The sequence below is a fragment of the Centruroides sculpturatus genome, unplaced genomic scaffold, assembly GCF_000671375.1.
Source record: "Centruroides sculpturatus isolate CEXI.00-Female unplaced genomic scaffold, Cexi_2.0 scaffold1004, whole genome shotgun sequence".
NCBI lineage: Eukaryota > Metazoa > Arthropoda > Arachnida > Scorpiones > Buthidae > Centruroides > Centruroides sculpturatus.
The window spans coordinates 154,462-298,640 of NW_019385295.1; the positions used below are offsets into that span (position 1 = coordinate 154,462).

The 144,179-nt window shown below is 26.7% G+C and overlaps 2 protein-coding genes across 4 annotated transcripts in view; both read right to left on the reverse strand.

The window, feature by feature from the left end:
• Nucleotides 1-5,098: 5,098 nt before the first annotated feature.
• On the reverse strand, nucleotides 5,099-119,144 carry LOC111637278 (transient-receptor-potential-like protein). Of its 3 annotated transcripts, none has more exons than XM_023382749.1 (12): nucleotides 118,665-119,144; nucleotides 37,444-38,230; nucleotides 35,271-35,513; nucleotides 32,736-32,947; nucleotides 32,538-32,671; nucleotides 31,961-32,456; nucleotides 27,898-28,093; nucleotides 25,481-25,693; nucleotides 25,213-25,260; nucleotides 24,865-24,933; nucleotides 8,981-9,096; nucleotides 5,099-6,721 (listed from the first exon to the last, which is right to left on the reverse strand). In XM_023382749.1, exons 2-12 carry the CDS (start codon nucleotides 38,158-38,160, stop codon nucleotides 6,331-6,333), a joined length of 2,835 nt encoding a protein of 944 aa, XP_023238517.1. In that variant the 5' UTR covers nucleotides 38,161-38,230; nucleotides 118,665-119,144; the 3' UTR covers nucleotides 5,099-6,330. The 3 variants fall into 3 exon arrangements, with proteins under 3 accessions (XP_023238517.1, XP_023238515.1, XP_023238516.1); XM_023382747.1 differs by lacking the exon at nucleotides 27,898-28,093 and adding an exon at nucleotides 27,115-27,310 and having other exon boundaries at nucleotides 5,101-6,721; nucleotides 118,665-119,141; XM_023382748.1 differs by lacking the exons at nucleotides 27,898-28,093; nucleotides 118,665-119,144 and adding exons at nucleotides 27,115-27,310; nucleotides 95,096-95,396 and having other exon boundaries at nucleotides 5,101-6,721.
• An 18,889-nt stretch (nucleotides 119,145-138,033) lies between these two features.
• LOC111637284 (breast cancer type 2 susceptibility protein homolog) overlaps nucleotides 138,034-144,179 on the reverse strand; it is an 11,901-nt gene continuing 5,755 nt past the window's right edge. Inside the window, exons 3-6 of the mRNA XM_023382757.1 lie at nucleotides 142,094-142,196; nucleotides 139,155-139,319; nucleotides 138,897-139,079; nucleotides 138,034-138,779 (exon numbers count right to left, since the gene is read on the reverse strand). Of these exons, the coding sequence (XP_023238525.1) occupies nucleotides 138,255-138,779; nucleotides 138,897-139,079; nucleotides 139,155-139,319; nucleotides 142,094-142,196 (976 nt within the window). The 3' untranslated portion in view covers nucleotides 138,034-138,254. The remainder of the gene's footprint in view (nucleotides 138,780-138,896; nucleotides 139,080-139,154; nucleotides 139,320-142,093; nucleotides 142,197-144,179) is intronic.

The following is a 144,179-nucleotide window of genomic DNA, read 5'->3' on the forward strand; positions in this document are numbered from 1 at the left end:
ATGAGTGTACCCAATTTACTTTGATATTTTCAACTTCCAGAACTGGTCAGAAGTGAATTATCCAAGTTGAAAGAATTTTTTAAAAATGAAACATGGTATATTTTTAATTTAAATTCGGAGAAAACAAAAGATAGTTTCCTCTCAAACATTTTTTCCAAACACGCCTCCATTGACCATAAAATGATCTTAAAAGTGTGATAAACTTTTCTTGGTGAAACGTTATTACAATCCGTTTCATATAATATTTTTTAGTTTGCTGAATATTCAGTGTCAACAAACGCAAACATTACACTTTCAATTAGACTACACAACTATCAAAGGTGTGTTAGTGATATGTAGTCGTGTCCAACGAAGTACTTTAAGCAACAAATTCTTTTTCAAGAAGAATAGATGCTTGTTTTGATTAGAACAGTGATCAGTTTGAACATTTTGATCGAACAGCAGTTAAAATCAGAGCCAAGTAGGTTATGCCAGAAGAGTTTAAACGAACAAAAATACTATGTAGCAGTAGTAAAAAGTTTTGTTATCTCATCGACAATTTCATGTTATTATTGTGCCAATATTTTATTATGTTTCGCCTACATCGACAGTACAGTACGTTAATAAAGATATTTTTAACGTAAGATATTTTATTTTCACAGTATCATTTTTCTTCGAACAACACACTTTCAAGATCTTTTATGGTCAATGGAGGCATTTTCAGAAAAAAATGTTTGAAACAAAATGTTCTTACTTTTTCGAGTGAACCCAATTTAAATTTAAAAAAAATCATGTTCTAATTAAAAATTCTACTTCCGGCCTGGATACCCCACTTCTGGTCAGTTTCGGAAATTGAAAATGTCACCATTTGATACAGCGAATTCGATTTACTTATGAAAATTTTAAGGGTTTTTGATGAAACTCACTTCCCTTCATTTTAAAAGGGGTGTATTGGTGGTCTGGGTAATCCTTTACAGGAACCCTTTTTTGTGAAAAAGTATAATTTACAATATGGAAAGATAAAAATATAATTGTTTGCATTACTAGATGATTAAAAAATTCATTTCGATGCATTTGCATTATGTTCAACTACATTCTTAATATGAATGTTTCGTAAAATTAAAACCATTTACGCGGTTTTCATGTAACCAATTACTACCGTAAATGGAGTTATGTAAAGTTGTTTAAAATAAGAATCTGTTCCATATTCTTAAATACAATATTTTGCTCTTAGTGGGTAGAAAATTTCAACTAAAGTTGTTTTTTTAAATATATGTCTGTACAAGATGTTACTGATAACAAAATACAGTACACACTTTTTGATGTAACTATCATTTATTTTCATAAAGTTGATTATTTAAAATTTAAAAATTTTTAAGCCGCATTAAAGTGAATTCGCATAAATTGAGGGATTACTGTACACAAATCTTATACTTTTCTTGTTACATTTTAATTCTGCAAATGCTTACTTTTATAATTGTATAATTTTTTCATAAAATAATGTTTTATTCATCGTGTTAACTTACTTTTGAAATATAATTGATATTAAAATATAATATCATTTTTGTTTAAGGAAAATAAACTTATATTAAATGAAAACAAGTTTCATCAAGTAAAATTCGCGTTTAAAACTTGTATAAATTGCGACATTATTTGAATAGATTGTTATATTCTGTTTTGAATATTAATTTTAAGTATAATAACGAAGTAAAATATTAATAGCTTTTGTGTTTTAACTGTCTCATTTGATTCCTGTATTATTTATTTACTATCGTCTCCTTATTGATTTCTTTATTCAAGAAAACTGTACAGTCTTTATAAGGCGAAAAATTTCATAATTTATTCCATTCATTTTATAATGAATTGTAAAAACTCTTAAACTATATTTCGAATATAAATTTTTTTTTTCTTTAGGATAATTCAGTATAATTTAATTTTAAATTTTACATTAAAAATTTTAAACAAGCATGATCTAAAACATATTATTTGTATTTACATAAAATGGTAACATTAAAAGAGGTATTTTTTAAAAAATAAATAAATGGATAATTTTTATTGAAAATTAAATTAACTATGATCAAATATTTAATATAGTAAATTCGCATTTATTTTTGTTATTTCTACATCAAGATGTGATATTATTAACTTTAACTTTGATGTATTCTGAGTTGAATTTACTGTATCAAATTCATAAATATTTGCCACTTCATTATAATTAATTTTAACAAAATTATATACATTAAGCTCGGTATATTATTTCCGCGGGTATCAAAACAAAGTAAAAACTTCTTAATATAGCATATAATAATTTTACTTGATTAAAATCTTAAAACGTGTCCGATCGAATCGAATCTTAACAAAGGGACTTGTTATTGAAGACGAAACGTGACTTTCTTTTATGAATTTCTAGATTGTTTTGATTATCATTAAGTGGAATTCAAGTAGAATTAGTGACAGAATATTAGAGATAGATTTTTGTGACAATAAATTCATGGAAATACATATAATTTTTTTTTCTGAAAAATTTGATTATTTAAACTTATTAATACACAAAACTTTTAGTATCAAAATTTGCAGCATTTTCAAATTTCTTATTGAAAATTTTAAATTTTAAGTTGCCTGATTTAAATTTCGGCTAAATTTATGACGATGCTATTGCAAAAACATTATAAAAGGTACTGTACATATTTTGATACTTAAATATTATTTAAATGTTTAATTCAGTAACAACTTCAATAAAACTCCAATAAAAAGAGTATTTACAAAAACAAAAAAATGAAGTATACTGCATAAAATGCAAAGATATTTTTTCTGTTGTATTTTAACAATGTGGACAATTAATAATAAATGACTATTAATATTATCTTATCTCTTACGACCATTATGTCGATTTAGCCATTTTCTTCATTTGATAAATTACTTGATCTGAAGAATGAACAAATTTACAATTGATCAAGTAGATTTATACTATTATGTACACGCTTTTATTAAAAAATCTAGTAAATATTGGAATCTCAAGAAAATTCGATTATAGTAATCAATCATACTGAAATTTTAGGCAATCAATTAATTTTTAATGGCAGAAGAATGAGTTAAGGAATACTCCTATTCAGAATGCCTTTAAATAGATAACGTGTTACTATAATCTTATCTGCTTTGCAATAGAATTTGATTAAAATGCACGATAGGCAACAGTTTATCTCTGATTATTTGAATGAAGAAACTCTTCGATCTTTTATTACTCATCCGGTAATATTGAAGATAACGAAAGTAAGTTCACTAGCAGTTTGTTGTTTACAGTTTCTAGAATTAGCTAAAGAAATAAAAAATTAAAAAAAATGATCGATGAATTACTTCCTTAATTAGAAAAAATTCTAACAAATGAGATAAAATTAATTTACATCTAAATAGGAATTATTGATTTTGTGAACTCACGAAGAATCATGAAACAACTATAAGGAGATTCATTTTTATTTCGTAAATGCTGCATTATCGATTCTCATCAATTAGAATTGTTACCAGTAGAAATAACACAATAATTATATCAAATTCTATAACCCTATAACATTACATTTATAATATTTAAAAGTAATTTTATGTATGATCTTCGTTTCAGAAATATCAAAATGAATTAAAGTGATTTAGTTCTGATTATTGAATTGTTGGAAGAAATCTTTAAAATTTTAGAAATATTTCTTTAATATATTATGCTTTAAAAATACTGTATTATATTTTCTTAATATAAATATAATAATTCCCAATAGTAAATTGTAGGTATAGAAATAAGAATATTAATTATATTCTTATATCTGTAATTATACGAAATAAACTATAAAAAAATCATATAGATCTTTATTGTAAAGTATTGTTTATCATATTATTTATTTAGTTAACAGTATTGTATTTAATTTAATTAGATTGATAAAAAATATTTTATGAAAAGAATGTTTAATTTTAGACTATTTTTAAATAGACGTTTTATAAAATATTATTATTTAATTTATTAGTTTTATTTAATTAATTATTTATTAATTTATTTTCTTAATTAAAATAATAGTTAATACATCATATTTATTCATGATTTGTATTTTTTTTATTTTTTGCTGCATAATTTATGAAATTATAATATACATATGTACAGTACAAGTATATTAATATTTATAAATATTTTCAACGTTTCAATCGTTAAAGTTTTAGTATTAATATAGCGTACTTATCTAAATATTTTTACTACTGTATGTAGTTTTTAAAGTATCGAATGAGGACAAAAATATAGGTCAAATATCACTAAGTTTCTCTAAAAATTTGAATTTTTTCCGATAAAGAATGCGACACCAAGTAAAATCCTTTTTTATTTTTATTTTTATTTTTATTAAGGTATAAATCAAATTAGTTTATTTAAAGAAATATATCAACTTTTCCATTCGTATTTAAAAAGATTGAAATAATTTAGCTATTTATCTGACCCTTTGCATTTTAATAATGTTTATAGGAATAAATTTCAAAAGAAAAATTAAGTTTCTTACTAATTTTCATATTTTCAAAAAATAAAAAAAATATAAGTTCATTTAAAATAAATTTCATAATAAGGGAGGGGTACTCTTTGACTATTTCATAAATAAATAAATTTTTAATTTTTGTAATTTTATAGTTTAAAAATAAAAAAATTCAGAAAAGTACTTTTGAAGAAAATATTACAGTAAAAATTAAACAAATAAATATAATTACGAATGAATAAAACAACGTGCTAAAGTTAATAAAGTTTGAATAAAGAAAATGTCAGAAACACCTGAAGATGCAGATTGCGTGAAAGCATTTGTCATTTTAGGTTGGAAAATTATATTGTTACAGCAGTTTTTCTTGTTTTAAAATTTATGGAATACGAAATGCTTATTTGTTAAAATAAAACAGAATAAAAATTTTTAAATATTTTTAAAAATTTTATTTATTTTTCAGATTATTCAGCACTTCAGATAAATCCTGTACAGCATTTAATATGTGATCCTTCCGAATATCTAAGCAAATCGATTTGTTTTAAAATTATATTTAAAATATTTATTTTAATATTTCTTTAATTTATTATTAATTTTATATTTTATTTTAATAGTTTAATGAAAGAATGGCAGTGTTTCATACACAATTACTACATTTCATTGAATCATTTGTTGAAGATGTGATTCTAAACGAGGAATAAACAGAAACAATATGAAAACAAATATAATTTATTATTTCATAGAATCTAAGCTTATATATGTAACTCGTTTATATATTTTATTTGTACCTAAAGAAAGAACAAGTTTTTGAAACAGCTTCCTAGGGAAAGGAATCGTATTTTTTTTTTTAACTTGTTAATATTTATTTTTAAACTATTTCAATTCGTTTGTAAATATTCTTCTGATGAATAAATAAATAATTATTTCTATGAGAAAACTTAACACATTGAAAGCTTTTTCTAACAAATGGAAAAAATAATCGATCGACATATTTTTATACTTGTTCTATCATCACAGTCGTTCCAGCTTCCTTTACGAGAATATAGGGTTCTTTCAGTTCTAGAAATATTATTTCTAGCTCAAATTTTTGCAAACAGGCACATATCGTATCCCATCTTAAATACGGTGATACAACACCGGGCAGGAATTGGCAGTCCATTAAAAATATGTATTATTTTATATATATATATACTATACATATATATTTTTTTATTATTGTATATATATGTATATACAATCTGGTTTTAGATCTTGAAACTAATGCTATTTTCATTCACATTGTTTTTCCAAGGGCATCAATACAGTGCAAGTAAAAGTCGGAATTTCATATCTACAGTGCAAAGATATATTTATGAGGTTCTATAACTTCTCACTTGTAAATAGAAGTTGCATAGAAAATTATACTTCTCCACAATTGGACGTCGATTTGTCGTCTCATCTTGGGAGATATTCGCAAGTATAAGACTTGTCGGCATTATTGCTGTTGGGATGAGAATGAAATAACGATATTTCTTTTAATAGAAATCAATGTTACAACAGAGACAAGTTACCATCTATAAAATTTGGCATTTACTCGCCTGTTTTATATTTCCTCTATTTAAAACAATTATGACATTAAGAAATATCGCTTTTATTTCAAAACGAGGAAAAGAACATCGAGGCGGTAAAACTGTCAAGATTCTGGAAGACGGGCATGTTGCAGACTACTGAATCTACAGTACTGACAAATTATATTGCTTTGTCACCTCCAGCTGTTCCCATACAACCAGCAATCGATCCTAGTTGAGTATCTTATGTACAGTAAATAGCTTGCAGCATTTATAAAAAAGACAATATATATACAAGATCACACCTCTCGTCAGAGTTCGGTATATAGGTGAGTGTGATACAGTTCAGAGTTCATTGGAGGAGGAGCAGTCGGACCAAGAGATGCAGCCGACGGAGGCCTTAAATGCTGTTGAAGTTCACGCATCATATTACGTAATTCTTCTCTCACACTCGCAATAATATCTCTTTTTAAATAATCCAATTCATGTGGTGAAAGAAATCCGGCACTTCCTGGACTCGGAAGTTCTGAAGGGGGTAAATTGGGACTGTGGCACACTGGAGGTGGAATAGGAGGTGGAGGTGGGATCTGGCCGGTCCACACTTGATTTCCTCGTAAAGAACGAATTATATCACGTTTAATACCATCGATTTGTCCGGTATTTCTAGCAGCTTCACGTTTTCTGTCTTCACGAAGTTCGTACCTATAAGAAAAGACTTAATGAGAAAGTATGAAATTAACGTTTATTCATCGCACGAAAAATAACGTAATAAATGAATTTTCTTCCTTCATAAAATGTCTGAAACTATTCATTTAGGATATTTATTGTCACAGAAAACTAGAAAATGTCAATTAAGTTAAATGTTTAAATCTGTATACATTTAAAATGTCTTCTATAAATTTATTTTTACGATACTGATGAAAGTATAGATTTGGTAATTAACCTAAATTAAGTTAGAGAAATTCGTAAAATTTTATGGGCATTGATTATTAAAAATCATTTTAATAAATTGAAAGTTATTCCTATAATTAAACATATTTTACTTCATCTTTTTGATTAAGAGCAATGCAATTAAATTAAACTTTATGTCCCCAAATGGTTTAAAGATACTGACGTAGAAAAGATATGTTTAAATTTTTAAAATACCATGACATTATTTTTATTATTGTTTTTATTTTTTGAATTAAGTATAATATTTTCAATACGTTTGTCGATAGTTACTATGTATTTTTTTTTTAAATTTTAACAGATAAAAATTCTATTAAACAAATTTTTATTATTGGTAATTTGAAAGATATAACTTAATTGAAAAATTTCGACTTTATAATGAAACAGTGAATATAGATAAATATAATTTAAATATTTTAAAATATAAGTTGTTGTACAGGTAAATATTCTTTATTAATATTACTTATATATAAATATATAACGGATATATATAACGTTTTGTAAAAGTATTGTAGAGAGATTTATTATTATAATGATAGTTTTTTTTTAAATGTATCCGCATTCTTTACTTAACATTATCGGCCTACAAATACGGTTATTTCTGTAAAGTTATACAATATTAAAACAGAAAACATATAGTATTATTAATCTCCTATAATAAAGGATTTAAGTGATTTTATTTCATATTATTTCTATGGTATATGTTAAAACATCAAAATCTAAAATTAGTCAGAACTTGAATGTTTCCAGGCAAATTTTAACTAAGTAAAATTAAAACTAAAAAAGCAAAACTAAACTAATTCTAAAATATAATTTCTTAAGGAGAATGCTTTTTGTAATTATTTTAATAAGTATAATTTGTAACATTAAGAAATCCCCGTATACTTTCTAACACAATTTTATTACGTTAATGAGTTTAATATAACAAAGTTCTCCAGAAATTGTGCAGGAATGTCTCAGTCCTGCAAATGACACTGATTATAAAAGTAAAAAAGGCTTTGTTGCAATTTCTTTTATCTGATAAGGTCAGGTTCTGGAGGATTTCGATTTTTGACTATAACGTCTTGTACATGTTTTCTATAATTTATAATTTCTTTTAAAAAAATCTGGAAATGATGTATTAGAGCCCAGAAAGTGCCAAAAAATCACTAAACTGCTCTAAAAAGGTTAAAACTGGTTACATCTGTCATTTACTGTTAAATGTATCAAGAATTTTGCCAAAAAACTAACATTTCAGCTAAACAAAGCAAGAAATGATACTTAATTGAGAACGCTAAATAAAAATATTAGGCACTAAAACAACAAAAGCATGCTAAATCCGGCAATTCTGCTTTCGTCTGATGTCTATTTATCTCAGGTGACGTTCGTGGTAGAATCATTATATTAAAAGAGTACCACATTTCGATTATAAAAACGAACGATAACTTAAAATTAATTAAAATTTAATTTATTATATTATTATCGTTGTACAGAAAGGAAAATATTGAGCATTTCAAGAGTACGCTAAAAATATGTAGGCCATCACTAAAATAAGATTTATCAAAATAGAAGATATCGTTCAATCGGGAGAAGTTTTCCATTAAACTTATACGATTTGCGCAAGGAACTATAATTCTTATCGTTATGGAGGGATTTATCATATCGGTAATCGTTATGCCGAGATCCGAGTTTACTTAAATATTTGTTTTTAATATATTGAATTTATATATTTTTAAATAATTTATTTATAGAATTTATATTTATTCGCATAAAAATTTCTTTATACAGAGAGAAATAATCGAGAAAAACATTATGACTATGGTTACAAGAATGTCACGAGAGAAATTTTATTAAAAATTTTCGAAAATTCTGTTTAAAAATATCAATAAATATAAGTTTATTATTGCACATATAAATATATAATTAAGTAGATTATAAAAGTGTTTATAAATATTTAAAGATATATTTAATATATTTGAAAAGACATTAAATATGCTTGCTCATATCATATATAAATATCTTTCTATGCATTACCTCAAACTAGAAATATCTTGTTTTATCTCTAAGAGGTCGTCTTCGTTGACACCATCCTGCCTCAGCTGTTTCTTGGTTTGGTGAATGTATCGGCTTACAAGTCTCTTCATGACCTCCTAAACAATATAAAAAAAAATTTTAGTATATGATGGAATATATTTTCGTTGCAATCTATGTGTGTTGTTATATATTTGTTTTGATATATGGGAAATAATTTGTAAGGTAAGTTTTAAACCAGTTTTATATTGTAAGTGTATCAATAAATACTTGTTATATTTATACATATAATAAATTATAATTATGTGATGTAAGATATAATATCAATTTAATCTTTATTCTTGTAGTCACTATTTATTTATCAATCAAAGCCTAATTTATGATGTCAAAAATCTTACAAGTTAGAATTTTAGAAAATAATCTTGATCTACATCGAAATTCTTCTTTGTTTTTCTCTTTTTTGTCTGAAATATCTGTTATAGTGAGATTAAGATGTCTCATTTTGTGTTATATGTTTAATTTGACTTTAGAAAAATATTGCAAAATACAATTAAAAGAATTAATAACGTTTTATAAATTATTAATTAATATTTGCATCAAATTTTACTTATTATTTATAAGATATTAATTATAAGTAGCTGTTATCTTAATAAACTTATTTTACAAAACGTTAACATTTAAATTTATCATGAAAAATCTCTCAGAAAGTCTAATCTATAATTTTAAAAGAAAATACTAGTAGAAAATCCGATTATGTTAGATTTAATAGTTTATTTTAGTCATTTTTGTGACAGAATCACATTTTTAAGAATTCTTAATACGATTTACTTTTCTATCGCTAAATCTAAATCTGATTAGTTTTTCAAGAAAATTAATATATGATATTTCTATAATTTATATTTTTTTGAAATTGTCGAGGATTTAATTTAATAAACCAATTGATAATACAAAATTATATAGTTTACTAGAATATTGATCGTGTTATACCTTATTAAACATTAAAAAAAACTAAAATAATAAAACATCTGATTCAATATGAGTATTTTTATGGTATAGTAATTATAGATTTAAAAAAAATTCTACTTCTGTAAAATAAACAATCAGTGTACAATAGGCTATAAACCACGTCATAAAGTTGAGTTGGTAATACACTTTACAGTACTTTATTTGATTTTAATGTAATACATTTTATAAATATTTTCTATATTTTTTAAAATAATTTTATCAAGAATGCTGACATTTTATAATTTTAAATATTTCAAATTATATTTGAAATTAGATTCCATATAATAATCTCCCAATTTTTTAAACAACTTAAGAAAGTTAGTTTTAATATTTGTAACTTTATGTTAGTAATTTAAGTACCTCTTTTCAACTCTGTTTAGAAAGATTTAGCAGTCCAAAAGCCACCGAGTCTAGTATGGTAACATTTCAGAACACCTCCGTAAAAAAAGTAGGAAAAAATTAGTACCAAAACTCACCACTGTGGCATTTTTGAAGCTGAAGGTAACAAGTATTTTATTTGTACTCTCATTATATACACACCTGAGCGATTCAGGGGATTCTACTGCTTTAATGTGGTCTCCATTCTGAAGATGTAAAACCTGAAGGCGACGCTCGGTATTTTCAATGGTTCCTTTGTTATGCTTTTCACTTGCAGTGTGAAATCGCTTTTCAAGACGTCTAAACTAACCACTTTTTAAGGTCCACATAAATCAAACTGCCTTTTCGTTGTTTGCAGCGCCAACAGTGCCATAGTGGCGCATTTTGGTACTAAGATTTTTTAACGGAAATATCTTCTGCACGTTCTGAAATGTCCCCATACCAAATTTAGTTGCATTTGGAATGCTAAGTATCTCTGTAGACAGTGCCGTAACTAGATAGGTGCAACAGGTGCACCCGCACAGGGCCTACTTGAAAGAGGGGCCCAAAATGCATGTATTTGTTTTATTACTTTCCCAAACCTAATTAATTAAGGGGCCTAAATACAAATTCTGCACAGGGCACAGGAATGGCTAGTTACGGCACTGTCTGTAGATATCGTTGAATTGAGTACTTTAATTATGATCAGCCAGTATTGCAAAGTGAATGCACGATTCGTTTCAAAAAGCTTTACTTACAAGTTAGAAAACACTGATTCATTTTCTGACACTACATTAATATTCAATATAACATTTATCTTCGCATATTAAATTTTCTAGTTAACTAGTTCGTCGAATAATTTGCATTTTGCTTCGCAACGTTTTCATTATTTCAAAATTACTTTTTAAGGTAAGTTTAAATAANTAACCTGGAAGCTTTTTGAGATATAACCTCCATTTTCTTAATATCTCCCGAACTAATTGTCCGATTCTCCGAAAAATTTTAGAAATATTTCCCCCTAATATGCAAACCACCGTGCAAAATTTTAGAATTTTTCGACAAAAAGCACGGGAGTTATTAAGCTTCAAAGTGGGTGAACAAAATCGTGCCCACACACACACTAACATTCATACACAGAAATTACCCCTGAATTTTTTTTTTTTTTTTTTTTTGCATTTCTTGACGTTTCAAGATGTCCTAAGTCCAAAAAAGTAAACATCTGGGGGTAGCATTTTTGCCGGATTGCCATACTTTCCTTCTGTTATAACAGCCGGGAAAGTAAAAACTTTTTTGAATGAACAAATGAATTTAAGAGAATGTTTGAATGAATGTTTCCTTATCGGGACCGAATGTAATCCTTAAACTGATAATTCTGTAAGGACTTGCAAAGCTATCAAATCCAACGAAGATAATCGAACACAATTTGTCACAATTGACATTTTTTTATAGCTGACAATAAAGGAGTTAATTAATCAAACATTTATTTAAATCTATATATAATTCTCTTCTATATTTACAAAATTTTAAATTGTATTATTTTGAAAACGATCTGTCTNTAATGAAATTTATTAAATAATAGCAATTGCCTTTTCTCTACATTGCTTTCTGTAAATTTTTGAACTAGGTTAAATTTATTGCACAGATGTTTATAGCCATAGCAACAGTAGTGACCAAATATATAATAAACATCTTATAGTCCAATGAGTATACAGTAATACCTCGACTTACGCGAACCCGGAGTTACACGATTTTCAAATCTCGTCGATTCGTCTTTTGTTTGAGCGCCACGCATCTCTTGATTACTCAGACCTCCCACACTATTGTTCGGCTTACATGTTCGGACGTGTCGCGCGGAATTGACGCATAGCTATAATTTATTTTGTGTTATTTATTTCTGTGTTTGTTATATCTACAGAGACTTGAGAGACTCTATGTGGTGATTTCTTGTAACCGTGAACAAATCAAAAGGCGAGATAAGATTAACGAGAACATTTATTAGCTTACATACATCCGAATTGGATTTTACACAAATTGCGAAATTATACCCCGACTTATGCGGTTATTGCTTGGTCCCACTTATTGCGTAAGTTCGGGGTATTACTGTATAATGAAATAACCATAGATCACCTGAAAGATCAGGCTAGAATCTTTCAGGTGATCGTTGGTTATTTCACTAATTATATAATTATGAACTTTATTTACAAAATTTTAAATTGTATTATTTTGAAAACGATCTGTCTAGTTTTACTAGTGTTCTTATAGCAAGAATAAAAATGAACTTATGTTAGATAGGATTCTTTTGAAAAACACTTAATATTTTATGTGTTTTTGGTCTTATTACTTCAATATACCTTTATCTTGACATTATTTGACAAAAAATAAAATGGGGAAATGTTACTTTTAGTTTATTTTAAGTTTATTATTAGTCTATAAATAATTAGTCTTTTTATATAGAAAGTTTGCTTCTGCGAAATTCGAATTTAAAAACTTTACATTTTTCTTTGTTATGTATTATTGAAGCATCATTGCAAAACATTTCCGAACAAAAATAGTATGAATGTCAAAAGATGGCGAAAATTTTATGCAATACATACAAATCCAATAATCCAATTATATAAAATACTTTATAATAGATTTTATAAAGTATTTATAGTTAGTAATTCTATATTTTATACCTTATTAATGAAGGATCAGAGAAAAAGTTAAAAAAAACTAAAATAATAAAACATCTGATTCAATATGAGTATTTTTATGGTATAGTAATTATAGATTTAAAAAAAATTCTACTTCTGTAAAATAAACAATCAGTGTACAATAGGCTATAAACCACGTCATAAAGTTGAGTTGGTAATACACTTTACAGTACTTTATTTGATTTTAATGTAATACATTTTATAAATATTTTCTATATTTTTTAAAATAATTTTATCAAGAATGCTGACATTTTATAATTTTAAATATTTCAAATTATATTTGAAATTAGATTCCATATAATAATCTCCCAATTTTTTAAACAACTTAAGAAAGTTAGTTTTAATATTTGTAACTTTATGTTAGTAATTTAAGTACCTCTTTTCAACTCTGTTTAGAAAGATTTAGCAGTCCAAAAGCCACCGAGTCTAGTATGGTAACATTTCAGAACACCTCCGTAAAAAAAGTAGGAAAAAATTAGTACCAAAACTCACCACTGTGGCATTTTTGAAGCTGAAGGTAACAAGTATTTTATTTGTACTCTCATTATATACACACCTGAGCGATTCAGGGGATTCTACTGCTTTAATGTGGTCTCCATTCTGAAGATGTAAAACCTGAAGGCGACGCTCGGTATTTTCAATGGTTCCTTTGTTATGCTTTTCACTTGCAGTGTGAAATCGCTTTTCAAGACGTCTAAACTAACCACTTTTTAAGGTCCACATAAATCAAACTGCCTTTTCGTTGTTTGCAGCGCCAACAGTGCCATAGTGGCGCATTTTGGTACTAAGATTTTTTAACGGAAATATCTTCTGCACGTTCTGAAATGTCCCCATACCAAATTTAGTTGCATTTGGAATGCTAAGTATCTCTGTAGACAGTGCCGTAACTAGATAGGTGCAACAGGTGCACCCGCACAGGGCCTACTTGAAAGAGGGGCCCAAAATGCATGTATTTGTTTTATTACTTTCCCAAACCTAATTAATTAAGGGGCCTAAATACAAATTCTGCACAGGGCACAGGAATGGCTAGTTACGGCACTGTCTGTAGATATCGTTGAATTGAGTACTTTAATTATGATCAGCCAGTATTGCAAAGTGAATGCACGATTCGTTTCAAAAAGCTTTACTTACAAGTTAGAAAACACTGATTCATTTTCTGACACTACATTAATATTCAATATAACATTTATCTTCGCATATTAAATTTTCTAGTTAACTAGTTCGTCGAATAATTTGCATTTTGCTTCGCAACGTTTTCATTATTTCAAAATTACTTTTTAAGGTAAGTTTAAATAAACCAGCAACGAATTGCTCAACTTTCCCGGCAACATTTAAAATTTTGGTTGTGCCATCTGTTATCAAAAATTTATTAAAAATCTTTTTATATTTTTAACTATTATAAAATGTCAAAAAGTTTAATTTTGAGGGTAGGGATAGTTTTATAAAAAGAATTGTAAATGCTAATAGCAAGTAAAATCGTCATTAAGTCCGACACTACTGGAGATATACACGACCTTCATTATCTCCTCACTTCCTCGACCTTTAACTACAAAAATTTAATAGTATCAAACCCACTAATAAACAAACCTCCCTGCAAAATTTCAGAAAATTTCGACAAAATGCACGGAAAATATTAAACTTCAAAGTGGGTGAACAAAATCGTGCCCACACACACACTAACATTCATACACAGAAATTACCCCTGAATTTTTTTTTTTTTTTTTTTTTGCATTTCTTGACGTTTCAAGATGTCCTAAGTCCAAAAAAGTAAACATCTGGGGGTAGCATTTTTGCCGGATTGCCATACTTTCCTTCTGTTATAACAGCCGGGAAAGTAAAAACTTTTTTGAATGAACAAATGAATTTAAGAGAATGTTTGAATGAATGTTTCCTTATCGGGACCGAATGTAATCCTTAAACTGATAATTCTGTAAGGACTTGCAAAGCTATCAAATCCAACGAAGATAATCGAACACAATTTGTCACAATTGACATTTTTTTATAGCTGACAATAAAGGAGTTAATTAATCAAACATTTATTTAAATCTATATATAATTCTCTTCTATATTTACAAAATTTTAAATTGTATTATTTTGAAAACGATCTGTCTAGTTTTACTAGTGTTCTTATAGCAAGAATAAAAATGAACTTATGTTAGATAGGATTCTTTTGAAAAACACTTAATATTTTATGTGTTTTTGGTCTTATTACTTCAATATACCTTTATCTTGACATTATTTGACAAAAAATAAAATGGGGAAATGTTACTTTTAGTTTATTTTAAGTTTATTATTAGTCTATAAATAATTAGTCTTTTTATATAGAAAGTTTGCTTCTGCGAAATTCGAATTTAAAAACTTTACATTTTTCTTTGTTATGTATTATTGAAGCATCATTGCAAAACATTTCCGAACAAAAATAGTATGAATGTCAAAAGATGGCGAAAATTTTATGCAATACATACAAATCCAATAATCCAATTATATAAAATACTTTATAATAGATTTTATAAAGTATTTATAGTTAGTAATTCTATATTTTATACCTTATTAATGAAGGATCAGAGAAAAAGTTTTATAACATTTTGGCTTTCGATATAAATTTTATATAAAAGGTTATAAAATAGAAATAAAAACTATAAAAATAAATTTAATAAGAGACAGAGAAATTATAATAATTTATCCTAAAAAACTTTAGCTAAAGTGTCGATTATTTTTCATTTAAAAGTTTAGTAATTATTCAGCTTTCTAAATAAATATATTAATCCACATACTAATATAAAATAACGTATTTAAACAATCTTTTTGAAAATATTTGCACCTTTTTTTATATTTTTAATTACTGAATTAAATTAGGCTTATTTATAAGTAACCTTTTTCAAAGAATAAGTTACAAAGCTGAAATTCCTTAACTTATCACAGATTCTATAATTTAATCTAGAAATGGTTGGTAGAGGCGTTCTTTCTTTATAAAGCTTTTAAAAGTTTCGATCGAATGTCGATTCCTAAACAAATTTCATTAGTTTCTACATGTATTTATTTTCGAAATTGTTTAATAATTAACGAAAACACGAACAAATTAAAATGAAGATTAATTTAGAACATGAAAGATTTAAAATTCTTGAATAATAATGGAAAATTTTATCGTCATTAATTTATTGTTGTTTTAAATATTATCATTTTTATGCGTTAATAAAAATTAAGACAAAAAGAAAATGATTTTAGCAGAATTATCAAGACTACTTATGTAGTTTGATAACGGAAACATTTCTATTAGCCTATTTGACTACATAATTATATTCGAATCTTTATATTTGGAAAAGGATCATAATTCCATTTGTTAAGATATAATTATTGCTTGTAATTTGACCATATATAATTATCATATTATTATTAAAAAGTAATCGAGGCTAATTCTGATATAACACACAATTTTCTCATATAAGCTAATCAAAATCTTGAAGAGGATCTTTATCGTTTTATCTGTTGGATTAAACAACGTTGCTATAATAAGAGAATTTGAAAATTGGGAAATATTGTGCGGAGAGAAATCGAGCAACATCTATAATATGAGAAAATCGATACAAAGAGAGAGAGAGAATATTGCTGAAATAGCGATATTAAAACACAATAGAGAACTTTTCGATTTTATTCATCACGTAAAAATGGTTTTAAATAAATGGTATCTGAAATTACTTAATTGTGATTAGATAAACCAAGTGAAGTACTACAGTATACGCCTGTTATAAGAGATATGACTTCTGGAATTCTATATTAATATATTGTTAAATTATATTATACTAAAATTCTAAAGTATAACTTTACTGTAATAGGACAATAGGAATTTTGTATATGATTTAACAATGTATTAATGCAGAAAAAAAATTTAAACTATATTCTTTACTAAGAAAATATAACAGTAATATTAGTTACTACTATCGAAGTGTCGTTTCTACTGTCTGATGATAAAAATTATCATAAAAGCTATAAACTAGATTTATCATGGGAAGCGATCATTGTTTTTTCTTTAATTTCATATAGTTATATATAAATATTTAAGACTTATTATTTTCAAACATTGTTTATAAAGATGGATTGAATAACATTTAGCCTATATCAGTTAATACGACTAATACAATATTTGCATAAACACGACTTTAAAATACAGATCTTACAAATAAATGAAAGAAAATTATCGGATATCGAACATTTAAATGTAGAGAATCGCCGGAAAACTTTTGTGGTGTTATTAATATCTTATGGATTAATAGCTTTAACATCAATATAAATCCGAAACGTTTGCTTGAGGGATTATTTCAAAATATTGTAGAAGTTTTACTTCAAATGGTAAACATTTTACGCTACAATTTACTATTTTTATCCAAAATGTCTATTTTATTTTTGGCAATGACTAATATTTAATCAAATATTTTCTATACATTACGTTTACATCAATTCTAGAAGCTAAATTAAGTATACCTATTCTAATTTATAATTATATATGAATAAATAATTGTGATTTACCGGCATTTTCACCCCTCTTTTATCTTGTATGTGGCCGGCGTTAGTTGAACAATTTTGAAATGCGGTCCTTACACAGAAAAAGGTTGTCCATCCCTGGTCTAAGCGGCGAGAGGAGGGAGGTGTGAAATACATACTAAGTTTAGATAGAAAAGAAAAGCCACAATTTAATTTAAAACACGAAGAAAAGGTACTTACATTTTAAACAGAAGAAAAATTGAAACTCAACGTTGTCACTTTCGGGGACCACCACTTCACCCTTCTTCTCTCTACCGTGTCCCGACCTACTCTCTGTGTCCCTTCTTTTTTTCGGTTTTACGACCCTTTGTCTACATTTCTTATTCCTCTTTTACAACTGTACGCAAATGGATTGCNGAGCGTGCACCGTTCGACTACGCCATTGCTTAAGCTTGTTTTCGTCGTGGAGCTTGTCATCGAATGGCGCTCGGGTGCTTCCTGATAAATTATTTCTTTTGCGAAAAATTCGCTGAACTTTGGAGACATCATTAATATAAATATAATTTTTATGGATGTTAAATAATAAATGGTTTTTAGTGGGTCCGCTGCTCGTTTAAACTCAACGGTTTGTACAATATCCGCTATTGGTCTAGATTCGACCAATCCTGTCGCGACACGAGTTGGCGATGACGTTTTACCGAATTATACGAATTTTTTTAGCATGTTTGTACGAATAATGTCGCAATTTTTTCGCCGTGATATAGGAATCCGAACTATAGGAACCCGTGATTTAGGGGGGTCGACTGTATATGTCCAAGTAACAAATGTTCTGTGGTGTGTTGACAACCTATTTATTTAAGTATTAGCATTTGAATAAATAGGTAAATGTAACGGATACTGTAAGAAAAGCATGCTGTAATAAAAAAATTACATTTTTTTATTACAGCATGCTTTTCTAAAATCTCTTTAACTTGAAAAGGAATCATATTTATATGAAAGATTTTCATCTTTTTTTTTCTTTTTTATGAAGAACGTAATCCCAAAATTTTTCCGGACGTTTCAGAAATATTAATTACATCGTTTTTAACAGTTACTGAATGGAGTACTCTAGAGCAGGGATGGGCAACCCGTTGCCCCCGGGCCGCATACGGTCCGCATTAATAGTTTTTGCGGCCCGCGTCGCATAAAATATGTATAAATATATCAATTTCCTAGCTTAAGAAGTATGCAGCAAAAATTCAAACATTATTTTTTACAACTTATGTATGTGAATAGTTTTTCCTGCAATAAATTTAGTAAAAATTAAAACAAGAAACCGCTAATAGTTTCACATCGGAACTAAGTTAAAACTAGCAATGACTAATATTTAATCAAATATTTTCGATCCATTACGTTTACATCAGTTCTAGAAGCTAAATTAAGTATACATATTCTAATTTATAATTATATATGAATAAGTAATTGTGATTTACCGGCATTTTTCCTTTTCTTTTATCTTGTGTGCGGCCCGTATCAGTTCAAAAGTTTTGAAATGGGATCCTTACACAGAAAAAAGTTGCCCATCTCTGCTCTAGAGTCTGAACAGCATTTCTGAATAGATTTAACTTTGATCATGTTCCGATACTTACAGCAAAATTTTATTATATTCAGAAATATCAACGCAGAAATTTTTTACACTAAAACCCATTTGATATTTCATATATAGTTCTTACATCAAATAATTTAACTTTGAGTTAAAATCATAATTTTCGATATTTTATCATATCTTTTAATTTGCGTAAAATTATGCCAAATGTAACAATAATTTACAAAAGTAAAATATTTTCATCTTAATTTTAATCAAAATAAAAACGATGAAAATATGGAGAAATTTCTATAAAAGTTATTCAATTAAATGAGCCAATTTTAGAATGTACATTTAATCAATTTTGTTATTTTTCAGTTTTTTTAATCATAATGAACGATAGTAGAGGTTATAATGATTTCTCCAGTTGAATTTAATTTCAATACAAACTTCGTATGAAGATACTAAAATTCTTGATGTTACAATTTCTAATTTAAAATTTTTCCTAATCAAATTGTTGTTTTTTAATTAGTACATTTCAAGGCACAGTATCTTTTGTTTAGTCTAAAAATTTTTAAACGGATTATTTTATAAACCGTCTAAATGCAAATTTCAAACGAATATAAAAGCGCTCCTGGAGCTTCTTCACAAAGTAACGACAGCAACCAAGTTAATAAAGGGGAATATCATACTGACAGTTGAACTTCTGATGGCTTCAGATTCTCACGTGTTGTCGATTGAAAGAGCAAGTGTCGCGAAAAGTTAGAGACTGATTTTTTTCAATTCTTTCTCGTTTAACAATTGTGAAGAAACTCCGAGGACATCTTTATTTTCGGTTGAAAAATCAAGTTTATACGGCTTACGAACGAACGTCGGAAAATTATTTCAGTAAAAGTTACAAATTTAGCTTTACAAGTTATTTAGATTTTTTATTTTACAGATTTTATGCGTTACTCGTTCAACTTTAAAAAGAAAAATCTTTATTATTTTAATAATTATCTCTTGATTCGATTGTTTGTCCGAAACATTATCTATTTTTAAGAGTATAACATTCAGAAAATGGATAATTATACTTCCAATATTTGACCTTCTTCCATCAGAATTAATTATCGATGCCGGCGATATCAAGTTTCTTAACTTTCGATAACGAAACACTTTAAAAAGATTTACGCCGACTAATTCGCCGGAAACCATTAATTTTTCTTTCAATATTGGAAATTGTTTTCGGACTCTTTCCATTGAAGCAGTGCTCATGCGAAAATAATTATACATAAAAATTAGCCATAAAGTAAAGCTATATTAAGTATGATTTAGATTTAAAATTTTCCTTAATCGAAAATATGCGTTTTATAACATTTATGAATATTTATTATTTTTTAGCCATTCTCAAATTCAGTTGATTGTTAAATAATTCCAGATTCGTTCCCTTTTTTTTCTAACTCACATCAAATATTTAAAACACTTTCTAGAATGTAAAACAATAAATTTTGATATAATTTTACATTAAACAGAAACACTATGAACTACAAACTTCAGTTTACTATTTTTTTAATGTTTATATTGATACAAAAAATCCTTTAAAAGACAAGTTTCTGTTTTTTTTAATAATTCTAGCATTTTAGATTTTCTATCTGGCTTAGATGTTATATCAAATGTGGATTTATTTTTATTTATTTTTTTTTATTTTCTTCGAAACAGAGTGAGGTTTTGGAAAATTTTTCAATATAGATTTTTCACAAGAAAATCTTTTATTTGACGAAATTTATATAACTTTCTATATGTAATGATGATTTTTTTAATGAATTGAATCTCTTACACTATATAAAATTTTGATTTATTCAGTCTAACATTTTGTATTCATTATTTTTTGTTTTTCAGTGTGAAATATTATGATTTTTTAGTAATTAAATAATTATATTCATTCATTTATTATTGTATATTCTCTTTGTATTTGTAAATGTATTTTTTAGTAAATTTCATATCAATAAATTCCCACTGGCATAATCTGTCCTTCCTTAATCTCGAGAATGAAATTAGATAGTTGAAAATCAAGATCAGATATAGCAAGCTTCAGGATCCACGACTGACTATATACGAACTTCGTGATTGGACCGGAAGTCACTTTATTTTAATTCAAAAATTTTCTCCAGAACGGAGTTAGATGATCGCAGAGTCTATTATTAGCAGGTAAAGTATAATGTAAACTACTAAAATCAAAGCATATATTTTAAATTAAATAAATTAAAAATTTCAGCCCTGCATTGTGACGATGTCACAATAAATAATTGTTCGTTTTACTTTATTATTCATGAAGAAATTCAAAAATCAAATAACTTGAATTTAAGATGAAGTATCTTAGTAACCTATAATTGAAGGCATCAAAAATATTTGATCGAATCGGATAATTATGACTCTCTAAATGTATAAAAAAATTCTGATTGACTGATTAATAGTTTTTACTTTAAATATTATATAAAAAAATTAAAAAAATACTGTTTTTATTCCATAAAAAGTTTACTAGATGTCACGCGTAACTTTATCGCTACGAAAACTTTTAGCTTGATATATAATTTCGAATTTTAAAATCAAAATTCTTGAAATATTTTTTACTGTTTTAAATTTTAGTATGCTATTTAAGATGTTACATAGGTATAGCTTATAGAAGAAATATACTTAAGACAGGGGGAATTTTAGGTTCAATCCCTTCCATTTGGAAAGAGTTAAAAAAATGAAAATTAAAATTTGACAGTATATGGTACTGTAAAAAACATATTTATTTTGTATCCATTCAGTATCTCCTTATTTTACTGTATTGAATTGCTCTATACACCTATATCGTAAAAACTGATATATTAAGTTATGAAAAAATAATGCTTTTTTAAAACCTTACCTTTTCAAAAATTCTGCGCACTGGCTATATACATAAAGATTATTATATATCTATAAGATATGAACAATATTTCAAAAATTAAATATAAAAACTTTATATATTTTTCGGAAAATTTTCAATTTTTAAGAAAATAGTAGTACAACTAAACGAGTTTTAAAAATATATCGAGATAAAAGTACTGAAATAAAGTATGTCTTTTTCTAATATTAATTTATTTTAATCAATTAATTTTAACCATCTGCCGTTATATATTTTTATTCTTTATCTAATGATAATAGTGAAACGAAACGAAAGTTACTAATCTTGACGTTTATAATAGTATTATAAACTGATTAATATAAATTGTTTGTGCATGTTTATGCTCTTAACTCTATAATCGATCGTGAAAATAATGTCCACTTTTCTACCAAAGCATTTTAAAGCTTACGTTAAGTTTTAAAGAAGAAATTAAATTATAGGAATATGTTCCTCAAAGCATATGTATTGTGATTGATTTCATATCCTTATTCTAGGTATATAAATATCAATCAATAGGTAATTAAGAATTAGAATTCATAAGTTTAGATTGGCTATCCAAAGAAATGTATATCTAAGTCATAGCATTGGCACCGATCAAAGAGTTTCTTTGAATGATGATTAGGTTATAATAGATTATTTTGCTCTTTCGGATAAATTTTTTTCTGTTTCTTTTAATTATCAAATTCGAATTCATGTGCAAAGAATACAGAATTACATTACTCAAAAATACAGTTGATATGAAACTTAATTTTAAGAATACTTCACATCGAGGAATTACAAGAACGTATTCGCTGTCATCTTAAAATAAATTTTTATGTATTACATAAAGAAATATCAACGTTTTTGTTGCTATTTAAATGTCAAAGAATAACTGATATTAAAGTTATTATTCTTCGTACCGTTGACTTAAAAAATTTAATGAAAGAAAATTTACCATTATAACTACAAAAGATGATGCCATTTCCTGTGATTGTAATGTTAGATTTTTTCTTATTAAATTTTTGTCTGTTAAAATTTCTTTCAGAACCTAAGAACCAAGCAACAAGCCCCCTTATTTATTTAATTTTAATCATTCTAAAACTTTTTAAAAATTTATTTATTAGTTTTAAACAGTCCACAAGTTTGACATCTCCACACTGTTACATTATAAACACGAAATAGCATTATTACACAAAACAAGAAATAAGAACATTATCGAACTACCATTTTTATAAACTAATAGATTTAGATATTTGAAAACATCATACGACAATTTTTACGAAAATAAACACCATCAAAATTTACTATGTGAATACTAAACACTTCCATTTTCATTACGAAGATTTAGAAATCTTTTCAAGATTCATTTTGTTCTTTAATTTATGGAAAACAATCCATTTATTCTCTTAATAAGTGACTCGTGTAAGCTACAGCTTTCAATTATTTGAAATGTTTCCGAATCTATGCATATTAAAATAACAAAGTTCTATTGTATTCTATTGTTTTATTGCATAAGTTAAGTTGTTTTAATTAATATGTAAATGGTAAATTTTAGATGTGCCGACAATTTTCAAAACATTCGCTTGTTTGAAATTGAACATTCATTTTATTAAGTAGTCGTCTTCATTTGGGTTGTAGGTACTACAGTTACAAAAATTATAGATTTAAATAAGTTTTTTTTATTATTTTGTTTAGTTTTGTTATCTTTCAATCGAATTTGTATAAGGTATTGAAGTATCGGAACATGACAAACCAAACAGAAAATTTTCTATATAGTATATTGGGTCTGAATTGGACTCGAATCCGGAGCCTTATGGTAGTAGGATGATATCTGGCCGACGAGTATGTTTAAAACATTGTTCTTTCGATGTAGCAAATTAATATTTTATATTTTTAACGCAATCGACAATTAAATTATCATATCCTATTTATGTATTATTAAATAAAATATTTTGTTAATTCGTTTCTAAAGGATCATAGGTAAATAAGATACAGGCTATAAGATAATTTACTATTATTCAACCTTACCATTATTCAACCGTTTCTGATTACTCTTTTCGATTATTTAAATTATTTGATGTTGATAGAATGAAATGAATGCGGATTCAAATGCTAAATCGCTCATCTTAATTGCTTCGGATTAATCTGATTATTTGCAGGATTGAAATGAAATGAGATAACAAAACTACTACTTTATGAGTTTATCCCCTCGATAATCTTCGTTTAATGGAAGTGTATCAAATTAATCAATTGAATATAACTTCAAGACGTCTAAAAGTTTTGTTTTACATTATGTTTATATTGTAATTAATACGATTTCTAAATCGCAAATATAGAAATATTTACTTAATAGGAATTTAAAATTCAAAATTTGTTTTATTTCCAATTACTACTGAAAATTTTAATATTTTAGAATTTATCTTTAGTGCTATTCATTCTAGTAATATTTTGTAGTTAGATCATTTAATTACTACTAAATTAATTCATTTGTATTCNAATTTATAAGATGATACAGAAGAGAAGTATAAAGGAAAATTAAGTTACATGACTTAAATAATATAAGAAAAAAGTTAATTTTCCAACAAATTGAGGAAGGAAAATATGTATATAACAATTTTTAAATTCTTTATTTGCTAATTTCTTGAACAAAATTTATAAGATGATACAGAAGAGAAGTATAAAGGAAAATTAAGTTACATGACTCTAATAATATAAGAAAAAAGTTACTTCTTTCAAGTGACGATGAAATTTTTTTATATTAAAAACTTTCGCACGTCATTGAGTAATTACTATATTAAGATTGCTACTGTAATTATCATACCTGTCATTTTAGTTGACAAAATGTCACACACGCTCTGTTACACTTCCCACAAACTGAACGGCGGCTGCAACATAAACTCACCTGATAAATTATTTTACTACTGGTTATAGAATTTCCAAGATGAGGAGTTGTTCCGTTTTGATTTGGAGGCTGAATAAAACAATAAGAGGTCGGTAATTTTTATTTTTCGAATTAATATAATAAATTTTGAAATTTATTAAAATAATATAATCATTAATATAAAATTGAAAAGTGTAATATCAATTAAGGTAAGATATTAAAGTAAAGAATTGCCTAAAGTGACAGCGTAATGGCAAAGAGTTTAAAGTCCATCACCATAAAGGGACTCATACATCAAGCCACTTGAGTTTATATGGGCGAGAGGGTTATCAATTTTGTAAGGTTATCGCTTAAAAAGCGTGCACCTACCTTAGAAGTGACTATGTCACCCAGATACATTGGATTGATTGTTTCGGGCTGGAAATAAATATTCATGTTAATAATATCTGTAGTAAAGTGTACTCAATAATTTAAGCTTGCATTTTTATTTGGAAAAGGAAGGTTATTTTTAATATATTTTCTATATTAAATGATAAGTAACACTTAAAATAAAACGGTATGTATTAAAATATAATTCAGATAAATGAGCATTGTGCAGTGTATACATTTTTTGCAGGTTATTTAAGAAATTACTCACTTTAATATTTGCTTTATCGAAAGACTTGCGTCCAAACCAAGACTTACTGCTGGGACAGAGAAGCATCAGAAGACGTTTCGTTCCTTTCAAAAAGTAGAATATCGATTTAGGACTGATGATAATGTTGAAAGGTGGTGGAAGAGTGCACCCTTCATCGAAATAGCCCATCCATAGTTTGGATCGGGCAAATTTCCATTCTCTGTCTGCGTGATCCTATACTCCGACAATGAAATCCAAATATAACATATTATGGATCGTCTTCGTAATTAAAAAAAGTATGTATATATATATATCTTAAAAGATAAGTATATAATAATTGTTAAAATAACAAATTTCTAAAAGGGGGAAAATATATTAAAAGTTAAAGAATGTTGCAGAATTGACATGCTTGAATTACGAGAAATTTCGAAAAAAATATAATTTATAATTTTGAATAATTTAAAAATTATGATAAATTCTTGCGTTATACATAAAATAGAAAATAAAAAATAGCTCTGCGAAAATTTTAAAATAATAAATCAAACTAAAACCAGATGCATGCAAAAATTACAATGGATATATTTAAATTTAATATTTTATAACATAAAAAAAGCTTACGAATAAAGGGAAAAATGTCTTTCACAAGCGAAAGTAGTAGAATGCATATAGGCTTTCTATACTTCTACGAACACATAGAGACTGTGTGACATGCTGAAGTGTTTTCTCCGTCATTTTTCAATTTTAATAATCATTTTAACATGCAAATAAATAATTTCAAAATGCAAATTTAAAGAAAACTTATCCGTCATTCCGATTAAATAAAATTAATTTATCTTTGGTCTTAATTTTTCTTTTTTTTATAGTGAATTTTTAATGAACAACAAAGAAAATAATCAGGGCAATGTGTAATGTCTGCATTCACTATAAAATATTCCAAAATTAATTAATTAATATTAGAAAATAAATTAATATTTACTAATTTTCATGAATTGTTTACAATAAAGATCATAATTCATTTTTCTTTTCGTGAATTAATACGCGTGGAAGTTTATCTAGACAGAGTAAGAGTGATCAAATTGTCTATTGTGTATTAAAAATTAAAAGAATTGTTAATAGAAATTTAAAACAAATATTATATTTAAACAATTTTTTTAAAATATTAAAGTATAATAGAAAGCCTACATGCAGAACTATTGTTATAACAATTCAGTAATTCGTAAACGATTAAATCGATTCGCTTGTGAAATGACACACTCCATTTATCTTTGAAGGAGATCCTGTTATCCTGCTAACAACATCTACTTTCATAAAAGCTTTTCGTTTATTTGTGTTCTCGGATTATTTCCAAATTTTTTCAACATCCAATACACAAAAATCCATGCATTTAGTTATCGTTCTAGGATTATTTGAATAAATTGTTTCCTAATCAGCTGACAATATAATTGCAGTGTGAAATCGGCAATATAATTCTTCGCACTAAAAGAATCGTATTGGTAACAGATACGAGTAAGAAGAACATAACATCTCGCTAATTGCAGACATTACACACGCACAGATCGTCAATAGTGAAAATAAAGGCGTTAGTCACTAATTAGATGTGCAAATTTGGCCGCACCCGATAAATCTAGTACATCAATAGCAGTGATAGGGCGTACCTCTATAACCTGGAACGATTTCGTCATCATTGCTATTAGCATATTAACCAGTACGACGATGGCTGTCACGTGGTAGGACATGAACAGGCCCTGTCCCACAGTCTCTATAAATACATCGTCTTCCACTAAATCGGTGCTCTTAGGTGAACTAATCCCAAATAAGGACCAGAAGAGTGTGGCAAAGGTATTGCCTATCCTGTCAAGGTTAGAGGAAAAGGAAAAGCAAGAATGGTGAAATACAAGAAAGTAAAAAATTTATAAAGTTGTAAAAATTTAAGAATTTCCGAAATGGTTAACGTGCTTTTCTTCATTTTACAATACAAAGATATACAGAATGGTCTAAAATTAATGATAATAGCCAAAGCCAAATAATTCAGCATTGAAAAATAAGTATAAAATGTAGAGATTTTCTCATTTTCTCATAAAAAGTATTGACACAATTTCTTTTTGTATTATTTATTTAGGAAATTATTCTTTCATGTTTACTTTATTTAAATATTTGATCTAAACAAACGTATTGTTGGACTATCTAGTTTGTTTGTCACGTTTTTGATATCTGCCACATTAAGAAATTAGGAAAAAAGTCGTTTTACACTTTATATTTACTTTTCGATATTGAATTATCTTGTTCTTGTCATATAACATTATGTTTGGACCATTTGTATACACACAACTTAACTTGTATATTATTTTGTCTCTCTTCATCATCTGCAACAATCTATGATTTTACTATTAAGAAAGAGACAAGTTTGCTATTGTATTTTTATATTACAAAAAAGTTACCTCGATATCCTCAAACGATCTGCTCATCATGGCAACGAGCATATTAATCATTAGAGTCATAGCCATAATCATGTAGGCACCGAGCAGTGAATATCCTACCCATTTGGTAAACTTTTGGTCCTCTCTAGATTCAACATCTTTGATGGGAATCACGCCAAAGAGGGACCAGAGTAGTGCCATGTAACTAGCATCCATACTGTAATAAAAATCCGTTAATGCTGACTACATTTTTTATTGTCGTATTTACTTTATATCTGAGGTTTATCCTTTGATATTTATAAAAAATAATACAGTTCGGAAAGGTTCGTGTAATCGAGGACAAATGGCACCATCTGTCCTTGTTCTTAAGTATCATTTATCCTTGATTACTCCAATCAGAAAGTTTTCTGACAATTATATTTTTATGTAAAATAATTCATTCAAAATTATTGTTTTGAAAATCAAAACAAACAAGGGGGTAAATAATAATTTAAATGGCGATAACTTTATAACTTTTCGTTTATTGTTAAATTTATTGCTCTTTTGTATAAATGTGAATAATTGAAATTTATAATTTGCTGTATATTAGTTACTAATATTCAAAATTTTCAGTGTTTTTTTCTTTAAATAAACAAACATTCATAAATTTATAACTGTAAAGATATATAAATAATTTCATAAGAGATTATCTCGTAACTAGTACTGCCATAAATGTATTCATATCAATTTTTAATTTTAACTCAATAAAAACGCAACTATGTTATTTAACACTATAATAAATTTATGGTTAATATTATGCAGTTTTACTACAGTATTGTTTATTCTTAATTTAAATTTTAAAATTTGAATCCATAAATCACATTTGATTCTTAAATAACATCTTGAGAAATGATTTATTTAGCAAACAAAAAAAGTAAAGAACTAAAAGATTAAACGAAAATAAATTGTAAATAGGATTCGGGTAGAAGTTATTAAAGTACAAAATAAAATAATTGCTCGTTCCTTACGTTAATAGTGAATTCGTTACAATAATGATTATTGCTATCGCTCATATCGCTCAAAATTGGACGCAAACCAAATCTATAGTCCTTGACCTTCTAAATCTTTCTTGTCAAACTCATTACCTATAATTTAGAAAATTTGGCAATTGAATAATAAACAGCATAATAAAACATTTGTGTTACGAATTATAGTTCATGTTTGAAATTCCTAAGAATTTTGAAAGCGACTGATTGAAATTTTATGCATTCGAAATGATTTTATAAATAAACGACAATAAAAGTATTAAGTGCAAGAGGACATTTAAAAAATTTAGCAACACAATAACCTAAATACATTTATATATATGATCCTATTATTCTTGTATATTCGTTTTCAGTCCTTTTAAATAGAATAATTAGTGCAATATTCATTTAACGATTAAAATTTTTCTTGTCATAGACATGGCGTCAATATAAAATAAAGAATTCTACAAAAACTATCGAATTTTGCATTAAGGAAAACTTTCTACAAAAGAAGTCTTTTTATAAAAGTTAATTAAGAGACGTGTCAAAAGAATATATTATTTTTTTATTTTTTATTTTTAATTTCAGGCATGTTTACTTAAAAGAAATATTTCAAGAAATTCTAAGAATATATTCAGAGATAAGAAACAAAATCTCAAATGAAAATTTAAGCTCGTTTAATTGTATTTTTATATTTTTCACGAAATTATTCTCGCTTAATTTAAAAAAAAAAAAAAATTTAAATGCAATTTCGCAGCAATTACACCCACATATTATGTTTTCTATGGTAGAAAATTTAGAATAAGCTGTTTACAATGAGCGATCTACAAAGTAAATGTGACTGTAGTCAGTCGGTCATTCCTCAGATTGAAAAGTTGTCTTGACAGCTCTCAAAAGCTTTCTACCTCCAAATCCATTGTGCAGTTTGTCGATCGTAGACTTGTTCTCTGTTGCCTAGCAACAACTCGTGCATCTGAACAGAAGCAGAATGCACAAAGAAAATTCAAATCAATACAAATATAGAAGCTACATTCTCTGATCATCGAAGTAATTATATTATACTAGTAAAAGAAAAGAAAAATAGAAAATAATGAAGCGAAAAAAAAAAGAATTATCAGTATTCTCGAATTAAGTAGTATTGATATTATGATTTTCTCTTAAAGTTAAAGAATAATTTATCGAAAAGTATAAGATGATGCCACTGTTAAGTTATAAGAAAAGATTATGAAAAATTAATCAATGACAAAAATAAATCATTTTTTTTTTAAATATTTAAAGTAGATAAAATATAAATTACTTTTAAAATTAATATAAACAAGACCTTTTATCTATTTTTTTTAATATTTAATATATATATATAGACTGTATTTTAATATAAAATCATATTCAAAATAACAAGATTCAGTTGAGCAGACGAAATTAATTTTTTAAAACTGGAAAGAATTATTTACATAATTAAAGAACAGAAGAGTTGAATTAACAAATTTATAAGTTGAAAAGTTTTATGATGATATTTTTATAAAAATGTGTTCAAAAACATGCGGCACCGTACGATATTGGCTAGATAAATAAATGGCTTTCCATTTTTGTTAAACAACAAAATGGGAAAATTTAAGAGAAACAATTTTACAAAACAGAAGAAGAAATACAGGAAACAATGTAGTTGGATATCTCATATCTGTAACTAGAAATAAGAAAGAGGTTTGTTGTAAAAATAAGAAGTATTTTGAAAAATTACAGAGATGAAATGAATTTATAAACCTGAAATTCTTTTGTAGAACGGATTTAGTGTAGATACAATTCATTAAACTCTACAGAAAAACACAGAAAGCGTCATATTGGGACATCGAAATTAGTTTTTAATACTTAGAATTATATCGAGTTCGAAAATATTTAAAATATTAGTTGATAGAGATACATCAGAAAAATATTTTTAATTTTAATAATTGATACGAATATTACTGATTAAATTCGGCGAATTTATTCATCGTTGTAAAAGTTTCTCTCGAATTACCCTTGGCATTAATAGCAACAGATGAAATAGTTTTTTTTTTTATTCGTAGAAAGATTGTTTAGAACAAAATAACAACATAAAATTATTACTGTTACTCGAATAAAATATTGACAAGATGCGGTGGCGTCAGCTGGATTTCGTTTAGTTTTCTATATATTAACGCGTCAACGAGAAAATAAGCTTGGAAAAATATTTTATTCTCCTTCTCACAAGTTGAATTTGTTTTTTTAACATCCGTTATGATAAACACGATAAATGCTATTATTTTTCAGTTTATTTTTTTGCAAATCTCCCTCGTTATGAAATTGTACGTATGATATTTATTTGGAAAAATATTATAGAATATCGACTAGGTAATACTTTTTCAAATAGCAATATTTTGTAGTCGAGTAAAGTATCTTTTAACTTACGTTTTGAAGGAAAATCCTGGATAGATCGTAAGAATCAAACTTATAATATATTTGAAGTAAAGTCTTAGCGATAAGAACGAAAGGAAAGCAGTTAAAGAAACCAATCTCCCGCTTCAATAAATATAAACGTAAAAGACTACAAAATTTTAGCATTTATAGAGTATTAGCGATCGTACCTGAAGGACTTTACTTAGATAAGCTTTATGCCTACAGGTAGAAACTGGCTTTAAAATAACTTTATCGTGTGTGGAAAAAAAGCGGTCCCACCGGAAATATGGTCATAAAAGCTAGAGAATATAGTTGTTAAGTGTCATCCCGAGGTTTTTTTGAAAATGGAAAAGACATTATCACCAGAGATAGCTATTAAGGGTCTACGATTCCACGCCCTGTTGATGTTAAATCCGTTTTCCTCTCTGAACTATTTAACGATCAATGTCTGATCTGTTTAATTTTAGAACGTAGAGTCCTTAAAAGGAGAACAAGTTCTTAAATTATTGATTGTTCTCGTGCAACTGTTCGATTTATTGATTTCATAGCATCCGGGAAGACATTTTTCAACCTGATGATAGCGACGTTTAAATGTATTATTCTTAATAATATTATTTTTGAAATTTCGATCTGATTAAAAAGATTAAATATAATAATAAAATACTTACGTCATGAAAGAATCGGGATTGCTCTGGCAATTTAAAGTAACGTTTTCACCCTTAATCACCTTGGTCTCACAGTGCTTCGTGCTCGAGTCGTAATACCAGTACAGCTGGTTCAAACCACAAGCGAAGGACGTGAGGACGAGGAAGAAGATGAAGAGAAACTTGGCAATGTCGATTATCATACAACCGAGTGATATTTGGAGGGGACCAAGGTGAGGGTTCGTCTGAAATAGGTAGATAATTCTTGCGAAACTAAATACGTTGGCCACGGCGAACACGCCCTCGGCGATGAGGGTGGGATCGTTGTCAGGCCAACGAGGTCTTTCGAGCACTCGAGGACCGTATTTCTCGCTTTGGATTTGGAAATATGCGACGGCTTTTAGTGAAAATGTAGCAAGGTAGAGAGACAGCATGATGAAGTCCAACCAATTCCACCATTGGCGGACATATGCTTTGAGTCCTTCTTCCCATAATTGCTTGCACTCTGCCCACACCATACCTATAAAGTTATAGCGAATATTATGTAATATAATTAACTACTCTCGAAATCTCTTGAAAGTTAACTGAAGAATTTTCACACCTGTTACCCAGAAAAAAATGAGCCATTCTACAAAAGAAGGAGAAGGACCACGAATGTTTTGCAACGTTCGTTCGGTTCCCTCCGTTCTAGTAGAAGCCAGCACCAATAGGAGCAGGAAAAATCCAAAAGAGGCACTGAAAATATTAAGTAATTGTTAAAAATGAATCATTTTTTGGAAATGAACTTATAGTAACAAACCTGTGGTAAATAAACTTCATAAATGGTGATCGGATAACCTTTCCCAGTTTCGAACGTGGGAAGATGAGGTAGTAAAGCGCTATGACAGGCATACAAGCAATCAACCCACAACATAACAAGATTTTCATCACGCAGTTCCTACGTCTCCACACCGGTAGACCTTCGTACCAAATCGACGTTAGTAATTGTTGGCAATTGGGATGAGCTACAAACTATACGAAAAAAAAGGATAAAATAAACTGTACGTTTAATATTCATACATTTAAAATCTTTTTTGACAAATTACAATATATCTTTGATAATTTTTGAGACGAATCGAGAAGCATTTCTGTAAAAAATAATGTCAAATGTACACGACACTTTGTAAAACGTGTGAGACAAATTATAATTCTAATAAGATCTAAAGCATTCTTTCAAATTATTATGAGAAATCTTGTTAAAATTCCAGATGTTTTGCAGTTAATCTTTCAGAAATATTACGAAAATAAATTCAATTTTTCTCTTACTTTCTTCAATCGTGAACAATGACAAGAAGCAAAATTATATATTTTTAGATAAAACGAATTTATATAATTTTTGCAAATATAAATTATATAAATATTTAAGTTATAGCTTTTTTTTTTCTTTCTTTTCTTACTTCATGAAATTCGGCATTTGAAATTGAAAGCGTACAATGACTAGAGACAAAAGGATGTCTATAAATTTTCTTTGGAATTTACAGAAACTCCGTAGCAGCTTCATTTTTATCGCTGGTAATTCTATACTTTACGAGATGTAAGTACGAGCTATAATTCATTTGATATTCCATATTACTTGATTCATAAAATATTTATTCTTTCTTTAGACATATGTTCTAGAAAAATGTGCAACAGTAATAGGTAATTCTCTTTATTTATCTGGTTTATTTTCTATATTTTGAGAAATAATTCGATTTATAAGTCTTCTTATTTTTTTTTATAATTAAATTTCAGTTTAAAATTCAATAAAATTATCTGCTTCATAATTCTTTCAAATTACCGCACATAGAAAAAAAGATTAAAGTACTTTTATAATTAAAGAAGTTTATATTAAAAATATTTTGTTATGAAATTAGTCTGGAGCGAAGCAATGATTATTTTCTCATCATATATTAAAACGTTGGAAACAGATTTGATTGCAATTTCATTGTCTTAATTTTCATATTTTTGTATCATTAACAGCAGCAGTTTATCGTTTACTCCATTTTTAAGTCATTAGAGTAAGACTAAAATTATAAAATAAGATACCGACGTTTCTAATTCCGCATTTCTATATCAGTCATTGAAGTCTGCAAAGTCATTTTCAAAGAAAATTAGGAGGAAGCGGTTAAAAAATTTATCGGTTATCCTTTTTCGTAAAACGGTTTATAACAAATTTAGCAATTTTTTTTTTGTCTGTTTCAAAGTTTATATTTTTAAATGTAAGACATCACGTATATCGACAACAATATTGGAAAATCTGGAACAATGTCTGACACTGAGCCAATTTTGCACAAGACACAATAACAAGGACATCGCAATAAACATTCGTTATTGCAGATTTTTTTATTATTTTTTTATTGTATTTTGTCAACTCGTCGTTCTGGCGACAGTTTTTTTTTTGTTTCCTTATATTTCTTTTAGTTGTAGGTCATTAGTTGGTGGTCCTTTTCTTCTCTCCTTATTTTTATATATATTTTTTTCCTTTGTGTGATTTCTAAATGTGATTAATTACTCTTGATGGCTTTTGGTTCATATACAAGTTCTACGATTTTGCTAATTATGTACAGCGATCGAATAACGAAAGGAATAAAAAATGTAATTTAATGACAATTTTTTTTTTAAAGTTTAATAAGGAATATTGTTTTGGCTCGATTGTCACCAGCGATGAGATATTGCACTGTTTCTCTTTAATATCGTTTGAGTACGAAATGTTATATGATGGTATGATTGCTGTGACAACGGAAATAAGATCATCCCTTTACTTGTCATTCTCGTTCTGTCAAGTGCAAGATGCTATTTTGAACATCTGATAAAAGATATTCTCATTTGCTACTCGAGTTTTAATTGTATTTTTATAAAAATGGTACTTAATTTTTGATTTCTTCCGTATACGCTAAGCTAATTTTATATGTATTTTGATAAAGGGTGACTGATTACATAATATTTGGAAAGTTTTAATTATCAGACAGATTAAAAAAAGAAATTTAATTAATGAGTTATTGATAAATATATTATAAAAAGTAAAAGTTAATTTATAAAATAAGAATATAAATGCGGTTAAAGTGCCAAAAATAATAATAATGAATGTTCTCATCATTCTTTATGGAATTCTGGTTTTGAAAACTTGAAATTAATTCTATAGATAATATAAATTGTTGAAGCAGTATATTTAAAGTTTTCTGTTAAATAATTAGAAGAAGTTGTCAAGAATTTGGATTCGAGCTACCAACTTCCATTGCCAGTTGATCAAATGCCAATTCTTGGTTCAACGAAGTTAGTTCAACTTAGTTACAGCTTTGATTACTATTGTCATTACCTGTTTCTGTTCGTATTTAAGGGCAAGCTTTAATCTCGATAGGGTAAGTTTCTCTGGATCTTCTTCATTTTCGTCCTCTGAGTCCGAATCGGTTTTCTTATTCAGCACAGCGATAACTTCTTCCGTACTTCTACAAAGATCTAACAAATCGCAAGAATATTTTTTACACTGATTACTGAGTTCCAGATAAATTTCCTTAAATTCGTTCTCCCGCTGTGCCAGATGCTCCAGTTCCCAAGATAACTGAAAGAATATTTTCCAAATATTGTGTTATTATATTGCTAAATCGATATAATTAATTTTAAAAATGAAAAATTGTAGCATTCCATACATAGAAATATCAAAATGTATAAATAATTAAACTACGCGACTCTATCGGAAAATGTTTATTGCATTAAACGTCTTATTTTCACATAGAAAAAAAAAAGAAAAATTCTAATGCTTTCTGCTTAAATGAAATTTTATTTTTCTTTTATTTTGTATATAAAATGCGAAAATTTTGCTTAAACAAAGTTATAAAATATGCGCATTTTAGCAATGATGAATTATTTGCAATAAACTAGCGTGGCAATTAAATCTAACTGTTGTGAGTTTATTGAATAATAATTCAAAATTATTCGCAGAAGAATAATTAATATAATCATCATCATCATCATCATAAAAAGCACTAATTTGTTTACATACGTTAGAAAACAGTGGCGCATTATTGCTTTGTGGGGCCCAGGCGAATCTGAATTAGGGAGCCCCGTGCATATTTTTCTTCGGGAAACTTTTTTGGGAAGAAATATTTTCTTATAAAAAATTGGTTTGGACCCACCATCAGGGGCTCCAAGCCCCTGATAGTGGGTCCAAACCAATTCCTTTTCCCACAGGATAACGAGCTACTGTTAGAAAAACCAGAATACTAAATTATAAATATGTTAAACTAAGTTTTATCGATAACCATTTGTAATTTAGGATTTATATTTAATCTAGATAAATATCTTTTCGACTGGTAGTGTTTGATTTACAAATTAAAAGCAGTTTAGTATCTTGATCATCATCATTAAGGTTACTGGTTCCAGTAACTAGACCGAAATGGATTATAACATGGATGGTTAAGCTCAAACTAACTTCTACAGTAATAATTGAAGTAAGTGTTAAGGAGTAAAGTGGGTCAGTTTAAATAACTAAATCAAGTAGCTGAGATTCTCCGAATGTTAATTTTTTTTTAATTTTTTATTTTTGTTAAATCGATTTGTTTATGTTCTAGATTTTATTTCGCTTTTTCTGTGATCATTCAAAAATTAAAATTTCCAAACTTTCGTATTATTCTTATTTAATAAAAATGATTTTAATATAAAAAAAAATTAGTTTTCATGTATCAAAATAATTAATAAAATCAAACACTAATTTATAATTCTTTATTAAAAGTTAATATGTTTACGTATAAGCTGATTTTATTATATTTACATCTGGTAAAATAAATTTAATTTTTTTTTTTTTAAATTAGGAAAAATTGAATATGGAATTTAATAAATGAATAATAGTTAAATTTTTTCGTAAATTATTTTTATAATGAATGCATGACTAAAATCAATTGTTTCCAATTAATTGAAGTAATATATGGGACAAACGAATTTAGCAATGTCCATTAAATACACTTGGCATTAACTTGATGGACATGTACTTGGTTCTACTTAAAAAGAGAAGAATGTGTTTATATCTTGTCTTTATGTTTGTTTCCTTTCTTTGGATTTATTTAGGAAATTTATTTATTAGGTTATTTCTTATTAAAAATTTTAAAATAGATTTAGTAAATCGTGTGATAAGTATTTTCTATGCCTAAAATAAAACCTAAAAATTATTTTAATTTAATAATATTTCAGAATCTTTATTTTAATTAATTGCTGACGTCCATCTATATTTCTTTTAAATCGGAGTTGTGGATAATGAGCATCATATTTTTTCTCTAAACATTTTGATGTAAACAATTTTTATTCGATTTATTTTTTTAAATCAGAAAATAAATATAAAATATTAAAAGAATTTTATTAAAAAATTAAATAAATAGCATGCTCTTCGGTGTAGTTTATATATACAGTAATTATTAAACTATTAATTAATACTAATTAAATGATTAACTTTTTAAAATTTGGATAAAATAATTTTAAATAAGCAACAGATAGCTTACCCTAAAAGCTGTAAGGATTGGATCTTCACTAGTGAGGGACATCCAGGCGGGGCTAGCCAATGCTCGATAAGTATGAATTCGTCTTAGAGAATAACGCAAACTATCCGTATGCATGCCTTCTTGACATTTCTGACATCCACAAGACAGGGGATGGGGATTATCTATGGTGGCCCCACGTGACAGGAGAAGCTGAAGAATTTCGAATTGGTTACAATGAGCAGCCAATATAACAGGAGATATGTCAGGACAATAATCGGAACTCTCTTCCCCTGGTTGTCTGGTTTTCGCCCAATCGTTTGCCAACATTTCACTCGTGATACTCGGATGATTAATAAGCATCTCTACAATCTTATAAACACCCTCACGAATAGCATACAGGAGGGCGTCTCCTATCTTCACGTTCTCCTGTTGCAACAACAGTTCAACAATTTCAACATTTTCGTTGTCGACTGCTATTTGAATAGCACTACGACCCAGAATGTTGGTGCAATTCACATTCACCGGATTCGGTGGTTGAAGGCACCTGATCATCGTGTGTTTGTCTCCCCTTTCAGCTGCTTCTAAGAATGTTCTCTCCTTAGGATCCATGGATGGTCCGTCCTTTAAGGGCTCTAGTGGGATGGGTATGCGATAGCGATTACTACTTGTCAGAAATCTCGGGTCTTGTTTAACCATGTTTGCGATTTGGGTTTCGACATTTAACGCGGAGGACATCATTGTAGAGGTTTTGTCCGGCTCGAGTCAATATGGAGTGTGAATTGGATAGTCGTAGTGGATCTTAGTTCATCTGAAAAGATTTAAAAAATCGAACAAAACTTCATTATATAAATATTTTGCTATTTCACGTCGGAAATTAAGAAAACAATCTTAAAGATGAAATCTGTTCAATTAAACTTCTAATATTCTACTTTTCTTTTATTTAACTTTCATCAGTTTTACATTTGTTTAATGAAATTAAACTAGTTGATTTATTTTTTAAAAACGAATTAATTAATTTTCCTTCAAACTAAGCAATTTTCCTGTCCAATAAACGTTTTCCGGCGCAGTTCGTTTCCAACGATATTTAGTCAAATTCATTTCTTTTATTCGGTTATTGAGTTAATTAAATGGATTAAATTGATTTGCATTAAATTATATCTAGAAAATTCTTTAAAAATATTTGCAATTAATCAATGAACGTTTTTTTAAGAATTGTAATTAACTGCAACAGTATAGTTCTTCAACTTAAAATTTTTAAATAATAAATAACATACAGCATATGAGATTCATTTATTAGATTGATATTTAGATCTTTATTAATTAATTATGCAATTCTTACAATATAAAAGGAAAATAATTAAAATTTCTAGAAACAACTAATGACGTTTTATAATATTTATTTACAATTTAATATAAAATGTGTTATGTTTAATTAAAGACTTTGTAGAAAAAAAATAAGTTAAATTGAAAAAAGAAACGATTCTTTTAATTATGTACATATTAAGTTCCTGTTTTCCAAGTGAAATATAGTATCTATGTTCCGATTCAGCAGAGAGGATTTTCACTTTAGGAAATTTAAATTAGATGCAGATTGACGTGTTTAGTTGTTGCAATTATATAAATTCCTTTCTAATTCTTTCTGTTAAAATTTCTCTCTTTACGTCGCATTCAACAGAATGGAAAAAATTTTTCTTATTTTAAAAAATATGTAAAAATGAGCAAGTAATTATTTAAAAAAAAAATCAAAATGACATGCAGTACGTAATTAGAAATTCGTATGTTTAGTTTTGGTTATTTGTAAAGAAATCTTCTTATCGGATAAACAGAACCGAAAAATCGAATGGAAAAAATATATTAAAAAATAGGACACTCAAGGACAACCGAGTCGAAACTGAAAAATTGAGAAAAGGTAAAAATAAAAAATGAAAAAGATACAGCCGCACTGATTAGATTACAGTAAATGGTAGAAAGAAATATGAAAGTTGCAGAATGGAACATTGAACACTAAATGGTTGTTGTCAGAAACGACGATAGCTCGAAAATATTGGATATAATGACACAGAAATAAAATGAAAAAGAAAGAAAACAATTCTTATGTACTCATAAAATAATGCCTTTCATAATCTAATTTTTCTAAAAATTTTTCTATTCGCCATCGTTAAATCTGTTGAAACTTTTCCGAATTAATCCAAAATTATTAGTTAAAATAATATTTATATAAATTCTGAAAAAGTCTTTCTTACTCACATTATGTAATTAGAACTAAATTGAAAATTAACAACATAGAAAATTTAATAGATAGTCCTATGTACAGTACTGTACATTTATAAAGTTGAATATTTAGGACACGGAGCATAAGGAACTTCTAAATGGATTTATATTTGGGGCAGAAGAGAATGACCTTTTTAATTTTGTTCGATCGATTCAAGTATAAGATAGAAATAAAAACTGTAAAAAAATTATATTGTTATATGGGAAGTATGTTGAACTGTTTGTTGGCATAAGAAATGACAGTTATTACAAGCGACCCATTTGAGCGAGTTTTATAAAATCGGAAACTTTTACTTTAATTTTTATTTCCACGTATAATTTTTTAAAAAATATTTTACTGAAGACTGCAGTTATTCTCATTCTATTTATATCTCTATTTATCTCTTTTCACATCAGTTTTCCGACACGACACTTCAAAATAATGAAGAAAGAAGCGCGTATTTCGGTGTTAACTATTTAAGGAAAATGAACTTTTATGCAATTTATAAAAAAATTTATTGGAAGAAAGTCCAGATTTTTATTGATTTTTTTCAGCGAGAAAATTTCAATTATTTATTCCATTTGAAAACCTATAATAAGTTAGTTTTAAATTTACGAATCAATTTTTTCAGGTCCAAAAAAAAGATAATAAATTTATTCTTTTATAATGGCATACTTAGAATACGAATATTTACTCTTAAATATCTAACACAATTACTGTAAAAGTGAAGGAACTCTCATTAGCATTTCAATGAATGCTTTTTATTTATAATGAAAAATAAATAATCGTTTAATGAATTCTATTTTTTTTTATTTTACATTAAAATTACTTTAAAATTGCATGTCTAACTGGAAAAAATAAGTAAATTCTACAATAAAATTTCTTGTTTTCTCTACGTTTCAGAATATATGCATATATATATATATATATTTTATATAAACAATAGAGAAAGTTGTTTGGTTTAAAGCAAAACTTTATTTGCTTTAAAGAAAACAGCAGTCAATTCTTAATTGCTTTTAGCAATTGTGCACTTACCTTCAGTTGACTTTTAAAGGTTAAACATTTCAGTCATAGTATACTTTCACGAATTGCCTTCATGGAAATTAACATAGAGAATGTTGGTGCGGCAGTTTCGGTTCACAATCCAATTTTGTGTGCTTTGTCAGCTGTTAAAGCAACAACGATACTGTCAAGACCATAAAATTAGATTAACTCGACAGACAAAGCCAAAACCTTACATGTGAACTTTGCTAACACCTACAGTAACAATAGAAGACGTTTTCTAAATTCCAAATTTATATTAAATATAATCACATAAATTAGAAAATTCCCGAAGTGATTATTTTTTGCAACGTAATTAATTTTTTTATTTTATTTTATTTTTTAAATATATTTGTTCGATTTTCGTCTCCCTTCTTTCTATTCATATATCTAGAAAACAAAATTAACTCAGGACAAACTTGCTATATTTTTTTTTTAGAAAAGGAAAAGAGTAAAACTTTATGAAATAATTGCTTTTAAAGTAAATGTGTTTTCTATGTTACACGTCAAAAGATTTCTTAAGTATTATGCAGAAGAAAACGTTTGCTAAAAATGATTTTAGTGCCGAGTGAAGTAAAATTCAAATTGAAAAATGTTACGATACGGTTGATGAAATTTCATATTTTTCAAAATATGAAATTTTAAATTAAATTACCATATTTGATTGGTGTAAAATTTATTTATATTATGCTTAAAATTATTTTGCATAATAAACTACAGTAGTTTCGATTACTAGTGAAAGAATTTCATTTTTTTTATCACTCGTTATAATTCTAACAATCCAATTACAAAATTGCTTATTACTGTATATACATCGAATTTAACTTTAATTATTTATTTTACATTTGTTTTAATTACTATTAACATTAATTTCGTTTCGAGTTTTTGTCCCTTATCTATTGTTCTAATAAAACATAAAGAATAAGACGAATATACATTTTAAAACTCTGATCGTCTTAGCTGAAGTAACGCTAATTTACAAAATCTATTAAAATAACTGTAAAAGTAATGGATATTTGAAAATATATTTGAAATTTTCTTGATTTTTCAATTGCAAATCTTCGATTTCTTAGCATTACAAGGAGTCAAATTACAAATTAAACCGAATTAGTTAGTGAAACGAAATTAGAAAATATTATCGAAAGTTTTCTTCCTTCAAATTAATTTTATTATATAAATCGCACTCGATATGTATTATATTTGAAAAGATTTTTAATAATATAAAATATTTATAGAAAAGTAACAAAACAGTAGCAAAACTAATGAAGGAAGTAATAAATAAATTATTGCCAACAGGTTGCTTCAGTAATGCCATTTTTCACCAATATCCTGTCAGAACTAATTACTATGTTTGTACCAAATTGTGGCTGTTCCTGTGTAAAATCAATAAAACAATATACCAAATTTCATAATATTAGACTTATACAAAGTAACCCAAAAATCAGTTTACTATTATTAAGACTAATTAGTTGTCTTAATTAAATACTTTATTATTTAAAAAGTTTATATAAAATTATTAAAAAATGACACCCTTCTTTTGTTCGATACACAAATTATAACACTTTAACAAATTAAATTATAATTGTTTTTTAAATCTTTTGTTAACGAACGATTCCTACAGTTAATTGACTTTTGGGCCACCCTAAACTTGTTGTTATTAATTAAACTTTTTAATAAAGAATTTTTTATTCCGAAATACTTTTTATACAAAGTAAAATAAAGAAATTACAAAAAGGTTTTGAAGCATTATAATAATGAACTTTTGTCAAAAAGAAAAATATTAATATTAACAATTTGCTCAATCATTGTTTACGTTTTGAGCAATTGTTTTATATCAAAAAATGCAACACCATGCAAATGTCAAACAGTAAATGAATCCAAGTTACAAATTTGATTTATGATCAGTCTTATTGGAATTTCAGGAAGAAAAAAAAAACAAAATACAGTTCAATTGGTTATGTAAATTGTAGTCAACAACTTGATCTTCGATAATATTCATTCTACAGTGTAATTAAGTCAAAAGGGGTAAGTATTCATCATCACTGATCAGAAAAGACAAAACTTCATGATTAATTACCTCAGTGAGCAGTTGTTTGGAATACTGCCCATCTCGAACATGAGGGGAAAAAATCAGATCATTAGTTTGCATATTTTTTCTACACAATCTACTAAAGGTAATCTTTAAAGTTGAAATTTTGAAAGGATCTGTTTCGATGAATAAATATTTATAAACTCTTGTATTACTCTTTGTGTTGGGCTATGTCCAATCGATTTGACGTTTCACTTCAAGTTTTCCAGTTACAAGCTTGCTTGGCAGATGCAATTTTGTTTGCGGTTGATGGATCCTAGAAAAACCATAACATTCCATTCAGGTCTTTCTGAAACACTTCTTTCAAGCAATATACAGTGACTGATGGATACTTTCTTACGTGTTATTTATGTTTCTCGCACTAAAATCCATCTCGGAAAAAAAAAACTTGATTTTTCAGTTTTAAAATGGAAGCAAGATCTCTTTTTTGCGCGATGAAATATTAATGAAATCGAAAATTATTTTTCTTCTCCATTTCGACTGGTTCTTGTAAATAGATGCAGAAATATGAAGATTTCAGTATTAACATAAATATCGTTGCGGATTGTATTGATCAATAAATACTTATAAATTATTTATCGCGTATTATAATAGGAATATGTTAAATTTTATTGATATATTGAGAAATTAGTAATATTTTAAAAGAATTTTTTAAGAATGTTTCTCGTCTTTCGATATTAAAAAAAATGTAATTAGTAAATATTAATTAATCCAGTGTGTAATTATTAATTATTTTTAAGTTTAAATTTTCTTAAAAGTATTCAAGACGTTAGTTGAATATAATGTACTCGAATGTACAGTACAGCATTTATTATACGAACAAAAGATGAGTTAGCATTATTTAACATTAATGTTTGCAACTCCCGATTATCCGTTTTGCAGATTATCCGTGTTTTCCGGTTTTCCGTGCACACCCGTATACTAATTAGCATGGACAATCGGGAGTTCGATGTACAGTTTTTTATTATTATAAGTATTTATTCTATCAGAGTTTTAAATAGTAGCTTAAATAGCCTATTAAATAAATAAATATTATTATTATCTATTTAATTTTAATTCTTTACAACCCACAGGCACTAAAAAAGCTAATTTTAATTATAATTTTAAAATTTTTAATACTTAAAAAACATTAAATGAATGAAAAACTATAAAACTTAAACTAAGTATTGGTATTTATTACTAAACTGATACAGAGCTATATTATTACAGTATTGATTTTATAACAAGCCAACAATTACTAAAGATCATTCTTGATAAACAGCTATTAGTAATATTAATCCATTTGTTTATAATTATAACTAATATTGTTATATTCATAGATCGTATGTATAGTTTATGTTTGTGTTTATAAGCTTACATATATATATTTTAATTACCATAGACGAGCAGTTAAATTGCCGTATTAAATTATATTCATCTATTATATAGAACACTTAAAATTTAATTAATTTTTTAAATTTATATCTTCGTGCTCATAAAATATGATATTTTACAAAGTAACAAAAATCTATTTTTACCTGAATTTTATATTTAATACATTGCATGTGTTAAAAAAGGAAATTCACTGGAAAAATATTTAAAATATTCTGAAAAAAAATAATATCAAAACAGTTAATATAAGTTTTTAAATTCATTTTAAAAGAGTATTTGACGAAATATAAGTGATATTAAAGATGATAGAAGGCCCAATGCTGTTAGAAGAAGCAATGCATCATAATATAAATAAATATTATTGTATAATAAATCAAAACTGTAACTCAGAATACAAATAAGTATGAATATAAAATCCTTATTTAAATAACTATAATTTATTTTCATACAGATGCGAAAAATGGCTACAAAATTTAGTGGAGTGGTTCATAAATTTTCTATTGTTAATTACAAGATCTTTAAATATGAAATTTTAATATATTCGGATTCTAAATATAAAACGAGAATATATTAGATTTAATAAGAAAAGTGTTACTTGGACAACAAAGAAATTTTGAGAAGTTATTACAGCACATTATTCTCATACAATAATTTTATACCTTTCTCTCACTTTAAATACAATCAACTATATATATAATTTACGATAAAAACGGGTGCTTATAACACAATTTCAATTATAATTTTATAAGAATTAAAATGAATATAACGATAATATATAGAAAAAAACCCTATTAATTTTCATTTATTTTGAAAAAATGTAATGGTTTTTAGGAAGAATATGTAGAATTCTAATTTAATATTTATTCATTCCAATTTTTATTTTGGAGGAAGCGGGAAGAACGCCCTTTAGCGATGAAAATTGATTGTTATTATCTCTATTTACTATTTATATTACGCTATGATCATTTCCTTTCCTATCTCGAATCATAAAAAGAAATATATATATATATATAAATTCTTAACAAAGTTTTTGGTATATGTTCATATTTATTCATATGTTTAACTATTTTCTTTTAACAAAAAACATTTTAGAAAAGGATTTAAAATGCTTTAAAAATAATATAGAAATTTATTGTAATAAATAATCTAATATTAATTTATTAAATAATTTTTATTCTCAGCATTTTTATTTGCACAAAATAACAACCTCAAGCGATAAATTTCTATTCTTTAAAAAGCTAAAAATTGCAAATGTCTTTTAAAATTATTGTTTTATTTTTATCAGTTTAATTTCACACGCGTAATTAATAAAGCTCTTATTATTCCGTAATTATTATCGATAGTTTCTAGACTAAATTAATTAGTTACTAGTTAAAATTTCCTGTTTAATTATATTGCTCTCTAACAATAAAAATGGAAAACTGTCAATTAAACACATTTCAGATTTTAAATTCGAATAACATTTTTTTTTTTAATTAAATATATATAATTAGAAAAATAAATAAAGANACTATTATTAAGACTAATTAGTTGTCTTAATTAAATACTTTATTATTTAAAAAGTTTATATAAAATTATTAAAAAATGACACCCTTCTTTTGTTCGATACACAAATTATAACACTTTAACAAATTAAATTATAATTGTTTTTTAAATCTTTTGTTAACGAACGATTCCTACAGTTAATTGACTTTTGGGCCACCCTAAACTTGTTGTTATTAATTAAACTTTTTAATAAAGAATTTTTTATTCCGAAATACTTTTTATACAAAGTAAAATAAAGAAATTACAAAAAGGTTTTGAAGCATTATAATAATGAACTTTTGTCAAAAAGAAAAATATTAATATTAACAATTTGCTCAATCATTGTTTACGTTTTGAGCAATTGTTTTATATCAAAAAATGCAACACCATGCAAATGTCAAACAGTAAATGAATCCAAGTTACAAATTTGATTTATGATCAGTCTTATTGGAATTTCAGGAAGAAAAAAAAAACAAAATACAGTTCAATTGGTTATGTAAATTGTAGTCAACAACTTGATCTTCGATAATATTCATTCTACAGTGTAATTAAGTCAAAAGGGGTAAGTATTCATCATCACTGATCAGAAAAGACAAAACTTCATGATTAATTACCTCAGTGAGCAGTTGTTTGGAATACTGCCCATCTCGAACATGAGGGGAAAAAATCAGATCATTAGTTTGCATATTTTTTCTACACAATCTACTAAAGGTAATCTTTAAAGTTGAAATTTTGAAAGGATCTGTTTCGATGAATAAATATTTATAAACTCTTGCATTACTCTTTGTGTTGGGCTATGTCCAATCGATTTGACGTTTCACTTCAAGTTTTCCAGTTACAAGCTTGCTTGGCAGATGCAATTTTGTTTGCGGTTGATGGATCCTAGAAAAACCATAACATTCCATTCAGGTCTTTCTGAAACACTTCTTTCAAGCAATATACAGTGACTGATGGATACTTTCTTACGTGTTATTTATGTTTCTCGCACTAAAATCCATCTCGGAAAAAAAAAACTTGATTTTTCAGTTTTAAAATGGAAGCAAGATCTCTTTTTTGCGCGATGAAATATTAATGAAATCGAAAATTATTTTTCTTCTCCATTTCGACTGGTTCTTGTAAATAGATGCAGAAATATGAAGATTTCAGTATTAACATAAATATCGTTGCGGATTGTATTGATCAATAAATACTTATAAATTATTTATCGCGTATTATAATAGGAATATGTTAAATTTTATTGATATATTGAGAAATTAGTAATATTTTAAACGAATTTTTTAAGAATGTTTCTCGTCTTTCGATATTAAAAAAAATGTAATTAGTAAATATTAATTAATCCAGTGTGTAATTATTAATTATTTTTAAGTTTAAATTTTCTTAAAAGTATTCAAGACGTTAGTTGAATATAATGTACTCGAATGTACAGTACAGCATTTATTATACGAACAAAAGATGAGTTAGCATTATTTAACATTAATGTTTGCAACTCCCGATTATCCGTTTTGCAGATTATCCGTGTTTTCCGGTTTTCCGTGCACACCCGTATACTAATTAGCATGGACAATCGGGAGTTCGATGTACAGTTTTTTATTATTATAAGTATTTATTCTATCAGAGTTTTAAATAGTAGCTTAAATAGCCTATTAAATAAATAAATATTATTATTATCTATTTAATTTTAATTCTTTACAACCCACAGGCACTAAAAAAGCTAATTTTAATTATAATTTTAAAATTTTTAATACTTAAAAAACATTAAATGAATGAAAAACTATAAAACTTAAACTAAGTATTGGTATTTATTACTAAACTGATACAGAGCTATATTATTACAGTATTGATTTTATAACAAGCCAACAATTACTAAAGATCATTCTTGATAAACAGCTATTAGTAATATTAATCCATTTGTTTATAATTATAACTAATATTGTTATATTCATAGATCGTATGTATAGTTTATGTTTGTGTTTATAAGCTTACATATATATATTTTAATTACCATAGACGAGCAGTTAAATTGCCGTATTAAATTATATTCATCTATTATATAGAACACTTAAAATTTAATTAATTTTTTAAATTTATATCTTCGTGCTCATAAAATATGATATTTTACAAAGTAACAAAAATCTATTTTTACCTGAATTTTATATTTAATACATTGCATGTGTTAAAAAAGGAAATTCACTGGAAAAATATTTAAAATATTCTGAAAAAAAATAATATCAAAACAGTTAATATAAGTTTTTAAATTCATTTTAAAAGAGTATTTGACGAAATATAAGTGATATTAAAGATGATAGAAGGCCCAATGCTGTTAGAAGAAGCAATGCATCATAATATAAATAAATATTATTGTATAATAAATCAAAACTGTAACTCAGAATACAAATAAGTATGAATATAAAATCCTTATTTAAATAACTATAATTTATTTTCATACAGATGCGAAAAATGGCTACAAAATTTAGTGGAGTGGTTCATAAATTTTCTATTGTTAATTACAAGATCTTTAAATATGAAATTTTAATATATTCGGATTCTAAATATAAAACGAGAATATATTAGATTTAATAAGAAAAGTGTTACTTGGACAACAAAGAAATTTTGAGAAGTTATTACAGCACATAATTCTCATACAATAATTTTATACCTTTCTCTCACTTTAAATACAATCAACTATATATATAATTTACGATAAAAACGGGTGCTTATAACACAATTTCAATTATAATTTTATAAGAATTAAAATGAATATAACGATAATATATAGAAAAAAACCCTATTAATTTTCATTTATTTTGAAAAAATGTAATGGTTTTTAGGAAGAATATGTAGAATTCTAATTTAATATTTATTCATTCCAATTTTTATTTTGGAGGAAGCGGGAAGAACGCCCTTTAGCGATGAAAATTGATTGTTATTATCTCTATTTACTATTTATATTACGCTATGATCATTTCCTTTCCTATCTCGAATCATAAAAAGAAATATATATATATATATAAATTCTTAACAAAGTTTTTGGTATATGTTCATATTTATTCATATGTTTAACTATTTTCTTTTAACAAAAAACATTTTAGAAAAGGATTTAAAATGCTTTAAAAATAATATAGAAATTTATTGTAATAAATAATCTAATATTAATTTATTAAATAATTTTTATTCTCAGCATTTTTATTTGCACAAAATAACAACCTCAAGCGATAAATTTCTATTCTTTAAAAAGCTAAAAATTGCAAATGTCTTTTAAAATTATTGTTTTATTTTTATCAGTTTAATTTCACACGCGTAATTAATAAAGCTCTTATTATTCCGTAATTATTATCGATAGTTTCTAGACTAAATTAATTAGTTACTAGTTAAAATTTCCTGTTTAATTATATTGCTCTCTAACAATAAAAATGGAAAACTGTCAATTAAACACATTTCAGATTTTAAATTCGAATAACATTTTTTTTTTTAATTAAATATATATAATTAGAAAAATAAATAAAGAGAAGAACTTATTTTATGTATTAATTATATGTATGTTAGTAGCTGTGTGTTATATTACATATGTACAATATAACACACACACACACACATTACATATATATATATATATGTACTGTACTTTATTACTTATATAGAGGAAGAAGATAATAATAAGAATGATTTACAAGTAAATTTTTAAATTATTTTGAATATTTTTATTATAAATAATAGTTTTAAACAATTAAAACAATAGATTTTTGCTTCATCAGGTTAAAAGAGAGTGGATAAAAATATGGAAGGAAATCGATTTTTCTTTACTTTTATAATGTTTAAATTTTTTTAAAATTCAACTTAAAAATTATACATTTTTTATGTATTTTTATATTAATTTTAATCTTGGGAATAAATTTTTAAGATTATATTTCATTTTTTTCTGTTTTTAATTTGATTATTTATGAACTATATATATATATTTTTTTATCTAATAAAAGAAACTTTATGATTAAATAACAAGAATTTAATTGGATGAGATGGCATTAGTTTACTTATAAGTTATAAATAAATGGCGTAGAATAAATAAATAATAAATGAATAATGAATAAATAATAGAAAAGTAAAATTTCTTTATATTTTTATGTTTATATTTTGAATTTTGTTAGCAATTTTATTCACACTAAACTGATTTACAAAGCGAAAGATAGACGGGCGGTCGGACGGATTGTGTCAGCCTGTAAACGATGATAAAACACAATTTGTCTTAAATAAATAATGTCTTATGGAATATAGCTTTTTCTATGCAGATTAATCTGCAAAAATAAATTGACAGGCACAAAATTCAATGTTTGTTTTATCTCAGTTCGTTGATTTTTTCGAAAACTCCTTCAAACTTTTGCCTATAGATGCCAATATACAATCTTTTGAGAGCAAAAAGATAAACTTGGTAAACATTTCTTATGTATATAGAATCGGCTTTCTGCCAGATAGCACATTTAAATTTTGGCAAACATAACTAAATAAAACAATATAGGACCTGACTTGTTTTCTCTAAAATATTCCAATAGGAAAGATTTTCTCTGATAAAAATATGTTATCGTTTATCAACCTATATATATATATAACTATTTTATGATAAATATTTATTCATTTTATGAATAAATTACAATAGTTTTCAAATAAAACTTATCTTAAAGTTATACACAAAGATAAACAGAAGGAATTTCCAATAATCGTATAACAGAACTTTTATAAAATCAAAAAGCATCATTAAACTAACAAACCGTAAAGTTAAATAAATATTGGAAAGATTTCCTATATTTTTAAAAGACTCAAATAATATTTGTATACAAACACAAATTAGGTAAAAATAATCGATTATGAAAATGGAACTAGACAACAACGATCGATCATTTCCTTAGTACCATTGGTTACTCTATACCATAAAGAAAAATATATTTTAAAATATTTGAGAAATAATTTTATACACAATTTTACTCATTAATAGTTAATCATTTACTGAAAGGAAAGTAATAAATTTCCTGTATAAGAAGAGAACGATTAGGTGGACAGGCATTCGATCATCTTTAACGAGATCAAACTCCAACCATAAACAAAATGAAACCAATCTTCTTTGACCTAAATCACCTATTCTCAAAAATATTTCCGCTATTTTTCGACAATAAACTAACATTCAATAAGGAAAAAATAATAATAGGAAGAAGAAATGTGGATGCGATGCCAAAGGAAAAAGGAAATGATGAAAATGTTAAGATAAACAGAACATTTTCCCTTCTTTGATTATTTGTACGGCTTCCGTGGCCATCTTGAAGTAACAAGATTTGCTCCGGTTTGTTGTTTTTAGGCTTCCTTTTCGTTTGTAGTAAATTGTTTGGTCTGTCTAATAGCAGTTTATTTGTTTCGGTTAGTAAAAACGATATATCTTGCTAATGTTAAAATTCGAATTATATATATTTTTTTTATTCTGTAATTGCTTTATTTGATTTTGGGCTTATTTTTCAAAATGGCGAATTCCATCAAGTTTACGATATAATACTAAAGTTTACTTACACTACAAATATATATATATATATTTCCAATCTAGAAAAGTAATGTAAAAAAGTAAATTAGATTATCATCCGGAGCATCTGGTAAAGTTGTATAAACTTTCGAAGGATTTTCTTTCTTTTTTTATCTCTTCGGAGAAGTACACATTTCATTTAATTAAGTAAATCTATAATTGCAATTTCTTCTTGAATTTCTTATTAAAATAATGAAAAATGTGACGATTAATAGAATTTTTAATAAAAGAAACCGCAGAAACTATTAAATTATGAGAAGTTATTTGTGCATAAAATCAAAGTATGTTTGAAAAGTGACTTTACGAACGAATGGACAAATCTGAATTTTATTACTTGAAAGAGTTACAACAGTAGTAAAACAATGATATCGTAAATTTTCTAGTTTGTCTGTTCGCTTCTTTCTTACATTTCTTACAGTGTAACTTTGCTTTAGAGAGAGAATCACTCGACAATAAAGCTAAATCAGCTAAATATTTTGAATTTTATAACAGTGAAATACATTATTCAAATTTCTTAAGCAATTTTAACGCAGGAAATTTTATATTCAAAAATACAATTTTTAGGCTCTTGAAAATATTAATTCGAAACTTTATCTATAATGTATTAAAGAGTTTTTTTAAAATCCATTTATGGTATTTTTATTGCATTTTAGATGAGAAAATAGCAATTTTTGAGTTAAAATTCAGTAAAACTACTTTACGAAATATGAACCCTAAATTACATAAAAGACATTTATAAATTTGATAGTTAATGAGAAAAATATGATTACTTTTGAAAATTTACTTTTAAGTATTATAGAAACGTTCTTAAAATTCAGTTAAATCTCACTAAGTTGAATTGCGTTAACTCGAAGTGGTGCTAAATCGAACTGTGTACCCAAGCACAGTGTATATGATTTTCATATAATATTGTCTCGTTACTCGAAATTGTCGATACTTTTAACTCGAACCTTTCACCCTATGATTTGTATCTTCATTTTCTCTTACATTCCGTGTAAATACAGACAATTAAGATAAACAGACATTACGATTTCAAGTCAAACACAATACCATGCCATTACAATCTCGTGTCGACATCCTTTCACTGATGATACAGTATGTTACAGGCGTTCTAACTGGGATTGGGACACAAGGAATCTTCTTGACAATGCACTCAAATGAGCAATAAACTGTACACAACTCTGAGAACAGATTGTTGAAAAACGGCTTGACGAGGTATTTACGAGCACAGAAAAATTTGAGAAAATCGAGTGTTAAACTCGTTAACTCGAAATTAACTCGAAATTGGGATTCTTTCACCCCTTTAACCTCGACTTAACAAGGTTTCACTGTATTCGAAAAATCCCTATATATTGTGCCCATGATATGTACAGATTTGAGTTAACGCAGTCGATTTATTAAGTTTTTAAATACATTAAAACCTCGCTAATTTATCTAATGAAATTACTATTCACAGTAACGAGAGATCTTCACTGGATGCGGGCTACAAGTGAATTTCATAGGAATCTTGCGGGTCGTCCTGCATGCCATTTTTTTCTTACGGAGTTGTAGACTTTAAGCTTGATGAGTACCAACACAGACCTAGTCTGCTTTATCAATGCAATATTCGAGATCTCGAATCTCTAATACTTCGAGTATTTGCGGGGCTTTGTCAACGCCATTTTATTGTCTTGTTTTCTGTCTCGTGCCATTATGCAACATTAATTAAACTGATATTCCTGATTAAAAAAAAACATTCAAATTAAACTTAAGTAGTGAAAAAATGAGAATAAACTACTGTTTATATTATTAGTTTGCATATCATTAGCATATATTAATATTAACCTCCAGTATACTATATATTAAAATATCAAATATATTTGTACTCTCAGAAGCCTGAAACTCAGTAAGAAAAAATATTTGCGGTTTCTGGAAGTCTACGAAGTTCACACGTCGTCCATATCCATAAAAGGTTATTCATCACTGCTTTATATAGTAAAACTTTTCTAAATTCGACACTAGTTGTTTCACAAGAATATACGGAATTCAATATAGAGAAATGTCCTCAATATGAAGAGGAAGAGGAAAACTATAAGCAAAATATAAACTACTGTAGACGATAAAATGTAAATTATGTACTGTATTATACTGTTGTATCGCACGAAAGCTTAAATAGTATTTAAAATGTTAAAAAATTCCCGTTTTTCATTATATTGCAGATACTTACCATCTTCAATTAAAAGAATTTAAATTAGAAGAGGTGTCTATACTCTAGACTATTCGAATGTCCAAATTGAGGAGATTTACTGTATTAAATAATTCTTTTACTTATAAGAAACTGACACATATAATTTAGTTTTATTTTTAAAAATAGATTATAGACCTATAAATTCCCACTACCGTCCATTCGTCCGTCTGTCTTAACAATAAATGAAAGACAAGACTAGATAAGGAAACCTTGGGAGTAGCAGGCCCCGATTAACTATATATTAATTTCCGATGCAAAGTAGAAATCATGTTATTTCAATTAAAAACTTTCCCTGGAAGCAGTTAATAAATGACCGGCACGACTCGATTGCTAACAGGAAAAGTATGATGTACAGGGGCAAGGCACTGCTAATTTGAAAATGGAGAACAGATATTTTAAATGAAATAAATTAAAAAAATACGATTAAAAATTGCAGCCAGGCATTAAGACGATGTCACAATAAAATAATTACTCGTTAATAATTATTAAATTCAATTCATTTTCACGTTTTGTTAATAAAAATATAGTTTTACAAAATGAATTCTGTAAATTAAAAAAAACTTAGTAGACTATTTATTATTTTTTTTTTTTCTGAAAATTCTAAACGCATTATTGAGAATTTAACAAAAATAATATATAAATGCGCCGTATAAAGTGTATTCTTCAGCCTTAATCTATCTTTATAAATTTTATATTTTACATTTTCGTATTTTCAATTATTCTATTTTAATATTTAAATAATTTTATAATACGATTATTGACAGACCCGTATTAGTTCATATTGTATCGTTATAAATTGTCACATTTTAAATTCGTGAAGAAAAATTATTATTACATTATTATTAAATATATAGAAATTGTATTGAGATTTATATAAAATTAATTATAGCTAAATTATATCAAAGACTTGTATAAAAAATAATTAAAAGTTTTCAATTTATTGTTTATAATTATCTGCCTACAAAATTAGTCTACTTATTAGAATATTTCATGTGTGAAACTAGAATAATTATTTTATCATTTTTATAATCAGACTATTATACACATAATAAACTTTCTAAAGTTAGTAAATTTAATTTCTTATTGTAGAAATTTCGTCGTTCTTATCGATTTCTCCTCAATTAATTCTTACTCTAAATCCCACCAATAAATTCTCATTTTACCTGCTCCGAACTGTTAACTCTTACGGATACAATACTTTGCTTCTATACTCATTATCTACTTTTTAACTTCATGCTACTTTTACTTTAATTATTTAAAAATATTAAATTAAATTAAAATTTATTACGTAATCTGAATTCGATTTAGAGTCTGTTTTATGATCGTTTTTGTCTGGTTATGATATTCTCCTTATTTGCGTTAAAAGTCATAAAAGAGAAAATAAATCTGAAGTAAAGAAATTCTAAGCATTAAAAAAAAATTTTTTTTTGAAAGGTTTGCTAAACTCTCTTAATGTTTTCTTCGTAAAATTTTATAATAGGTTTACTTAATTTAATTATTAAACATGGAAAAAAGTGATCTCTTTGATTAATTTTAATGATAAAATGCTCTTTATTTTTAATGTATAATTATTTAATATCATCATCAAGTGTTTATTAAATATTTTAAAATCTGTACTATTTTTGTAAGCTGAAACGTTATTTGGCTTATAAAATATTCAATTTAAGTAATAAGATTTATATATAAAATTATTTATTCATATAAGAGGGATACTTATATGAATAATATCTTAGAAAGCCATTTTTGACCAACCATCGCTTTGCAAATTAAAATAAATAATTAAAACGTTATTAGTATAAATATTGAAAAATATAAATTATACTTAAAGTATTATTCTAATTAAACTATAAATAATATAAACTATAATAAAATTGAGAGAAAGTGAATATTTTTCGTTATTTTAATGGTGGCTTGCTTTCAAAAATATATAGCAAATAGAAGAAAATCGAATTCACATATGTACAGTACAATACTTTTTCTACTACTTTTCCTAAAAAATCATATTCAACTCTACAGTATTTTTAACATTCAAAATTTAGTTTATTTTATTAAGAAAATTTTGTAAATTTTTAATGCATCCGAATGAATTTCTACTACATAATTTATGTAATAGATATTAATAAAAGGAATCTCTTCAATACTCTTTAACTTCATATATCTTCCCTATTTGCATTCCTCTCTGACATAGCTTCATACTAGACAATCAAAATATTAATTAGCTACAAAGAATTTTGCTATTCAATTCTTTAATTTAAGATTAATACATAGAAAAATATTATAATTTCTCATTTGCAGTTAAATTGCTTTCTTTTAATTCCGCTTTTACTTTGAATATTAATTTATACATCGTACATCCATTACATTTACTTATTAATTAAAATTAAATAGTAAAATAAATTAAGAAATATTGTAGAAGGGATTGTTCACTAAAATACAACGTTTGATTTTCATATTTTCTTGTTCTGACGCAAGAAAATTTTATTCGTGACGTTAATCATCTCTACAGAAGGGATTGAATTTATTATATAATCCATGATTAATTTATGGGAAATGATATAGACAGGTTTAAAATGTTTCAAACGATCACGAAAAACTAGTAGAAACTAAGAGTTAAAAATACATTGACAAAATTGCCTCATGAAATATATTCGATCTACTTCGTAATGATCGAATTACGAAGATCAATCCATTAACTTATTGACTGATCTTTAAGCTTTTTGATAAAAGATGGTTAATTCAATGCACTTTCAATATTGCTTTTAATACTTAACAAGCTATAAACATATATAAAGTATATTTTTAAGCTGGTAGTTATTCAACAATAAATTTTTTTATATCCATAAAGCTATATTTTATATAGATTTTTGAGTCAATAAATAATTTTTCTTATATTTAAAACTATTTGGATAAATATTAAATACAGGATTAATTAATGAAATAATTAGGATCTATATAAAATGTTACATAATTTTCCAGAATAGAATAATTAATATCTTATGTATTAATTCTAAAAAATATTTGCCATAATTTTTTTCCATATAAAGTGAATTTTGAGAACTCATTCATTTAGAAATATTCAAAATAACGTTTATAAATGTAATACGCGTTTCAATTCCTTGCAATACTAAACAATGCGATCATATAAAATATTATATAGGTAAGAGATCAAAATATTTTAAAATCTAATATCTATAAAGGTTTTTCAATAGATAAAAAATCAATTTATAAAATATTTCCTGGAAGATTAAGAATATTGTTTTACATCAATTTATCTAAATGGTTAAACATTACGGTTTTTTTTATGGAAGATTATTTATTGGTTATAATGATATATATTCTTTTCTAGAAATTGAAATAGAAACAGGGTAACTAATTTGTCCAGTGTTCTGGACAATTAATTAATATAAAGCCTATGTTTTTCGTATTTTCTCGATAAAATTTAGTGCTTTCAACTCTTCAAAAAGATTTTTATAGTCACTTTCAATGTAAAATTTACAAGTTATATAAAAATTGTTTAACTATTATTCTTTTTTAATTATTGGTTTACTATGACTAATCTATTAATAAGATTACACATAATAAACTTTCTAAAGTTAGTAAATTTAATTTCTTATTGTAGAAATTTCGTCGTTCTTATCGATTTCTCCTCAATTAATTCTTACTCTAAATCCCACCAATAAATTCTCATTTTACCTGCTCCGAACTGTTAACTCTTACGGATACAATACTTTGCTTCTATACTCATTATCTACTTTTTAACTTCATGCTACTTTTACTTTAATTATTTAAAAATATTAAATTAAATTAAAATTTATTACGTAATCTGAATTCGATTTAGAGTCTGTTTTATGATCGTTTTTGTCTGGTTATGATATTCTCCTTATTTGCGTTAAAAGTCATAAAAGAGAAAATAAATCTGAAGTAAAGAAATTCTAAGCATTAAAAAAAAATTTTTTTTTGAAAGGTTTGCTAAACTCTCTTAATGTTTTCTTCGTAAAATTTTATAATAGGTTTACTTAATTTAATTATTAAACATGGAAAAAAGTGATCTCTTTGATTAATTTTAATGATAAAATGCTCTTTATTTTTAATGTATAATTATTTAATATCATCATCAAGTGTTTATTAAATATTTTAAAATCTGTACTATTTTTGTAAGCTGAAACGTTATTTGGCTTATAAAATATTCAATTTAAGTAATAAGATTTATATATAAAATTATTTATTCATATAAGAGGGATACTTATATGAATAATATCTTAGAAAGCCATTTTTGACCAACCATCGCTTTGCAAATTAAAATAAATAATTAAAACGTTATTAGTATAAATATTGAAAAATATAAATTATACTTAAAGTATTATTCTAATTAAACTATAAATAATATAAACTATAATAAAATTGAGAGAAAGTGAATATTTTTCGTTATTTTAATGGTGGCTTGCTTTCAAAAATATATAGCAAATAGAAGAAAATCGAATTCACATATGTACAGTACAATACTTTTTCTACTACTTTTCCTAAAAAATCATATTCAACTCTACAGTATTTTTAACATTCAAAATTTAGTTTATTTTATTAAGAAAATTTTGTAAATTTTTAATGCATCCGAATGAATTTCTACTACATAATTTATGTAATAGATATTAATAAAAGGAATCTCTTCAATACTCTTTAACTTCATATATCTTCCCTATTTGCATTCCTCTCTGACATAGCTTCATACTAGACAATCAAAATATTAATNTGTTATATCAATTCAAAATTTTTTCCATTAAAGGAGTTAGAGACCGGCACGACTCTATTACTAACAGGAAAAATATGATGTACAGGGGAAGAGACTACTAATTTGGGGTCGAAAATATATATTTTAAATTAAATTAATTAAAAATTGCAACCCGGAATTGTGACGATTCCATAATAAATATTTGCTCGTTGTATTTAATTTAGGATGTTTTTAATTAAGTATTTTTAATTTTTAGTTAGGCATCTCGTTTGAGTACTTCTGGATCCGTCACTGTGACTGTACTGTACGTATGGAACGATATTGAAGATATTCGTAGCATTCGAATTTCCTTTTTATAAATGTAATATTTGAGATCGCGAATACTAGAAAGTATTCGAGTATTCCAGATCTCGAATATCCCATTCATAAGAGAATTTCGAATACTACAAATACTTATAATAACACGCCATGTGTACTAACAGGCACCATACTATATCTAATATTGTATAAACTACTGTAGTTTGAAGAAGGAAAAACATACATAGAAGTGCATTTTCAGTTTATTTCATTTTAAAAACCTAATACGATTTTCACATTATTTTTTTCACTTATATACTGTACAATACATAAGTGTAAAAACTTATGTACTGTACAGTATATATTATGATAATTATAAAACAAACACTGTATTTATTTAGCTATGTTTGAATGCATTAATATACTGCAAGAATATAAAAATTCTTAACTTTTCGATAAAAGTTTGCATATTCAAATTTAAATAAATAGTGAAACAATTGTAATTAATTTATTTTAATAAGAGTATAATTACTTATAAATTAGTTCTTAATTTTAAAATTTTACAATAAAGACTAATACTGTACTGTAAACAAAGGATTTAACCAAACAATTATAATTCCTTTAAAATACGAAGGTAATTACTATATCTGAGCATTTTAATAACACTCATTTGGTTAAAAAGTTTTATTTTATAAAAGAACAAACAAATATATGCAATAAATGAGCAGAAATAAGAAAAATGAGAGATTAAAGACAGTCAATTTTATCATATTTCTTCCTTTTTTTTAAATATATCTCTACTTATATTAAGATTTTGTTATAAAATAAAATTGTATTTTAACAAGCTTAATTAAAATTTTCTCCATTTAGGCAAGCTAACAATAGAAATAAAAAAGTTTAAAAACAATTAATTTTTAATGATAATAATAATAAGTTAAATTATCGTTAAAAATTATATATTCACCAATTTTTCATTCGAGAATATAAAATTCTTCATATAACTTTTTCGTTTCTTCCCAGTTGACTCGAAAAGTCCCCATTTTGGGGAAAATCCCCAATATTCAACCTGTCTGTAGCATCTCTGGTTTAATTTGTCACGAGAGAATAATCATTGAAAAATAAATTCTAATAAATATTAAATGAAAGTATTAGCTATGTTAGAGAATTCAATTACTGTACCTGCTAATATTCGAATTCGAGAATAGTGAGTGATATTCACTCATTTCTACTAATCCTTAGCACTATTAATAAATAAAATAACATACGATTTATTATTCATATAAATTATGTTATATAACATGATTTATATTGCATCTTAATATTTTTAAATAAATATTTTCAGATTTTTCGGGTACGAAACACAGTTTTTACACAATACAGAAATATGCAAACGTCATGTTTTTAAAGTTAAATAAGCAACCTTACATTAAAATTCCAAATAATGAAAAAGATACAGTAGGTCCTCGCTAATCCGAACGCTGGTAATCCGAAATTCCAATTAATTACAAAAAAAATCTCTCCCTTTCCGTATTAAATACGTGATTATCGCGCTTACTTCACATTGACCAGAATAAGCATTGTGTACAAATCTTCAAAATAAATTTAAAATTTGTTTGGAATAGAAAGCAAAAAGTCGTCTCCTGTCTTCTTCTTTATGTAACTGTCATACACCTACTCACAGTAAGAGGTTGAAAACACCCACATACGTGAACAGAGTTTGTCAGTTCTCAAAAACCTGAATGGTGTCAGTCATCCTGATGCAATACAACAGACACATCCAACTATATTACATTGAGAAACCATATATTACGCGCTAATCCGATTCGGGCCCCAATTAGTTAGGATTAATCCGATTCGGGAACAGATTCGGGCCCCAATTAGTTAGGATTAATGAAATTCTACTGCTTGTTAAAAAAAGTACAAATGTATATTAACTTTATCGATTCTAAAGTACATTTCTGTTTTTTTTTTTTTAATAGTTGTTTATATTAAATCCATGAAAAATTGGAACCATATATTACGCGCTAATCCGATTCGGGCCCCAATTAGTTAGGATTAATCCGATTCGGGAACAGATTCGGGCCCCAATTAGTTAGGATTAATGAAATTCTACTGCTTGTTAAAAAAAGTACAAATGTATATTAACTTTATCGATTCTAAAGTACATTTCTGTTTTTTTTTTTTTTTTTATAGTTGTTTATATTAAATCCATGAAAAATTGGAAATATATACTTTACATTAAACTACAAATTATTACTGTTGTTGAAATATAGGAAGAATTTATTTTGAACTTGTGAGATTTTTATTTTCTGTTGGATTTTTTTTTTNTATATACAAATCTTTACAAAGTTTTCAGCTTTGTAAAGTAAATGTTTCTATGTCGGAAATGCAATTCGCTCCCAACTTTAGTCGTTTCAGTAAACAGATATTCTTCAAAAAATGTAGCTACTTTATCAGAATGAATAATAATAACTCAGTAAAATTTTATTAAAAAAGAATATTTAATATTTTGATATTTAAAACTTGTAAATTTGAGTAGAACATTTCCTATGCGGGAGTATTAATGTATCCTCTTCTCTACCGCTGCTAATAATCATCTGATATCTCAATAAAACACTCACGTACATTACTGCATAATAGCAGACAACGGCATCTTATTGGTAAAGCTCCGTTCACAATATTCTCTGGTATAATTTAACGTGTAAGGAATAGTGTGAGCTTTCGAGTATAAAAATTTCTTATTTATGTACTGTGCATTTAATATAATTCAACTAATTTATTAATTTTAATTTTAACAATGTTTAACAATAGATTTTATTTTGTTGGTATTATTTTTTGTTTTGAATATTTCTTAAGTTGCTATTCTTGTTTTAACTTTGGAGTGTCCTATCTCTTGAATAATTGCAACAATACTCTTGCCACTCTTATCCCAACAGCTTTTAGTATCTCTAGTGTAACATCATCTTCTCTGCTAGTTTTTCACCTTTTAATGTCTTGGATTTCTTTCTTCAATTCGTGTATTTTTCTTTGTTTTCCATACAATACATGCAAAGAGTTTATTTATTAAATATTATTTCATATATTCATAAATCTCATTTTCTAGAATTTTATGAGATTCGTAATTACATATAATTTAATTTTTGTATTTTTTTTACTTTCATTTTTATTTTTTACGAGCTTCTTGTACATAATTTATGAATAAATTTCTTAACACTCTCTACAATTTATTGATATTCATCTTTTTTTCTATGTAAGTAAGCATCTCTTTAGAGAATTAAAACAAATTTATTGGAAGTTAGTATTTAACATAAACTACGAAGGAAATTGGATGTATCTAATACATGTTTTATATTGAAATTCGACTAGATTTTTAAAAGTCGTGATCAATTTTTAACAGTTTTGGTACCTTTATTGTTTTGGAAAATATATCTGCAGTGACAACTTATCTGTTGCTGCAGGAACACGTTGTGAACGTGACGTGAAAAATAAACCAAACGTGACAAAAGAATTTCCTGTAAGATTTAATTCAAAATATCTCTTATCACGTAGATTTTAAAACCGATTTCAATACAAATTTATTTCTTTTCAAATAGTTTTCTTGTTATAAAAATTTAATTTATTATTTTACTAATTCTTAAAATATATTTCTTTCGAATATTTTACTTTATAATCTAGAAAAAAAATTTATTAAACAATAAAATTTGTAAGCAAAGATCTTTGTTTCTGGAAGTTTTAATAAAGCCTTATACTTTTGAAGCCAAACCATTTTTCTTCTTCAGGAGACATACGTGTGAATTATAATAAATTGAGATATATTGCTAATGTCGAGAAATGTATTCAGAAAAGTAACGATCAAATGCAAATTTGTTGGATTAAAATCCATTTATTGGATTTTAAAACAAATTTACACAGATGTTAACCCGAATTTTGTATAAGATTTAAAAGATTGATTATCAATGCATAATTTAATTGATAACAATCTACTTTCCTATCAATTCTTTCCTATATTTTGTATTTTTTTTAAATAGTAATTATATTTATTTATTAATAAACACTAATACTAATTGAACAAATAAAACACAAGCACTACAATCAAGATATTAAACGAATTAAGTTGGGTTTATAAGTGCAAGAATTGCAGGAAATGTAATTACATCATGAAATAAGGATTACAGAGATAAGAAGAACAGATATTGTATAGATGAGCCTGTTTCATCCTTTTATGACATATAATTGATCAGTCACATGTTTTATTTCTGTATATAGTTTGTGGCTACTGGTTTCTATCGATTCGATTTACGTCTAGGTGTTTATTTTATATGCATTAACGCCAATTTTCTTTTCAAGGTTTTTTTTTTGGTACGATATCATCACTTAATAGACTAAAGCTATCATTACAAGCCATTTATCTTTTATGGAAACACACACCAACTAAAATACCGGATAACGATACCAAATTTATAGATAAGAAGACGAAGAAATGTGTGATATTCTTCTATAAGTTACATAGATTTTTTTCTGTATTACTTCTTGCATCTTCATGCCGAATAATTCGTGTATTGATAATTTTTTAATGGAGTGTAGAAATTCAAAAATGGAATTTTATTTATAAAGAAAATTATATCAATTTTATTAGAATCATGTTGTTATTTTTCTTATATATATAATTTGATAGTAACAGGGTATTTTCAACAACAAAACTGTTAAACAAATTTGACGTTCTCTTCTTTTTAAACTTGAGAGAACAAATAAAACATAAGTTGACAGAAGAGTTAAAGAAAAGAAGCTATATTCACCTTCAAGTTTAATTCACATTCTTTATTTGGTAATTCGACTTCAGCAAAGAAAACATTTAATTCTTATATTTTAAAGTATCTTAATATTAAAAACATATTTAGTATTAAATAAATAAACTAAATAAATTAAGAACTATCATTTTTATATGATTTTAAACTACTTTTACAAGAAGAAAATTTGAGTGTATAATTGATTGCTTACACCAAAATAATTAAAAAATTATATCATAAACCCGAAAGTTATAATTTAAAATTTTACAGTAGATGTTTTGATTTTAGTTAATAAAAGAAATGTTGGATTCACAAGTAATTTGGACCTAGAATTTATCAAGTTTTTTTGAAAATCGAGGATGATCGATTGCCAATGTTTCAGGAGAATAGTCTACTGGAGCTGAAGAAAAAGAATCGTGATTACTACTGCAATGATTGAATGAAGTGTGTGCAGTGAAAGATCCTCAAAAATTGAGAAAACTTCTATTCTCCGCATCGCTATCTCTACCAGTGGCATGGATTTCACATTTTGAATATTTATTTTTATTTATAAGTTTTTCTATAGGAAATTTTCCTACTCGCAATCTTTATGGCTATCGTAAAGATAAGGACTCGATAGTTTATAACAGAAAAACTTCTGTTAAATATGTAACGAAGTTAATCTACCAGAACACAATTTCTAAATAATTTATAGTTTTACATCAAAGATCATTTATTAAGAAAATAAAAAAAGGAAAACAAGAATTTCGCTTTAAAAATATAAGCAGTTGAATTTAATTTAAATATATCATTGGAAAAATATAATTTATTAATTAAAACAGTGAATAATTCTGCATAAATCGAAAGATTTAGCAAAAAAAAAAAACAACTCATAAATAACCGATGGAAGCAGCTGAAAGGTATGCATAAACATATCTTGACATGTTTATAAAACTTGGATAATACATCACACTGCGAAATCGTAAACGTAACATACAAAGTACATCGTTCAAGATATCACCTACCACATTTACTGCGTGATTTTTTACCTCATCTTTCAATACGGTTATAACGAATGACCTATTTACTTGTAAACTTTTATCGGTTTTATTTTCAAACCGAATCGACTCAGATTTGATTTTTATTTAAATAATTTATTTGCGGATAATGGTACGTTTTATGAGTTTTAGATGAATTTGATATCACTAATGGGAAAGTAAAACTCCACAGAGATTAATGAATTTAAAATTAACGTAAAGCTTGCATTTAGATCTTAATGATAACTTTCGACCTCTTCCACCTGGCAGGTTGTAATCAGAGAACATTAGAGAAAGGAAATTGTCTTTTAGAGTCGTGAGATGTTGACAACATTAATGTAATATGTCCGGCTCTCGGTTGAAATTGGAAAATTTGAATAGGAAAAGAAACAGGTGGAGAAATGCATACCAAATTGTAATTCTCGAATACACAAGATGCTAAAGGTAATTTTTCACTAGAAATGTTAAATATCCTATTTAGAGAAAGCATTGAAATGAAAATTTAATTTGAGAATTCAATTATCTTTCTAAATCAACTTTATTCAAGACAAAGTATTAAATTATGTGAATAGATACCATAGATTTTTAAAAACGCAATTTACTTTCGCAGCCTTTTCAATTATTCTACGTATTTAAAAATTTGTCAGGAGAATCTTAAAATATTTATTCTTTTGTAGACAATTCCTTTAAAAGAAAACTGAAAAAAAAATGTACGTAAAATTCATTTAATTATAATTTCTTCTAAATTTGTTTTTTAAAAAAAAGCAAAAATAATATTAAATTTAATTCAATAATTTCTTACAATTGTTTATTTAAACAAAATATTTATCTTGGACTTTACTGTTAATGTCTTAAGAACTAATTAAAATTTATCTATATTAAATGACATTATTATTATTATTATTATTATTTACTGGCGAATTAACCTTTCTTTTCGAAAAGAAAAAGAAAAGTAAATTCTAAAAATTTAATAAAACTTTCGAGTTTTAGTACTTTAAATAGGAAATCGTGAAATGATTTATCGTGCAAACAGAATAAAATAAGGATAAAAAGAGTTAAAAACATAATTTAAAATTTTTATTTTAACGATATTTTTATAAGATTTATGCGACATTCTCAACACTTAATACAGTTATGAGGCTTCTAACTTTTACATAAAGTCTTGATTGAGTAATTCATTTTAACTCTACGGCTTGTAACTTAAGGAATTTTGTAATGAGAAAATCATTGACTTCTTGTCTCAATTTTCTGGTTCACAAGATTGATGGTTTTACTCAATATAGTTTAATTACAGCCATCCTACTCAATAAATAAAACAGTTTCTTCAGAAAGAAGCGAGATCATGGAACACACACACACACACACACACACACAAAAAAAATTAGAGGAAAAAATAATGTATAATTCATTGAAAGAAAATAAATGTAATGTTTTCCGAATATAAAATAGAAAAAAAATCATTATGGACTGTAGTAAAATCTTAATTACGTTGTCACCATTTGTATTTATAAACTGTTTATATAATAAAGAATTGCAAATATGGCTGCCGTCTAATAAATTTTGAAAAAAAAAATGAATTAAAGTAGTTTAACCGTAAAGAAGATTCTTGAATAAAATAAAATAAAATAAAATTATTGGCACGGGACATGAATCTTATGTCTTTGATCTGGTTTTACTTCTTTGTGTCATAACTGGACAAGAGATTTTAAAATAATTCAATGAAATTTATGTTTTTTCAGCTGAAACAGTTCAGAAATAATTACATATGAGTGCATTAACTTTATCAGAAAATATCTCGTAAGGGAACAATGTTATTTATAATTACTTGTAATTTTCCAGGGGAAAGACGTTGGAATATTTGTATAAGAAATAAATTGTAACACTTCATTAAAGCAAGACAAACAGCAAAATAGGATTATGGAGATTTGCCAAAGGGATTTTTATCCGATGCCAAAGTTGAGTAAATTTATATAATGAACTGTATAAGAGTTACTTATAAGTTACTTCATCAAGAATCATTTACTTAATAGAGTTTCCGAGAAGTTACTGTGTACAGAATTCTTGCCTATTACACAATTAACAGAACTCGCACCTGTTCTTAATGTCTCTCGTAGTTTCGAGAGTTTTCGTTTTTTAAACTTTGTAGAAATTCTGGATAAAGGCCAAATTCACTTTCACATGTTTAACCTTTCAATAATGATTGGAGAAAAATCAGTTCTTAGAAAATTAAATTTTTAAATAAAACGATGATTTTCGATGTCGAATCTTAACGTAAAAGTCGTAATTCATAAATAATGCCTTATTTAACATGTTTTAAATTACATTTCGCTTCAGGATTTATTTAATATTAACATTCCTTACAATGCGGTAGTTAATTTTAATTTTCTCTATGGACAATTAAATTTTTAAAAAAATTATTATCTTGATAATTATATTAATGTATTTTCTAGTTTTAATTTAATAACAGTGATAAAGATTTGTGATAAACAAAGAATGTGGAGACTTTAATCAGCGAGTTTCTTCAATTTTGATAAAATTATATATAATAATATCTTATTTTCAGATTATTAGGATTCATCCTATCTTAGTCATCAAATCACATTTGTGCCAGTTTTTCTAGATTTATGAAGATAAGTGATGACATAAAGAAGACAATTGTAAATGTAATTCGGCTATTACCTTGCGATACCATCGATAGACCAAAAACAATCATCTCACTGCTTTTTGTAATTCCAGTTTTGTTTTCTCTTTTTTATTTATTATTAGCTTCTTGTTTAACGAATTTCCGAAAGTTTTATCGATCAATTAATAAAAAAAAACCGCTCGAGAATTATCTCACTATTTCGTAGAATATCAAAAATTACGTCAATTACGAATATATCGTAATTGACGTAGTTTAATACATAATTTCGTAATTGATGATTCGTACATTAGATTCAACTGAAAGAAATAATTTTAAAAGATGTTTTTGGAAAATAATATAGAATTTTAAAAAATTTACTAAGATTAACATCAAATTTAATTAAAAAATTACAATTGTTAACTCGTATCGACGAATTTTTCATATCAATAGAATAAAATTTAAGAGTATCCAATTTAAAAGTCTCGAAAGTATTTAAATAAAATTTCTTTCTATCTGTTAATGTAATTAGCAATCCTTCTAGTAAGATCATTTATCAAATNTGAAAGAATAAAATTATAAAAGTATTTTGTAGCTCATTGATTTTATTCTGAATCTAGTAATAGAAAAACTTAATATCTTCAGTAATATTTTCAAATGTTTCTTCTTTTTACTTAATTTGATTTCCATGTAACTTTGTTAGTTCTATTTTATCATATCTACGTTCGGTAGACATATGCTATATTTACTCTGAAATAAATCCATTGAAATGACAAGTATACTTCGATCCATTCACTTCGAGATATTATGTATTGAATCACAAACTACAATTCGGGATCTTTGTAGTAAATTGCAGCCATTATCTTTTTTACCTTTAAATCGATAAACAGGATACGAAAAATCTCTAACATCGCCTCCATCTTTTCATTGAAATGACCTTGTAAATCTGTTTTGTCTGATTAAAAGAAAAAAAAATGCCTGGCCAAATCTAATTTATGCAAATGACCAAACTGTAGATAATTTGATTTGTAATAAAACTAATAGAAAGGGAGGTTTTTTTAATATAAGTATATATGTATATATTGGTATAGATCTTCGCAAAATTTATTAAATTTATATAATATAAAAACACGCGAATTCGTTTCTACAAAATTCGCAAAACCTGTTAATTTTCGCAGATAAACAGTTTAGGAAAAAACAAGGAAAACCTTTTGATCAATCTCTTTGTTTCTAAAACAAAGAAAATAATCAAACATAAAGAAAAAATACATCGAACCGGAAAAAAATCGAACAAAGACTTTCTAATATCCTCAATTCTCTATTGGTATAGTCTATCTTTCAACCCGAGGTGTAAAGTCAGATACCTACGATAGGCAGTTCGATATTAGTTATCGTGATGAAGCTTACCGTTGACAGCTTTTATCGTTTCTGATACAGAAATGTTCCTATTAAAAACCTTTCCTTATTGTTTCCTCTATAGGAAATTCAACTCTCGTAAATAAAAAAAAAAAAAGTCTGACTCCAGCGGATATGTCTTTATAGAAGAATTGTCACTGTATATTGCACGCTTGGCCAGCAATAAGTCTAACCGAGTGTCTCAATTTTTAAGAAAATTACGAGGAAATTTTCCTTCTCTGAACTAAATTTTCAATAGCTAGATATGGTTTATATATAAACACACGTAGTTTTCAATGTTGTGTACCTGTTTAAAACAAATTTATACGAAATAATGATAATATTATACTTTTTCAGAAATAAAATTAAAATGCCAATAATTAAAACGTTTAATTATTTGAATATTTATCAATTATTTATCAATAAAAGAAAGATATAATGCATTAATACATCATGCAAATATATTGTACTGTACGTACAGTACATTGCTTATGGAACGAAAATATAAAGAGCAAAAATTATTGTGAAATGGTCACAATGCCGGGCTGCAAAATTTTAACCATATTCTTAATTTATTTAATTTAAAATATATGTTCTCGATCTCAAATTAGTAGTTTCTTGCCCCTGTACAGTACATCATACTTTTCCTGATAACAACACCGTCATGCCGGTTCAGAGGAAAAATTTTGAATTGAAATCACGTAATTTCCGAAATTAGCCGGTAGTACGTATATAGTTAATTGGAACATCTTTCCCTAAGTTCTCCATATCTGGTCTTAGCTTTTATCTATCTAACATCGTTCTTGAGATTGAGGAAAGACAGACAGGCAGACGGACGATAGTAGGGATTTATAGGACTATAATATTTTCAAATTACAGTCCAACAAAAAATTATTGAATAAACAACTGGGAAAAACTAGAATTAACAAGAAGAAAACATAATTAAAATTGTTGTAAAGTATTGTTCTGGGAAAAGAGTTTGAATAAATCGATCGAGTATTTGCAGGCCTATAAAACTTGACGCTCTTCCGGATAGATCTTGAAATATTAAATGGAAAAGATTCTCCGGAAATGGAATTAAGATAGAGTGGAAACGTTTCTTTTTTTATTTCTTTTAACAGTAACAGTGTTTGACATTGCGTGAGTATGTGATACGACAATGTAGAGTGGATAGGTAAACATGAGACATTGGACAAAAGAATTTAAATTTAAACTATACGGAAACGAATTAAAGTATTTATATTTTTTAAATATATTTTTAATTAATTATATTATTAAGGAAAGTGGAAAAATTATAAAATTAAATTTATTAAGCTTTTAATCGCAGCACAATTAATAAAACTTTCTAAATTTACTTTCAAACCTTCGGAGAGTTACTAATTCATATAAATCCGGAAATCTCAAAAGAAAAAGCGGAAACACTTTATTTAATTGACTCGAAACTTTTCCCGTAAGAGATCGATACAAATAAAAATTTATTGCTAGAGAAAATTTTGGTGGGAAAATCTTATCTTCTTCATTTGTCTTAATAACTATCGAAATTTTCAAATTATCCAATAATTCACGGGTATAATAATATGCTTATTAGCCATTAGAAAATTATTTGAGTTATTGCTTATATTTATACTAGAATTGCTACTATATAATGGCAGCGAATAATGTAACGAACTCAACTAATGGAGAAAATTAAGTTGGTTTTGTGAGCGTCATTCCTCCCTCCTAAAAGCTTACAAAGTGCTGTACATACTTCTGTACGTGCTACATTCCGTTCACGTTTTTACCAGATATTGGTAGTATTCAAGTCGAATAAAGTGTTTTTTTATTCTTATTTTTACTTCAAAAATTCAACTTTTATATACAAATCTTTACAAAGTTTTCAGCTTTGTAAAGTAAATGTTTCTATGTCGGAAATGCAATTCGCTCCCAACTTTAGTCGTTTCAGTAAACAGATATTCTTCAAAAAATGTAGCTACTTTATCAGAATGAATAATAATAACTCAGTAAAATTTTATTAAAAAAGAATATTTAATATTTTGATATTTAAAACTTGTAAATTTGAGTAGAACATTTCCTATGCGGGAGTATTAATGTATCCTCTTCTCTACCGCTGCTAATAATCATCTGATATCTCAATAAAACACTCACGTACATTACTGCATAATAGCAGACAACGGCATCTTATTGGTAAAGCTCCGTTCACAATATTCTCTGGTATAATTTAACGTGTAAGGAATAGTGTGAGCAAAATGATGAGATAACTCTCTTAAAACTTTAAATTGCATTATATTTAATGAGTTTCCACTGATATATTCCACAAACGTACGTTAAAAGTTTAATTTCTTTCTTTTTTAAATATATATTTAAATTCTATTATTATTATTATTTTATTTCGAATTTTTTAAAGTTAATTCCCTAAAAATTTGGCACGGATAGGATTTGGATCTGACTGTAGAAAAGGAATATATTTTTTTTCTATATTTTTTGTGGGGGGATGTAAAATAATTTCATGTTTCAAGCTGGATACTTGAAAGAAATTTACTGATCTGATCGAACTTATGGCAGGATAACTTATCATCCCGACAACATAAATGATCTTCAGCATCACTTTCAAGGTTCTATTCAGAACTTTTGCAAAAGTTATTAATAAAATCGACAAATATTTATGAATGAGGATGAGTTATTTTATTCCGCGTATATGATTAATTCAATTAAGGTCATCCCGTTCTATCTCACGTCACTAATGAAGTTATTAACTTATATTAGAAATTTTCTTTCTTGGAGTGTTATGAATAATGTGGGATGTCGCGACGTACAGTCGTTAAAAGTAATATGTAACAAAAGTTATGATCTGTATCGGTGCCACCGTTTTACTTTATAATATGAATAAAACTAAAGCCAGAATATGGACTTTCTAAGTAATAGCCATATTTATAATGATAAATCTCGTAAAGTTTTAAGATTTTTACGACAAAAATGATTTAAAAAATTACTTAATTTTGTAATATTACATGAAATTTAATTAATTAAATAGGGTATTTACAATTTAAATTATCAATAATTAACATTTATAATATATATGGTTATTTATAGCATTAAAAAGTGAATTGAATATTAAGAATTTACAGAAGTTTTTAAAATTCTTTTACAAATTGTTTTTTTTTTCTAATTTTTAATAAATATTAAAAAGTAAATAAAATTTCAAGATTAAATTAAAAATTAATTTATGTAAATATTATTCAAATAACTATTAATTAATGAAAATTGCAGTTGAAAACCAAAATATTACATCACTTTAAGCCATAAAACAATAAGAATGTTACTTCTAATCTTCTATTCCGCTTATTATTTACTAATTTTAGGGCTTTTAATACTAATTAAAATTAATAAAGGACTTTTTATCACGAAAATTGTATTAATTTGAATTTATTAAATATACCTTTTTTGAATTTCCTTCGTTTGTAAGTAGACAGAGACGATCCTTCTTCGTTAATTTTCTAAATAACATCAACCGTAACAAATCTTTCTTAAGAAATAATTAGAAAGTTTCGTTTAAAAAAGAAAAAAAAATTTTATTCTTCGTTAGAAAATTTTCGGGTTAACCATTCATTACCTAGACCATTTATTTAGTGATTATCGCCTCATTAATCAATATCTCGTGAAGTCTGACTGTAGACAACCCCATTTATTTTTCTTCTTTTCCTTCCTTTTTTTTTCTTTAAACAAATTTCACACCACCTGTTTCCAAACTTGGATTTTGTTGATGTCGGCCACACTTTTGTCCTCCAAAACTGAAAGATGTTACGAGGAAAACATCTCTGTCTTTCGAAAAATATGAGGCTTCTATCGGTTTCACTTTTCGCTTCTTGCATTAATGCGTTAAATATTCTAGGTTAACTTCAATTTAAACTTATTTTTTCTTTCCTTAAATCATTTTTGATATAATGAATATTTAAACATTTTAGAGAAGTTTAAGATACTAAAGCTTTTAACTGAGAGTTTAAGTAGAATATTTTTACATGGGTTGATTTATTTGTTCGATAACTTAGTAAAATTTATTTAAAGTATAAGTTAAGTGCGTCGTAAAATCGATAAAATTATTATTTTTTTAGAGTATAAAAATCGTATACTAATTTATAAATTACATTTCGAACTCAGACATGAATAGTGATATAACTCATAAATTGATAATTTTATTGTCTTTTTAATACAAGAAAAAGACACTTTTATGTAATGGCCTTACAATTTGCTACTGTTTATAATTAAATTACTGTATATCATTTTTCTATTTGAATTATTTATTTGTATACAGTGAAATCTCGATATAACACCAGCCTATGTAGCGCTAATAAATATTTGTAAACGTGTCTTCCTAATAAATATGACAGTAAATAGAGAACTCGTCACTATCTGCGAATTGCTAAATGTATGATTTTGCATTATAAACGATATTTTTATCATCAAATAGTATAATTTTTAAGCTTTCGGGCTCATATGTAGACCTGAAGACCTCGATAGTATTCTGAATTGATTCGGTTTAGCGCCACGCTCGATTTAATTCCAGTTTCATAAGAAAGTGTGATGTTAAATCGAGATTTCATTATATTTTGTTTGTAATTTTCTATGAGATATACGCTATAACTTGTTGGAGAGCGTGGTCCTGTATAACAATTATCATTTTATTAAATAAATAAAGATAATTTTATAATAATTTAAGTAAAATCTCATTAATTATAAAGATAAATTAAAATTTAATAAGTATAAGTAGTTATAAATTTCCAACTTTTACTATCAAAATTCTCTTAAATGGTATTAAATTTGATTACGTTTTAAAAACTTATTTTAGGCAATTCTTTCTGATTTTTCACTCGAATAAAAGAAAAAATCAGAACTTTTATTTATCACTTATCACCAGATGTTACTTTGTGAAATAACTAAACATACTTACAAAATCTTGTTGCATGTATCAATAACATTAGAAAGATTTCTTTAAAAGAAATTCATTTATGAGAAGTATGAATTAAAAATAAGTATTCTGAAGGGAGGAAGTAGACTAAAGGGAAAAGAAAGATTCATGAAATTCTAAAGGAGAAAAGAAGTATATTAATGCAGTTAATAACTAGAAATTGTATATATAAAATATTTGAAATAAAATAGCAGAAACTGATCGATGATTGATACTTATCAGGTGTTATAGAAGCAGATTCAATACATATTTATCAAATGCACCATAGTCCTATAACGCATCTCTCTTCATTCAAATCAATAGGAGCACATGATAAAAGTAAATATTTGTCTAGTCAAAAACCGAAGAAATTTGCTTCGATATAAGGGAAAAAAAATATTTTATATTTATTATTTATTTTTTTTTATAAAGACCTCACGTATAAAAATAATTATTTCGGTTGAATAAACAGAATAATTTCACGTCTTAATTTTATTCATTTTATAATTATTTCTGAAATTAGTTACGGTGCATTTAATTAAATTTTTTGCAATTAATTTATCAATTTTTTTTTTTGCTTGAAGAAAACTGAAATGATTAGAAAAAAAAGAATAAAAGTTTTAATAATGAAAAATTCATATTCTGTTTAATTTAGTTACATTTTTAGTTAAAGAATCATCAAATTCGAGTAATTAGAAGAATTTTAAAATTAAAAATTACGAATATATAATTAATAAAAATGATAAAACATTAAATAAAATTTTCAATATTTATTTATATTAAAGGGTAATGGCATAAGGCAAGGAAAACCTCCCCAATTTATAATAATAATAATAATAAAACATTAAAAATTTTAAAAAATAATGAATTAACGATAAGATACATGAAAATCTTGTCATATTCTTAATTTATTTAATTTAAAATATATGCTCTCCACCTCAGATTAATAGGGTCTTCCGCTACATATCATACTTTTCCTGTTTGCAATAGAGTCATGCCAGTCATCTAACTTCTTCCATGGGAAAATTTTGAAATGAAATAACGTAATTTCTGCTACAGATAGGAAGTTTGTATATATTTAATAGGGCCTCTTGCCCATAAGCTTTCCACCTATGGTCTCAGCGTTTATCTATTTAACTCTATTCTCGAGATTAAGGAAAGACAGACGGTCAGTCAGCTGCACTACAGTGAGAATTTATAGGTCTACAATATTTTTCAAATTATAGTTTTTTTTTATAAGAAATATGTTCAGAAAATGAAATTATAAATAGCTTTGAAATATATTTTACATTTTGCACCGGTTTATTTAAATATTATTTATGTTTTAGATCCCTTTTCTGAGGAAAATAAAATCTTAAAGTATTGTTTAAGAGATTTTGTTGTTACGGTAGTTGCTTGTTTGTTTTCCATTCAAGACAATTGAAAAATATATAGCAAGTGTTTTCAGTTTTCGTGCAGGAAGCTAGAAAGATGTTACTCTTTACACAAAAGTTCACGAAAGATTTACTTAAGAAAAGATAAATAAAATGAAAAATATTGTCTAGAAATTAATATTTATTGTAATATTTATAAGGAGTTTTAGTTTACAGATTATATATTATTTTATTAATTTTAATTAACATCTAACAGCATTTATTTTTTTATCTAATGGGTTTAATTGGGTTGCAATTTGAAAAAGATGTTCCTTAATCTCGAGAATGGTGTTAGATATATGAAAGCTAAGACCAGATATGAAAAGCTAAAGGGCAGTAGGCCCCGATTAACTATATACGAACTTCCGGTCCAAATCGGAAATTACGTGATTTCAATTTAAAAATTTTTCCCAGAACGGAGTTACATAGATGACTGCCGTGGCTCTGTTGTTATCGATGATGTACAGGGGCAAGACACTACTATTTTGACATGGTGAGCATATATTTTAAATTAAATTAATTAAAAATATGTTTAAAAATTGCATTTTTTTGCTGGTTTTAACTCTAAATTCCCCGCAACTACGAAAGATAATAAGATATAAATTAATTAAAAATATGTTTAAAAATTGCATTTTTTTGCTGGTTTTAACTCTAAATTCCCCGCAACTACGAAAGATAATAAGATATACTTTAATTTTGACATTGATTTACTCATGGCAGAGATGTCTTTTGCTTTTGGGAGCGTGCATCTTTACTCGTTTGTCACTTCACTATTATTGTCGAGCTATTCGAGCCACACGTCTGTGTCTCGGAAACCATCTGTCGATTCCAGAAGTATTTATGATTGGTTAGACTGACCTTTCCGTTCCCTTATGTCTCGTTATCTATATTTTATGCCTCGTTTTCTACTGATTTTCTTACAATGTTTGCCCGAATTCCGATTTGTCCTAAGAATCACGCCTGCATTTCGACTAAGTTATACGGTAATTGGTTTCTCGACATTTATTGTCACTGAATTTTTATAACGAAGGCAACCTCTCGTTATAATGGAGACCTCGTTATAAAATTCATTTCGTTAAACGGAGAATAAGCTTATAAAAATTATTGTTTACATCAAGAATGATTAATTAAAGCGCAAATTTCGTAAAAATTGAAACTGGCTTCGTTTGCATCCAATTTAAGTACTCATAAGTTTATCGTAATTATAAGTAATAATTAATATCGTAAGTCTTTGCTTTGAGAAATTATAATTAATAGACGAATAAAATGTCCTCCTCCTTCACCATCCGGACGTCCCATTGTGGGCCTGGAAGAAACCACAATACGTCTGAAAAGGGCCCCTCTTAGTGCGAAAATAGCAAAAAATGTTAATTATATATAACAAATTACATCGATATTTATAGTTGAAATAATTAAATTTTTATTTTCTGTTCTCTCCAACTTAAACACATTAAAGCTTTTTTTTATTATTTTGAAATATTTGCTTTAAAAAATCACACGTCTACAGTCGTTTTTTCTTTAGTAATTCATCATATATATTTATTAATTTTGCTCATAAAATTTTTATTTTTTACTTCGAACAATTATTTTTTTTCTTCCAAGATTGAAAAGTCGATTAAAGTACAAATTGTTTTTACACGCGATCCAATAGAAACAGATATTAAAAAAAATTATATCAAGAATAAAAGTGGAAAAATCTATTTGTTCTGATGAAATAAAGAAAAAAAAATTTAAATATCTACAAAAAAAAAAACATTTTTTCTAAATTATTCTTATAAGTTTAAAACCGATCAATTTTAAAATTAATATTATCAAATAATCATATTTTAAAAAGTTCTTTGAGTTGTAAAATTGAATTTTCTTTATTTTCCTAAAAAATAAATTTATAATAATTAAGTTAAAAAGTGGATTGATGTAATTACTTCGAAGAACTGGTTTAAACTATAAATAAATGATAATTTTCCGAATATTTCTTGAAAGAACGACTGAATAATTTGAATTTATTTTTATATGAAGAATGTATTCGTGTTTAATTATACACGAACATTTTAAATCATTGTTAATACCCCCAAATTCACCAAAAAATTGAATCAAAATGCAGTATAATAACGTATCTGCGAGAGTAAATAGGAATATAATTCGCGTACATAATGTAATATTGTAAACAATGAAAATAAAGTATTCACAACGATTCACATGAAACAATTTAGAAATATTGTTGGAAAGGTTTTTTTTTTCCTTTGGAGACATTATTTGAAGAGCGTCGATTTAAGAAATTACTGTAAATGCAATAAAGTTAAATTGTCGGAGAATGACAATGTAAAAAAGAAATACACGTATTTCAGTTTTACTTAGGATTTTCGTGTACTCAAAATATAATAAAACTAAAGTTAAATATTTAAGGCATTATTGCTGAATCAACTGAAACAAAATAGTTGTCACTGGCATTTTCGGTTGAGTATATCTTGCGAATGATCTCTGGAAATTTAAACTGTTTGCAGTTCCTTTTTTTATGGCACCTTTTTTTACTTTTTTCCCTTTAACTGTAAATAGGATAGAATATTTGATTTTGAACTGATACCGAGCGTTAGAGGGTTGATATTGTTCCGAGATAGATTGCTAATGAGGATTTTTGAAAATTAATTTAATATATAATGATGTAGTAAAAGAGTTTCCATTAAAGTAAGTGAAAAAAGGTAATCTATACCAAGTCCATATCTGGATAAGTAATCATCATTAACTGCAGGGGTTAGGTTAGGCTGTTTGACCTGTTTTGTCTTTGGGGCAGTAGGTCCTTCCACAATTTCTTGGAAAGACCTTTGTCTTTTCTACTTGGCCTGAAGGTTGGCATTTTGTGTGCGATTCTATTAAGATTATCTACAGAATTTATCGGCAGAATAAATAATAATAGCGTAAAAAAAAGTATTACTTACATTTAATTAATAAAGTTTAATGAACTTGAAGAAAAAATCTCAATCGTTAATAGTTTTTATAGTTATAAATCAAATAAATTGAGAAAAATAATAAATTGAAAACTACTTAATAGGACTTCATACTTACTAGGTCTTTATGAAAGTCCTATTAAAGACTTCCTTAAAGATATATTAGGGGCAGGAGGTCCCGATTAATTGTATCTGAACTTCCGATATAGATCGGGAAGTTACATGATTTGAATTTAAACATTTTCCCCTGAAAGAAGCTAGATAGATGACCGGCACGACTCCATTGCTAACGGAAAAGCATGATTTACAGGGGCAAGACTACAGTAATAATTTAAGATGGAAAGCCTATATATTAATTGTTTACATCAATAAGAATTTCTCTTAATATATTTACAATTCTTATTAATAATTATAACTAATTGTTAAATTCTTCGACAGATTATATTTAAAAATAAATTAATTTGTAGGTATCAAAACTTTTCTATATAAAAAAAAAAAACATAAATAATAATTACAAAACAAACTCTTTTATACAAAATTTTGTTTTTTGCTCTTTATTCTCGCTTCGATTGATTCCCCAAGGCTGCAATCAGCGCTAATTTCTGTCATTCCTTCTAACGTGTTTAATTGTATCTCGAATTTGTGTTTCCAACGACATAATTGAATTTATTCTTTTCTTTTCTTTTTTTTAAAATAATTACAGTTTAACTCGGATCCGTGTTAATATTTTAACTAGAATTTCGATATCTCCGGGCAGCAGTCAAGTGGCATTAATATTTATTTTTAGAGAAAAGTAGCACAGTTTAGATACTGAACGATCATTTCCATTAGTAATTTAACAAATGTTGACGTCTCGAACCAATTTATTGCCATTTTAGCAGCTTTTTACCGTATAATTTGTATTACTGTAATAGAAATAATATCAGAAAAATAAGAAAGAAAAATCCAAGTGATTTTAAATTCAACAATTTTATAGTTTGTGTGAAGAAATTAGTTTAAATTTACATTTCAGAACAATAATAAATTTCTCTCTTACTTATGAAGTATAAGGTAAATAAATATATAAACTATATAAGAATTTAGATAATGATATTAAGTAGAAAAATAATAATTCTCTTTAATAAAAATAATATATGGAGCATAAAATGATTGCTACGATGACGAATGGTTCAGGAAACAGGAATAACTAAGTGTATGTACGTACTTTATTTTTTTAATCAAAATTTAATATCTTAGACGACAACGACTACTTGTAGTAATATTTTACTTAAGTTTTTCTATCGTAATTTCTTCAGAAATTATTATACTTAGGTAACAACTTCTCTATAAGCTATATTAATAAATTTTACAAGAGTTCATAATTTATTTCTTCTACATCATCGTATTTAAGTAAAAATAAACATTAAAATTCATTTAATTTTCCGCTAAGTTTATAGAAAATTTTAGCTAACTTTTAACTTAATCAAAACTTTAAATCTTCTACAAAATAAATTTTAATATTTATCTTTCACGAGATAAATTCCAATGCCATTTTAGAATAAAACACTCGTGTTTTATGGTTAGGCTAGTAAACATGTAGTTTAAAATATTTTTTTATGCTTCAGAACGTACATAACGTAGAAAAATTCATAGATTGTGAAGAATTTAATATCATAAGTTTATGATATTACTAAATTCAAATATGTAGTATTAGAAAACGAACGTATTTGTCTATTGATCACTAAACTCTACGTATAATTCGATACTAAATACAGAGCGGGATGTTAACTTTTAATACTTGTTATAATTAATGTATCGTTGAAAATTTTAACAAATTTTCAAAAAAATGTTTATATTCTGAATGTTTTATTTATTTCTGCAAGTTTATTGCGCCGTACTGTACATTACACGATTTAACAAGCGTGTAAGGTGACAATTCCTCTGGACATTATTGCCAAGGGAAGTGTACGTTAACATATGAACTTTTTACTACATTCTATACATCTTTTTTTAATGTTTAATGTGTTTGGCAGCGCATTTAATGTGGTAATCAAGTAAACTATACAAAAGGACTTAAACTATTGTCGCTGCAATATTCAAACATTCGTCTCTAATATTTATTACAGTAAACTAAAATAATTTAATGTGTAACCGTAAACAATTAAAAAAAAATGTATTTATCTATTTTATTAAAATAATTAAACTGTAAAAGAATATTTAAATTTATTAATTTATATGAATATGTAAATTAAGTGACACCAAATAATAAATTTAATTAAAAAATTACAATTGTTAACTCGTATCGACGAATTTTTCATATCAATAGAATAAAATTTAAGAGTATCCAATTTAAAAGTCTCGAAAGTATTTAAATAAAATTTCTTTCTATCTGTTAATGTAATTAGCAATCCTTCTAGTAAGATCATTTATCAAATTTTAATTTTAGATATTATTGAAACAAATGAGCAAATTCCATTTATATCAATATCCAGCTTTCTCTACCCTCCACTTAATCATAATTACAATTGATAACGAATGTAAAAATGGACATTTGTTATACGAATTTTACAGGTGTATTTGGAATTCTTTCTTGATTCGAATACAAAAAACAAACCATCGAAAGAGAAAGATGTATATGTATGATGTATTTCTGAAATAAATTCATGGCGTATTCAATCGATGAGTTTTGTATGCTTTTTAGATTTATAATCTTTTTGTTTCTATAAATCCACCTCTGGCTACAGACTTAAGAGGAGTATAAACTATCCAAAAGCCGATCAGATATAATAACGTAGATCTGGCAACCAGTAGAGAATCTTATTGTTATCTTCACTACAGTATACAGCGATAAGAACAATAGATAATCGCATTTATGTCACACTTTTGCTTACTTTATCGTATGAATATCGTACGTTTCTTCTTTATAATTAATTTTATGCTTCAAATAATATAAATTTTCATGACGTTTTTTTATTTAAAAGTATAAGAGAGTAAAATTTATTATAGAATTTTTTTGTGCATGTTAAATCTATTATTTAAAAATTATATTTTATCGCAAACTTGTATGATTCAATTTTATTGGACAAAAGAATCCTTTCGTCGTATGCTGTAAACTAGTTATGATTAATATCATAGTGAGAATCAATCTGAGTTTTTTTTCCTGACCTTCAAATATAAGGGATTTACGGTCACAAAAGGCAGTTATGAGATGTCCCATCTGAACATTACTTTTTTATCGCATTAATACGTCATGTCGCGATGAAAACTTATATTTTACGACCGCAACATAAAAACAACGTAATGTTATATACGAGGTAAATTTCTCTCCCAACACTTAATCGCTTATTGTAAATGAAAATCTGCATCAATCTCAACAACAAAAATTAAATCTTCCGTTCTTTAATCATTTTTAGAGTTATTCACTTCATGAAAGCGATAGTTTTAAGAGATAATCTGTATATTTCCAATGAATGAATGAAATAAGTAATGTTTCAACTATAATTCTAGAATTCGGAGCGGTAGATTGATGGTAATAAGTCCTCAATCCAGTGGTGCATTATCCTGTGGGCAAAAATGGCAATTGACTGAAGCCTCCATCAACAGGGGGTTTCTTTCATAAGAAAATATTTCCCCCAAAACATTTCTCCAAAGCAAGATGTCAGTAGTCAATCCTTTACAGTACATGGGGCCCCCTAATTCGAATTTACCTGGGCGCTATGAGCTATAACGCGCCACTGTCTCATCCTCCCTTTCTAAGGACACGGGGTCGAATCCGGGAAGTCGAAATACCCCAAAAAATTTTTTCGTGGGTGGTCTTTCCCGGGTTTTTCGGATCTCGTCTCGCCACGACCGCCTCATCGTGGGTCCTGGCCGAGCCCATGATGAGTATGATCAAAAGTCCCTGCTAGTACCCATAGAGTCAAAACTTTTAGCCGTAGTCAAATTGGATAGATGTCAATAGATTAAATAAGTGAAATATCTATACCTGACATTTTTACATAAATCATTATTTGGTGTAGGGCCTGTTACGTTCAGAGCCATGAGAAGTCTAAGTCTAGCTCTGATTATACTAAAAGATTTATTTATTTAAAGAAAAACTTGATAAAGAAATACTGTTATAACATACTTATATTTATTTATTTCAAAATAGGTTTAATAACATATAAAAATAAATTAGTTAATTAAAGAATATACAAATCCACGTTTTTATAGGATGCTGCATGAATTTTACTCATTAATATAAAACGTCTAACTCAACGATAAAATGAAGAGCATAATTATTGTTTTTCAGTTAAATTCATTTTAATTACTTAAAAATTTTAAAATCCTTTAAAAATTTATAAGTATTTTGGAAAAAATATAGAAAACTTTGCGTAGGTTGCTTATAAAGTAAGAAAATTCAATAATAAAATTCGTTGTTTAATAACAATTACTGCAATGTTTTTATGATAAAAATATATTAAATTTACTTCACAATACTTATTGTTAAGATAAAATAAGATATCTCCCTCCTAATTATAAAAGGAAGAACAAATAAAATTAAAAGAAAAATTAAAGGAAAAATAAAGAAAAGTTTAATTTGTATCCACATAGAAATAAACAAATATATGAATTTTTAATAGAAACACTTAAAGTCAATTATACAAAAAGATGCTGAAATTAAATTAGAAAAATAAATAAGTAAATGAGAATAACATGTCAAGTGTTCCTAGAGCATTACAGTACATACTTTTCAATCTTATTTTGCTAATATAATTATATAAATATTTATTAAATATAATAAAAACAAATGATTCTAACCTTTATAATATTTAAAATAATTCTAAATCGACTCACGTATTAAAGTACAAATTATAATTGATGTACAGGAGCATATGCGTATATGCGGAGATTGTGACATGCCAAAGACTTTTTTTAAAAATTTCTCTAAGAAATGTATTTCAAAAAATTATATTTTCTATTAATAGATCGAGTATTCAATAGATGTTTTGTATCATGATCCAAAATTTTTGAAATAATAACAAAGACCGTACCAATATCTTTCACCAATCTCAACACAATAAGAAAATATCAGAACATAAATTCGATTTATATTTAAATTTAGATAAATATGAATATTTTATTTTTCTCTTCCATTCTTTACAATAAAAGAACAAAATCTTGGAGAAAAAATTCGCCATTCTTCTTGCTGACGTTGCTTGTTAAACGCACGTAAAAAAAATTACTATTAAAATTTACTTTTCAGGAATATAATTGATGAATCTGTAATAGGGCCCACATCAAATTCAATCTAGGCTCTGTTATTTAATACTTTAATACATTAATACTTATAAATTATAAGTATTAATATAGTAAAGCATAAAATAATTTTTCCAAAATATTAAATATAGGAGCCAAGAAAAGAAAACCAAACCGAATATTAACTGAATAAATTATCTTATTATTATAAATATCTGTAATAATAAGTATAATATCTTTTCTCTGGTAAGTAATATTCTAATACAATCTAGAAAGTAAAATTATAAAAGCAGGAAAAGGATCTTCCACAACTTTCCAAGCACTCGAACCCAGAACTCGGTTAAGACCAGGCTCAATTATAATTTCTGGCAGAAAAAAAACAAAGGGGTAATTTCTTAAAAAGTTTTTAAATGCCAATAACGAGTGAAATTTGTATCAAGTCTGGCCTCATTCGAGATATGACTCCCTGCTCTTCTCTATCTCTCCCCTTGAATTATAATCTCATAAATGTAATAGTATGTGTTCCGTATGTAAAAATATTCCTGCTAAATTTCAAAATGAATGATCCACGTAGGTCCTGATATATATATAAAACACATACAATTTTGTCCTATCTTTCCTCTATGTTCTTGTCTTATCAGTAACAGTTCTCGAGATTTTTGTTTTGTTTCCGATTACAGATAAATAATTTAAATAATTACAGTAATTATATTATTAATATTTATCCAAATATTTGGTATTTTACATTTCCACAAGGAAAATTATCACATCTTTAGAAGGATAAGTGAATAAATTAAATTATAAATACGATAGCAATCTGAAAAGAATAAGAAATTAATATTTATTTATGAACTTTAGTAAATGATAAAACTTAAGTGAGCAACGTTTAATGACTAAAAATTGTAAAAAAAAAGAATAGAATATAAACTCAAATAATGACAAATAATCAAGTTGGCCTTTGTTACAACGTGTGATCTAAAAAGATCAACAGAAATGAGAAAACTCCCATCATTAAATTAAGAGCTTACTAAGTGATTTGCTTGATTTCATTAAGCGTACTTGACCGTTTTTGGGATTTAATGAACAATATTTTCCCTCTTCTTTATCTATTTTGTTAGCAATTATGGCTTGCATTGTATTGCTATTTGTGATAAGCAGTATCGTTACGTCTTTTCGCTTATGTTCCATTAAATTCTTTTGTTTTATCAACTTAGAACATTTGTCAATATGTCAATTCGAAAATAGAAAATGTGTCCTTTTCGGTTTGCTCTGTTTCATTTATTCTATTCTTTTTTTTCTTCTACCAGATCTACAATTCTTCTTACATATAAACTTAAACAGAGTATGAATTTTATATATTTACAGTTTATTATACCGAATAAGAGAGGAAATGTTTGGCATTGAATTCTATTAATGTTTTAAATTAAGTTAGAGAGACTAAAATTTCGTTAATGGGACTTTTGAAAGTGGCATTAATTTAAGCTCAAAAACCCAATTATTAAACAATTTAAAGTACTCTAACGGCTTCCTCTTGTCTTTCTCCTCTTATAATTCATCATCAGTTAACCAGTTTGCAGTTATTATGAGTGTGTATGCATTACACTACGCTTGTTTTAGTAGAACAGCGTTTTGATTTAAACTTTAATGGGGGAATTCTAAACTGAAAATAAATCTCTTGAGATTCTAGAGAAACACGAGGAGCCATCATTTTGGCTCGACATCAAGAATGGCGCTTTCGATTCATTAAATCTACCTGACATGTTGTTTTTAATATTTATAGGCCCATATTGCTCTTAATTATGTTAATATAACAACTAATTTTAAAGAGTTTATATAACAATAGTTTACGAAATCATAATTTATAAAGATAATTATATGAAATTGGTTCTATATTGCTTAACATTTATTTAGTGTATTCATTCGAGAGTAATGATTACATTTAATGTAAGATTCAATAATAAAATGTGGCCAGAGGCGGTAGTAAAGTGTAAAATCTATTCTACATAAAATAACGTATAAGTCTGTAGTTCTGCAGAATTGATACGAGTAATTTAGTCCAAATCTTAATTACCCTTTATCAATGCAATTGTAATTGGAGGATAGTAATAAATGATAAACGAGATCGGGATATATTTCCTATATAATTTTATAGGCAATACGAGATATATAAGAAGTAAATATAATAAATAATTATAAATTATAGCACATCGTTTAATAAATTCTTAATTTAAAGTCCTATAAATATTTTGTGTAATTCTGAAGAATTGGGGAAAAGCATCAACGAAAATAAATTAGAAATTTTGTCTTTAATTTTTGTTATTTGGTACTATTTAATAAATTTAATTAAAAAATTACAATTGTTAACTCGTATCGACGAATTTTTCATATCAATAGAATAAAATTTAAGAGTATCCAATTTAAAAGTCTCGAAAGTATTTAAATAAAATTTCTTTCTATCTGTTAATGTAATTAGCAATCCTTCTAGTAAGATCATTTATCAAATTTTAATTTTAGATATTATTGAAACAAATGAGCAAATTCCATTTATATCAATATCCAGCTTTCTCTACCCTCCACTTAATCATAATTACAATTGATAACGAATGTAAAAATGGACATTTGTTATACGAATTTTACAGGTGTATTTGGAATTCTTTCTTGATTCGAATACAAAAAACAAACCATCGAAAGAGAAAGATGTATATGTATGATGTATTTCTGAAATAAATTCATGGCGTATTCAATCGATGAGTTTTGTATGCTTTTTAGATTTATAATCTTTTTGTTTCTATAAATCCACCTCTGGCTACAGACTTAAGAGGAGTATAAACTATCCAAAAGCCGATCAGATATAATAACGTAGATCTGGCAACCAGTAGAGAATCTTATTGTTATCTTCACTACAGTATACAGCGATAAGAACAATAGATAATCGCATTTATGTCACACTTTTGCTTACTTTATCGTATGAATATCGTACGTTTCTTCTTTATAATTAATTTTATGCTTCAAATAATATAAATTTTCATGACGTTTTTTTATTTAAAAGTATAAGAGAGTAAAATTTATTATAGAATTTTTTTGTGCATGTTAAATCTATTATTTAAAAATTATATTTTATCGCAAACTTGTATGATTCAATTTTATTGGACAAAAGAATCCTTTCGTCGTATGATGTAAACTAGTTATGATTAATATCATAGTGAGAATCAATCTGAGTTTTTTTTCCTGACCTTCAANCCTATTTTGCGTTTACCCAAATGCAAAATGTTTGAATTAAACAAATATATTATTTTCAGAAACAATAAAATCGGAGTTTTTTTTTGCGTAGAGATAAAAATGATTGACCTTTTTTTTATATATACAAAATAAGAACTTTTCCTGTCAAAAACATCTGCTTTCGAGATCTGTAGTCTTTGCTTCTTATGTTGACAAAATCATAATTTTTCTAACTTTGCTGTTTTTATCAATTTTTAAATTAATTTTAAGAAATTAATGAAATCGTTTTCGTTTTAATAAATAAGAAATTACAAGAAGTTAAAAATAAGAAATCAACTTAAAAAATTTGAATTAAATCGAAAATATAGACGATATATTCATATACACTCAATATACTCGCCAAGATTGATTTTTCCGATTATTACAAAAGACGTACAGCTATATTTCAGATAGGTTTGCAAATGATTACAGTTGTTGTCCTATTGTACGCCAGGAAATGCCACCAGAATGCCTTAAAATCGCTACCTCATTATACTATTAAGGCTGGCGCAGGCTCACTGTATTCAGAGTTTCGGTGTTCTTGTTGTTAGAGGTTTTCGAACGCCTGGCATGCCTATACGCGTAGTCAAAGATAATGAAACGACTATGATAAAACGATGATAAAACGACTACATGGTGAATTTTCCGCTATGTAGTTGTTCTGACCTAACTATGAGGTGGTGTTAGATAGGGAAAATGGATACGTCAGAGGGCACATAAGATGTTTTTCACGGTGGGTAGATTCTAGACGACCCAGCAGATCATCAAAAGAAGTGATCGTCCAATCGTGAAACAAGTACGAACGCCTACAACTATGTTGGCTATTTTTCCACATCCAGAGACAAGTGGAAGACTCTCTACAAAACTCTCTCTCTCTTGTACCATTGACAAGCAACTAACAGGGGTAAATTCGCACGCATGGCGACTGCTGCGTATTCTGTCATTACCACCTCAACAAAGTTAGCTTCGTTAGCAGTGGTGTATCGACAGAAATGCATGGACTGCTACGGACTAACAGCATATAGTCTTTGGCAAAGTCCCGATTCTGTTAGGGAACGGATGACCAGTTAGTGTAGAAGACCACAGCGAGCTTTTTCAGATTGATGAAATAAGGCAACAACACGTGGGCGAGCTGCCAAAGGGAAAATGCCTCCCTGGAGAACTTTTATGGGAAACCCGGTCCCTACTTAGCTGTTAGACACGTGAAAATCCCGGTAATGCCAGTTGGTGAGAAGCGAACACCATGACCACCAGTGTTCAATGGTTTTACTGGCGATCGTTTCAATTCTGCCTGTATTGCTGGGCGATGGTCATTTCGGTCTGTAGAGACATATCGCATGATAGTCGGTCACCCAACGTCAAACTGTACACAGCTAGGGTTTTCTAGGAATGTTTCTGTTACGTTACTACACTTCTTTGACCTACCCCGTCTCCAGATTTGCCGCACATCTAACATTTTTGGAACCAAATGAGATGCCGTTTTGGCCGTTTACAAGTGCAAATAATCTGAATCGATAATTGCAACATTTGTGGGGGTATAATAATTAAATTCGTAAATTTAGCATTTATGCTATGTAAATTATGCAGCGAGAACAACTTTGCTAGTTATATTAACATAATAATACGTTTGTAGTTTAAATTTGAAACACTCGTTAACCGAAACCTTTAATAAGTCTATATTTGATGTATCATGTTAACCGAAGCTTTCGATAAAGTTTAAATTTCAAATACATATTAACTAAAGCCTTTCACGAATTAAGTTTACTTCATATAAATTTCATACTCTTTGTCACGTACTGTACTTTTACCTATTAATTAAGTATATTAATAATAATACTGTTATGATCAATTAATACTTTCACAAGAGAGATATTTTTTATTTAATAAATTTATTAACAAATTAAGTAATTTAAATCTGAGCTTTGAGCTGTAGATGACGGCCCAAAAATCAGTTAACCATTAATATTAAATAAGAAAGATTTACGTTGTGTTTTCACGGATATTATAAAAGATAAATTTATAATTTATACGGGATGACGCGAGACAAATCATGGTTAACTAACTTTTGGCCCACCCTTTATCTGTAAATATATTACAACTGTGTAGATTTTCTTCTACATTTTTTCGAATGTGTTATCGAAAATTAAGAAGATAATGAATAAATAAAGTTAAAAAAAAAAAAATAAATAAATAAAACGTAACAGAAGAGCAAGGATAATTTAAAGTGAAGTTCAGCGATGCGAAGAATAATTTTAATAGAGAAATGATACGATAAAATGAAATATTTAGAAAAAGTTTTATAATAAAAGAAGAAGAGAAAAGGAAAATTTTTAAAGTAAAACTAATTAGAATAAAATGTAATTTTATTACTGAATAAGAGTTCATATCGTAAAAACATGAATAAGATGAAAGAATAGAAGCAGGTAAGTTTATTACTTAATAAATTTATCACGTGAGAACGAAGATAATTAATGCGTTTCGTAAACATTTATAAATTTTAATTAAATAATCCTTATATAATAGTAAAATCAAATTTATGCAAATGTCGTTTACTCGAAGAATAATTCCGTCGTAAAATTCTATCATGAGTAATAATATTTTTCATACAAATCAATTAGTCTTGTATCGTTTAAAATTTATTTTCTAGTAATCTTGTAAGATCTTGTCTTATTAATAATTATAAATTTTAAACATTTATTTATCATTTTAATATCGATTTTCCTTTGTTTATACTCATTAAGAAGTTTACTAAACTTTTTATAATCCTATAACTAACCTCGAAGTTTTAAATGAAACAATGTAGTAATTTATTTATTATATATCTTCTAAAATAAAAAAATTAAGTAATATTAAAGATACCTTAATAATTTTCAATGAAAATTCTATATTTTCCTCTGACACGTTCTTTATCTAATATAAAAACTCTACATCAATGTTCAATTTTTATTCTTCTGTGTCTTGAAAGTATTTGAAATAGGGGAAAAAATAAATAAAAATTGGAGAATTACGGGGGTAAAAAATTAAATATTTAAAAGGAAAACAGTTAAAGTAATTCAATATTGTTACGTTGATAAATTTTATATATTTTAATAAATATTTTTCTGTATAGAATTACTTTTAATGAGTGTTTCTTTAACGGCAAAGAATAAATATTTATCTTTATTCTTCCTTTCATTTTACATAATTATATACATTTTTTATACGTTAATAAAATTTAGAAAATATTCAAATTTAACAGAAAAGTTTGTAAAAAATTGCAAATTATATATATTTTTTTGCCCTCATTAGATTTAAGAAAAAATTACGTTTATCGGTTTACTTGATAAATAATTATTAATTAAGCGTACATTTTTATTATTTAAAAATACTTATTTATTAGATTTTAGAAGCATTTAGAATAGAAAAAAAATGTAAATGTAATTTAATACACTTTTAAAATTACAAAGAAATTAAAATTAAATGTCACTATATATATAAATTGAAATTATCGATTAAAATAATTTTTAAAAAATCTATAAATTAGTATTTAAAGATTATAATTTACACTTTATATAAATGATTAATTGTTTTTTTTTCTCCATAATTATATCAAAAATTGTTATCGAATAGTCTAGTTTTTCTGGATAAAAGTGACCGTTTCCTTATTAACAGTAGACAAAAATATCCAATTTTTTTTCCTTTTTTTTTAATAAAAATAGAAAATAAAAATTATGAAAAGTTATAGTAATAAATTACTACGATCGAATCTTAAAAATATAAGATTCTGAGTGAGAAAAATAATATAAAAATGAGAAATTTACGGCGGTAAACATACAATTACAAGAAATGAGTCGCGTATAATTGTTAATACATCAAGGATATTTCTTATAATAAATCGTTTATATAAGAAATGTTGATAAATTCAATCTAAACGGATCTATCCGATTTCAAAATAAACGAAATTTTCTCGTTTCCTTAATATATATATATTTGCTTTTTACATTACCTCAGTCTACACAACGGCTATAAGTTTTGTATTATCAGAATTATATTTCGAGTTCACACTTTAGCAACTTCTTCAATATCACGTTTCGCTGAAAGGAGGTGAGAAAAATACAATTTTCACTTGGCACACGGTGATAAGAACGTGTAATGAGAATGCCAAAAAAGTGACAGGAGACAAAAGTGACAATGTTATAATATTTTGGATCCTTTCCTAAATGTTGTCCTTTACGTGTTTCATTTTAACGCTGCATAAATTAATATTTGCATAAATGTTAATTATTGTTGATAGGTGGAATTGAACAATCTTATCGACCGATCTAACATAAATGTGCCACTTAGACTTGATTAATTTAATAATAAATCATTAATTAAAGCACTAAGGCCATTGTAACTACATTTTGATGATATATTTTTAATGAAGAATTACAGTTTTGATAAATAAATGAATTTATGTCGTGTAATAACTAGCAACTTGTTAAAAGTTCTTAGAATAATGTATATAATTTGGTTAAAGAAAGTATGTTAATCTCTTCAACTGTTTTTTTTTTCTTCTAATAATAAANTATGGCTGAAATTTTCAAGAAACAATGTTTCTCTTTCGTATGCTCTTCCATTTCACACACACATACAAAAAAAATTTAGCATGCGGATAGGGTAGAGAAGGGAAGAAACTGTATAAAATATATTCATCGTATAAAACAAAACTGGGACTCATAAAGAAGAGCAAAAGATTGAAAAGTTGTAAAGAAAGTGTGAAAAACTCAAAAATACATTTACATTGTAAAGTAATAAAGACCCCAAAAAGATATTCCAAGTTGTAAATCAGTAGATTTCGGCATTATCCTCACTGCATACAATCGATATATTTAAACAGTACAACTTTCAGTATCACTGTTGCTCTATGTGATCTTTACTTTACGTCATTTTAGGCAAACGTCCTTAGGCATTACCCGTAAATGCCAATCAAGTGACAAACACTACCAATCAGTATTAACATCAGCAATTTTGCCCATTAAAGATTTTACAAATTACCTTAATACGGGGAAGGGAAGAATATATATATATATATATATAAACAATTGTTATATAAAATTGGCGGAAGAAAATAAATTCTCCAATAAACAATTTATTATCAGGTAAATCTTCAAACGTCAAAAACAAACTCGAAAACCCGGATAAATGAATTCATTGTGTTAGTTGACAATAGAAAACTTTTGTTGAAAATATATAGCAAGCTATTCGCAGATGGTATCGATTTTACAATTGCTTGTAAATGATATCAGCTCTTGATGAAACTCCTTTATAAATAAACTGCAACAATAAACTTATCCGAATTTAAAACAAAACAATAGAAATTCTTCTATTTCCTTATTATAATTTAAATAATTTACAAATTATTTAATATTTTCCCTTGTCTACCACACTATTATTATTATTATTTCTAATGCTCTTGTAAACAGAAAAATCTTTGCTGATGTTATCTAACATGAGCCTGTGTAATCAATATGAAAAATGAGAAATAAGATTAAGGTAGTCGATAGAAATATTGTAATGTATTATCTTCCTTTCTTGGCATTTTTTTATTTTTTCGGTTAGTCTAAGTGAAAAATTACATAAAAATCAAAACCGATTATATACATTACAAATGAAATTATAACGTTATAAATGTAAGTGTATGGCTGAAATGTTCTTTAGTAATTTACTATAGAATAAAAGAAATAAACACTACGATATATTTTATTCTTTTATATACACTAATCAATTGTATAAACTATAAAAGAGTATGAAATATTTGTATAATTTTTATTTAATGTATTGATTATTAATAAAATTTTTATCAGTTTTAAGGTAAGCGGGAGTCATTCCGATTGTGTTTACAATGGTTTATACTGTCAGATTCTTATCAGTAAAGCGAATTTATCAACTGAATTTTATTTTTAGCATTTTATGCGGGTGTTAAATTTATCTTAATTGAAGAATTTCATTCGTAAATTTCTTTATTTTAATTCGAATTTTTCTCTTTGTTTGTTTTGTCAAAACCGCAATGTAACCTCAACTAATAATTTAATTATCTAAATAGCGATATTTATCTTTCTTTATTAGATTGCAATTTTTAAAATTTCAGACATACGTTCCGGTTGTCTATCCTTCGTTAATCTCAAGAATATAGTGTTAGATAGATAGACGAATTCAAAAATTTTCTCCAGGCTGGCATGACTCGATTGTTATCAGGAGAAGTATGATGTACAGGGGCAAGACACTGCTAAAATCCAGACCAGATAAGCTCCTGGTCAACTGTAAGCGAACTTTCGGTCTGGACCGGAAGTTACGTATTTCTATTTATTTATAATTTAATATAGCAAATAACATTAAATCAACGTAAGAAATTGGGAAGAGGAAAAAAACCTTATTTACGACGATAAAACTTACAAAATCTTCTTTTGTGACGAAGAACTTAATTATATCACTTTCTTGTTAGCGAATAATAGTAAAATGTTCTCTCGTCATTGATGCACTTATGAATAGCCAATTGATTGGATAAAAGGAGAGATGGATGATTAAGTTCCGAGTTAATCGATGAGCTGATAGAGACTTTCTAGTTACTTTTTATATAGAATCTAATTCACTCTTACGAGAATGGACAGAATACCATCAAGATTAAGCTACGAGGTTCACATAGAATTTCGAAAATGGAGCACAAATCGATGTCAAGAATAAAATCAATTCGATGATAATTTGCATTACTAACCTAACAGAATTTCCCAAATTGTTCCTAAATTATATCTAAGATTGTCAAAATTTTAAATAAATTAAAAATTAATTATACAAATGAACTTGTTTTGAATGAATTTCGTGAGCCTGAAAGAATAAAAAAAAAATAACCTCTAAATTTATTTTGTTTATACTTTCTATTAGAAAATCTGCATTTTAATTTAATCTGCAAGAATAAATTTGCAAAGATAATGATATTCTGGAAGCTTTTCATTGTTCTATTCTGATCACAAAGGCTCAAACTTTTATTTTTCTATCATTTTTTTTTATGTTATTGAATCGATGCAACACCTGAAACTATGGAAATTTCATTTTCTAAAATTCAAAATTTCGGTTCCAAAAGTAAAATTTTAATCCATTTAAAACTAAAATTTAACTTTTCAGAAACGATACAATAGCTTGAAAACATGAAAATGTAAAGTTAAATTTAAGAAGGAACCAGTAAACATCTTCAATATTAAAAATTACATTAAAGAAAGCAACATTTTCATCCTATTTGAGTTTTATTTTGAATAATTTTTAAACTAAAATTAAACTGTTCTCAATGTAATTCATTACAGATCATGAAGTATATAATAACGCGTACAAAATTTAATGGTTTAAAGATTAAAATTTAATTTAAAAAAAAGTATTATATAAAATGTAAATTTATCTAAGTTGTTGATTAATACGAAAGAATATTTACATAGAAATAACATTTTACGAAAAGAAAGAAGTAGATTAATTTAGAATATTACTATTAAAATTGTGTACCACGTTTTGATGCGGTGTAAGAAAATTAAAGAGAATTATCCACAAGAGAACGAGAGATGTACAGTATTGTTCGTATCAACTTACACAAATTAAACACATTTTTCTCGTGTCATCTTTGAAAAATTCCAAATAGTGTCGTGGTCTGATTACTTTAAATATTTTATCCCATCCTCCGCCGTCATTTATTCCGTTTGGGTTCGAAGTTTTTATAAAAATACTCCGAAATAAGGATAAAACTTCTCTTCTACTCATATTAAGCCGGATGATCTTGTTTCATCCTCTAAATTTAGCCATAATTACATAATATTCGAAGAACTGTGACTCATTTAGTAACTATAAGTCCAGAAAATCTATATTAATGAATATATGAGTGGAAATTTTAATAGATAATTTACTATATTAACAAAATTTGTAACAATAAATGATTGTCAGCAGCTCTTAAATTATTATCTTGTAGTTATCTTTACAGTTAAAGTTCATTTCAAACTTGTGAGTGATGAACTTTATACTTTATTATATAATTAAGAAGTTGAAATTGCATTTTAATCTTTAACTTATTCCGACACGGAATTTATTAATGTTTATGATAATGCATGAATTTCATTTATTTTATATTGACACTATGCGAATGAGACCGGTAATGAGTTAAGTATTGTATAATTTGGGCCCATTAATGCGTTAATACGTAATTATCAAGCCACTTAAACGTTAACAATCGGATATCTTCATTATCACCAGATTCAAGGATGATAATGGAGAAACGAGTAGACAGCGACTAATAGATTACTGTTTATCACAATCAGCAACTTGAGAGGAAGATGCTGCGGTTTTCGCTTTGAAGTTGAAACACTTTCTTTTTTTCACAATCAAAATGGCTACGTTTGCAATTCGGAATGACATTTTGTCTTCACTTTCTGCTGATGTCATGTTTCTCGCTTTAAATTTCAAATAATTTATCCTAACTTTTCGTAACCTCGCCTTTAATTGGGCTGAATTTGAAAAGATTATAGACCTCTAAATTTTCACTTTTGTCCGTCCGTTTGTCTGACCTTCCTTCCTTAATCTCGAGAGCGGTGTTAGATAGATGAAATTCGAGATCAGGTATGAAAAGATTAGTGGAAGAAAGCCCCGATTAACTGTATACGAACTTCCCGTCTATAACGGAAGTCACGTGGTTTCAATTCAAAAATTTCCCCTGAAATGAGTTAGATAGACGACCGGGCCAACTCAATTGATAACAGGAAAAGTTTGATGTAAAGGAACAAAACACTACTAAAATAGTTGACAACATTGTGACGATGTTACAATAAATAATTGCTCGTTAAAACTTTGAAAATTTTCTCCATTATTTAACAATATAAATACAGTAAAACTAAATTTAAATGCTTTCGGGTTAAAAGTGGAAACTCTACTTAGTCTGCTGCACGATTTTCGTAATGCTCGAACTCAAATTTCGGACGAAAATATAAAAAAAAATAAAGCGATTACTCACCTATTTTTCCTATTGCATGCATTATTAAATAGTTAAAAGTCGAAAAGAGTATCGAAAAAAAAAACTTAATGGCGTTTAAAATTCGGCTGTGGGTGAGAGAATATCCGTAAAAGGAAGTGTTAATGTTCGACTCTAAACCTAGACTAGCTAAAACTGACGTAATTTTGCATTGCGTCACGTGTTTTTGTTGTGACGTATCCGCACTGTCTATCCAGGTGCAGAAAAGTAAATGGTTTAGATACGCCAGAGATTTCAAAACATAAAAGAGCAAAAAAGAATTTCGTAAATAACTCTTTGTTTTGGCATTTCTGATCGAGTTGTTTAGTCTTGCTCCAATATATATATTTATTTATTTGTTTTTGTTCCATAAATAATTAACACGCTTCACTTTACGCGTTACTTTATCGAAGAGGAGGAGGAAAAAAACTCGAAACGGTACTCTGGATTTCGTTAAATCATTATTTTCTTTAACACCACTTCAAATAAATATTGTGATAATTTATTTTTACTGTTATGAATACATCAAAACAAATGTTAAATCTATATAAAGTTTCCTCGTAAATTAACTGTTTTGTTTAAAATAATACAACTCCAAGCCGTAGAAAAGCGATAAATTTATCAAATTATCCGCTTATTTTATTCGAATAAACTCATTTTATAAAGTAAGAGACGTAAATTATGGTATAAATTACACGTTTAATTCGTATATAAAGTTATAAAAACCAATTTTATTGGTTAATCTGTGTAATGATTGTCGCATGGATATTGCCAACAACACGATGATAAATGTGTAATAAATGTGTTTAAATTATTAATTTGTTTTAATATAACAATGTAGATATCGAAAAAGTGATATATTTAATATATTTTCGATATAATCGTAATTAAAATCGATATTTAAAAAAAAACAAGGAGCGATTCATTTCTCCTCGCTCCAAGCGTATAACTCCGAATAGTTTAACATTAAAGAAACTTTTATTGATACTTGGAAGTTGAGTAAATATCGAAAAGCTTTCCTTATAAAACCAATGATTGATTGAAAGATTCCAACAAAATCTTTTATTTTATTTTTTTTATTTTTTTTATTTTTCCTCCTCACTTCGATCCGTTATTGAAAGAAACTTTCTAACTTTGCCAAATTGTTAGAGAATTATGTTCTAATGGTTGCAGATTTTTAACTATCCTAAGATTGTCTCTCTTCCCCCTCTTCCCCTCTTATTATTAAATCAATGAATTGATTCCTCCAGTTTTAATTAACCGATTATTAAAGTAAATCTTCAAAAATTAAGTTAGAGAAAACATTGGCTTTGAGAATTATCTGAGAATTTTAATTGGTATAATGGATAACTCAACTGAATGACGAACACCGATAAAGTTGACGACTCGGTAATTTGAGAGGGGGAAAAATTACAGAAATCTCCATTAAAAAAAGCCAGAAATATAATGGATATATTACGACTCAGATTTAGTCTTATAACATTGCATTACAAGGCCATAAATTACTTCGATTTATAAAGTGAAAATTCAAATATATATTTAGAATCTAGTAACGTAATGTTATTAGAATCCATTATAACTACTATCTAAATCAATTTTTAAACTAACTGAATGTTCGATTTAGCATTTTTCGATTATCATTCGTCTTTTGTTCATCCTACCACCAAAGGGCATTTATTTTTAAACAATATTTTTTTGTGGGGGGAGAAGAGTAAAGATTTCTGAATTATAATATACGTAAAGGCGTGATACGAATCTCAGATTTTATAAATTATTTAAAATTTAAGGTGGTTTATCTAGAGATGGGGTTTGTATAGATTAATTCTTCTTCTATTGTCGAAACCACGAGTATTTAGAAAACTGTAATTAATTATTTAAGTGTAGTAATTATTTGGAAATCTCTTGGTATAAACGTTAGTTATAAATAGAAGAATTTTCAACATTTCACTGAAAGATTATAAACTTACTTCAGAAGCTTTGTCAGACAGATGTCGTGATCGAATTTTGAAGGTCATGTGGTATGTGATGAAATGCTTCCTGCACATAGTCAACCAAGTATATTCCAGATGTTTTCTCTCCAATTTTTCCAACCATTCTCTTCTTTAAAATTGTACTTATTTCTATCAAAAGTTGAATTTTTCATTTTTATTTAAAATAAAAAAAAATAAAATAAAATAACTTTCTTCTTCTGAAAAGTAGTATATTTTCAGTAAATATATATATATTTTTTCAATTAAATTCATAATTTTTTCTGCTTTTCTAAATCATTTTATTGAATCGATACCGCTCACCACTTTATATCTGACATAAGTTTATGTCTAAATATATTATTTTAAAATGAATTTATTTTGTGAATTTAATGCAGTAAAAATTAATAATTAAAAAGAATTAATTACATAAATTAAAGTATTTTTAATATAAATTACACGTTTAAGTATTTTATTAGGTTTGTTTAAGAAGATATAAGGTTAATATGTTCTATCAATAAATTAATTAAATCTTAAACAATAAGGAAGAATTTATATAAAAATTCTGAATATAGCGTGACTGTTTTAGTATTTTGCGATAAAATTATATATATATAACGTGACAAAAGATAATTTGTTTAAAGTAATTTTCGAAGCAAATGTTTGATTTATCCAAAAGAAAGTTCTTATTTTTTGTTTACAAGAATCAAATTTCGTGATGATAATCATACCATTTCAAGATCTTCATCTTCATGAAAGATCTTTATACAGTATTTCTTTCTATAAATATAAATTTTATCTCAATTTTCAGTTAGAAAGCTTCGAAAATAATAAATAAGAGTATTATTTTATGAAATTTCTACTTCGAAAGATAATAAGTTCATATTTATTTCGTAAATAAATATATCAAACTATTTATATAATTTTTAAATTCAAATTAGATAAGAAAAACTAACTATTTAAATCTATTTTTCTGTATTTTACAGCTTCTACACTCCACTATAACACTGTTTTATGATTAAATAAAGTTATAATTATATCGTCAGAGTATAAAATGAATATCTTATAACCTTTAAGAAAGGCATTTATAAACAAAAAAATTATTACTGTATATACAGATAATTTCCTTTTAAATATATAAGATTAAGCTATATCATATTTTAAATTCGATAGATTAATAATATAGTTATATTTATTCTTGTATAACCAGTATATACGTGTGTAATCAGCCAATTATCCTAAAAACCTCTTAGACTTTTTACGAGAATTAAACTGTACATAAGAACCTTTTTATTTCCCTTCCATAATTCCTAATCTTCCTTCCTCTAACAACTCTCGGTGTTATATTACTGTAGTCATTTGCGATTTTTTATGTAAGGATAACATCACTTCCTATACGAGAAGATATAATAAACAAAATTAAGAGAAAAACAGAATTGCTAGCGAGTTTATACACTAAAGTGCGCTTGAATAGTCATTACATTTGATTATTACTAATTTTAATGACTATTCAGCAAGATAACTCGTGATACAGAAGAAATTACCAACATTACTGTAACACTGTATCAGTTTCATTAAAAATCTCGACAGAAAAATTGATATTTATATTTAAATTTTTAATAAATCGCTTTAATATCTTTCTCTCACTGTAAGAAATATAGCATATTTTATTTTATAGTTTGGTATATTTTTCTTAGTAATGACTTCGGCTACAAAGAAACCGAGTTCGATTTTTATATACCAATAACAGGAGAGAAAATATTCATAATATACCAGTCATAAAAAAGAAAAGTCTTCATAATCGTTCGCAAGTTATCAGCTATAAAATTATTTTTTGCCTTGAAATGAGTAATAAAATATAAAAGATCATAATCATAAAAAAGAAAGAGAGAGATGAGAAAAATAATAATAAAAAAAAAATAAGCAAAAAAGTTCTTACAAAAATCATCGAATAATAAATTATAAATTATTTTTAAAAATATATCTATTTGTCATATTTAATAATAAAGATAATAATCTCTTATCCGGGATATTTTTCTAGATCGTATCATCGATACATCACGTCACGATTCCAGATTATCGCCGTATGTCACGCTTTTCCACGCTACATGTGTTACGATTATCGAGAGATCGGGGTCTTGTTTATAACTTGAGCCCGATGTTTCACGTCATTTATTTCTATATAAATAAAAATCTTCGTAAAGCTTATCTCCTATAAACTCTTAATATCCTACTTAATCAATATCAATAACTTCAAAGGGAGGGGGGATAGAACGTGGTAAGGAATCTGCAAGGAATGAAATGATGTCAACTTTATATATTTTTTAATTATNTGTCAACTTTATATATTTTTTTAATTATCATTCATTTTATAAATGACACGAAATCTTAAGTTTTATTCCACTGCATAAAAAAAACAAACTTAAAATTGATGAGGAAAGAAGTAAAACAATTTCTTTCCATCTCATCTATCTGAACAAATATTTTTTTAAATGGTAAACTCATTAATCAAACGAACAAGGTTTGTACGCATAAAATAGTACACCTAACAAGTTTTGTAAGTACAGAATATTTTAAATTCTTTATTTTTATACTTAAATAATTTTAATTGATTTTAAATTTTTATTTTTCTAGAATTTTTTTAAGGTATAGGCTAAATATCGATTTAAGCGCGCTTCTACTTACTATTATTATAAATATACAATATTTAAAATAGAAGAAAATATATTCGAAGAATTTCTGAATTTAAATTTACTTGTTTTTATAACGATTAAAAAATATATATATATGTTATTTTAAATTTTTAAATTCCGCGGTGTAATATTTATGACGTTAGAAGAGGGGGAAAATGCACAAGAAGCGTAAGAAGAAAGAGGGGAAGAGAAAAAAATAAATAAAATTTATTTTTAGAAAATCTTTTTATCTTACCAATAAAACGTTAAAAAAAGTTCATCGTACTCTGCGGAATAAAATTATTTTAAAGTTTTCTTTTAAGATAACGTAGACAAAGGGATTGAAGGGGGAAGGAAGTAGAAACGTGAATCAATTCCGGAGATAAAACAGAATATCCGAGCATGACATACTGACAAACCCACTACATTTTTACTTTACACATTTTTCTAACCGAATTGAGAGTACCAGGGGATAGAATCAGAAGAGAGAAAGATGCGGAACTGGAGACACCTGATAAGAAGTCAGGACGAGAAATGTCCCAAGACGACTTTTATCGTTTCATGGATGTATGGAAAGCCAAAGCTTAATGCCTACTTCGTTCGTTACGAGCATATTATCCGATTATGCTTGCAGAACATTTGATAGATATTTGCCCTCCAAGTTACTTAAAAACTTGAAAATATCGCATATTTATCGTTAAAAGCTCCCCTATCTCCAATCAGGATTTAATTCATTTGCAGCTTGTGTCATATACAGTATACATTTAATATTCTCTAATTCTATAATTGTTTTTAATTACGAGTATCATTAATTGTCACCGATTTAACTACCGAATTGTTTAGCTATACAATTGCATTTGTGTTCTCAACTAGTTTGATTAATCTCATTAATTCCATCTACAAATGTAATTACTTTTGAGACGTCATATGCACATTTTGCTGAATGTCATTAATATATGGCTGTTGAATGATTCATATTACTGTCTACTTCTCCATTATAATAATACTTACGTCCCTTTTCAATACTTTTCTAATATTTATAAATTGATATTTGCATTTTGATATATTCTAAAGAAATTAATTATTTTTAAAATAATGTTTCTATTATTTTTTTTATTCGTTTCGTTTGCTTCTTAATCTCTACTCACTTTTTAGTTTAAATTCTTGTAGAGTGAACATTAAGATGAAATTTTACTTAATTAAATCGATAAATATTTAAATTTAACTTCCAGAAAAGATATTAATTTCTTTATAATAATAATTATTATTATTAAATATAATAGTAAACTCTTGTATTAATTTTTAAATATGTTTAAACACACTTGTAATCATTTTCGAACTCAATAAATTGTTTTAAATTATGATAAATATAGTAGAAATTTGGATAAAATTTAAATTATTCTTCCTCTTAACAAACAAGGAATATTTTAAGAGGGAAATAAAAACAGAAAAAACAATTGTAGTATTTTCTAATCGCGTCATTCATTCATTTCCTGCTTACTACTTTGGGATATCATCCATTTTCCCGAAACCATTTAGAGAATAGGCACTTCCATTCGCATTTATTAGGATTAATGCCTTCTTGAAAAACTAGTTGTATATTTATTTATTTATTTATGAGGGAAGCCAGTTTCTAAGACAATTATGAGATCTTATTTAAATGTTTTCAATCCTATTTACTGAATTTTTGGCATTTTTAAATTTAGAATATTTAAAGAAATTCTCGTGCAAATACAGAAAATAAATGAAACTAGTTGTAAGATATTCAAGTTTTAAATTAAACATTCAAGGCATTTACAACTTCGCTAATAGTTTGGATTAAGAGAAAGGAGTTGGATAACGAGATAAGGCGTGAAAATAATATAAAGGAAACTTTTGTCAATTAGTTATTTAGGGGAAAAAAAACAAGACATAAACGAGTTCTTTAGAAATTAAGTAAATTTCATTTCTTAAGAAAAATTTACTGGATATGAATCACTTATACTGTTTGATGCGACCGTAGATCAAACTGCTTGGGCTAAAAATCGATATAAAATTAATCAGACTCTGCTGTCATCAGATTTTGGAGTATATTCAAAAAAATCTATTAGAAAATATATCAAAGAAATTGCTATCGAAACTTTGTTACATTCTACTTTTAATTGATTAAATCATTAATTCTCTTTCACGCTGATATTGTTATTCAATAAACTTAATAGAAACACATTTTTTATTCGTTCGAAATACTTTATTAGATAAAATTTTCATAAACAATTACCAAGGATTAAAAATAAGCGAGAATCTCTAAATATTGATTTTTTTGTATAAACTAATGGATCGTTTTGATTCCAATGGCTTTATAATGGAGAAGAATCTTTAATGATCTAAGCAAGACCATTAAGGAATGAAATATAATTGTAACACAGCGGGGAGTTTACGAATTTTTCAAGTTTTTCGATTATATTTAAAATAAATAAAACAAAAATCTAAACGTATTTTACTCTTAGAACATTTGTTTACATTTTCTCCTTTCACATCATACTGTGCCAAAGGAATAATAAATAAAATATAGATTTATGCAGTAGAAGAGACTATGTGAAACTATACGGTACCATTCTTTATCGAATTTTAAGTTTGTTTTATACAATCAAAAAATCGGAGAAAGGAATCAATAACTAGATTTATTTTAAAAAAACGAATAATGCCGGATTTATTCATTTACGTACAGAATAATATCCGAATAATTTAATAATTATCACCTTTCCTATATTTAGTAATTGAGGGTATACGTGTATCGCGGGTCAAATTTCAGGTGTGAACGATATCCACTTATTGCTCTTGACATATTAGTCTCAATATGTTCTGTTGGGAACATTAATCAAATGTGGTCGAAGGCGGATCCCCAATGCTTCAACCTTTTTCTTAGGGCGGTATAATATCAGGTAGAAAATATCGATTTACAGTCAGAAAAATTGATCCGAAAAATTCCTGTTGATGCTATAACCTTTTCTTTTATTATTATTTTTATTTTTATTATAAAAACTAACCAAATTAAGTAACGATACGCCTGCCAACTGATTAAATTAGTAATATAATGAAATTACAATTAGAATACCTGTTATGTAATTTAACTATGTTCTTATTTACTGTGTAATGATAATAAATTCTCGTACGTTAATTTTATTGAATTTTAAATATTTTTTAATTATTAATCGTTATCCAAGTGTGCAATTATTTATTGTGACATCGTCATAATATTGGGCTGTTTATTTTTATCATATTTTTCTTAATTTGTTTAATTTAAAGTCATAACTTTCGGTTTTTATTGTAACTTCATGTATAATTAATCGAGGCCTACTGCCCCTAGGGTTTTCATAACTGTCTCGAATTTCATCTATCTAACTTCGTTGTCGAGATTAAAGAAAGACAAACGGACAGACGGACAGACGGACAACAGTGGGAATTTATAGGTCTACAATTTTTTCAAATTTCAGTCCAATAATTTAATAAATGTCATATAAAAATTAATCACTCTCTCATTTGATAATATAAAGTACTATATTACGATTTATTGGGCTGCGATTTGAAAAAAAATTTGTAGACCTATAGTCGTCCCTCTGTATCTGTTAGTCTGGCTGTCCATTCTTAATCTCGAGAACGATACAGATAGGTAAAAGATGAGACTAGATATGGGATGTTTAAGGACAGAAGACCCCGATTAACGATATACAAACTTCCGATCTAGAATGAAAGTCGGGTAATTTCAATTCAAAATTTTCCCGGAACAGAGTTACATAGATTAATGGCATTACTTTGCTATTATCAGGAGAAGTATTATATGCAGAAGCAAGACAGTACTAATTTGAGATCGAAAGCATATATTTTAAATTAAATAAATTTTAAATATGATTAAGAATTGCAGCCCGATATTGTACGATGCCACAATAAATTTGCTCTAAATAAATAGCCTAATAAAAATATCTACTTAATATCTTTTTAATATTAAAATAATAAAGCTTTTTTACTTACATAAAAATAAATTACAATTAATTATTAATTTTTATATAAATTAATAGGAACATACATTANCATTAATCAGATTTATTTAAATTATAAATTTGCAGGAGAATCAAGTGAAATAATATACTTTTTTTTTACTTTAACAATCATTTTATCTGTCACAATTCTGCATATTTTAAAAGAAAGAAAAAAAAGAAAGGAATCGTAATCGACTTTGAACATTTTCAAGAATAATTAATACTAGTGGATTAGTTTCTCTCTTACACAAAAGATGCAGAATGCATATAGGAAACGAAAGAAGATACGGTCTACTGGTTAGATCAAATCACTATACTTGGAAGGGTATTAACTTCTCATTCTACTTCTGTCTTTTATTTTTTTGATGTAGATTTTTCTCCAACTTTTATGATCATACTCCTTTTTAAAATAGCTGAATAAGTTTTATTTCACACAATTGTTAACACAATAGCTGGCATTATGTTCTATGCCCCTTCATTTTATTCTCTTTATGTTTAGGCTTTAAAGTATTTCTTCTCCTGTACAGAAATTCTTGCAGGATTAATATTATTTTTATAAAGTAATGCTAACAATTTGCTACTGTAAAGTGTTTTTTTTTTATGAAAATGTTACAAAAATTCTGTAAATTTTCGAATATGTGAAGTAGAATAAATTTCTACAATGGAAAAAATAAATTAAAGTTGTTTGTTTATAAAATAATTTTATTTTGTTATAAAAAATCATTTATTTAGAAGAATTTTTAAGACGAAAATTATTTGTAAATGTGTAAATATTTTGACTTTTTTTAGATTTGTGCGAAAAGCAAGCTTGAAGCACAACAGAAGCACCGTGTATTTCCCAATGGATCATCGAGTACTTCAAATCTTTTATCGATGATGGAGATTCGGTGTCCGGTCCTACCGCCAGCTGTATATAAGGTGAGTGAAAAATGGATAGGATGTAAGGTATATCGACAGCTAAAGCAAAAATTAAATTCCGCTTGTCTCTTGTCAGCAAACATCGAAAGTTGCCAGAAGCCATCTCGTTTAAGAGAGACACGCGCATTTTCTTCTTCGTCCTTCTGTCTCCGTTAAAAATAAACGGAAACGCCTATTGACATTACACATTTCCAAAGTGTTCTTCGTATGATTGGGAAACTTTATCATCAATCTTCTCTCTCTCTTAATATATCTCTCTTTAAATTCTTTCCGAAAGTTTTATTAAAATGAATTTGTATGAAGAAGTTTAGTCGTCCAGAAACGTAAAAAAAAATGATTTATTCTGAAGAAATCCATGCGAATCTGTCATATAAGTAGCAGTTTATTCGGTATTTAACTTTATACTTTAGTGAAAATTTTAAAAATTCTTTTTTTGTTTACGTAAACAACGTTTCTATAAAGTCTATCTTTTTTTTATATTTACCTTGCATAATACATTACAAGCGAAGAGGGAATCAATAGTAAAAAGAATTTTTTCGGATAAATTATAAAAAATGAAACGTTTTCTGCTTACTTTATGTAATGTCGAAATCCACTCTTATACAAAATCGAGCATTCAGCCAAAATTACTTCCGTTTGTTGCTGACAAGTCTTACCATTTCCATGTAATGTATTGATGTTGATACAAGACAATTGCTCACTACTTTGTTATTCTCTGTTTACTCAGAGGATATTTTCAGTTGGGAAAGCATTTTGAAATTCTCTTGTAACAATCGGTGGAAATCTTAAGGATAAATTGCAATTTTATATTCAAATACCGAACGGAAATATAAGTTGAATATATCTATAGATAATGTTTATTCTTCGGATCTTAAAAATTTTGCATCGAATTCTAGTTTTACTGATATATGATTGTATCTGATTTAATATCGGAGGATTTTTCGAATAAAATTATATATTGTAATCGATTTTCTTCCAGGAATCTTGATAAAATATTATTAAAATGATTCCTGTTTCAAGTTTTTTTTTTCATTCTATTAATATTTTATTATTAATTTTTTTACAGATAATCTTATTTTGAATATTGCTTGATATAAGTCGGTATTTAAAGTACATTTTAATAAATTTGTCAAAAGTAAAATCTTTATATATTTAATTCTTCCGATACAAAATCATGTAATTTTTATAGCTACTATCAATATTTTATTAATAAATTTATATCTTACTTTCTACATGAAGTGTTTTCTTGTTCTAAATAATGGCGTTTTTCATTACATTTTCCAGCAATTCTGAACTTTACTGATTTCTTCAAGATGTTTACGATATATTTCAGTATATTTGGTCAATTTTTATTCAATTTTTTCTGTTTTATTTATATCTATAAACTGTGTATGCGGTGATACAATTCCCAACTTTATTTTTAATATTAAACTGGAAAAATAGCTTAGAAAGCACTTTAACTTACTCAAATGATGCAGAGAATATTATTCTCCAGGGGATAAAATTAAACATATAGAAAATACGATTGTGATTCTAGAAAAGTAAACTAAATTAGAATTTGCCGATGATTATATGCCAGTAAGCAGATGTTACCTATATTATAGTTTCAATCGTTCTTCTAAGGTATGCAAATGTAGCCAGTAGAATGCAATCATTAAACTGGAAATGCCATTTTAACGAATGCCCAAATCGTGCATATATGCATATATCCATATCATCATACTTCCTCTTTACCCATTTGACAGAGAAAATGTACTAGACTAAATTAACCTTTAGCTTTGTAACATGGTGTAGCATCAGTTTCCACGCTTTCCTATTCCAACGCATTACTCTTGCTGTACTTACATATATCATCCTTTTCCGCTATTCCTAACGATTTGTGTATTTAAATATTCTCTTTTCTTGTAAGTTTTCACGGATAACTAAACACATTTCGATATTAATACTTGGCTAGTCTTTGTTTTTCTACTTTTACAAAATAACGAGTTTTTTTAATTCAAGATCAATATTTTTTTAAATAAAATTATATAAAATATTATTGTCAATATATTAAAATTAAATACACGTTAAAAGAAAATTTTTTTATTTGAAAAATTGAAGAAAATTAAATTTGAATCTGATTAAATAATGCCGCGCGTACAGGGGTGAATAAAAAGTAAGTAAACAGTAGATTAAATATGATTTGTGGTATATTTTTATGATATTTTATAATTAATATATTATTATTGGGCTGTAAATTATTGAAATTACAAATCTATAAAATCCCACTGTCATCTATTGTCTGTTCTTCCTTAATTTCCAAGAACAGTGTTAGTGAATGTCAAGACCGGATATAGAAAGCATAGGGGCAGGAGCCCTAATAAACTATATACGAACTTCCTGTTGAGACCTGAACTCACGTGATTTCAATTCAAAAATTTTCCCCTGAAAGATGTTAGATAGATGACCGACACGACTCTGTTGTTAAAGGAAAAGTATGATTTACAGGGGCAAGCCACTACTAATTTGAGGTGGAGTGCATATATTTTTAATTAAATAAATTAAAAACATGATTAAAAATTGGAGCCCGGAATTGCGACATGTTACAATGAATAACTGCTCGCTGTATTCATAAAAATAGAATATAATTATATACCTAATCTCAAAATAAATATCTTAATTTACTGTCCATTTACCATCCTGTATATTAAAATTAATAATATAATTCTCCTTGATTTGTTTAATATATGTCTGCATTTTATTCATTAATAACTCATCAAACCTTAAAATTTCATCTCGTATAATATGATTGATACTTCATATTCCCTTTTGTGTAATAAATTGGCACGTCCACCGCATCGTACATTGTCAAAGTTGTTGTTTAGAGAGTTTATAGCTAAATGTCCTAAGGCATTAGCAGTTTTCAATAAGAATTCAATCTGCTTCAATTGTTCCGTCAATTCATTTCCATTCATTGAGTCATTATCATTCCAATTATTCCATCTTGTATCGTTCGACTAAAGTTAAGTGCCGACCTCTAACTTAGTTATCGTCTATAATACGAAAATTCACATAATTAGACATTTAACGGCAGCATTCTAACCGCTTAAAGTTGTGTGTGGGAAGACTTTGATCCAGTTTCTTATTAAATTATATAAAATCACATTAAACAATTGAAAAGATTTCGAATTTTTCTAATCTGTAATTATATAAATCTACATTTCAATGGTTATTTTATCGTACGAGTTAATTATGGAACAATTGGCACCAATACTAAAGGTGGGTATGCGACCTGTGCACTCGAATTGGGCCCTCGCTTAGAAGATTTAGGGCCCTGAGCATTGTTAATGCTCTGCACTAAGCATCTTAAAAAGGGCCCTCGCACCTGGGTTTTGGAGGAACAAGTATAAAATATAAAATCCTACACTGGATCTTTCAAAATATGAATGTTTAGATGATAATTCTGACTCATATTGAGAATTTATTATACGACCTCGGAAATAAACAGTTTGGTATTAAATTTGATTTTAATTAAGTTATTATTCATAGCATTAATTAATAATCATTAATTAATAGTCTACTAAAAGGTATAATTTAAGTTTTTATTATCATGCCACACCATTAATCTTTACATATTTTATCATAATGGGGAAAAATATGTTTGAAAATGAATGCATACGGAATTCATTATTTGTAGTCCCTGTCGTGGATAAAATGTCGAATTTATTCTCTTGTTTTGAAAACAGACACGTCGTCCTATTGGTTGGTAAATTCCGTGAATTCACTAACAATACTATAATTGGAATAATTCTCATCACGCTATTCCGTTCATATTATTGGATAAATACATTAAATGTAATCTGAATTTTAATTAGTTCATTTTCAATTTATTTCATACAAAAATAATTTCGATTAATATTAATTTTGAACTTATTTATATAAATCTACGTCTAAATGAGCAATTATTTATTGTGGCATCGTCACAATACCAGGCTGAAATTTTTAATTAATTTAATTTAAAATATATGCTCTTGATCTCAAATTAGTAGCGGCTTGCCCCTGTACATCATACTTTTCCTTTAACAATACAGTCGTGCCGGTCATCTATCTAACATCTTTCAGGGGAAAATTTTCAGGAGACAGCAAGGCATTGTGACAATGCCACAATAATGTTTGCTCAGTTTACATAATAAATCTATTTTTTTTAAAGATAAAACAATTTTATATTTCTTTCTTTTCGTGGAAGTTAAAAATAAGTAAATAAAGTTTCTTAAATCATTTTGTTAAAGTTTGTTTCATAATCATAAAGAACAAATAAGAAATTTTTCATTTTAGTATACTTAATTATCTTGTCCCATTGTTATTTAATTTATCTTATATTCATTTCTATTTTAAACTTTTTTTGACGTTTTACATTATTTAAATCCGTGTATATATTAAACGAGCGCACATTTATAAAATAACTGCGTTGGAACTAATCCAGAATTACGTGATAGTTTAGTGGTTTGTGTAAAAGAAGAAGAAAATAGTAAGAAACTATCGAAAAGCTTCCATCAACAACATTTGTAATGTCATCATTTGAAACCATATACGCCAATGCAGAAGAATATTTCACATATCCTTTTATTTTTATATCAAACCGAATACAATTGTTAGCATTCTTTTATATTTAAAACTTTATTTCCTTATATATAAACATTTTAAAATAATAAATAAAATAAATTAGCATTTCAGAAAGGTTGGTCTAAGTCACGCAAATTAACTTTTACTCCTATTCCATTCTTTGATAATACTAATCATATAATTATCCTTGGAATTTGGGTGTTTATTACATTAAAAATTTTTTTTAAATTTCTTTATTTTTCTTCTAATTGAACATTCCTTCATAAATATTTTAAAATTTCATAACAATTGTTATATTTATGTACGAAGCGGTATATTAAGTTGCAAATAGAAGATTCTTTTCTCTTGTATCTACAAGAGTTTCGTTAATAACTGCAATACATCATCTTGAGAGATTGCATAGAAGACAACTCTAGCAAAATAAGTCCTTTTGAATTTAAAATAGGGTCTCTGCCTTATACGTAAGCTAATAGAAATGGGGAAGTGGCAAATATAATTTCATCAATTTCAATTTTTTCCATTTATGAAAGTATAATTTCATCAATTTCCATTTTTTCCATCAATCGTCATTATGGTAATTGCTTCCAAATCAATATTGGTTTGAAATTTATTTTGATTGATATTTCGCCTGTGGACATTCTGGGTATTCATCATTGTGGATTTCTGAATATTCATCTTTTCTTCTCTATCATTTTAGAAATTATCGAAACTCTCAATTCGTTTGCATATACTTTATATACAGATATTTTTGGCATTTCTAGATCTTTATATAAGACAATTTTCTGATGAGTTAGAACTGTTTTTTATGGATTATTTCAATCTGATGAAATCTCAGAGCTTATATAACTCTAATTAATAAAGTTTTCTTAAAGATTTTCACAAAATGCAAACTAATATTCTTAACACACGACAATAAATAAGGGTAAATGGAAGAAAATTTAGGACACTTTTATTAAATTTATGTTTTGCATATTTTCTTCGGTTTATATCCATGTTCTTTCTAAAAATATGTTTTCTCATTCAAAGATTTTTCATTTCCTTGTATATTTCCACTCATTATAATACAGTTCAACCCCTTAACAACGGCCACTGACGGGAACATAAAAAATGCCCGTTTTTTAAAGGTTATTCTGTATGCATTTCAAAAAGACAGCCGTTGTTAGGAGTGATCGTTATTGGAAAATTCGACTGTACATTCATATAATACAGCACAACATACTTCTAATATTATAATATTAGAATATTTTTTTAATATTGAGAAACTCAGTGGTCTCATTGTAATACAATATTAAAGCATTTAATATCGATTATTCGTTAATTTCTAACATTTGGATCAAGTCTAGTATTACACATGAATAATACTATGATTATTCATGTGTAATACAGAATAATCGAATAGTTAAAAAATAATTAGTGAATAATATCATAGAAATCTATTTAAATCATATCATATCTATATATTAATTGAAAAAGAGTTTCAGTTTGTCCGACTTAGTTTTAATAAACGGCTGAGGCTAAAAGTACGGTTCAGGTATCAAATTAAAGCTCTTATCCTGTAGATGATGCCGTTGGAGTGATATTTGAGAAAGGTGCAATCATTCTGGTGTGGCGTAGGAACAAAGGTACAATATTAAGTCTATAGGAAAAATATGCCGGGTCCCACTCCCTGTTAACTTTAGTCAATTTTTTGTGTTTGTTCATTATTGTAAGTACTGTGGTCAATAAATGTGCATTTTATTTATTAAGACCATTATTTTTACCACCCTCTCCCAATCAACCTCGCCAATCTTCCACCCCCTCAAAAACCGAGTAATGTCGGGCACACGCAACTAGTCTTTATATATTTATTAAATGCCAGATATATTAGTGATACAATTTTCTCATCTCTAGTATAAGTATAATGTAATTTTGATGCAGATGATTAATAAGTTTACCTTATAAAACTGTCGACGTATGGATCATATTAATTCACAATTTATCCAACACTTCTCTATCTGAACTAATATTTAGAAGAATTGGTATTCAATACCTCATAAAGTAATTATATAAATGATCATCTTTCACGACATACATTGCTAAATTGTTTTAAACTAAGAGATAATCAAGATCAAACTATTGACATATGTGATGTCTAATCTAATTAATTATGTCAGCCTTAGTGTTGTCTGTTACATATTAATTCCAATATTAAGATTATATCATTTCTTACGCCGCCTCTCATATCAATTTATGAAATTAAAGTAATGATTTACTCTCAATTTTGTATTATAAACTATTATTTTCATTTCATAAACTGAGAAGATCGGTTTAAGAAAGTGGATTTTAAAATAATCTTTGAAAATCGATACTTAAAATTCTGTCTAATTATTCAATTTTTAAAGGAAAATACTAAATTATTTACTTAATTCTCCATTAGCAAAAATAATGTTATGTAAATTAAAATAAATTAAGAGTTTTATATCGTTATCCATTCTATCCAAATTGAATTGGAATTATTTCTCTTAAATAATTTAATTAAAGATATTTACAGTTAAAATGTGGTTAAAGAAATACTTAGTATTCAAATTGAGTAAAATACCAGTAAAAATACAATTCATTTATTTAATTTATATCCGATTTTATTTCTGAAAAACGTTTTAAACACTCATTAGGTAAATGCTAAGATAATGTAATGAATCACTTATATGTGCATCACTTATATTATAATTATTATTATTTTATATCAAAAATCAAATTATGTTTTTCTTAATAATTTATCGTACGTAATCAAATTGGGAACTGTATATATTTATTATTAACAAACTAAACAAATAATCTTTATTATGATCTTATATTTAGAGCGAATTTTAATACGAAATTATATATTATTTCTTGAATAATATTGTTTAAGTTCTGTGTTTTTTTATAATCATTACACATAATTATAAATTATTTGTTAAAAAAAAATAAAATTTAATTTAAAAATTTCTTTTATTTTTAAATTAAAATTAGAAATTTTATATAGAATTATAACCGCAAAACAATGTAAAAATTCGTCGAGATAAATAATAAAAAAAATAAATAATAAATATGCGAAGATAACTTTCTGACGTTATCAGGAAAACAGAAATGAATTCCGAAACTTTCTTACATTTGGAATTCTTAACGATTAAGTCGAATCAATGTTGTAACATCTTGATACTATTCGGCAATACATATTACCTTTCTCTAACTTTCGTCTAAAAACCAGATAAAGGGAATTTTGGATTTGAAAATGTCACTAATAATTTTTAAGCTTAGAAGATAAAAACCATATGACGCGATGTGCAAGAGATGAAACTGAAGTAGATAAGGTAATATTTCAAATTTTGCTCCAAAGAAAATAACTTGACAATGGCTAAAGACATAAGCAGTCAGTTATCATCAGAATTTTCTTCATTTACAACCGAAATTCTGCATTATTTTTACGAAATGGTTTTTTTTTTACCAAGTATGAATTTTTATGGAGTAAAAAAGAAGATAAATTATATTTAAATAAAAATAATGATATTGACCAAGTGGAGTTTTCATTAATACTTTGACTTTAAGAAATAAAAAAAAAGAGAGAGAGAAAGTTCCGTTATATTAAGGAGAATGGAAAACTTTCTATACAGTCGCACGTCACAATGTCTGTCGGTTTCAAGGTTATAAGATTCATCATCGATACAAATGCGACATTGGACGGTCATAATTGCCTTTGCACGGCCATAATAAATCATTAATGCGCCTGCAAGCTGTCGCAGAATATAGTAGCATTCTTCTCATATGATTATCATTGCAGTATTTATCATTACTCTCATTCCTGAGATTGAAGGACAGCCTGTAAGATTCCCTCTTTTTTTTAATTTTCTTATAAAATATGTCTTTTTTAGCTCACTTTTTTCGGGTTGCTCCAAATTTCCTTCAAAAATTCAATATCTGTTCTATTAAATCTCTTTCTACCATTATAATTTATAAGTAAAGCTATTGAATAATAATAAATTTAGCTCTAAAAACAAATCTAAATAGATTTAATTATAGAAAACTCCACGTGTTTTACAGAATTAGATACATATCCACAACTCTAACACGTTATTTAATTATTAATTATCGAATTACCTTTATTACTTAGAATTGTGTTTATTACTAACATAAGTAATTATTTAATATTGCCGCCAGAAATCAAACAGACTTAATTTCTAACAGCAATAATTAAATAGCTATTCGTTTTCTTAACCAAATAAATATATTTTTATAGAGAATTTTATTAATTTTGCTTGTATAAATGATAAATTTTATAAATAATATCTAATTAAGTAATATAAAATAATATTTTATTCATTATTCTTCGCTTCAAGAAGTGTTTCATCAATACAAACAGTATGAAATTCAATCTAATTGAAGAATTCATTAAAGTAGGAAAATCAATTAATAAATAATGGAAGCTTGTGGCTTCGGATTTCTTAGCAAGTAATATTATCATTTAGTCATTAATTAAGAGTTCATTTATATAAAAAATTTTGATTATTATTTATGATTTCATATCAATGGAACAGTCGAAACTTCATGAACACTGAGTAGTTTAAAAGTTAAGAAAATCTAATTATTTTTTTACAATGCTTTAAATGGAGTGAAAACTAGATTATCGGAACTTTAGTTTAAAAAACTTTCCATTAACTTACTTCAGGATAGTTGAATACGTAGTTAATTCCAACGAAACATTAACTTTCGTACTAAATCTGATGATGTTTCTATTGAGGATCAAAGAAGAAGCAATCGATTTTTTTAAATACATTAACCGAGATTACTTCTTGACACTAAAACTCGTAAATATTCGTTTTTAGAGTAATAATAAAATATCGAATTTATAAAAAATAAAATAAATAAATGTGAAATCATTGAAATAAATTCTTCGTCATAAACTACACGAGAATTTTGAAGTTATTATTGATAATTGAATAGAGAACATTAAGTCAGCAGTAAGCTATCGGAATCTTTAATGAACACTGATTCGCCAGGAAATTTCGGAATATTAACTATTCGTAGACTCGATACATTTATATGCCAGACATTGAAGTAATTATCTTTACGTTATATCATTAGGAAAATGCTCGTTCTAAACTACGAATATAAACTAAAAAAAATTCGTTTACTGCAGCCATTCTCATTACTAATTCACATAGTAACGCCTGTACTAAATCATTTCTTATACTTGTTGCGTTGTTTTTTTCTTTATTTTTCTCCTTAATTTAAGAGAAAAAAGGATACGATTATAGTTTAAGAAATGTAAATATAAATTAACAAAAGAAATATCTCATTTTCTCTTCAACAAAATTCATTTAGGTTTGATTTTACGTGTCTATGCACTTACCTTTCTTTAATCCCTTTTGTTTCTATGTAAATTAATTACTTAATTTTTTTCTTAATAAAAATAAAATAAAATTCATTAACTTCTATTAATTCGAAATCTGCTTTGGGGAATGTGTCGTTCAGATAACAAGGTAAAGGAAATACTACAGAACTTACCATAATCTATTTTTTTCTTACCTCATTCTATCGTTAAGTCGAAACACTATCTCTGTCAACATTGATGGCTACAGTTGCAATATTGAAGCGAACGATTTTAATTTAATTTCTTATATCGGTATGAAAACAAGATCAAATACTGTTATGACAATATTTGGAATTCAGTACTAAGCATACATACCGAGAACCATATCCAACATCAATATATTCTTTCAACAGTGTACAGTACATATAAGAACTAAATCAAAACAAATTTTATTGAGATTTGAAGATACTTGGATTTTACAAACAACATAAAATTTAGGCTCGTAAAATTACCTCATTTGACACGTTTAAAATTTAAATTATTACATGCCTTAAATATAATATAAAAGTGTCTTTTTTAAAAGTTTTTATTAACTAGTTATTTCATAAAAATAGTTAATAAATGTAGAAAAATCTACGTAAAATATTAATGTTAAAATATATTTAAATCTAGTTTCTTAAACACACACAAATATTAGTTTTGATTAACTTTCTGATATGAAAGTGAATTAAAAAAAAAATAAATATTTTTTTCCCTTTCATGGCATATATGTAACAGAGAGTAAAAAATTCTTTTAACTCAGATATAGATCGGTTATACAAATGTGACAAACTTTCAAGAGATCATATCACTCAAAGCCACAAAACATGGAAATATCAATGCGTACTTGCATCGATTTTAAACAGTGTTGTCTCCTTCTTGTCCCTCCTCTCCGCTTCTTCTCCCGAATGCTTTTCGTCACCTTCAATACTCTTTGATCAACTTCCTCAAAAGATCCCAACGGCATCTTCTCTTGGGAAATTCCTCGAGATTTAATACATTTTATCTCCAAAAGAATTGTATTAGTTTGTTTATGGTATTAGTGCTTTCAACTTAAGATTATTTCTTATTCCTTTCATCACTCCTATCTTTAACTATTCTTTCACCCGTTCTTGCGGACGGGTCTATCTACATACGTACCATTAAAATAAATCAAAGGATATTTTACTGTGGTAGAAACGATAATAAATAATCTACAGAATTTTACTCATTATTCATTATCTCTAAGTGAATCTCAGCAAGAAATCTGATAAAAGAGAGAGCAAGAAAATAACTGAATCGAAAGTAGGTGACAGTTCTCTGGAAACGGTGTCACAAGATTTTTTTCAATTTTTCAATTTTATTTATTTAAACTGTCAGATAGTAAATCGAAGAATTTTATGTTTTATTTCATTACTTACTCCCTTACAGGATGGAAAAATATACTTTATGCAAAAATAAAGCATTTATTATACCAGAAAATCGAAAGAGATCGAATTTTGTTCGTGTTTTGAATAGACGAGTATAAGACAATCGCTTAGAAAAAGAAATTCTAAGCCGAAATAAATGTTGATAAATTTTGAAATATGTCGAATACAAAACAATATACAGTGTATGGGGGTTTACAAAAACAGAAAAAAATAAAACAAACTATGATCATCTATCAATTTTTGCAATCTATAATAGAAAAGTCCGATGATTGTTCATCGAGACGTATCTTCTTTCCAATAATAAATCATATTGTTCGGTAGAATAGGAGAAACATCATTATTGATGGGTCGGGTGAGAGGAAGAAAATCAAACAAATTTAATGACCTATTCAATCTCGTATAACATAATGTCAATAAAGGTCAGTAAATGAACGTCAAAACAATGTATAAATGGCCTAAGCTAACAATACCTAACAAATAAGGCATTTATCACTACTAATCCTGATAAATTAAGTTAAAAATAGTAGTATATAATTGACAGGGCGCCTTGTATTTTGTAATAAATGAACACGAGAAAAAACTGCAACTTATTTAAATTTAAAAGTTTTCCAAAGGAAATATATATATTAAAATCATCCCTTCAGAAAATGAATCACCACTTTTTTCTGTTAAAAAAAAGAGGTGTCCGATTTGAAACTATAAGAAAAATATGTCAAGAAAAGATAAAGTGGAAGCTTATCCAAGATATAAACTATCCTTCTGTTAACAGATACCTTGTTCTCTAGGGAAGATTTCATCTGGCATCTTTTAATAACGTCCACAAATATCAACGAATAAAATACGTCAATAAAACTAATTTATTTTTTTTTCCTTTGTAAATCTCTACCATGGAATTAATCAAACATCTCTGTAACACTTTGACTTTTACATATTTGTTAAGTTTCAGTTACAAGATATCGCAGATATGATTATTTATTATTATTACCATATTTTTTTTTATATATATGTGCCATTAAGGATGGAAATAGAATATTAACATATTCAATTATTAATGGTGCGTGTAACATTTCGTAGCTCTTTTGTAGGAATTACTGCATAATGACATTCTTCCTATTCTCAACTTAATTTGATAAATGATGATACGTACTATACGTCAAAACAGTGTGAAAATTTTGCTCATTTCTACAAATTTATAAATTAAACTTTAACCTCTTAACAAGTTTATATGCTTTATTGTTATGAATTAATTTACAGAGATAAATTTTAAATATAAGTACAGATAATCATAAAGAACAAATAAGAAATTTTTCATTTTAGTATACTTAATTATCTTGTCCCATTGTTATTTAATTTATCTTATATTCATTTCTATTTTAAACTTTTTTTGACGTTTTACATTATTTAAATCCGTGTATATATTAAACGAGCGCACATTTATAAAATAACTGCGTTGGAACTAATCCAGAATTACGTGATAGTTTAGTGGTTTGTGTAAAAGAAGAAGAAAATAGTAAGAAACTATCGAAAAGCTTCCATCAACAACATTTGTAATGTCATCATTTGAAACCATATACGCCAATGCAGAAGAATATTTCACATATCCTTTTATTTTTATATCAAACCGAATACAATTGTTAGCATTCTTTTATATTTAAAACTTTATTTCCTTATATATAAACATTTTAAAATAATAAATAAAATAAATTAGCATTTCAGAAAGGTTGGTCTAAGTCACGCAAATTAACTTTTACTCCTATTCCATTCTTTGATAATACTAATCATATAATTATCCTTGGAATTTGGGTGTTTATTACATTAAAAATTTTTTTTAAATTTCTTTATTTTTCTTCTAATTGAACATTCCTTCATAAATATTTTAAAATTTCATAACAATTGTTATATTTATGTACGAAGCGGTATATTAAGTTGCAAATAGAAGATTCTTTTCTCTTGTATCTACAAGAGTTTCGTTAATAACTGCAATACATCATCTTGAGAGATTGCATAGAAGACAACTCTAGCAAAATAAGTCCTTTTGAATTTAAAATAGGGTCTCTGCCTTATACGTAAGCTAATAGAAATGGGGAAGTGGCAAATATAATTTCATCAATTTCAATTTTTTCCATTTATGAAAGTATAATTTCATCAATTTCCATTTTTTCCATCAATCGTCATTATGGTAATTGCTTCCAAATCAATATTGGTNGTAAATTATTGAAATTACAAATCTATAAAATCCCACTGTCATCTATTGTCTGTTCTTCCTTAATTTCCAAGAACAGTGTTAGTGAATGTCAAGACCGGATATAGAAAGCATAGGGGCAGGAGCCCTAATAAACTATATACGAACTTCCTGTTGAGACCTGAACTCACGTGATTTCAATTCAAAAATTTTCCCCTGAAAGATGTTAGATAGATGACCGACACGACTCTGTTGTTAAAGGAAAAGTATGATTTACAGGGGCAAGCCACTACTAATTTGAGGTGGAGTGCATATATTTTTAATTAAAATAACGTGTTTTGTCAATGAATTTATTCCATTTGAAGTTTTAAAACGAATTAGCAGTAAAAGTAGGCAAACTACCAATATAGAAGAGATGCTACATGCTAATGAACTTACCGTTTGAAACTATCATCGCAGTCAAGTTATCCTGCAGGAGTGTGACGATGGGATAACTTCCACCTGACAGGCGCTTGACTTACTCGATCCGCAAGCAATGACACCTCCCCCGCCAGCTATTGCTAGGGGGAATGGCCACTCACCTGCCCACTGTTGTTGTTTGCGGTATTCTCCGTTACTTTGTCACTGACCTCTGGAAGCCTCGACGATCCCGCCGAGCGGGACATCGTGACCTCCCTTATGCCTATACTTCAAACTGTACAATGCACTCTAGCGCAAGCAAAGAGGAATACTTTCAGTCAATACAGCCCCAGCCTGGATGGGAGCACTTCTAATCAGTCACGGACTGATCTTCACGTCAGCTGTACATCTCATGAACAGTCGATCGTTTCGTCTGCTGATGCTGCTGGTGATGCTGGGTAAATGTTTCGCCGACTGGAATGGACGAATTACGTGACGTCAAAATCGCGCCCAATCAGATGCCGTGGAGTTAGCCAGAACATCCAGGAATGTCTCCATCCCTTCAACCAGTTAAATGTAGGCCAAGGGCGATGATGTGGCGCCCCTTAGCATCGTAACTTCTATTCTTACCAAAGTCAATACCCGGTTAACAATCGCTAGCGAATACAAATCTTCCTAACATATTATGTTGTCTCGTTAGATTTCCCGCGGTTTATGTCCAGAATAAAGTGTTATCTTCGTGGCTTTTATCCCTACGACATCTGTTCCGAGTAACTTTCGATTTATAGATTTAAATTCCCTTTTTTTATATCCATAAAAGCACTTTATTCAACCGACTAAATCGATGCACTCGGATACGATAAATGTTTTCCTATCCATGAATTTTGTTTATTTATTTTTACATCCGTTTAAATAAATAAATATCCTAAATATATATACACTAACAGAGGATTGATTGTAATTTTTAATAAAATAATTGAGTAAATCAAGAAAATATTCATTTTTCTCTCATATCATTTAAACTAATGCAATAAATTTTGTGGATTTCTCATAGGAAAACCTAGAAAATATGAGGCTGTACTTCGTGTTCAACTGTATAAGAGAACGTATAATTCATAACTTTAAACATTTTTCAAGGGGAAAAAAAGAAAGAAAATCCAATAACTCGTTTTAAATTTAAAACGTGAAAATATTTTATATTTAAATTACTTAAAACTGTCCGAGGAGGCGATAACATTATTTAGATTCTCATTTCTATATTTCGTATAAGAAAAAAAAAATTAAATGCGAGAATAAAATATGCAAATGATTTAAATTAATCTAATAAGCCAATTATTTCGATCTTTATAATATAATAAATATTTTGTGTTTCTTTTTTCCCTACTTCGAAAATACTTAAATGTAATTTTATATATTTTTCTCTCGGCTTCATTTCGTATAAATTAACAATTTTTTCGATATTATCTTGGTTTGGTTAATAGGAAAATGTAGTAAATATAAAAATATGTATCGTATGTAAATTTATACATTGGTTAGTAATTGGTAATTTGCATATTTTTAGTAAAGTTCCCTACCCTTTTATTGATCCTTTCAGGATTAAGGATTTTAAATTAAAAACCTGGTTGTTGGCAATTAATTCTACCGGATGTCTTAAATCTTCTTTTCTCTCGTGATTTCCTGTTTTAAAAATATACTTTAAGAATTAATCACATTTTCAATGTAAATCATTGAATAAGAATCGATTCGAATCCCAAAATAGTGGAAAATACTTGAATCAAAATCGTACGAAATTATTCGGTTTATTTTCATAAATTTCTTATCAAAAATGAAAAATAATCGGATTAAAATTTTTATATAATTTTTATATAAAGTCTGCCTTTAATAATTCTTAAATAATCTTGAATTTTAAAGCATAATTAAAAATTTTAAACTTTTTTTTTAAAGACGTGGACTCTCTTATATCATCGATAATTCATACGGGAATTATATAAATTCATTATATAAAATTTATAACTGATCTATAGGATTTTATTTTTGATTTGAGCAATTGTTTATGGTTGCAGTCAAAACAGCGAATAATTCAAAAATAATATATTAAATTCTATGTAGTGGTTTAATAGTCTGGCCGTTTTCTATTCAATAGAAGTTCACGAAACTTATTTTCTATTTGAAATGATCTTCTCTATAAGAGTTCGGCAATATTCAGTACCGATTTAGATGTTTTCTTGATGTTACACGTTGAATTTTATGCTTCATTTTGTATTTTTATGCACGTCGAATGTGTGTCTTTTCCATGTATTTATCTGTATACCGACATCCCACATTCATTTGTTTCCTCGTTCAGTGGCACGTTATTATATGGGCAGAGAGGGAAATTGCCTGGGACATCCACCAACAGGAGGACCCCAAACTCATTACTATAGTAAGAATATCGAAATTTAAATTTGGCGCTATGAAGACCCTATAACGCCGGTGAGGAGCAGTTATAGAGCTCAGCGCAGAACTTAATAAATCCCTCCAGAGATCGCTTTAAAACAACGGATGAGGACCATGGAATTTTCCCCAAAAATTCCCTCGAAAAAAATTCCTGAAGTCAGCACTGTATAGTACACACGTGGCCCTCTAATTTAAATTTGCCTGGGTCCCAAGAAGCTATAACGAGCCACTGGTCTCGTTATACCTCCGTTACACCATAAAAAAATATATTATAACCAAAATATTAATATTTTAATATATATTTATTACATGATAAATATTTTTAAAATATTCTGAATAAAATTATTTTGAGAAATATTTATAAATTAAATTCTTATGTATGAAATAAATAAATGAAATTTTTTAATTCATACTTTTAGATAAGGTTATAATTCATTTTTCGAAGTTATAATATAAAAGTTATAGGAATATAAAAGCAAAATTGGCTGTTGTTATACTTTTCTCGATAGACGTATAACACTTAAAGGACAATACCTTTATCCTCTACTACCTTCTATCTTTATTGATTAAATTACTCAGTTGAGGAGTCCACTATCTAAACTAAAACCCTAAGCTTTAATTACTAGCACTTCTTTCAACAAAGAATCTTAGAAAAAAAAAAACACAAAATAGAACATCCAGAGTGTCCTCAGACTCTTAAGGAATATAGGAAATTATATCTTGTATTTTCTCAATTTATTGTCTAGCAAATTATTGTTTATAGGCGATCACGTTTACTGCATTCAATCATGGAATGACTGTTATTTAAACACGAAATAAACAATTATTATGTGACGTATATCCTGCCATCACATAACACGTCATCTTCGACCGCGATATGGCTCCTTTCTCATTAAAATTTCACTTTCATCGCCACACTTGTTATTGAAAGAGAAACAATGCCCCCAAGACATTGCCACCAAAAGTAGTATAAGCTATATCATAATTAAGATTTGCTATATTTATGAGATTAATCTTCTTTCTCTTTATTATTTCTATGTCATACTTAAATTCCTGCTATATTTTAAGGTATAATCAAATTACATACAAAAAAGAAATAACTTTCTTTACCGAAAAAGCTTAATTTATACGGCATAATTTTTCTTATACACTTGAAATTCTTGAGTAGAAATTAATTAAAAGCCATTTATAAGTAAATTGTATTAAAACTTATGCTCAACTAATACCAGTAATAGTGGGATCCCCAGTTTTACAGCCGATCAATTTTTCTTTCCAGGTATATTTGTATGTTAATGGAGTCGGTTGAATGCTTCAAACTGAATTATAACGATAAATCGATGTCTAGTGATGGATACGAACTAGTCTCTATTGAACTACATGAATATTTCATAATTTTCAATCAAGTTTAGTACAGTCGTCCGAAAGATTTAACAGAAATAAATGTCTCGAAAACCAGATGATGCTCCATATTTTTAACAATAAGTTTATGATAATGCAACTATCATGGCTTCAATTAATGCAACATGTAGGCCTACTTCTCTTTCACTTTCTCTCTTATTTTAAGTTATAACAGAGTGAAAGTATGTCGATCAATCAAAAAATTACCCCTCTCAAAATTTTTGGACTCGGAGGACCTTGAAGTGTGGAAAAATGGAAAAAAGTTGGGGTGTTTTTTCTGTATGTAGTAATGTTTATGTGTGGAGGGGAGACGATTTTTTCACCCAATTTAAAGCTTAATAATTCCTGTGCCTTTCGTACAAAATTTCTGAAATTTTGCAGGGTGGTTTGAGCATTAGAGAGAAATATTTCTAGAAATTTTCAGGAAAATCGGATCATTAGTTCGAGAGATATGGTTCCATTTACTTAACATCTCCCGAATCAATTTGAAGACTTAAAGGCAGTGGTGACAATTATTAGGGATGAGAACAAATAAAGAATACCGGTAAATTCCAGCAACTATACATTTTTTCATCAGTTATCATCATTATTGATTTAACAAAGCACTTTGATTACCTTCAATTCAACTAGTTAAATGTGTCTATCCATTAAATTTTTATTTGCTTAACTGTTCATCAATGTTATTCATCAGCAATTCATTTGTAATAAGGAGTAATAATGATTCTATTCTTGAAATACTTATTCATAACGATGGCGAGTGTTATCTAGTATTAATGTAGCATTATATGTAAATGATAATTATAGAAAGTAATGAAAACATTAATCAAATGTCTGAAGATGCTAATCACCATTAAAATTCTCCAGATAATCCAATTTATTTCCTGCTTTGGGACACTTAACCAGGAGCAATATCGGATACTTTAATATATTTTATGATCGAGAAAAGTCCATTAAAATTGAGATAAAAATTCGAAAAAAAAATTCAGTTAAGTTATATATAAATATATAATTAATTAATTTGTACAGTTATTTCATCGCCTCATATTAAAATATAAGAGGGGAAAACGTGTTATTATTATATAAAAATTCACAAATTAATAATATAATTCTTTATATTATTCGAAGTAAAACTTTATTTTAAGAGAATCTAATTGAAATTAATGGCCTTTATTAAAAGAGGTCAGCAACAAATTTAATAATTTTGGGTTAAAGTATTTTGCAGCGATACAAGTAGATTAAAGATTGAAAAAAGAAAAAAAAAAAGGAAGAAGGAAATTTAAAAAGAATAAATTAATCTATTAATCACCAGTTAAAGAAGTTAAAACGCTATTAAAAATTGGAACACATTAAAAAATACTTTAAATTAATTTACTAAAAATGAAAATTTTTGAAAAAAATTTAAAGATTTCTGGTAAAATGTAATTGAAAAATTATAAAATTTCTACATTTATAAAATGATATATTTGGAAAATATACACTTTTCCTTATTATTAAATTAAAAATTAATTCAGATAGAAATTAATTTAAGTTTTAAACTAATTACCCCCTTATAAAAAACAAGTTCGAAGAATCAATAATATTAATTAAATATTTTAAATTCAATTTATGTGTCTAAATAAATTTAAAAACATCTTTAAATTATTATTATTATTTTTTTGTTAATACAATTTAACAAACAATTGTTTGTACATTAAATAAACAATTTAATACATTAAATTGTTTATTTGTTTATATATATAAAACAATACAACAATAAGTAATTATTGTTATGTATTAAATTAATTAAAATTATAGAAAAATGTTTTAAATAAATCGATTTACTAATTAATAAACAATAATAAAAGTTGTAGCGTAACATCCGAATATTAGTATTAATGCAATACTGTAGTTCTGTACAGCATTATGACAACAACACACACGGTTACATTAATGCTATATGGAACTATTATATTAATACTAATGCTAAAACTCTATATCATAACACGGAACCGTTCATTAATTACGTGTACAGTTTAAGTGTAGTCTCAAAAAGTACATCATTATACACAATGGTGAAGAATTGACTATAGTATTATAATGGAATTTGGTTTTATAAGCTTGTTTACTAGTCGTGTGAATAAACTATCAGTTAGAGAATATTTTCAGAATATTTTAGTTATTTTTTTCAATATCAGAGGGTCCTCGAACTATTGTACAGGTAATTAAAGGTGTGTCAAAAATACAACAGTGGAAAAGACCTGCACACGTAATTAATAGACACGTTAAAAGTATTTAAAATATCAATTATTTGACTTATAAAAATGAATTTTATACATAAATAACATAAAATAATCTTGATTTTTTAAATTTATTTCTATGTTTTTAATGGCCATTTTTAAAGATAATGATCAAGAATTAGAGTTAGAAGTTAACCAATAATCGTTTCACGTACTAAAAGTAAAAGATAATTAGTTAACTTCTAACACTAATTCCTAATCCTTAATTGTAAATACGGCCGTAAATCAATTATCTCTTATTCTTTATTTACGAAATTTACAGAATATTAATGCTTCTCTAATTACCTATTAACAAAATATAATTAACTTTTAAATATGTGTTTTTAAATAATTTAAATTCGTTAAATTCGATGATGTAAGATGAAAAGAATGGGAAAATTTATGGAAATTCTTTAATATTTTTAGAAAAATTAATTTACGTATCTGATGATCATTTAACTTCGGCAGATTTATCAATGTTGACTCGATATATCCAAATATTGAGAATTTAATTAATATCGAATGCAGTTAATACGAGGATACGTGGCTTTTGATCCGATTTTACTACACTAGATACGAGTAATTACTAGACTTACAAGATGGATATAACATTATTACAACTCTATAGCTTACAAAATACATTCGTAATCTAAAATTTCCATTTATAAAACATTTATGATACAATTTTATTGACATTTTTCAATCTAAATCTTAATATTTTTATCATAATTACAGTTTATTCCATTATTTTCCTCGTTAAATTGATCGTTTTCTTATTCTAAATCATAGAATCAACAGTTTAAATCTTACTAAACACTATGAAATTCTGATAAATTGTTTATAAGGACTATAAATTTGATATAGTCTAACTTCTAACAAGCAAATATTTATCGTGATATCTTCACAATGCCGGGCTGCAATTTTTAATCAGACTTTTTAATTTATTTAATTTAAAATATATGCTCTCCACCTCAAATTAGTAATGCTTTGCACCTGTACATCATACTTTTCCTGTTAACAACGGAGTCGTGCCGGGCATCTATTAACTTCTTTCAGGGGGAAGATTTTTGAATTGAAATCACGTTATATCCGGTGGCCAACTTTTAAGAATGTTCCTTTTTAAAATACTCAAAAAAACAACCTTAATACAATGTCCACCTCCGAACAGAGGATATGTTTACGTTCCAGTTCGGTGGCCGTTCTTCAGAGGTTTGACTGTATTAAATTTAATAAATATTAAAGAATATTCTTTATATAACATATATTTAAATCTTAGATTATTATTTAAATAATAAAATAAAAAGTTATAACATTTTCCATCTTAAATTTCGAATTTTTTTCATCTGTATAATTGCTAAACATTTGCATTTTATTGCAAATTAACAAATTTGACGGCGATCAAAATCTTATTAACAAGATTCTTACAGACTTTTCACTTATATATTTAATTAAATCTTTTCATTTGGCTTACTTTTCAGACGCCTGAAATCCCCTAATCAACCTCCAGGTCTTATTAAATTTTGAGCATTAACCCGTGTGATCTTATTTGCATTTAAACGAATTCACAATCAAAAATTTAATTTGTATAGCTTAAAAGCATTCATTTTTATTAAATTAATGCATATTTTGTCTCTATTTAATCCATATTTATGTTATATAATGAGAATAATTTAATAAACTATAGGAAGGAACTATATTTTCTAACATTCGAATGAATATTTTTTGTGTTCAAGATAATAAAAACAATAAAGAATATATCAGGATACGATAATATAATGTTAAATATATTTAAATTCTTATAATTTTTATATAAAATCAATTTAAAGTAGGGAAAGGGGGAAGAGTATTAATCCAAAAATCAGTTAACCATTCTAAAATGAAAGAATTTTATTATAATTTCTATTAAGTAACGGTTCCAAATGAAATTTTCCATGTTCAATAAGCAATTTACATCTCATTGAACATGGAAAATTTCAATTAACATGGCTTATTTAATTACAGATCATACAGTATTGTGAAGTATTCACATCATACGAGTTACAGAAAACTGCATAGAAAATCGAACTTAATTTTATTATAAAAAAATGAAATTAAAATAAATTTTTATGGTAATTTCCATTAATTTCAGAAAGTCAAACTAATATTTTTCCGAATCGCAAATTAATCAAGTTAATTAGATTTATTCTTTCACTTATTTTCTCATTTTCTTCTAACGATAATGATGAATGTAGTAATGGAGGTAAGCAGTTGAAAACATAATTATTACGTTAATTAATAAAAACATCTTTCTGAACTTTCACTCTCGTTAATAATATAAGAAAAATTATTACTTAAAAAGTCAAAAATAAAAAAAAATAATCATGGAAATTTCAAGGAGAAAAGAGAATTGATAAGAGATATAAAAACAAAGAAAACTTTAAGCTTGGCTATCGCGACAGAAATCCTGAAAAATTGCCAAACTAAAACCTTGTATTGTTTTTATTTCGAACTTTCTTCCTGTTTTTTTTTAAATTAAAACCTGTTGATCGAAAAGTTTTTCTCGTTAAATTAGTTTATTTCGCTTATAAACAAACACAATTAGCTTATTTAACTGTAATTAAAGTCAAAAATAACAATGGTATAAATCTTAATTTACTCTTCGATTTTTGTTTATTAATCATCATTATTTTCTGTATTTTCTAAAGTACAATATTTAAAAATTAAAATAAATTTTCTAATAAAATTTTTCACTTTTTTACCGCAATTATTAAAGATATTAATTCGTGAAAATGGAACAGATTTCAATATAAAAATCATCTGGCAAATGTTGATTTTGTAGATTATATCTGTTAAATCGTTATGGATACTTACAGATTACACAGAAAATTAACAAGATATTCTAATATACAATTAAGTATTCGAGTACTTTTATCTCCATCCTCCCCAATCCACGTACATGTTACTTTCCTATACTTTTATCCAGGCTAAAGTATAAATCTCCATTACAGTTTTGGATATCTTATCTAACGGATTTAGGCAATATTGATTTACTTATATTAAATTTACGCCATATCACGTAATCTCTGCAGTATCGTAATATAAATCGAAGCGATATCAACTTAATATATGATCTGATATTTACAATCAGATATTGGAAGTTCTGTCTTAATCATATCAGAATCAATTAAAAATATATAAAATATTTAAGAATATATTTTTAATTTAAAAATTATATATATTTAAGATGTAAAGATTTATTATAATATAATTTAGCAGGCGTTAGAAGTCTAAAGATTACATTGAATTGATGGGATAAAGTAACACCACTCTTGGACGATCTGCCAAGAGAGATTGTCTCACAGAAGGACTTTTATGGAAAATTTGTCCCTATTTAGGTGTTAAACATGTGAAAAACACACGAAACTCTACGTTGATCAGGTGCGAACCCGTGACATGTGTTAGTATTCGTGTTATTTAAAGAAATACAGTTCTATATCCGCATGTATTAAGTCAGGATTTATGATTTCTTCTAATTAACTGTATGATAATTATAAAAATTAACTTATAAAATCGTTACATTATGTTACAAATAATGAGTTACTCGCAATTAACATCCTATAAATACACTATAATTCTTCTCTATTTTATAACTAAGATGTTCAACTGTAATTTTGAAATTCTAATTTTATTCCTCTTCGATTTCCAAAAAATCTAAGGATCGATAAAGCTTTATACAATCTGATTCCTTGGAAAAATAAAAACACTCTCTTAAAAATTTAATTGCATTTTAATAAGAAATTCTTTAATATATTTTTATATGCACATAAATATAATGAATATATAGGCAGAAGGATAAAGCTCATAAGCTTAATACACGGCGTAAAATATAAAATCGATAACTGTCCTCAAGATAACTTATGTCATTACTTATTTGTAGCGTAAAATATTACAATATTCACATTATTTAAGGTTATATTTTGGCTTCTATTCAGATTTCGATTTTTGTCATTCCATATGCATACAATTCCGCATCAGTTATCGATTTATCTTAAGCTTAATTCACATAAAAAAAATATATTTTCCTGATTAAACTACATAAAAAAACAAATTTCTGCCATCTTTGAATCATTTATTTCATTAATTGGGCTGCAATTTAAAAAAAATTGGACCTATAAGTGCCCACTGTCGTCCGTCCGTTTGTCTTTCCTTAATCTCGAAAAATGGAGTTAGATAGGTGAAAGATTGGGGATAAAAGGCTCCGATTAACTATATATGAACTTCCGGTACACATCGGAAATCACGTGATTTCAATTCAAAACTTTCTCCCTGAAAGCAGTTAATAGATGACTGGCACGACTTTATTGCTAACAGGAAAAGTATGATGTACAGGGGCAAGGCAATGCTAATTTGAGGTGGAGAGCATATATTTTAAATTAAATAAATTAAAAAATAAGATTAAAAAATTGCACGTTACAATAAATAATTGCTCGTTAATATTATTTTTCTATCCGAATAAATTTAATTTTCTAAATTGCATAAACGACGACGATAAATTAATTAACGAAAAAGTCAAAGACGGCGACGTAACACCAAATAATAATTATTTATATAAAATTTCCATATTTTATAGTTATTATTATCATTTTTTTATTTAAAAAGAATCTATTAATCTTTTGGAGAAGAAAAGAATGCGTATCAAACATGAAAACAACGAATTTTTAATTTCATTTTTCTTTTGTTGTTACTATTAATACGCATAGTCGAAATTGTTTAACTTTTTAATTAATTTTAACAAAAAGAACGAGCAGAAAGTAGTGAAAAAGAAGAAGAAAAAAAAAAAAACATAGATACAGGTGTGCAAAGAATAAATTTTATAAATTCAATTTTAAAGTTTAGTTGTCGTTCTTGATGCGAACAAACATCTCCTCCTCCTCCTCATCCTCCTGCTCTTCTTCTTCTTACTTCTACTTAATACAGGAATACAAAAATTAATATCTCGGTTTATATATCTGGAAAAAGAGGAATTCATTTTCAAAATCCACAATAAACAAACAAATGAAAAAACAATACGCTTGGATTGTTAGCTGCGATATTCCGAAAATTGACTTTCAAAATATATCTTTGAAAGTCAATTTTTATAAATAGAAATCATTTAAAAGATTCCAGAAGTCTCTCGATTTAAAAATAATAATAATAAAATAAAATTGACGATTAAATGTCGCTTCCTAAAATTTTCCAAGTTTATTTTTAAAAAATATTCAAATAGAATATGTATAATATATTATTTTAAGGCTAATATTTGTTTTTATGTAAAGTAAGAAACGTATTTTTGAATGTATCTTTATCGAGTACAGTGAAACCTGTCCAAAAGAGAACCTCAATAAAACGAAAACTTGTTCAAAATGATAAAGATATTCGGTACTGTTACGAGTCCGTTTTACACAGGTTTCACTGTACTTTTCTTTATATAATATTTTATATATTTTTAAAAAATTCCATATTAGTTTATTTAGTTTCAATCGGAATTTTATCGTAGGAAAACTGGCAAGAGTGAGGTAGAGAGGCTCAAATTTCAATTCGAATGACATTTATAACGTAAATTTAGATGTAATATACTTTATAAATATGATTAAAAAACCAACAAACATCAAATTCTGTCTTGAATATCCATTAAAATATCGAAAAAAATATCGAATCTCTTGTTTAGAATTGAGATTCTAATGATAATTAATGTATTTGTAGTTACAATTTACATGTTTGAATATCTTAAATTCATAATTGTCATCGTTAAAAATGTTAATTATTCATTAGAATCCGATCAATACAAAAAATAATAATAATAATAATAATAATAAAATTTATNGATTAAACTACATAAAAAAACAAATTTCTGCCATCTTTGAATCATTTATTTCATTAATTGGGCTGCAATTTAAAAAAAATTGGACCTATAAGTGCCCACTGTCGTCCGTCCGTTTGTCTTTCCTTAATCTCGAAAAATGGAGTTAGATAGGTGAAAGATTGGGGATAAAAGGCTCCGATTAACTATATATGAACTTCCGGTACACATCGGAAATCACGTGATTTCAATTCAAAACTTTCTCCCTGAAAGCAGTTAATAGATGACTGGCACGACTTTATTGCTAACAGGAAAAGTATGATGTACAGGGGCAAGGCAATGCTAATTTGAGGTGGAGAGCATATATTTTAAATTAAATAAATTAAAAAATAAGATTAAAAAATTGCACGTTACAATAAATAATTGCTCGTTAATATTATTTTTCTATCCGAATAAATTTAATTTTCTAAATTGCATAAACGACGACGATAAATTAATTAACGAAAAAGTCAAAGACGGCGACGTAACACCAAATAATAATTATTTATATAAAATTTCCATATTTTATAGTTATTATTATCATTTTTTTATTTAAAAAGAATCTATTAATCTTTTGGAGAAGAAAAGAATGCGTATCAAACATGAAAACAACGAATTTTTAATTTCATTTTTCTTTTGTTGCTACTATTAATACGCATAGTCGAAATTGTTTAACTTTTTAATTAATTTTAACAAAAAGAACGAGCAGAAAGTAGTGAAAAAGAAGAAGAAAAAAAAAAAAACATAGATACAGGTGTGCAAAGAATAAATTTTATAAATTCAATTTTAAAGTTTAGTTGTCGTTCTTGATGCGAACAAACATCTCCTCCTCCTCCTCATCCTCCTGCTCTTCTTCTTCTTACTTCTACTTAATACAGGAATACAAAAATTAATATCTCGGTTTATATATCTGGAAAAAGAGGAATTCATTTTCAAAATCCACAATAAACAAACAAATGAAAAAACAATACGCTTGGATTGTTAGCTGCGATATTCCGAAAATTGACTTTCAAAATATATCTTTGAAAGTCAATTTTTATAAATAGAAATCATTTGAAAGATTCCAGAAGTCTCTCGATTTAAAAAAAATAATAATAAAATAAAATTGACGATTAAATGTCGCTTCCTAAAATTTTCCAAGTTTATTTTTAAAAAATATTCAAATAGAATATGTATAATATATTATTTTAAGGCTAATATTTGTTTTTATGTAAAGTAAGAAACGTATTTTTGAATGTATCTTTATCGAGTACAGTGAAACCTATCCAAAAGAGAACCTCAATAAAACGAAAACTTGTTCAAAATGATAAAGATATTCGGTACTGTTACGAGTCCGTTTTACACAGGTTTCACTGTACTTTTCTTTATATAATATTTTATATATTTTTAAAAAATTCCATATTAGTTTATTTAGTTTCAATCGGAATTTTATCGTAGGAAAACTGGCAAGAGTGAGGTAGAGAGGCTCAAATTTCAATTCGAATGACATTTATAACGTAAATTTAGATGTAATATACTTTATAAATATGATTAAAAAACCAACAAACATCAAATTCTGTCTTGAATATCCATTAAAATATCGAAAAAAATATCGAATCTCTTGTTTAGAATTGAGATTCTAATGATAATTAATGTATTTGTAGTTACAATTTACATGTTTGAATATCTTAAATTCATAATTGTCATCGTTAAAAATGTTAATTATTCATTAGAATCCGATCAATACAAAAAATAATAATAATAATAATAATAAGCACAATAATTTGATATTATAGAAAAATTTAAATTGGAAATTTATATAAAAATTTAAAAATAAAATAGAAGAAAATTTTCAGCAAACTTTAAAGATTTTTATTTTATTTTGTAGTCCACTTTCGTTTGCAAACAGGCAATTTTGAGTGCTTTTTTCTGCACCTTTATCATTTATATCAGTTTGTTTCCTGTAGAAACCGTCCGAGATTCTTTCAACGCATCACAATGGCCTTCCAGTATCTCCACTTTGAATTTTATCTCTCCTTCCCCCCCTTTAAAAATAACTTCATTGATACGAGTTTTTGCATAAGTTTAGTAAGTAGGCCCTATAGAAGTTTTCACCATTCATATCTAAAAGCGAGAAAATAAATCGAAAGTTTATCGTAAATTCCAGTAATGCGGGGCGTAACAAAATTCTGGAATCATAAGCTTATTTTAGTATATATTCAAAGTGAAATCCGTGAATATTTTCAAGTTACAAATCGACATTTTGTACTTGCAGCCAGTACAAAAATTGAAAACTAATACACTGATTTTTTCACACTCCTCTTGTAAATATCTTCAGTTTATTTGTGAATCTTCGGTTTACTGTACACAGAAAGCTGTACAAGGGTAAAGTTTACTGATTATTGATCAATCAATTATCGATCAATAAAACCACCCTTTAAATCGCTACCATCTTGGAATTTAACCGCTCGATTCAACGTAATTATGAGAGAGATATCCGTAATTACGTATTATCCGGGAGACTAGTAAACAATTAGTACAAAAAACAATAAGAAAACCAAATAAATTAATATATAAATAACAAAATTTGCCATGTTTATACGATTTAAAACATAAAAATAAGTGTTCAAATACTAACTTAAACGAGGTGTTTTAGGTTAATTTTTGGTTCGAAATCCGTTAAATCGGGGTTCGTCGTATTGTATTATATTAAACTTTACACGTAATAAATGTAAAAATTGCATGAATTTTGTAAATTGAAAGATCTTCTTTTAAGAAATTCGATGAATTTTGTCTGAAAGGGAAGATACTTTTTCAATCAATTTTTGTAATAAATTAGATTAAAAAAAAGGGAGTAATATTGCAATAATATTTTATACTAAACTGCAAAAATAATAATAAGCATCTATATATTATCGACTTCTTTTTTAATAAGAGTCAAAATACTAAAATAATAATTTACAGTAAAAATTTTTTTATGACTTATCTCCGAATTTGTAAGAGATTTTACATCTTTTAAGTAAATAATAAAGAATATTGCAAAGAATTTATAATAAATAATAATAATAAAGATGAATATTTGTTAAATCAGTTTCATTTTAAATCAAATTAAAACACTATTCACTAAAAAAAACGTCATAATTTAAGACAAAATTACGGAAACAAAATTTGAATTTAGAAAAAATGGAGGCGATTTTAAATGTTAACGAATCATTTCGTTATAATAACTTAATTAATTAAGTATAATAGAATATAAATTATTTAAAATCCTCTATTTATTGGCCTACTTCAATGTAATTATGCAAGAATAATTTTGTCTGTGGACTAAGTAATTTAATTTACAGTCGAATGAAGTGGAATATTAAAGTTGTAGGAGAAATAGAGTATAAAATTCCAACTTTATAACTAAAAATCAAATATTAATTATTAAAATATATAAATTTTGATATTTTATACAATAAAAAATTGTGTTTCTTATTAAACAGTGTGAATATAATTCAACTTATGTGAAAAAAAAAAAACAGAAAAACAATAAAGGCAACCTCTAAACGCGGCCATTTTTCAGGAAGATTGTTTTTCAAATGTTTACAGAATAATCTCCGAACGACGGCCATTTTTTATGTTCCCGTCAGTGGCCGTTCTTTACAGGTTATATATATATATAATGCTTATACTTCACATAAAAAAAAATTGAGTTATAAATACCTTCAGGTTGTACGTTGACTACACGTTTAATATTTCAAAAGATAATAAAAAATTTTCTTGTAATAATAATGTAAAGCGTGTAAAATTTGCCGGTAATTTTCCGTAGTAATGTTACATTAAAGCATTTACTGTTAACTTGTTTCCGATTTAAGTTGATATATTGCAGTGTTGTGTGCCAAGAAACCAATCGATTCTTAAAGAAAAACAACTGATAAAAAGTATATTCTACTCCACGCTTTGCTACACAACTTACACTTCCAAAATATATATATAAACTTTATTATAGATTATATATTGATTTATTTCACTAAAGTTAACGTTTAACAATTATTTTATTGCTTGAAATTTAGCAATCCTTGCTAATAAAAGCTTTTAGAGTCCATTGTTAACCAAATTAATCGTAAGGAAAACTTCAGGTAAAATCTGAAATCTCGTAAACTGACAAGCCAAAACTAGCGACCCAGTGAATTTCTCTAATTACTTCGAGTTTTATGTACTGTAAACCTAATTATCTTAGATATTTTGCATTTACAAGAACATTTTATGTACTGATAATGGTTTTATACTTTTGATAATGAAATTGTTGCGTGCCGCGGCCTAAAAAATACGTAACTTTTGCAGATTTTGATATTTATCTATGAAATCTCTAAATGTGTCAGATATAATATATATAAGAATTATCTGCAAGTTTTCTAAGAATAGAGCCATAATATTAAAAAAAACTGTTGCAGATAAGTGAAGACATCATCTTCACCATCCTCAGATACTTCTTCATCAGCTCCAACTTTAAAATCATGCAAAAATAATACAGTAAAAATGTATTTTGATGTCGATAATTAGTATTAATGCATATAATAATTGTAATATAAAATCTAGAGATGTTGATGAGATAATTTACTATAACTAAAATTAATACACTGGAGTGTAATTATCGCTGTAGAGATTTAAAGCGAATTAAATACCGTTTATATTAATAAATAGGAATGAGAAAACAGTTTAATTTTGTTGGAAACACGTCAAACTACCGAAGAGATCAAAAATTGAAAATCTGATCGATAGTCAGAGATAAGCTTTCACTCCACAATTGAATTGAGTCGCCGCTTTGATCCATTTATCCCTATCTTCCCATCCAATCCAAGCTGTCAACAGAAGGGACACGTGTCTCAATTCTATTCTCTCATCCATCAACACATTGTCCACAGTAACTCAGCATGTTCCACTTCGATTAAACTGACAGATTGGCTTAAAAAATGCGACAGAAACACGCCGGTTTTCCGTTTTCTCGACCTCTTCTTTACTCATGCAAAGGCATCTTTGGTCTATCGCCTGTAAAAACGACATTTTTTTTTAACAATATGTAACATTAATAAGCGTTATTTTGCTAAATATTGATGCCTTTTGGGAATGTTTCGCCTTAGATATCGAATCTGTTCCGCTTTAATTCTTTATTGTAGCTGCGGGTAGATAGATAAATGAGCTCTCCGCCGTGTACCGAACAATGTTCGATAGTTTAAAATTGCCTTAAGTGATATTTAGTTTCGTGTAAACTGTTAAATTTATAAATTTCTCTGTAAGGGACGGCTATTTTCGTTCCGCTAATCACTTTAAAAACGAATTTTTTATACCCAGACAATGGCTTCAATGTGAAATTATGGCATAGCATTTCATATAATTATTCAACTGTTTATTAAATGCATTACAGAATACACACATTCTGTTCACATTATGAAAGAATCACGTAAAAGTCTAACTTTAATTAAATAAGAATTTCAATAGTAACCTTATACATTTAACAGTCAAAATCTCCATTAATAAAGATCTAATGCTAATTTTTTTTCTAATTATTTTACCAGTTAATTGCCAGCAAATGCAAATTAGTTTATTATTAATTGAATTAGAAAATTTACAGGAAAAATATACTTTACTCATTTTCTTCACTGTTCGGGAATTAAACACTGCAATTACAACGCTAATAAAACAAATAAAAATTAACGAATTAAGTTTGTTTGGATAAATTGTTTAACTAGATAATTAACTTTTGTTTTTCTAACTTGATTAATATCTTGGGAACACTCTATCAATCAAATTCTGCAAACAAACAATGTTTGTGCTTGTGTGTATGTGTTGTGTACGTATTGTGTGTGTTGTGTGTGAAAATATACACCTGTGTATTTGTAAGACAATCAGAGACAGAAATTAATATCTCACTTAAAAGTGTGACGCCGACCAAAAGGGTAAACATAATTCTGACAGCTGAAGTGGACATCTTTGTAAGCATAATTTATAATTCGCGTCTTACATATACCTAAGACATTTTTCTTTACTTTCGAGGCGACAGAATATAATTAAAAGCGAAAAGTTTAACGTAAAAGAATGTATGGAACTACTTTCCATTCAAAAAGAGTTGAGCAGTTTAAAACTCAATATGGAAAATTGAGGCAACATCCGATAATGGAAGTTTTTGCTTGCTACAAATACACACATTATAAAAGTGTACTTCGCCAAATTGCACTTGAACGTGACATCACGCAGCCCATCAAAACACCAAAGACATTAGAATGTTTCTAGTCCAACAATCTTCCACGACGTGATGTATAAAAAATACTTTCATTTTACGTGACAAAATAATAAAAAAAAAAGATTGTTTGATCTTTTTAAATGTTTATTTAATCAATAAAAGACGTTTGACTCGACAGTATTCTAGAAAATACAACCGCACCTAACTGTAGCGTATGTATGTTTTCGTCAACTGACCGCTAAAAATTGCAATTTTTCGCGTGTCAAACGATGAGAAAAGAGTAAACACCGTTCAACGACGAAATGTCAGTTTTTTTTTATGGTGTCGAGTTGTGGAAGGTGATATTTCCTGATGCTGTCATGCTTAGGTAAGTGAAAGTTTCATTAAAAAATAGAGTGTATTCCAGTTTTAATCAATTTAAAACCTTATAAAAAAAAAAAGAGTTCATCTAAAAATAATTCAGAGAGAAAAATACAAAAATAAAATAATCTAGATCTGGCATTTTATGAATTATTTATATATTTAAGATTTAAATTTATTGCAAAATTGTGTCCATAATCATTTACTTTTAAATTTGTAAACCTGAAAATAATATTTTTTCTAACAGCAAAACTGTTTTTTTGTTGTCAATGTGCATAAAATTAAGTCCAATAATTATGTTAAATTATTATTATCTTGTAATATTTTAATTAAATAAAGAGATTTTCAATGAAGAAGAACAAGTAATACGACTTTTTATAGGTAATTAAAGTATAATAAAAATATCTCCAGGATTTCATATTATTTCTACTAATTAAATATGAGTCTGCATCTTTTATTTGGGTTATTTATTATTTTAGGTTAGGTTAGGTTATTATTATTTATATTTACTGTTTATAACTTCATAAATATTAGTCCAACAATGAATATAAATACTTGTGCATATGAAAAAGTATAAAAACAATCTTCCATTTGAATTTTAGAAAAACAACTGTTTTACTATAAATAATTACATACTTTAATATAGTTGTTATATGTGTTTGTTATGTTAAGATTAATATTAGAAAATAGTCAATTGTTTTTCTGACAAAAAAAAAGTTAATATATTAATAAAACTGACATCATTTGCAATGACCTCATGAATCTATATTAAATGTATTTCTATTAAGCATTGAGTTAAAGAGCTAAGTAAATATTTTGAAACAAATGTTAATGTACTTTGGAAAAACTTTTTGGTATCAATAAATTACACGATATAAAACTTATTTATTTGTTGTTTATTTATATAATTTCACTTCTTTTATATAAACTATAAATATGAAACATTTGATAACAAGTGCATTCACTGTGTCAAAATAAAGTTATTTTCATTAAATTAATAATAAAAAAAATATATTTACATAAGAAAGTCTGTTTATGTTCTTTCTTAATTATTTTATATTTACATGCATATTATATTTTTGTATGTTTACTTTAAAGAAACCAAAAATAGTTACATATTTTTAAGAACTTTTCTGTTCTTTACTAATGTGTTGACTGGGCAAAGTCTTCCCTCGCCATTGCCTTATTCCTCTGTTCTTGGAGCCTAATGGTGTAGCATCCTTTTTTATTGGAGGGCAGAATGGCATTTTTGTTTTTGCTGAAGATGGACTGGTTAGCGGAGGAAGTGGAGGAGCTGATCCATATTTAGATAGGATGCTAATTCGTGCTTTTATTTCAGATGATTTTAAGTCTTCCGGAGAATATTTTGTTTCTACAATTGCTGATGAGTTGTCTGTATCATCTTTAGATTTTTTCAAAGGAGGACTATATATTGGAGTTTTTAAACACAAAGGACTATATACAGGATATAGTTTACGTTTAATAGGAATATTTGATTTTTTTATATTAATTAAGGGTGATATGTCTTTTTGAAACTTCATGAAAGGAGATATATTTGCTGGGGGTGCTATAACTGGACTGAATAGCTGATTGAGCTGAAAATTTGCTAGTTGATCTTGTGCTTGTTTTACGAAATTATTAACATCCTAAAAAATACAGAGTAATATACATAAATATTTCATTTTATTTAATAAATAATTAAATATTCATGTTAAAAGTTAATTTAAGTTAAAAATGAGCTTTATAAAATTTGATTAAAATACTTGTATTGACGTCTTTAAATGATGCATAGCTTCTTTCATTATTGGACTTCTTGGACAAGTAGAAAATAATGATAATTCAGTAGCCATAGCAGTAGAAATTTGATGACCATCTTTGCAAATGTTAGAAAGATTGCTAGCAGCTACAAATTGTCCAGGTAATAACATATCCTCTAAACCAAAAGCCTATAAAATTTTTATTTTATTTTATGCTTGTAATTTATTTTATCTATAAAGCTGAATATTTTCAAAAATACTTACATCAACACCTTTAGGAAATTTTATTGCAAGAAAGCAGAATTCATCATCACCCAGATAAACAATCTGTTGTAAACTATTTTCATTGGAAACTACTGAAACAACTATACCCACAACATCAAATTCTTGAAAATCAGATTTACTGTTTATTTCTGAAAACTTGGTTACCTTAACAAATAATAAATAATATATTATCATTTTTATCATATGTATTAATGAGGTGAAAATAATATTTAAGAATTAAGACTGTAAAATGAAATTAAAAAACTACCTAAATTAAAGGAAGAGTATAAAACAAATATTTTATTGATAATGATATGTAATGAGCAATTATTTATTGTGACATTGTCACAATGCCAGCCAGCTACAATTTTTAATCATCTTTTAATTTAAAAAAATTACACGACTTCTGGTCCAAACCAAAGGTTTGTATATAGTTAATTTGGGTCTCCGGGTCCTAAGCTTTCCATATCTGGTGTCAATTTCAGGTATGTTTCACCCTGTACATCACTTTTCTGATAACAATTAAGTTATACCAGTCAGCTATCTACCTCCATTCTGGAAAAAAATTTGAATTGAAATCATGTAACTTACAGTTTAAACTGGAAATTCATATATAATTAATTGGGATCTCTGGCTTCTAAGACTTCCATATATGCTCTCAATTTTCATCTATCTAACTTTATTCTTGAGATTAACAAAGAACAGACAGATGAATGACAGTGGAAATGTATAGGTTTGCAATTTGAAAATTGCAACCTAATAAAGATATCATTAACAACAAAATATATTAGTCTAGGGAATGGGATCCTTAGAAACCTTACGAATTTTTCATGGGCAGTCTGTCTCAGATGTCAATTCCCATGCATCACTATCCATCCACCCCCATTATGGGTATGATTAGAAAGCTCCTTTAGTACCCAGAGAGTAAAGAGTTAAAAAAAATATATAAATAAATAAATATATTTTAGAATTTCCACTATAAAAGCAATGTTTTTCATATGACACTTTCATAAATTCAAAAGAAAATACATCATCTGAGATAAAAGTAACTTAAGAGAAAAATGTATTCAAAATGAAAAAACTGTTATCATCTCAATAAGTAAAAGATTTGATCAATATAAACTCATTTATTAAGGAAGTAGCAGTACCCAGCCACGTGTTGCTGTGGCTCGAAATGTATCTATTATAAATGTATAACTACAGAAGGAATTTCGAAAAATCCCTTCTTAGTGTACATTCTCTTGATGCACCCTATTAAAACGCAATTAAAAACACAAAAAACCATGTCTAAAACAGAATAATGGAAGACCAGTTCTTCATGGTAAGCCTTAATTTTGTCCCTCACCCCCATGGGGGAATTTTGACATCTATATAATATAAAAACATGTGTGTATTCAAATGCAATATTGTGTCAAAATTTCAAAGCAATTGGTTAAGAACTTTTGGAGATTTAAGATTGTGAACAAACGAACATTTACATTTTTATTTATATAGATTATCGGCTTTGACTATAAAAATAAAACCACCAAGTATTCAGAGAGAAACAAACAAACATTATTGCTTAGCTTGATAAATTTTTTAATGTAACACATTTTATGCATGACTATGAGTTTTACTATGAACATGTTTTGAATTTATTAAGATTACAATTCAATTTATAAAATAGAATTAAAACTGAAAAATAAAACATACTTAATTCAATTGTTTGAATAGGAATAAAATTATTATGCAATAAAATAATAATAAAGGTTCACAACTGAGCTGAAAGTATTTATTGCATTAAATAAACAAAAGATATTTCTTTTCATTCATATTTATTAAAGATGTTTACACTATTGAATTTTCATGTATAAAAATATGTCTAACATTTATTTAATTTAGATATTTTTTAGAAATAAATGTATAGCTCATTAGGGTAGAATGTAAGGTGGTGTTCAATAAAATTTCATACATTATCTTAAGAAAATTAATATTTGATACATTTTCAGGGTCATTATGTTTGTGAGTTGCAATTAAATATATTTATTGCATCATCCTTCTTAAAACTAAACAATTTTCTTTAACTGAAAAAACTTAATTTTCCATTAATTGAAAAATTGGGCTGCAATTTGAAGAAATTGTATATCTATAAATTCCTATTGTCGTCTGTCCACCTTTCTTTAATCTCACTAATGGAGTTAGATAGATGAAAGATGAGACAACATATGAAAACCTTAGGGGCAGGATGCCCGATTAACTATATACAGCCGACCCCCATAACACTGTTGATAATTCCGTTTTATATGAATTCCATGTTGTACGAGTCACTTAGATTTTACAAATACATGTGCCAGGCTGTGAATGGCTCACATATTTGTAAAATCTAAGTGACTCATACAACATGGAATTCATATAAAACGGAATTATCAACAGTGTTATGGGGGTCAACTGTACTATATACAAACTTCTGGTGAAAACCAGAAGTCATGTTAATTCAATTCAAAACTTCTCCTGAGTGGGCATGACTGGCACAATTCTACTGTTAAAGTAAAAGTATGATGTACAGGGGCAAGCCACTACTAATTTGAGGTGGAAAGCATATATTTTAAATTAAATAAATTTAAAATATGATTAAAAACAGCAGCCTGACATTGTGATGATGTCACAATAAATAATTGCTTGTTTTATATTCTGCATTTCAAACAGAACACAAATCTTTTTATGGATAATTTTCATGAAAATTTTAATATAAATATATTTCAATAAATTTAAATTAAATCTAAATATCTAATGTTTTTACTTCTCTAAAAGTTTACAAATTCATCTATCCAACTAAACATATTTTAAATATTAATGGAATCAATATTTTTTACCTTCCATGCTTTCTTGGAAAGCCATGAATTAAATTTAACATTTACTAAAATTTATGATGATGATTTCACTTTAAGATAACAACTCACCTTTCTGGGAATATAAAGAGATTTTATTATATCAGAACTATTTTTTATTTCTTCATAATCAGTTAATTTTGTGCTGTTTAACTGAATTTGCCTTTTCCAATTTCTGAAAAACAATTTGATGTTATAAATTTATTTAAATTAAAAGAATTTAAAAAATTTTAATTTTTATTTAAATAGTTATTTACTTTATTTACTATTTTTCAAAATAGTAAGCTCAACACTATTTTTTATTCAAGAAACTTATTATCAATCAGATAAAATTTTAAAAATTTGTAAATTTCTCTACTTGTACTTAGTTTTATATTTGTTTTTATATTTCTACTTTAAAACTTTAAGCCTTCTCTTTTACATTCTCTTTATAAATGTTGAATAATGTAGAAATATATAAATCTGGTTTGCTTTAATTAGCTTGTGGATACTATCTCTCATTTTTTTCTATGTAACCAGAGATTTTTTCACCAATTATCTATAAATAAATCTCTCTTTTTATCTTTAATTTTATACTGAATAAGATTTAAATTATCTATAGTTCTATTTATTCATTAAAATATACTTTCATTAAATAAGACAAAAAATTATCACATGCTATGGATTCAAGTATGAATCACATTCAGAAAAGCCAAAAAACAGAAGAGAATAATCAAGTGATTCCCAAGTTGGAATCAGAAAGCATCCAAAACAAATATGTATTAACAAGACCTCAGTTTGTTGAACTACATTTGAAAACCAAACTAGATCAAGAAGCAAATACATTGGTCTATTTCTAAGGGAAAATAGAACGTAAAGTTCATATGAATATAATTAAATTAAAGAACAAGATCAATAAAGGTAATAATAAAATAAAATTGTAGAATCTATCTACCTTCTCAGCAATGCTATATATTTATAATAATAAATCACACACACCTGAATTTTTTGCCGAGTTATTTTTGTTTATTCCAAACGTTTTCGGCCAATTCATATAGGCCATCTTCAGGTTTTAATAGTTTTCGTTGTAATGGAATCATTCGTTCGAAATTCGTTTGAATTTGAACTTATTACAACTTTTATGTATAATAAATAAATTAAACTAAATATATGATAAAATGTAATCTAAAAATCGCGTTTCAATTTAACAATAAAAATAAAAGAAAAATTATAACTTTGAGTTTGAAATACTAAAAACTCCAGAAAATGCAAATGTTTATGGATTATTAAAACCCATATTTTTCTCAATTTTATATTTCCAAGCCGTTGGTAATGCTTTTGCATCTTTTGCATTTAGGCATCTGTCCCTCATCTTACTTCTGTAAATCTCTATTTTCTCCATTTCCATTGCGATGGAAGGTGAGTGTCCCGTCCTAACAATCTTGGCTTCATCCCATTTGACTACTGATCCGTCTGCCTGTGCCATACTTGCTAATATCGTACTATTCAGTTTTTTATTTATACTATATTTGTGCTCCTTTAGTCGTACTTTCAGGTTTCTTCTGGTTACTCCGATATACTCTTTCTCAATACCTAATTGTTGGTTCTCAAAGGGTATACTGTATACACCCGGTTGGTCTTCTAAATTAATTTTGTCCTTGTCGTTTCTTAATAATCTATAAATATTGGGTGCTCTTTTATATATTATCCTTGCATTTTTGTATTTTCCTAATTCCTTCACCACCTTCTTCGTTTGTTCATTGTATGTGAACTTATTGAATGTAGTATTGTTGTTATGGTTTGGATTCGTAGCTTTTTGTTTACCGTAGCTTTTTACAAGGCCTATGATTGTGGACTTTCTGTATCCTAAAGTCCTTGCTATCTGTTGAATTCTATTAATTTCTTTATCCCTGTCTTGTACATTGGTGCAGTACAGGAAGGCCCTTTTGATCAGTGCCTTAAACGCAGATAATTTATATTTATATGGGTCTTTTGACCATGCCGGTATGTATAAAGGAGCGTGTGTTGGTTTTAAATATACGTTCGTTTGTATGTTTCCTAATTTGAATTCCATGTTAATATCCAAGAAATGGATGTNAAGGATAATATATAAAAGAGCACCCAATATTTATAGATTATTAAGAAACGACAAGGACAAAATTAATTTAGAAGACCAACC

Excerpts from the sequence above, each read along its gene's own strand:
- LOC111637278 (XM_023382749.1), bottom strand. The coding sequence starts at position 38,160 with ATGATGTCCTCCGCGTTAAATGTCGAAACCCAAATCGCAAACATGGTT. Across the intron at positions 32,672-32,735 it reads ATGAAGTTTATTTACCACAG|TGCCTCTTTTGGATTTTTCC; the intron begins GTTTGTTACTAT and ends TAATATTTTCAG. Across the intron at positions 6,722-8,980 it reads CAAGATATTTCTAGTTTGAG|GTACGAACTTCGTGAAGACA; the intron begins GTAATGCATAGA and ends CTTTTCTTATAG.